Raw genomic sequence first — 143341 nt, forward strand, 5'->3', positions numbered from 1 at the left:
AGAACAAATGAGGCGATATTTGTAAAAAGCATTTGGCACATAATAGGCATTATATAAGTTGTCTATTTCCCTTCCCCAAGTCTAAGTATGCTTTAATGAAAAGAAACTGATAAATCTCCTTATGTGGCCCTGGCTCTACAAAACTCTGCTAATGTTGTGTGCCGGCATTAGCTGTGTTCTGGATTATTCACCTCCAGTGGTGTTGACCTTGGGCAAGTGAAGTTTAATTTGTTGTAAAGGAAAATAATAATAGCTACCTACCTCGTGGGATTGTTGTGATAATCTCATTTTATAAAATATAAAGCATTATGCAAATAAGTCATTTTTATTGCTTGTAAACAGATCCTAAGAAATATTTGATGTATTTGATTGATCTTGGTAATCCAACCATAGCAGAGACTTCAATCAACTTGATAATGAAGGTTTAATAAATAAAATCCACAAAACTGTTGGGTTTCCCTCCCCTCTCCCTCTTTAGAATCTTAGAATTGGAAAGAAACCTTAAGCTTTATCTATCTAATCTATGTTGTAATTTTTCTGACATGGTTATTAAGGCTCTGTTTGAATTCCTGGTATAAAGAATCCATTATCAAGTATAGCATCCCATTTCATGTTTGAATAGTTGTTAAATTCTTTTCGATTTAAATCTTTCTGCCCTGATAGTGGTCCTTGTTCTTTTATGGCTAAACAGAATACAAATAATCCTTTTTCCATATGAAAACTACTAAGGTATTTGATGCGAAAGAGAAAATCTTCACCTCTCGATTTTCATATTCTTCCTCTCTATCCTCTATGAAGGGGATATAGACTGCATAGGACTTGATTTTGAATCTTCTGATTGTCACGAATCTTTTCACACTATGGGGATCTTCTTTAGATTATCACTGTTCCTAAAAGGTCAGAATTGAAATCTCAGATTCTAAATAGGGCAAAGAACACATCTCCTTCCAGCCTTAAATAAAATCAAATTACTTTTTTTCCTTTTTTTTTTTTAACCATACAGTCACTTCTGATATAACACATGTTTTGAAAGTGTGAATTTATTCCAGTGCAACTGATGTATTAGGGAACATTTTGAGCATAACTCAGATTTGGAGTTTACTTCTTGAAGATTTCTTATACAAGAACAACAAGAATGCAAAAAAAGTGCACTATACAATAACTTGAAAACTGCAAACTTTACAACACTCATTTTCTTTTTCTTTTTTCTTCTTTCTTTCTTTCTTTTTTTTTTTTTTTTTTAATAATTATAACATTTGTTGACAGAACCCATGCCTGGATATTTTTTTACATTATCCCTTGCACTCACTTCTGTTCCGACTTCCCCCCCCCCCCTCCTTCCACCCTCTCCCCGAGATGGCAAGTAGTCCTATACATGTTAAATATGTCACAGTATTTTCTAGATACAATATATGTGTGCAGAACCGAACAGCACAACACTCATTTTCATAAGCATACTTCAGGAGTTTTTCAAAGTAAAGTGCCATATGTGTTGTATGTCTTGTGATGTAGCAGGAATATTGAGCAGAGTAGAATACCAGCTCCACTCCTATCCTTTTCACTTTAGACCATGGACTCAGGCCTCCAAGTCTTAAGTTGCTGAGACCTGCCACTATTTAATGTAGAATTTATTTATTTATTTCTTAGCTATTCAACATGTCTAAAATTGTGTTCCTGGTTTTAATTAATTAGATTCTTTTGTTTGTGCTATCACTAATGACAAAGTTTTTGAGCCTTGTCTCCCAGCCCCATTTTTCTTATAAGCTCTCTGGTTTTAATTATGCAATTTTGTGTAAGTTGGCACTTGGCGAGGGGAGGGGAAAGGGGGGGGAGGAATACATAATGTTGAATTATAGCAGAACTGAGCTATACTCTTTCTTTCATATCATACTTAGTTTACCAAAACTGATTTTTTTTTCTCTCTCCCATCCTTTTCTTGTATAGCAGTGTTTAAATTTCATCTCCTTAGATTCCTACCATTTTTCTAGTCTCAGAATTTATTTTCCAATCTCAATTGTATTTCCAATATATTAATTGTCTCTTTCAGCTTCATGTTAGCTTCTGTTTCAATAAGAATGCTCATGACTTTATTGAAGTTGTTGATAAAAGTTTCTAAATAGGATAAGCCTAAAGGCCAAATTTTGTACCATTCCATTAAAGATTTCTCTTTAGATAAATGTTTATTTGTTTATTTTTGATAGCTTTTTATTTACAAGTTATATGCATGGGTAATCTTACAGCATTGACAATTGCCAAACCTTTTGTTCCGATTTTTCTCCTCCTTCCCCCCCATCCCCTCCCCCAGAAGGCAGGTTGACCAATACATGTTATATATGTTAAAGTATAAATTAAATACAATATAAGTATACATGTCCAAACAGTTATTTTGCTATACAAAAAGAATCGGACTTTGAAATAGTGTACTATTAGCCTGTGAAGGAAATCAAAAATGCAGGCAGACAAAAATAGAGGGATTGGGAATTCTATGTAATGGTTCATAGTTATCTCCCAGAATTCTTTCGCTAGGTGTAGCTGGTTCAATTCATTACTACTCTATTGGAACTGATTTGGTTCATCTCATTGTTGAAGTGGGCCACGTCCATCAGAATTGATCATCATACAGTATTGTTGTTGAAGTATATAATGATCTCCTGGTCCTGCTCATTTCACTCAGCATCAGTTCTTTTTTTTTTTTAAATAACTTTTTATTGACAGAACCCATGCCAGGGTAATTTTTTGCAACATTATCCCTTGCACTCACTTCTGTTCCGATTTCCCCCCTCCTTCCACCCCCTCCCCCAGATGGCAAGCAGTCATATAACATGTTAAATAGGTTACAGTATATCTTAGATAAAATATATATATGTATGTGCAGAACTGAAGTGTTCTCTTACTGCACAGGGAGAATTGGATTCAGAAGGTATAAATAACCCGGGAAGAAAAACAAAAATGCAAGCAGTTTATATTCATTTCCCAGTGTCCTTTCTTTGGGTGTAGCTGCTTCTATCCATCTTTGATCAATTGAAACTGAGTTAGATCTCTTTGTCGAAGAAATCCACTTCCATCAGAATACATCCCCATACAGTATTGTTGTTGAGGTATATAATGATCTCCTGGTTCTGCTCATAGCATCAGTTCTAAATGTTTATTGTTAATCGCCAATCTTTGGGTTCTGTGTTAAACCAATTCTTAATTCTACCATTATTCCCTCTATCTCTTTCTCCACATGGTGCAATAGAAAGGGTTTGGAGTCATGAGAACCTCTGGATGATGGTAGGCAAGTCACTGAACCTCCCTAGATATGCTTTCTAATCTGTGAAGATTCATTCTAGCTTTAAATTAGTTATCTACAAGAATATTATCAGACTTTGTCAAATACCTTGTTGAAATCCATGTGTATTATAGTTGACAGTATTTCCCTACTCTGTTCCTCCCATAACATCAAAAAAGAAAATGAGGTCAGCTCAACATGACCTGCCACTATTGTTAGTGCCTGTCTTCAGTGCTCTCAAGCTATACTTTTAAGCATTCATTCTAGAATTTACTCGGAATAACAATCAGGTTCACCTTATATATACAATTTGAAGAAGTTATTTTGCCTTCCTAAAGAAATTGAGAAATTAGGGTTACCAGTCATCATTTATTATCTATTATTATTAGTCATCATATCTACAACTTCAGGATCCTGAGTGGATAGTTCATCTAGATGACCAGGTGACTTGGAATTCTATCTCTTCACTTAACTCTCTTCCTTTAGTCCTCAGTCTGAAGACTTCTATTCAGTAAAGAAAACAGATGCAAAATTAACTTTTTATTAAAGCTTTTTATTTTTCAAAACATATGCATGGACAATTCTTGAACATTAGCCTTTGCAAAACCCTGTGTTCCAATCTCCCCCCCCCCTTCCCACACCCTCCCCTAGATGGCAAAACCCTGTGTTCCAATCCCCCTTCCCCCCTTTCCTACATCTTTCCCTAGATGGCAAGTAGTCCAATATATGTTAAACATGGTAGAAATATATGTTAAATCCAAAAATGTATACATATTTATACAATTATTGTGCTGCGTAAGGAAAAAAAAAGAAGCAAAATAAAATGTAAGCAAACAACAACAAGAGTGAAATGCTATGTTGTGAACCACATTCAGTTCTCACAGTTCTTTCTCTGGGTGCAGATGTCTCTCTTCATCACTGAACAATTGGAACTGGTTTGGATCATCTCATTGTTGAAGAGAGCCATGTCCATCAGAATTGATCATCATATAGTCTTCTTGTTCCCATGTATAATGATCTGGTTCTGTTCGTTTCACTTCATGTAAGTCTCTCTGAAATCATCCTGCTTTCTTACAGAACAAAAATATTCTATAACATTCATATGCCATAATTTATTCAGCTGTTCAACTAATGGGCATCCATTCAGTTTCTAGTTTCTTACCACTACAAAACGGGCTGCTACAAACACAAAATTAAAATTTAATGCTCTAATATTGTTTCTTCTTCCCTTTTCAAGAAACCAGATTTTTTCATTCTTATTATTCCTCTCCTATCTCCCTGTCCCCTCACAGAATTTTTCATATATATTGTTTAAGCTCTCTTAATTGTTAATAATTTTTTACAAGATTCATTTGTTCTAGATTTCAGCTTTCCTGATGCTTTTTTTACAGGATTGTAAATTTTATATTTTTATTCTTTTTTTAAATTTTTATTTTTTTAATATTTTCTTCAATCTTCAATATTTTGCTTTTCTTTTTGTAAATAACATTGTGAACTTAAACTAAAACATTTAAATTTACAACTATTTAAACTTAAAATAACTTCAGTATATGAATATTTACATTAATTTAATATCTGGCTTTACTGATATTACATGTCTAGCCCCTTTTTAACTGAATCATTTGCAAAATAGATATTCAGAATTTGTCTTGAAATCATTCCCATTTTTATCTTTTCAGCCTTAGGGCCATAGAATTCTATCTTTTTATTCAATCTCTTCAAATTCTACTCTCTCAACATCTTAGATACATGGCAGATGATATAAGTAATTCCTTTTTTATCTCTCATAGAGGTTTCTATCATTTTCAATTCACTGATTCATCTTCTTTTAGTGGTTAAAGTGAGGTTCAGAATAATCGTTTCTTTCATCTCTTCCTCTACTTGTGAGGGATAAAATTCTTGGTAGTGTACAATCAAGAATTTATCATGGTAAACTTTGGTAGTACAATGACAGGACTTGGAACCAGACAACTTAATTTCAGACTCTAGATGATGAACCTGAACAAGCTGTTTGACCATTTGAAACTACCTCAGTTTTCACCTGTAAAAAGGAGAATAACAACACCATGCTCACAAGGTTGTTGTGAGTTAACATATATAAAGTATCTTGCAAACCTTAACATGCATTATAGATGTTAGCTCTAATTGTATTGTCTAGAGAAATTTTTAGCAGATGTTTGTATATTTGAAGTTTCCTATCAGAATGATATCCTGCCTTTGGTGACAGCTTTGTGTTTTATAGCAGACATTTTTTGTCATTTTCTTCATTTGATCTTTTTGTGTGTGTGTATACGTACATATACGTATGATGTATGTATTTGACATTTCTCCAAATGTTTTTCACCATGCTTTTCCTCCACAGGTTAGAGGATTTCTGCACAGGTACATTCTGTCTCACCTAGTCTGTACTTTATGAAGGAGGTATGAAAAGTTAACCTCATAACAGTCCTGTGAAATAAGTAAGGCAGAAAACAATCCCATTTAACAGATGAAGTCAGTTCCCCATCCATTACTAGATGTTCTTTTTTAAGTAGAGACATACTGAAAATTTTAGAATCGGAAAGAACTAGTTGAAATGCTTTAATTTGTATTCAGATTCTATCGGTTTTGTCTCTGGAAGTAGATAGCATTTTTCATCATAGGTTCTTGAGAATTATCCTGAATATTTGCTTTGCTGAGAGTAGCAAGTCATTCACAGTTAATCATTATACAGTATCACTGTTATACAGTGTTTTGGTATTGCTCACTTTACTTTGCCATCAGTTCATATAAGTCTGTCCAGGTTTTTCTGAGGCGATCTTGATCATCATTTTTTATGGCACAAAAGTATTTCATCAATTTCCAATTTTTTTGCCATGGCAAAAAGGTACTGTAAATATTTTTATACATACATGTCCTTTTCCATTTAAAAAAAAGTCTAACAAGTACATTAGTGTCCCAATTTCCCCCCATCCCCTCCAGCATTTGTTATTTTCTTTTTTTGTTATATTAGCCAGTCTGATAAGTGTGAAGTGGCACCTCAGTTGCCCAAACCTCTTATTTTAAAAATGAGGAAACTTGGTCCTAAAAAGGTCAAATTATTTGTTCACTGAGCTAAATAAGTGTACTTAACACCTGGCAATGTTTGTTGGAATGGTGATCGAGGTGGGGGTGGGGGGAACTTCCTATTGCCTCCAGGAACAAACACAAAATGCTCTGTTTGGCATTCAAAACCCTTCACAAACGGAGCCCACTCTTAGGTTTTCGGTTTTCTTATATCTATCTCCCAGTCAGAAGGTTGTGACAGAAGGCCCTCCTGCTCCTAGCTGTTGGGCAAAAGAAGATACTCCATATTTCCCAGCTTAGCATTTTCTGGTAGCTGTCTCCTGACACCTTCTTCTATATGCCTCACCTTCTCTATGAAGGCTGCTCAGCCTCCTGGCTTCCTTTAAATCCCAACTAAAATCCTGTCTTCTTTTGGAAGCCTTTCCCAACCCCTCTTAATCTCAGTGCTTTCTCCTTTATTTTGATTTATTTTATGTACAATTTGCTTTGTATCTATTTGTTTGCATGTTCTCACCCCCATTAGATTACAAGCTTTTTTTTTTTTTTTTAATAAGTTGGTGTATGTACATTCATTTATGTATTTCCATATGTATCATGTGGGGAGAGAAAAATCAGAACAAATAAGGAAGAAAAGTGGTGAAAATAGTATCGTGAGTTCTCTCTCTGTATGCAGATGACATTTTCCATTCAATGTTTATTGGAATTGCCCTTGGATCAATGAATTGCTGAAAAGAACCAAGTTTATCATAGTTGATTATCACATGTAGATTGTCAGCTTCTTTGAGGGTAGGGGAGTTTTGCCCTTTTTTGTATTCCCAGAATTTAGCATAATGCCTGGCACATAGACACTTTACAAATATTGATCCGTTGAAGTTTTATTTAAGAATAATCTCCAAATTAATCAGTAGTCTTCCTCTATATTAGAAGCAGTAGGAAACTGCTACCAATGCAAGTTGTCACCTCTCAGAAATAGTCTAAGGGAATTTCCAGAAAATCTTGTTAAGTTATTTGTCTAGTTTTACTGAGCCAGTATGTGCCCAGGGTCAAGACTTGAATCCAGGTCTTCCTGACTTTAAAAGTAGTTTTCTCTCTACTACTTCATGTTGCTCTTCTTTCAGTTTCTGCCTCTGATTTATAAGCTGGTTGGTGAAGTTGGGCCGGTCAGTGCCATAGGCAACTCAGAAAATGTTATAAATAAATTGCTGGTTTATCTGCTTTTTTTTTTTTTTTTTTTTTTTTTTTTTTTTGTAGAAAGCAGTTTATAGAAGTCATTTTAGGAAAACAAGAAAGAAATGGATTTGCTTCAGAATGTGATATAATTCCAGTGTTATTATACATTTATATTTATAAATGCTACAGAAAAAACCATTTTTCCCTTAAAATCTTAAGATTACAGAGATTTGCTAGAAACATTCACCAGTCTCTTAGAGCAAAAAATAGTGTTACAATCCAACAATTTCTCTAATCCCCAAAAGCCTTAACAGGTTTCTGTGAATTTATCTCTTCTCCGTTTAAAGCTCTTAGCCTCCCTTCATACCTGTAGTCTTTTTTTTTTTTTTTTTTTAAATTTTTAAATAACTTTTTATTGACAGAACCCATGCCAGGGTAATTTTTTACAACATTATCCCTTGCACTCTCTTCTGTTCCGATTTTTCCCCTCCCCCAGATGGCAAGCAGTCCTATACATGTTAAATAGGTTACAGTATATCCTAGATATAATATATGCGTGCAGAACCAAACAGTTCTCTTGTTGCACAGGGAGAATTGGATTCAGAAGGTATTAATAACCCAGGAAGAAAAACAAAAATGCAAGCAGTTTATATTCATTTCCCAGTGTTCTTTCTTTGGGTGTAGCTGCTTCTGTCCATCTTTGATCAATTGAAACTGAATTAGATCTCTTTATCGAAGAGATCCATTTCCATCAGAATACATCCTCATATAGTATTGTTGTTGAGGTATATAATGATCTCCTGGTTCTGCTCATTTCACTTAGCATCAGTTCATGTAAGTCTCACCAGTCCTCTCTGTATTCATCCTACTGGTCATTTTTTACAGAACAATAATATTCCATAACTTCCATATACCACAATTTACTCAACCATTCTCCAATTGATGGGCATCCATTCATTTTCCAGCTTCTAGCCACTACAAACAGGGCTGCCACAAACATTTTGGCACATACAGGTCCCTTTCCCTTCTTTAGTTTCTCTTTGGGGTATAAGCCCAGTAGAAACACTGCTGGATCAAAGGGTATGCACAGTTTGATAACTTTTTGAGCATAGTTCCAAATTGCTCTCCAGAATGGCTGGATGTGTTCACAATTCCACCAACAATGTCTGATTTATCTGCTTTAAAAAGAGAATTTCCATTCTGAGAATTCTCTAGGCTCATGAAATCACAGATCCAACCCCTTCCCCCAAAATTAATAGTATATCATTGTTTTCTGTACATTCCAGTTGTTGCTTGGTTTGTCATAATCATTGATCATCACATATTTATGACTAATGTGACTCTGAATGACAGTTACTTAGTCATAAATAATTTTGGAATTGTTTTTATGTAGCCTGTTGGCTTTAAAATTAAAAGTACAGAATACTTTGCCTCAATTGAGGCTCTGGAAACTTCAGGTAACGTGAAAAATGTCATAGTTGTGTTGATTACTGGTCTCCCATGTTGTCTAATGTATGTCACTTAATGATCCTTAATGCACCCTTCTATCTACATAATACCTTCATGTTTTATTAAATAATGTACCTATGATAGATGTTTCTAAGTAGTAAATGTTGCCAGAATTCCTGTGGCTTCCAAAACCTGTTTGATATAGTTTACAAACATGTGCCATCATAGCTGAGATTCTCAATTAGAGGTCCCTGAACTTTTGTGTGTTTACATATATGTTTATTTATGCATGTGTACACATGTTAATGTTTTCAGTATAATTGGTTTACTTTTTTTTTTTTTTTTTTTTTTTTTTGGTATTTAAAAGCATTTTGAAGAAATCATAGGCTTCACGCAGACTACCAGAGATGGTCCATGATCTAAAGGTTACAAATCCTTTTGCTTTAATAGTGTTTCTGTATTCTTGTTAGCAACTCCCTGAAGGGAACCCTTTACCAGAGTACTCTTAACAGTTTATAGTAAGCATCAAGAGAAAATATTTCAGTCAGCTTCAATTCAATTCAATTCAATTGATCTGTTTTGTGGGATTAATGACATGTCCTTAATATAAGGAGGAAGGAGTATATTCTCAGGGATTTTTTAATAAACTGGGTAATTTTGAAGACTTTTAAGACCATAAACATCTTTGAACAACAGTTGTAAAATTCTGAAGTTTTGCCTCATAGTTTAAGATTAATTGAATAATTCTGCATAATCATTATCCCTGGTTATTACATTTTAATTCTTTCATTCTATATGTTGTCAAAAAGAACTCCAATTATGAACTGTCTGAAGACAGGAAACATGTTTTCTAAAATATTTTTTATGCTCTAGCACCTGTTACAGTGCTAGTTAGTTAGAATCAATATTTAATAAACTTTTAATGAATGTTTCTGAAATGTTCTATAGGTAATTATTGCTTCACAGAGTCCATTTTCATTGCTTTTGTTTCATGAAAGAGTCTTATTAAGGGCCGATAGTTTAGATTGTGAGACAAATGAACACTTTGTGAAATCATAGAGGATAGTTTGCACCTAAGAGGCAGAATGCTGGGCTTGGAATCTGAGTTCTAATGTAAACTCTGACACTTCTTGGCTAACTGACTCTGGACAAGTCACTTAACTACTGTTGCCTTAGTTTCCTCAACTGTAAAATGGGGATAATAGCACCTCCCTTGAAGAGTTGTGAGGAACAAACAAAATGTAGTAGTATTAAGGAATCACTTGCAAGGCTGGTGTTTCACTTCTCTGATTCTGTCTGAGGTTCTACCTTTGCTTTTTTTTTTTTTTTTTTTTTGCTACAAATACTTTATTTATGAAACTAGTAAAAATACTTCGAATAGTGCCTGGCACATAATAGGTGCCATATAAATGAATTTTCCCTTCCCCCAACTTTAGAATCCCAGAGAATCTGAGAACCACTTCTGGAGGAGAAGGGGTCTTGGCAGCAAAATTTTGGGTTGGTGAACAGAATTCACTTATATTTAATAGAGGTCGAATGTAGTAGTATTAAGGAATCACTTGTAAGGCAGATGTTTGACTCTTGTGATTCTGTCTGAGGTTCTACCTTTGCTTTATTTTTTTTTGCTACAAATACTTTATTTATGAAACTTATAGGTTTGTGGTTCAGTCTTCTAAAATAGTGCAGCACTTGGGATTTTCTCCTTCTGGATACTTTTGCTGAGTTTTCATGACATTACTTTTTCTTGATTCTTGTACTTGTCCTCTCTTCAGTCTCCTTTGAGAGATTTTCTTTTGTGTAACAAAGCTCTATTGTCCTCTTCTCTTTCTATACCTTACTTAACTCAATGACTTCATCAGTTTTCCTAGATTTAGTTATTTATCTCAAAGCAGATAAACTCTCAAATCTCTCAAAACTGTCAAATCAAAAATAAATCCATACATTTGTTAAGCTCCAACTCTATATCACCAATTGCCAATTGTGTATTTACCAACAAATCTGCCATAAGCATCTCAAACTGTGTATGTGGAAAATAGAAGTTAATTTCTTTCCCTAAAACTTTACCCTTCATTCTAATTTCCCTCCTTTTATTGGTGATACCATCATCCTTCTAAACTTGGATATGCAACATTAGTCTCAACTTCAACATTCACTCTCCTTTACCCTCCCATTCAGTGCCAAGTCTTGTGAGTATGTCTCCAACAGCTCTTGGATCTGGTGCCTTATCTCTATTTAGATAGTTACCATACTTTTGTCTCCTAATTGGCCTTCTTGCCTCAAATCTCTAAACTCTCTTCCATCCATTCCCTATACAAAGGGTCTACAAATTACAGTCATAGAACTAAGAATGTTTCTTCTTTTTTTCTTAATAGTTTTTTATTGACAAAACATATGCATGGGTAATTTTTCAACATTGATCCTTGCAAAAACTTCTGTTCCAACTTTCCCCCTCCTTATGTAAGTCTCTCCAAGCCTCTCTGTATTCATCCTGCTGGTCATTTCTTGCAAAACACTAATATTCCATAACAAAGACTGTTTCTTAATGCAATAAAACTTGACTTTCTTTTTTTAATTTAATTTTATTTTTGTTATAGCTTTTTATTTACAAGACATATGCATGAATAATTTTTCAGCATTGACCCTTGCAAAATCTTCTGTTCCAACATTTCTCTTCTTTCCCCCCACTCTCTCCCCTAGATGGCAGGCAGACCAGTACATGTTAAATATGTTAAAATATATGTTAAATGTAATATATGTATACATATTTATACAGTTATCTTGCTGCACAAGAAAAATCAGATTTAGAAATAAGGTAAAAATTACCTGAGAAGGAAAATAAAAATGCAAGCAGACAAAAATAGAAGGAGTGGAAATGCTATGTTGTGGTCCACACTCATTTCCCATAGTTCTTTCGCTGGGTTCTCTTCATTATTGAACAATTGCAACCGATTTGCTTCATCTCACTGAAGAGATCTATGTCCATCAGAATTGATCATCGTATAGTATTGTTGTTGAAGTAGATGTTGATCTCTTGGTTCTTTTCATCTCACTCAGCATCAGTTCTCTCTCCAAGCCTTTCTGAAATCATCTTGCTGGTCATTTCTTACAGAACAATAATATTCCATATCATTCATATACCACAATTTATTCAGCCATTCTCCAATTGATGGGCATCTATTCAATTTCCAGTTTCTAACCACTACAAAAAGGGCCGCCACAAACATTTTTGTACATACGGGTCCCTTTCTTTTCTTTAAGATCTCTTTGGGATATAAGCCCAGTAGTAACAATGCTGGATCAAAGGGTATGCACAAAAACTTGACTTTCAAATGTAAAATCCATTCATACTGTATTTTACTGGCCTAACAAAAACAGGCAGTAGATCAGATTTGGCCAACTTTACACAGCTGTTTAAATGAATGTCTCTAAATCAGGGTTCTGAATTGGCTCAAAAAGTTCTAGGATAAAAGTTCGTATTTGGCTCCAGCCTCTCTTTCCAGGTTTATTAAGTAATAGGTCTTAGGGAAGAGTATCACTTTTAAGTTTATAAAGCATTTACATGTTATCTCAATTGATTCTCAGGGAACATGAGACACCAAGAGGTTGTGACTTGCCCAGGATCATTTAGGGTAATAAATATCTGAGGCAGAATTGAACTCTGTAGTGTCTGTCCACGGTATTTTATTTACTAGCTAAACTGACTTAGTTGTCCTTCATGAATAACTCTGCTTTCTTAGCTGGAATTCACTTTTACTTCTGCATAAATTGTTAGCTTCTTTTTACCTGGTGTTCTTTCTTGTGCTGTAGATTCCTTTAGCAGTCTGATTAGCCTTAGCTCAGAATATTATTTAAATGTATAAAATAAAATACATCGGATTATATGTGAAACCAGTTATATCAAAATAGTTATAAGTTCACAGATTAAAGTTAAGAAACCACCTTAGAACTTTGTTCACATGCTATCTTATAGGTCTATCTTGAGCCCATCAATTAGTTGCTAATACATAGCTCAACTGGTATTGACTGTAAATATATGTGTGTGTGTGTGTGTGTGTGTGTGTATAGTGTGCTGTTCTCCTGTCTCCTTCCCTCAGGGGAATTAAATGCAAGGATTTTTGTTTTTGCTCTTTTATCCCTAACTCTTAGTACCACACCCGAACATCTTATCGTAATAAAAGCATCTAGACTTGAGTCAAAGTGAAGGGAGGGAGAGGAGGCTTTAGACCCTTCATTTTGAATCTTTACAACACAAATAAAGATCTTTGGATCTTTTATTTCCCAGAATCACAGAAATAAGGATTGAAAGGATACTTAGAGATTATCTAGTCCAATCCTCTTATTTTACAACTTAGAAAACTGAAACCCTGAGAAGTTAAATAATTTGCCCAAGATCATACAGCTAAGTACTAATGGCAGAATCCAGCCAATTCTCTTGTTTCCAAGTCTAATGCTTATTTGTAAAATGTTCTACAAAATTTTAAGATATTGAGAGTTGGAGGGACTATGTAGAGGTCACTGTCCCATCCACTTTCCCACAGAATGAGTCATTTGCTTAAAAGAAGTATATCTTTTATCTTGATATCAAAAAGTGATAATCATTCAGTTTTCTTTGAGTTTCCAGCAACATTTTCTTTGGATAAGAATACTATTAAAAAAATTATTAAGGCTTTTTATTTTCAAAACATGTATGGGCAATTTTTTCAACATTAACTCTTGGAAAATCTTGGTTTCCAGTTTTCCCTCCCCCTTTTCCATCCCCTCCCTTAGATGGCAAGTATTGCAATATTGTTGATGATAGAAGTATGTGCATACATGTGTATATAATTATCTTGCTGCACAAGAAAAATAAGATTAAAAAAAGAAAAGAAAATGCAAACAAACAACAACAAAAAGAGTAAAATGCTATATTATGAACCACATTCAGTTCCTACTCTCCTCTCTCTGGGTGTAGATGGCTCTCTTCATCACAAGATCATTGGAACTGATCTGAATCATCACATTGTTGAAGAGAACTGCGCCTATCAGAATTGATCATCCTATAATCTTCTTATTGCCTTGTATAATGATCTCCTGGTTTTGCTCATTTCACTTAGCATCAATTCATGTAAATCTCTTCAAGCTTCTCTGAAATCATCCTGTTGGTTGTAAGAATAGTATTTTAAAAACCAGTTACTGTTTATCTAGTATCACTTTGTTTAACCATTAACTAAATATTTTGGTTACCCTTTTTTATTTTTTTTAAACAATATCATTTTCATGTTAAAATAATAGCTATTAGAATATAAACTGTATCTCGGCTTAAAAATAGAGCTTAGAAGCTTAAAATTTCTAGAGAACTAGATAAGAATAGTTAATCTGATGATACATTTCAGTAATTTTCCCCCTTTTCTGGAAGATTTTTTTTTAAACTAATTTTCCTTTGCCATATTAGCTTACTGTCCAATTTAGCATTTCATTTTTGTAAGAAACTAAACTTTTGTGTTTCTTGTGCTTGCAGCATAAGTATTCTTTAAATTTTTTTCTTTCCACTATTAGAAACAAATATTCAAAATCCTGTTTTATAAATTAGCAGTCAAGTAATGTGCATGGTAAGATTCAAAGTTATGAAAGGATACATTTAAATATGAAAAACCAATGACTGCCTATAAAGTTGCCATAGTAAGAATAAGACCTTGTTTCTGGATCTGTCATCTTAAAGTGAGGGAGATAAAGATTCTGAGTTTCCTTCCAATTTTAAAATTTTGTGATTTTGGCTTAAAGCATTCACATACTTGAAGGTTCAACTTCAATGAACAAAATTTTGCTCCAATAACCTCTATTTCCTGAAAGAACTTTGCCATTTAGGCATACATGTATGCGCGTGCGTACCCATGTGTGTGGATACAATCCCATTCAGAATTCCTAGTGCCTTTCCTTTAAAGATTAATATTTTTTATATTTGCTGTTTCTTGTATCATTATACAATTCCATGAGTCTCTTTCCCTTACCCTCCCGGATATCCATCTGGTATGATTAATGGTATTTTTTTTTTTTTTAGAGAGGAAATAAAAAGTCTGCACAACTGAAAGATACATTTAAAAAATTCAAGAACACAGATAATGTGTAAGCCTATGGACCTCCTACCTCCACAGAAGCTTTGGATTGAGGGTGTTTCTCATATCTTTTCCTTTAAATGCTACTTGATCTTTATGATTTTATTATTTACTTTTGGTTTTTTTCGTGTCTCTTTTCTACTTACATTTGTTTTAATTTCTATTGTTGTTTTCTTGCCTCTGTTTCCCTTACTCTGCATCAGTCAATATAAATCCCACCATGGCTTCTTTGTATTCACACACTTGATTTCTTATAGCACAGTAGTATTCCATTCCATTGATATACCACAGTTTGTGTAGCCATTCCTCAGTTGATGGGCAACTACTTAGTTTCCAATTCTTAGCTATCAGAAAAGGTGATAAATATTTTGAAAAAATGAGGACTGTTTTCTTATGGATGGCTTCTTTGAAGTATAAAATCAGGATTTAAATCTCTGGTTCAGAAGCCGGGGACATTTTTGTTTATTTGCATAAATCCAAATGACTTTCCAAAATGTTATTGCATCTCCAAAAGTGTATTAGCATGCTTCTTTTTGTTCAGCCTCTCCAATATTAACTTGTCATTTTTGGTCATTTTTGCTAATTATCAGGTTGTGGTGTGAAACCTCAGAATTGTTCTGATTTGCTTTTCTCTGAATGATTTAGAACATTTTTCAATGTGGTTGTGAATAGTTTGCAATTCTTATTTTGAGAACTGTTTGTTCTTATCCTTTGACCATTTTCCTATTAGGGAATAGCTGTTAGTTTTAATTATATTTATTAATTGTTTATATATCTTTGTAAACTCAGAGAAATTTGATGCAAAGGTTTTCTGCCCCCACCCCTACCCAGCTTCCACCACTTCTACTTATCCTCTACATTAATGTCTGTGCAAAAGCTTTTTAGTTCAGTTACTTATTTTATCTTTTCTAAATGCCCCTATCTTGTTCAGTCAAGACTGTAAAAAAGAGCAGGTTAAGTGGCATTGTAGAAAGAGCACTGATCCTGGAGTGAGGAGGAGCTGAATTCAAAATCCAGCCTCACACACTTGACACTAACTGTGGGACCCTGTGCAAGTCACTTAATCCCACACAGTTCCACACAGCTATGAAATGTTAAGTGTCCCTGTTCGGGCACTTGTTCTTCTCAAAACACAGCCAGTTTAGCTTAGAGCCCTCCAAATATCTCCAAATCCAAGGCTTTTGTCCTTTAGCCTTTGCCTCTGTTTTCTTTAGCCTCCAACCAGCACAGAGATGGAATGAATCTCTTGTCTCCTTCACTTGGGGCTCGGCTAGCTTTCTGGTGAGTCTTTCAGACCAGCTTGGTCTCAGTGGGGGAAGTGCAGGAACCCAGCCACCAACTACAGTGGTGTGAGATGAAGATGAATCTGGTTGTCCCCTGAACTCTCCACTCGTAGCTTTATCCTCTGAAAACTCTTCTTCTGCCAGCCAGCCAAATGGAAAATAATCTCCCAAAGTGCTCTGTGTCTGCACCAGAATGCTCCTCTCCAATGCAGCTGAACTCTCTTCTGCCACAAAATGGAAAATATATTCTGGAATAGCTTTCTCTTCACTGGCCTTATATCTTCTGAGAGAATGGGATTATGGGTTTTCTCCCATAGTGCTCTCTGGCCCTAAGAGCTTTAAGGGAGGTGTGAATTCACAAAGGTACAAAGTTTACTTTGTGAATCTGGCAAACTTGTGAACTCCGATGAGTAAAGGTGTAAACACAAGCATTGTACTAATTAGTCCTACTTAGTACCTTGTTTCAGGTTCTGGCCCAAAACATCTTCTTGTAAGATCAGATCAACTCTAATTAGTTAGCAGTTTGTAAAGATTCCAACATCTCCCCCTTTCTTTTGTTTTAGAACATAGGATGGTCATGACCTCCCTGATTTCTCAAGGAGGTGAGAACCCCCAAAAAAGGTGATCACGCCTTCCCTGACACCTTAGGAAGGGAGATGAAAACACCAAAGGAAATAGGAAGTCAAATCAGATTAGTGGGTTTCTGAAGGGGTATACATAAATCCATCAATATGGGAGGCATTTTACATAATTTACATAAGCACATAGCAATATAACACAGGCTAGTAGTAATGTAATAACATGAATCAACCTGAAAATTTACACATGTCCATAAGTCCTAGAGAAATAGTCCATAAGGAATCCATTGTCCATTAGTTCATGTGCCAGGAATCTAATAATTCCTGTAAGCTCTGAAGTACTGCAAAAAGTCTAATCAACAATTTTTCATCTCAGGGAATCCAATGATTCTTGCTGGTTTTTCAAGAAGTAAAACAGTTTCATCTTGTGTTAGGAAATCCAATGATTTCTGAAGATTTTAAGAGTCCTTTTAACAGTCTCATTGTTAGCCATCTGATTCCTTTTCCACCTGTGGAAATATAAGTAGACCCTCTTCCCCAAGCAGTTAACTTGTCTAATTCTCTTCTATTTACCACTTTTGGGATTTCTCCTCATCATCTGGTAATTACATTGGAGCTGTTTGCACTGGATACTGCCCAGTTGGGTTAAAAAATTTATATTCTCCCCAACTGTAATCCTGATTGCTTTTCTGTTGGTTGATGACATCAGAGTTCTGAATTTCTAAAGTCTCTCTGGGTGTAACCTCAGCTGCTATCATGCCCCACCTGTCCTTTGATTGAAACTTTGGAGCTGGGTCCTGCCTCTCATTCCTCTGGGTCAATATACATTTAGAGGCCCAGTGAAAGCCTCAATTACATTTTGGACATGGGGTTTTGGGTTTTTTCTCACCCTGTCTTCTCACTTTATCTCCATTTCTACATTGGGCTCTTAGATGTCCAATTTTTCCACACATTTGAGACCTGATTTGAGCCCTGACTTCAGGGCTGGTGCTCTATCCACTGCACCACTTAGATGCTCCCTTATTTCTTTTTATTATATCCATTGATATTCTTTATCATCAGTTTTTCCAAATTTTGTTATTTATCAGATTCCATAAAGTATTCCCTTGGTAATTTGAGTGAACATTAACATTGTAAATTGATTTTGGTAGTATTGTCATTTTATTGTATTGGCACTGAATATTCTTCCAGCAATTTAGGTTCTTTGGTTTAATCTATAGAGGTCTTTTTGTGTCTGCTGCCTTCCCTTTTGACAGGGATCTGTCCTATTTGAATTACTGACAATATGCTTCCATGTGGTAATGATATAGAATATTGCTATGAGATTAGATTCTCTTTTGTGGAAATTTTTTACCATTTATATGGAACACAAACCACTATCCTGCTACTATAGAATGAACTAAGATCTGATTATTGCTCCTTGGTATTTCACAATATTTTATTTTAATGACACTTCATATAGTACTAAGGATATAAGACTATATACATATGTGATTTGTCATTCAATCTGTCATCTTGAAACAAAATGACTGTTGCTGGCAGTCTACAAATGAGCAGATCTTTGTAATTAAAAAAAGATTTTTAATTAAAAAAAAAAGTATGCCTAGAACCAGCGGTAACATATCATAGTAAGTAGATCATGCAGGGTTTGGAATCAAGACACCTTGGTTTAGATCATACCTTTGATACTTGATCTGTAGTCATAGATAGATCACTAACATCATGTCAGTGATTCCTGAGCTAGATCTAGACTGGTAGTAATTCATGTTGGTGGAATGGGAAGCCTTACTGAAAATTCTCCATTCCAGAGAAATCTCAGCTTCTTCACATATTTGTGTACCAATCCTAGAGGCTAGAGAAATATATTATATTTGCTGTCAAAAAACAATAAGTGTTTTAAATGCTTCTGTGTTCCAGGACTTGTTAGTTAAGTCTCTCAGAATGTAAAGAAAGGCAAATTACAGTGAGACCTCCACTTCATAAAATCACTAGTATTTATTAGGAAGTCATTATAATGGGTTGTAGATTGCCTGAATTTGAAATTTACCAAACATAAAATAATACAAGCTTGTCTGTAGTGGATTATAAAATAGTTTAATTTATTAACTGAATATCAATCAGTAAATATTTGTTGGTGCATCTACTGTGTGCCAGGCATTCTGCTGATATTCTTGATGTCCAAGGAAATAAAGTTTCTTAAAATTATGTTTAAGATGACTGCTTAATTAAAAGACACAGACACACATACACACAACTACAGTTATGATATTGTGAAATGAGTCCTTTTAGATAGCTCTTCCCAGTGCTATTAAAAAAAAGAAATGAAGTAGCAGTATTCAGATAACTAGAAAAACTTTTTGTTGCTAGGCTTGCTTTTCTCCATTCATTAGGGTACAAGATTCAATGACTGTCAATTTCCATGAGTGTCTGAAATGTCTTTTAATCACTGTGACCCAGCTTTGAGCTGCTGCTGACAAACCACAAAATTTAAAAAAAAAAAAAAGTATTTTTCATGAGCTTATTTAACTGGAAAGAGCATTACCTAACCCTGCCTGGAAATTAATAGCTTAACAGATCTGTCACCTTTGGTATAGTTGGTGAAGCATTGAAGAATTGGCTTGGCTTTTGCATGTTTTGTCCCATATTCAATTGTGAACTTCTTGAAAGCAGGCATTATTTTTGTCTTGCTTTTGCCAGGACTAAGCACAGTGCCTGGCACATATTACTTAATAAATGCTTATTGAAGTGACAGGACTTTTGGGATGAAAAGTTGTTCTTAAGTGCCAATATTTCTACTCACTTTTCTAGCAGATTACTCCCAATATCATTCCCTCTCTCTAATTTTTAATCTCTTCTTATATACTGACTCCTTTTCTGCTATTTTACAAAACATCCATGTCTAAAAAAACACACTATCCTTAAAGAATCCTCACTTGATCTATCTCCCCCCTAAATATTTATTTTATTCCTCTTTCCCATCTACATTTAGAGGTCCAGTTTTCAGCTTCATCATTCAACTGAAACTGTTCTCTCCAAAGTTATCAGTTATCCATATCCATCTTGGCCTCTTTGCATCATTTGACACAATTTCTCACTTCCTGGATAGTTTCTGTTCAGTTTCACCAACCATCTTAACTCATTTTTCTGGGTTCATTAATACTTCTACATGGATGATTCATTCATACATACCAACTGCTCTTTGGACATTTAAAACTGGACATCCTATAGACATCTCAAAATCAATATATCCAGAAAAGAACTTGGAATCTTTTCCTGCCAAGCTTCCATTTTTCCAGACTACAGTTGGACTGGGATTGTTCAGTTTGTAATTGTGCACGAGTATCCAGAATGGACAACAAACTAATTTGAGAGCAGATTGAATTCAACTTTGTGCCATGTTACCAGTTATTTGATAATCACAGAACCTATTTAGGATCAGTATACATTGGTGCATTTTTTCCTTACATGGGAAGGATATTGTTTCCAGAATAAAAGAGCCCTTATGGAGAAATTGACTAGTCTTCCATATCAGAAAATATAGATCACAATACAGGACTCCAGCCTCTCTCCTCCCTCCCATCCCCCCCCCCCCCCCCCAAGCTATATATGCTCAGCAAATTCTGAGAGAGAGCTAAAAGTTGATGAAAGACCACATCAAATAGAAGGTCTGCAGTAATAACTATGTTCAGGCTAGTAGTGCCCAATTTTGGCTGAGGTCCTTCTTCCCAAAGTGTCCTTTTCTTTATTTCCTTATCTTCCTTATATTATCATACTTCCTCTTCTTATTTACCTCCTTAAATCACTGCAAATAGCATTCACAAGACTGTAGTTCTTTGATAGGCAGGACCCATTTGTGGTAAATGAAAATGTTATTTTAAAAAACAAACAAACAAACAAAAACTTCCCCAATACTGTGGAGGCTACCGCCATTCTCTCACTCTGCCTATTTTTCATTTTTATTTTGACCTTTACAATCCAGAGACACTACTGGGAGAAGTTTTATAAGAACTGCTGACAAAACTGGAGAGCAATTTGGGAAAAATAAGATTGAAGACTAGTTTTTGTTTAGTTATATCTAACTTTGTGATCCCATTTAGGGTTTTCTTGGCAGAGATACTAGAGTGGCTTACTATTTCTTTCTCCAGGTTGAGGCCTTCAACCTCATTGTCATTCTTGATTGCTCCATTTTACTTTATCCTTTTTGTTTAATATGTTTAGCATATACTTCTTGGTTTTCAGTGTTTGAATGTAAATTCCTTGAGAGTAGAGATTGTTTTCATTGTTGATTGGGGGACATTAAATTTCATTCAGAATACCTACAAAAGATGGAAAGAACATCCACATCCAAAGAGAGAACTATGGAGATCGAATATGGATCAAAGCATAGTATTTTCACTTTTTTTTTTCCTCTTTTGATCTGATTTTTCTTAAGCAGCATGACAAATGTGGAAATACGTTTAGAAGAATTCATGTTTAACCTATTTGCTTGCTTTCTGGGGGATGGAGGGAGAAAAATTTGGAACACAAGGTTTTGTAAAGGTAAATACTGAAAACTATTTTTGCATGTATTTGGGAAAATAAAAAGCTATTTAAGAATTTTTAAAAATAGCTATAAAGTACACGGAAGTCAACCTATCATCTAGTCTTAAGATCCCTCCATTTTTCCTAAATATTGCCACATAATTTGGTAAAATCTAGATCAATTATATCTACAGCACTCCCTGAAGTGCCTGTTTTAGTGTTCAGTGAGAGAGAAAGGATAAGAAAGAAGATTGATTTGGCATAACCTGTTTTTGTTGAAGTCATGTTAGTTCTCTGAGTACTCTTTCCTTTTAAAATAATTTACTCAACATCTTTGACAAAAGCCTAGATTTTTTTCCCAAGGAGTTTTGAAGTCAATTCATTGTCTTAAAGGTTATATAATCTAATCACTTCTCTTTTTGAAAAATCAGGACTTTTGTCTTCAATATTATATTTCCAATCCTCAAGCCATCACTGAGAATGAATTACTCACATTTAGTAGTTTTTTTGATACCCTATTATGTAGTGGTCAGATGTTATTGTTATACTGTCTCTATATTAGTTATCAATTCCCTATTTGTCATTTTTATTTTGACCTTTACAATCCAGAGACACTACTGGGAGAAGTTTTATAAGAACTGCTGACAAAACTGGAGAGCAATTTGGGAAAAATAAGATTGAAGACTAGTTTTTGTTTAGTTATATCTAACTTTATGATCCCATTTAGGGTTTTCTTGGCAGAGATACTAGAGTGGCTTGCTATTTCTTTCTCCAGATCATCTTATAGAGAAAGAAAACAGAATCACACAGAGGGAAGTGTCTTCGGCCAAATTTGAACTCAGGTCACCTCTGACACCAAGCCTAGCACCCTTATCTGCTATGTACATAGTTATCCTAGGACCACTAATTTGCACCTTGTGCCATAATATTTTGCAAATGGTTATATGATCAAAGTATCAAAGGCCACATGAAAATCAGAAAATGAATTTTCTTCCACAAAATGATTATTGATTTAACCTGAGTCACACTAGTGTCTTAGGCTAGATTTGAACTCAGGAAGATAAACCTTCCTGACTCCAGGCCCATCACTTTGTCCACTGCATAACCTACCTGCCTTTAAGATGACTATAAGACATAATTTTAATGACACATTTTTGGTCCCATGATAACTGATAAATAAAATATAATTTCATTTTTTTTCCAGGCAGAACTGTGTGTGTATTTTTTTAAATAGCTTTTTAATGATAAAACATGTACATGGGTAATTTTGCAACATTGATCCTTGCAAAAACTTCTGTTCCAACTTTTCCCCTTCTTCCCTCTACTCCTTCCCCTAGATGGCAGGTCGTCTCATACATGTTAAATATGTTAAAGTATATATTAAATACAATATATGTATACATATTTATACAGTTATCTTGTTGCACAAGAAAAATCAGATTTAGAAATAAGATAAAAATAACCTGGGAAGAAAAACAAAAATCAAGCAAACAATAACAGAAAGTGTAAATGCTATGTTATGGTCCATACTCATTTCCCAGTGTTCTTTCACTGGGTGTAGCTGATTCTGTTCATTATTGATCAATTGGAACTGATTTGGATCCTCTCATTGCCAAAGATAGCCACTTCCATCAGAATTGATCCTCATATAGTATTGTTGTTGAAGTGTATAATGATCTCCTGGTTCTGCTGATTTCATTTGGCATCAGTTCATGTAAGTCTCTCCAAGCCTCTCTGTATTCATCCTGCTGGTCATTTCTTACAAAACAATAATATTCCATAATATTCATATACCACAATGTACTCAGCCATTCTCCATTTGATGGGCATCCATTCAATTTCCAGTTTTTAGCCACTATGAAAAAGGTTGCCACAAACATTTAATAAAATATAATTTCAATAGAGAGAATGTGTCACTGCCCCTTGGTTTTGCTTATTTTTTTGTTGTTGTTAGGAAGGATTCAATGGGAATATAGAGCAAGTTAAAAGAAAATGATTAAAATAAAAACAAAAGATATTTATAAAACTTAAAAAGAAGAAAATGGAAAATGGACTTTTTTTCATTTTTTTTGGTGTAAGGCATTCCCAGATTAAAAAAAAAAAACTAAATTAAAACTCTTTCTATAATTAGGCATTTGCTCTTCACCTAAGTCTTAGAATTGTCTGCATGATTTGCTCTGGGTCACACAGTCTCTCTGTGTCAGAGATACCTCTTGGACCTCAATCTTCTTGACTCTGAGCCTGGGTTTCCATCCTCAACACCTTGCTGCTTTCCCAACATTGCTTAGATCAGTTTCTCCCAGTCACTAGAACAAGGAAGCAAACTTCAGAAACTGTGCCAGCTTATACCCCAATCCTCAAACTCTTTGTCAATGAAGGTACATATAAACAAGTATTTGTAGTACAAGCTTGTTTGCAAAATATTACAAAGAATGATAGAGATTGAACAGTATCATTTCAGAAGAGTGAAAAGTAATTAATGAAATAATGGGCATCTTGTTCTGAGAGACTGTGAAGCCAGGTCTTCTTCAAATCATTTTTGAATATAGCTAGAACAACTTGATGTGAAATGCAACATATGATTATTAGAATCCCACAACGTTTGGACTTTTGTCATCTGGACAAAGTGAATTTAAAAGAAAAAAATGAGCAAATACAGAGAAAATAAAATTTTAAATGTACTCTGAAATCAGTTGTTCAAAATAACTAAAAATGGGGAAGATTTCCCTGTAAATAGCAAAGGTCTATGATGGCAATTAAAAAAGGTACTAACAGTTATCAGTTGCTGTGCCTCTTTTTTTCACCTCTGTATTCCTTATGAGATCTACATGCTAAAAGAGTAAACCAAATATAAATTGTGAAAAATAAAATTAAAAATTTTACACAAGATTATTTTCATAATCTGACCATTGTTTAAAGAACATAATTCTACTCTGTTAATTTCCAAAAAGGGTTTGGTAGAACAAAATTAATTCTTATAGTCTTTCCTCAAATAAATTGTTTCCTCTCATCTGTTAAAATTGTATGAGATCCTGTCACATGCAAACCATTAATTTGATTTTCATCATAAAATAGGGAACAGAAACAGTTGAGCTAAATTATTTGTCAGAATATTCATATGGTATACAAACATGAAAGATTTTCTTATTGATGGAAGTTATCTGTTGTTTCACTAAAGCCCTCATCTCAATGCTTTGTTGTGGCATAAAGATGACCTTATATTCCCCAAAGTTGTGTTAACAGAATACAAGGTCTTTGAAGGTCCTACCAATCTAGAACAACTTTGAAACTGGCTCAGCAACATACTGTGTTGTCTTAGAACCTAGTTAGCTAAAGTTAGCTTTTATCTGATGATTCTTCTGGCAACAGCAGGCTCTCTTGAAATTTTCTATTCATTTATACAGGGGCTTATATTGGGCCAAAGGAAGCAAACACATTGGTAAGATTGAAAATCTTTGCAATGTTGAAGATAGTTTTCAACTAAGTCTTTAATTCCCAAATAATTTAGAAAGAAAATATACTTTAGATACCTTGAAAGGAAGTTAAAGGTTTAAAAGCTTTTGAAACTGATGTGTTAGATATTTATGATTTACTTAAAGCCTTGTTAACATGTTATTTAAGTACTTCATTCTATTTTTGGTGTTAATGGAGAGAGTACTGAATAAACGTAGCAAATTCTTGTCAGTAATTGAAACATGATAATTATATGTAAAGTATTTGTACCAATAACATATTTGCTTTCTATTATACCCTGAATAGCTTATCTTAACTAGTATAAAATAATTCCCCTCTCCCAAAAAATTCTTTTTTACCTACCCTGAATTCTGATAATTTAGCAAATAAAATAATAAAAATAAAAAAAAATTCTTTTTCTTATAGATTTCAGTAAGCAGTATAATCAAATCATATTCTCACTCTTTTTAAAAGTAAATATAAGGTAAACCTAACATAAAATTGAGCTTCAGGTGGCCAGGAATGAATTGTTAGAGAATTCGACAGTCTAAGAAATTGTTAATCCATCAAGTTTTGTACTTGAAAACTGTCAAAAATGAAATACTCTGGAAGTCATCCTTAATAAATTGGAACACTTTGCAAACTAGGCAGTGTCTGCAGTTTTATAGTCAAGAAAAACTGATCAAATCACTTTTTATATTTTGCGTTAGATCTTTAGCAGTTCTAGAGTAAGTAGACTTAAGTAGAACATTAAGTAGAATATTCTGTACTATTATGTTTTGGGAATTTCGGTTGACTTGTTTTATGCCATGAATTTTGATTGACATTATGTTTTAACAATGTTGACTGTTTTAATTTCTGTTAAATTGGGAGTAGAAATATTTGTGGTGGTTGAATTGGCACATCTAGAAATTCTGTCATACCAGTGCTCTGAATTAGTTTATTAGATAGGTGGGGGCTTTTTCCTTTAAATAAATTTTGAAGTTCTGAAAGCTACCTTGTTTGGTTAATGGCCATGATAAAGGTTGACTAGTTAATTTTATTTATCAATTTTGTAAATACCAGGTTTTAAAGAAAAAGTTTATTTTCTAAAGAGGACTTATATTGTTTCATGAGTTAAAAGCTAGAGATGGATGATGTTAAGGAGCATATTAAGGATTTGTAGAAGGAAATGAACAGGATAGACAAAATGAGATAATGTCAATGTTTTGCCATCTGTACTTCTGAGAGAATGCCTACTTTGATTGATTGCTATTGTTCATACTCAAAGTAGACCAAAATGGCATCACTGTGCAAGAGTCAGTGTGCCTAACTATAGCTAATCTAACCACAAGGTAAGCATAAATATTCCATATAAACATTTAAAATGGACATGTCTCTAAATTTGCACATCTGAATCACTGTAATCACATATCCACTAAGGTGTAAAAAAAAAAGTGACAAAAAAGTTTTTTTCTTTCCATTCATAGCCATTACCCTTATTATCCTTATTACATCTCACCTGGACTATTGCAATAAATTTCTCCTTTGTTTCCCTGCCTTAAGTAAGCATAGATCTGTCCTTGTGTCTCACACATGAGAGAGATTCCAGTGGCTCCATATGACTTCCCAGATAAATATTGTCTTTTTTTTTTTTTTTTTTTTTAGCTCTACTATAACTTGACCTTGACCCTGACCCTTTCCTCCCATTCCACTTTTACATTTTACTTCTTTCTATCTATTCTGCAGTCCAGCAATACCAGGCTGTTTGTAGTTCCTTCCCAACATTTAAATCCTCTATGTCCTATCAATTGGAATTCTTGTTAATTCTACTTCCACATTTCTAACATATGTCTTTTTGGGGGGTCCTTAGAGAAAACACTGGATTTTGAACCAGAACACTTAATGTCAGCTACACACCTCTCATATTGTCTAAGATAAATAAGAAAGGATAATGATAAATGTTGGAGGGCATGGGGAAAACTGGGACATTCATACATCATTGGTGGAGTTGTGAATTAATCTAACCATTCTGGAGAGCAATTTGGAACTATGTCCAAAGGGCTATCACACTGTGCATACCCTTTGATCTAGCAGTGTCTCTATTGGACTTATATCCCAAAGAGATCTTAAAGGAGGGAAAGGGATCCACACATGCAAAAATGTTTGTGGCAGCCCTTTTTGCATTGACAAGAAACTGGAAACTGAATGGGTGCCCATCAGTTGGAGAATGGCTGAATAAATTGTGGTATATGAATGTTATGGAATATTATTGTTCTATAAGAAATGATCATCAGGATGATTTCAGAAAGGCCTGAAGAGATTTACATGAACTGATGCTAAGTGAAGTGAGTAAAACAAAGAGAACGTTATACACGTCAAAAAGAAGATTATATGATAATCAATTCTGATGGATGTGGCTCTTTCAGCAGCAAAGTGATTCAAGCTGTTTCCAACAATCTTGTGATGGAGAGAGCCATTTACACCCAGAGAAAGGACTGTGGAGACTGAGTGTGGATCACAACATAGCATTCTCACTTTTTGTTGAAGTTTGCTTGCATTTTGTTTTCTTTCTCATTTTTTTCCTTTTTGGTCTAATTTTTCTCATGCAGAAAAATAATTGTGGAAATATGTATAGAAAAATTGCACATTTAATATTGGATTGCTTGTTGTCTGGGGAAAGGGAGAGAGGAACTTCATACTTGGAGAGGGCTTTACAGGAGTGAATGTTGAAGGCTTTTTTTGCATCCCATGTGTTTTGAAAATTTAAAGCTATTATTAAAAAAATTTTTTAAATGCCTGTGGGGAAAAAGGAAAGAAAGCTTAAGGTCAGATTTGAGGTCACTACTGTTGTGACCCCAAACAAGCACCATTCCTTTCTGGCTTTAGTTTCTTGATCTAGAAAATAAAAAAATCATATTAGCTATTTTATAACATCTTCCAGCTCTTAAATCTCTGATTCTGTCTTTCATAGCTTAACTCAAGCCCTTGTCATCCCTTTTCCTAGATTATTGACAATCTACTAACTGATGTTCCCCTTCTCCCCCCCTTTTTTTTTTAACAGAAAAAAAGGGGCATCCTAATCTCTCAGAGTTAAAGCATAGCATCATTAGACTAATATTTACAGATATCAATAATTTTGTTTTAACTTAGTTTCATTTACCTCCTTCGTGTGTTGGAAATACACGAAGTTTGTATTTCCCAAACTCTGCATTCAGTTTCAATGAACACTTGCAACACATGCTTTATAACATTAGTTAGATACTGGATATAAGAGAAAAAAGTAGTTCTATCCTTCCCTCTCTTGTCTCTATGACTTAGCACCAGTCTATCACAGTATATCTAAAAATAGTTTGCTCTTTGAAACTAATGAACATAAAAATGAGTTTGAGTAGTCTCAAGTTGAGGGGGATGGGATGGTTAAAAATTTTGTTCCAATTAAAATTGACTTAAATTTATTTTAATATTATTCTTTACTAGTGAGTTTTTCTTTCACTTTTTTTTTTTTTTTTTTTTTTTTGGCTGAGGCAATTGAGGTTTTCCTTCACTTTTAACAAACAAAAAATAGTAGTGAGTACTTAGTTTTTTGAAATGGCATTCAGTCATTCTTAACAGATCAAATAGTACATTGTCTCTTTTATCATTATAGATCTGGTGCTGATTTCTTTTATGGCATCAAAACTGAAAAATCAATGTATTCATTGTCTCCTGAAAGTCTCCCCTGCCTTCAATTACTTTTCTATACAGATTGGTGGCATCTTTCTAGATAACCCAGTCTTAACCTTGGAGCTATTTTTTTTTTTTTTTTTTTTGACATTTCCTTTACCTCAGATCTGTAATCAGTTTCCCAATTTTAATTCTGTAATGCCTAAGCTTTCTCTTGCCGCTCCACTGTAACCATTCTGGTCTAAACCCTTATTGCTTCCTTAACCAGTCTTTTTGAAGCAGGATTCTTAACCTTGGGTCTGGAGATGTCCCCAAGGTCCCATGGAGAAACATGAAGAGAGGTGTCTGTAAATTTAGATTGGGGAAAATATTCTTTATTTTCACTGACCTCTAGAGTTTTGCCTTTGTTTTTTTTATGAATTTTAAAATGTGTGCATATTTTAAATTTTATATTTTTTTTATATATACATGTCACACACATACATATGTATATACGTACTCTCTCTCCCAAGGACAGTCTTTATCAGACTACCCCAGGGTCTGTGATAGCAAAAACTAAGAACCCTTGCATTAGTCTATTCTCAGTGCAATCCACCTCCCATACTAATTGGTGCTCTAGTAATCTTTCTAATGCATAACTGATTATATTACTCTTTTTAAAAAAATTACTTTTAGTGGCTTTTTCTTATTTACCCAGTAAATAATAGTCTAAATTTTACATCCTGTTAAAGCTCTCCACAGTTAACCTCCAGTCAGCCTTCCATGCAATAATAATATTTGGTAGCGTATTCATAAGTTTATTAAGAAAAAATTGTGAGACAGCCAACATTTTTCATTCGTTAAAGTATGAGATTATGCATTTTCTAAAAGTACTTATTTGTTTCTAATTTTGGCATGAAAATGGACTTAATTTTCTCAATTTCTATTGATAACATTTTATTTTTACTTCTTGGTATCTTCTCTATTCTTTTTATAGTTTATAGAAAGAAAGTATATGAGATTTAATGTCATTAATTTGGCACCAAGGTCCATGGTATTTCAGTCTTCTATTCTCTAAAATTTTCTCAGTTTCCCATGATTCCAGGAGTATTAGAGGCTCCCAAACTTGATGGTGTCACCAGCATTTATGTATTCTTTCCACATAATTCAAAGTCTAAATTGATCTATAGCCAGATTAGGTTGGTATACTCTAGTCTTAGAGGTTTGCAAGATGCTTTCAAAACAAAGTGCTGAAATGTATTCACTGACCATTTGGGCTATGTTAGAGTTAAATTGATTTAGTATTCCGCAGGAGAATTTTCTTAAATCTATTCTATCAGTCTTTAAAGCTATTTTCAAAGTACACTTTCCTCCCAAAATTTTATATATATATATATAAAAATAAATGATCTCCTGGTTCTGCTCATTTCATTTAGCATCAGTTCATGTAAGTCTCACCAGTCCTCTCTGTATTCATCCTGCTGGTCATTTCTTACAGAACAATAATATTCCATAACGTTCATATACCACAATTTACTCAACCATTCTCCAATTGATGGGCATCCATTCATTTTCCAGTTTCTACAAACTGGGCTGCCACAAACATTTTGGCACATACAGGTCCCTTTCCCTTCTTTAGTGTCTCTTTGGGGTATAAGCCCAGTAGAAACACTGCTGGATCAAAGGGTATGCACAGTTTGATAACTTTTTGAGCATAGTTCCAAATTGTTCTCCAGAATGGCTGGATGTGTTCACAGTTCCACCAACAATGTATCAGTGTCCCTGTTTTCCCACATCCCCTCCAACATTCCGCATTATCTTTCCCTGTCACTCTAGCCAATCTGACAGGTGTGTAATGATATGTCAGAGTTGTCTTAATTTGCATTTCTCTGATTAATAATGATTTGGAGCATATTTTCATATGTCTATAAATAGTTGCTGAAGTAGATTTTGATAATTTTTTCTACATTGAGTTTAGTCCAAAACATTTATTAAGCACTTATGATTTTCAGTATACTGTGCTAGTCATTGGAGAGGGCAACACCACAATTTCCTAGTTATAGAACATTCAGTAAGGAAATTCTTCCTATTAATGTAGATCAGCAACAATTCTTCCAACTTCTAGTCTCAACTGGGGACACTAATAGGAAATCTCATAAACAGTGTATGTCAGAGACAAAATTTGAACCCAGGTCTTAGCTTTTGAGACATCTCTTTCCATTACACCATGCCTGGCTCATAGAGTGAGGCTATAGAGATAAAGGGTCAAAAAAACCAAAAAGCTCCTACCCTCAAGGATCTTACATTTTTATTCATAGATACAACATGTAAACGTGTAATCAAATAGAAGTAATTTCAAAACAGGGTAAGTACTAGCAACAGAGTAAATGAATAAAGGTTTCAGGGGAGGTATAATAGCCAGATCTTAAAAGAAGCTGTGAAATAATTTGGCAATTCAGATTAATTTTATGCCCATTTGGCAACCACATAAATGATAGATTGGATGGGACAGAAACTGGAAAGTGGACTAAGGAGGCTGTTGGAGTATTTCAGGCAGAGGTGATAAAGGCCTGGATTTTATGAGTAGAGATAGGAGAATTGACTCAAAACCAGTAAAATGTGGCAATTGACTGGTTGAGAGAAATGGAGATATAGAGGATAACCAAGGCTATACTGCCTAGTTGCTGGAAAGATGATAAAATCATAAAAATAGGGAATTTGGAGGAAAAGGTAAGGTTTATACAGGGTTGTGATAAAGTGTTAAATTTTTAGCATATGAAGTTTGAGCTATTGGGGGCAAGATACCAATTCAAGATATTCAGATGCAGTTCAGTTAGTCATCAAATATTTATTAAATGCCTAATCTGTGATGGGCACTGTGCTAAGCTCTTGGGACACAAAGACAGGCAAAAAATAGTCCTTACCCTTAAGGAGCTTAAAATTTAATGGGAAGACCTCATGCACACAACTTTAATTTTTAACAGTATGTTATTTTTCCAAATTACATGCAAAAATAATTTTGCAACATTCAATTCTGCAAAATCTTGTGTTCCAAATTTTTCTCCTTCCCTTCCTCCTCCCCAAGACAGCAAGCAATCCAATGTAGGTTAAACAAATGCAATTCTTATAAACATATTTCCATAGTCATCATAATGCGGAAAAAAAATCAGACCAAAGGGGGATAATAAGAAAGCAAATAACAACAACAAAGGTGAAAATACATTAAATCTCCATAGTTCTCTCTCTGAATGTGGATGGCATTTTCCATCTCAAATCTATTGAAAGTGCTTTGAATCATCTCACTATTGAAAAGAACAGAGTTCATCACAATTAATCATCAATAACATTCTTGTTACTATGTACAATGTTCTCTTAGTTTTGCTCACTTCACTTAGCATCAGTTCACATAAGTCTCTTCAGGCCTCTGAAGTCATCCTGTTGATTGTTTCTTATAGAACAATAATATTCCATAACATTCATGTACCATAACTTATTCAGCCATTCTCCAGCAGATAGGCATCCATTCAGTTTCCAGTTTCTTGATACTACACAAAGGCTGCCACAAACATTTTTGCACATGTGGATCCCTTTCCCTCCTTTAAGATCTCTTTGGAATACAGGCCCAATGGAAACACTGCTGGATCAAGGGGTATGCACAGTTTGATAGCCCTTTGGGCATAGTTCCAAATTGCTCTCCAGAATGGTTGGATCAGTTCACAATTCTACCAACAGAGCACTAGTGTTGTAGGTTTCTCACAATGCCCTCCAACATCTGTCATTATCTTCCTGTTATCCTGAACCTGAGAGGTATGTAGTGATACTTCAGAGTTGTCTTAATTATGCACACAACTTTGAACCAAAAAACTCTATACAGGAAAAGTAGGAAATAATCAACTTCACATAAGAAGGATTTGGAAAGGTCTTTTGGAGAAGGTGAGAGTTTACCTGGGACTTGAAGGAAAGCAGAAAGTAAAGGTGAAGAAGGGGAACAGTCCAGGTATGGAGAGAGTCAATAAAAGTACCTGTGGCTGAGAGATGAGGGAGTTAGAAGAGTACTTGATGGAGGAGGGGGGTACTAGAAAGAGGTGGGTGGAACCTAGGTACCAAGAGGTTTGACAGTGTGGGAATGAAGTTCAGAAGAACCATTCAGACCTTTGAGTTAACAGCTGCCTATCTCAGCTTTCTGTTAAAGTAAAGTAGGCTAAAGGAATATTCATTTAAAGATTTCAAGAAAAAAAGGGAAAATTGAGTTGTTCCAATACAGTGGAGTTGGCCAGTAAACATTTATTAAGTATTATGTGCTAATCACTGACTTAAGGTCTGAAAGTGCAAGAAAGGGTTTAAAAAATGTCTCTGATCTCAAGAAGCTCATAGGTTTAATAGGGGAAGAGAAATGTAAAAAAACTGTATAAGCAAACAAAATAGAGGATAAATTGAGGATAACAAGTGGAGAGAGGCAGTAGAATTAAAGGGCATTAGGAAAGAAGGAACTGTTTTTAGCTGGGATTTGAAGGAAGCCAGGAGGCAGAGAAGAGGAAGGAGAGTATTTCAGGAATGGAGGCTAGCCAGTGAAAGTCAAGAGATGAGTATCTTATTTGAAGAAAAATAATAAGTCTAGTATTGAGTACATGAGTAAGGTTGTGGGGCACATAATATAAAGTGTTAAGAGGATTGGAAAGATTGGGAGGGCTCAAATGTCAAATAGAAAACCTTACATTTGATCCTGGAGCTGTTAAGGACCTTTTTGACTTTATTAAGCAAGAGGTCACATGGTCAGATGATATACTTTTCAAAGATCACTAATAGCAAAGTGGGGGGCAGAAGTTGGGAGACACTTTTAATGGGTAAAACCACACTGTTGTAGTAGCCTGAGCATGAACCAGAGTAAGAGCAATGTTAGAGGAAAGAGGCATATTCAAGAAATTTACAAAGGTAAAGTCTACAGGCACTGGCAAGAGATTAGATGTGGGGTATGAGAAATTGTGGAGTTGAAGATGATGGTATATAGTGTCATAGGGAGGTTTGGCAAAGAAAAAGGTCACCAAGTGAATAATGTAGAGGGAAAAAGAAGAGAGAGCCCAGAATAGAAGTAAGGGACACTCCCTTCTAGAGAGTAAAGCCTAGGTGAACATCCAGTAAAAGAGACTGAGAAGAAGTGATCAGACAGGATCGGACACCAGAAGAGAGTAATGTCACAGAAATTTAGAGTGAAAATACCAAGAAGATGATAATCAAGGGTATCAAAGGCTGCAGAGAGGTCAAGAAAGATGAAGATTGAGGAAAGGTTATATTTGGCAATTTAGAGATAGCAAATAACTTTGGAGAGTAATTTCTGTAGAGGGACGAGGGTTAGAAGCCAGACTGTAGATTGAAGAAGTGAGAGAAAAGGAAGTGGAGACAGTTATTGTAGATGACCATGTCAGAGTTTAATTTCCAAAAAAGAAGAGAGAAAAGGGGCAATTGCTAGCAGGGATGGGTAGATCAAGTGAGTGATTTGTGAGAATGTATGGGAGACTTGAGGGAAGTAACCAATAGGAAGTGATTGAAAGTAAATGAGAGTGGGAATGAGTTGGGTAATATGCAGAAAAGACAGGTTGGGAAAGAATCATGTACATATGAGTTTGCCTTGTCAAAGAAAAAAGTACTTCATTTGGTTGACAAAAGAGTGAAAGAAGAGATACTGGCAGAAATCATCTGGGTGATGTGAAATGGGGAGATAAGAGGAAGGAGATCTTGGTAAATGGCCTCCTTTTTTTCTGGAAGATATAGTTCTCAGCTGAAAAATTGAGGTGATCTATGGTAGGTTTGAGGAGGAATGAAAAGATTTGGAGGAACTACTGTGGGAGTGGGAGAGTGACCTAATTAAGGAAGTAGAAAAGGATTACCTTGTAATGGTGAGGACCCCATTGAGGCTGGGTAAAACACACTTGTGTGTTTTGGACTCAGTAAACAAGGTTTTGTAGTTTTCTATTCAGGAGAAGCAACAGTTGTGTAGGAGCAAAGGCAGTTGATGGTAGAAGTGTAATCCAAGGCTAACTTGGCAGGGCAGTATCAGTGATATTGGGGTAAGGAGTGAGTTTAGCAGTCCTTGAAATTAGTTTGAGACTAGGAAGGAATATATGGGTACATTTGCAAGACTTGTATAAGCATTCCACTTAAACCTAATGCAGGTAAGACTCTGAGTTGGGGAATCCTAAAACAACAGAAACAGATTGATATAAGGCTCCATTAATTATATTGGGAAGCTTGAAAAGATAGTCAGTCAAAATTGTAATTATCAGATCCCTGTTAATTTCTATTTTTAAAAAACTGGTATTAAAAAAAATTTGTAGGGTAGCTAGGTAATATAGTGGATAAAATACCAGCTCAGAAGTCAGGAGAACCTGAATTCAAATGTGGCCTCAGACACTTAACACTTACTAGCTGTGTGATCCTGAGCAAGTCACTTAACCTCACTTGCCTCAGCAAAAAAAAAAAAAAAAAAATAGTGCATATAGGACATTATCTTTCTTTGATGTCTTTAGGTTAATAGCCTTATAGGTTAGAGCATTTGTATCACTGGGTCAGAGGACATGTACTATTGAGTAATTTTTGGTGCATAATCCCAAATTTCTTTCCCAAATGAGTGGACCAGTTCTGGACCAATTCATATTCCCCATTACTACATCACTGTGAATGTTTTCTCACAGTTCATCCAGTATCTTTTTTACTTTTTTTTGTCAGCTTTGCCCATTTTATGAGAGAATTTTCATTTCTCTCTTAATTGAAAGCTTGGAAGATTTTTTTTTCATGTCTTAAACACCCTATTGTCTTCTCTTCAGAACTGCCTGTTCAAATTTAGACTACTTATCAATTTATTAAAAATCTTACTCTTTTAATTTAAATCAGTTCCTTATATATCTTAGAAATGAGAACTTTGTCAGAGAAACTTGTTGCAAATTATCTAAAAAGATTAAATAAATGGTAGTAAAATGAATATAATGGAATACTACTATCTTATAAGAAATGAAGAAAAGGATGGTTTCACAGATACTTAAGATGAATTGTTTAAGTAAGCAGAGCCAGAAAAATAATTTATATATATATAGTCTATAGTATATATATATGCTAAATATATGTATTCAATATTGCAAATATGCAAATATATATAACATATATTATATAAATATTCAATATTGCAAAAATAAACAATTGTGAAAGACTGGGGATTCTAACTGAATGATCATCTGGGATTCTAGAAGACTAAGAAAGAATACTACCCAATTCAAAGAGTTGGTATAGTGATAGTGCGGAATACAAAACAATGTTGTTTGGGAGTTTTTTGTTTTTGTTTTTGTTTTTTGCTTGATGATACAGGACTGCTTTATTTCTTATTAGTAAGATGTGAGAGGGAGAAAAATTCTTTATTTTTTTAAATAACTTTTTATTGACAGAACCCATGCCAGAGTAATTTTTTACATTATCCCTTGTACTCACTTCTGTTCCGATTTTTTCCCTCCCGCCCTCCACCCCCTCTCCCAGATGGCAAGCAGTCCTATACATGTTAAATATGTCACAGTATATCCTAGATACAATATATGTGTGCAGAACCGAACAGTTCTCTTGTTGCACAGGGAGAATTGGATTCAGAAGGTATAAATAACCCAGGAAGAAAAACAAAAATGCATGCAGTTTATATTCATTTCCCAGTGTTCTTTCTTTGGGTGTAGCTGCTTCTGTCCATCCTTGATCAATTGAAACTGAATTAGATCTCTATCAAAGAGATCCACTTCCATCAGAATACATCCTCATACAGTATCATTGTTGAGGTATATAATGATCTCCTGGTTCTGCTCATTTCATTTAGCATCATTTCATGTAAGTCTCACCAGTCCTCTCTGTATTCATCCTGCTGGTCATTTTTTACAGAAGAATAATATTCCACAACTTCCATATACCACAATTTACTCAACCATTCTCCAATTGATGGGCATCCATTCATTTTCCAGTTTCTAGCCACTACAAACAGGGCTGCCACAAACATTTTGGCACATACAAATTTTCCCTTCTTTAGTATCTCTTTGGGCTATAAGCCCAGTAGTAGCACTGCTGGATCAAAGGGTATGCACAGTTTGATAACTTTTTGAGCATAGTTCCAAATTGCTCTCTAGAATGGCTGGATGTGTTCACAATTCCACCAACAATGTATCAGTGTCCTTGTTTTCCCACATCCCCTCCAACATTCCGCATTATCTTTCCCTGTCATTCTAGCTAATCTGACAGGTGTGTAGTAGTATCTCAGAGTCGTCTTAATTTGCATTTCTCTGATTAATATTGATTTGGAGCATATTTTCATATGGCTATAAATAGTTTTAATTTCTTCATCTGAGAATTGTCTGTTCTTATCCTTGGACCATTTATCAATTGGAGAATGGCTTGATTTCTTATAAATTAGAGTCAATTCTCTATATATTTTGGAAATGGCCTTTATCAGAACCTTTGACTGTAAAAATGTTTTCCCAGTTTATTGTTTCCCTTCTAATCTTGTCTGCATTAGTTTTGTTTGTACAAAAACTTCAATTTGATATAATCAAAATTTTCTATTTTGTGGTCAATAGTGATCTCTAGTTCTTCTTTGGTCGTAAATTCCTTCCTCTTCCACAGGTTTGAGAGGTAAACTATCCTATGCTCTTCCAATTTGTTTATAATCTCATTCTTTATGCCTAGGTCATGAACCCATTTTGACCTTATTTTGGTGTGCGGTGTTAAGTGTGGGTCAATGCCTAATTTCTGCCATACTAATTTCCAATTTTTCCAGCAATTTTTGTCAAATAATTTGTTCTTATCCCCAAAACTGGGGTCTTTGGATTTGTCAAACACTAGATTATTAAAGTTATTGGCCGTTTTGTCCTTTGAAACTAACCTATTCCATTGATCAACTAGTCTATTTCTTAGCCAATACCAGATGATTTTAGTAACTGCTGCTTTGTAATAGAATTTTAGATCTGGTACAGCTAGGCCACCTTCATTTGGTTTTTTTTTTTTCCATTAATTCCCTTGAAATTCTTGACCTTTTGTTTTTCCATATGAACTTTGTTGTTATTTTTTCTAGGTCATCAAAATAGTTTTTTGGGAGTCTGATTGGTATAGCACTAAATAAATAGATTAGTTTAGGTAGTATTGGCATCTTTATTATATTTGCTCGCCCAATCCAAGAGCATTTAATATTTTTCCAGTTGGTTAGATCAGACTTAATTTGTGTGGAAAGTGTTTTGTAGTTTTGCTTATAAAATTTCTGATTTTCCCTTGGCAGATAGATTCCTAAATATTTTATACAATCAATGGTTACTTTAAATGGAATTTCTCTTTGTAACTCTTAACTGTTGGGTTTTGTTAGTGATATATAAGAATGCTGATGACTTATGTGGGTTTATTTTGTATTCTGAGAGAAAATTCTTGAAAGTTTTAGGGCAAGAGTAAAGAGAAAGAAGGCCAGAAAGAATCCCAGAACAGTAGGACAGTTTTGAAAGTTACATGTTGATCTTGTTATATATATTTTTTAAATCTAGGAGCAGCCAGGTGGTGCAGTGGATAGAGTACTAGGCCTACAGTCAGGAAGATCTAACTTCAAATCTAGCCTTAAACACTTATTTGTTGTATGACCTTGGACAAATCATTTAACCTTGATTGCTTCAATTTCCTCATCTATAAAAATGAGCTAGAGAGGAAAATGACAAACCACTCCAGTATCTGCCAAGAAAACCCCAAATGGAATAAATGAAGGATTGGACACAATGAATAACAATAAAAAGAAAAGCAAACCATATATAAAAGAGGACTCCAAATTCAAATGCACACATCTTTCTCTTTGAACATCTACAAGGTGAATATTTAACATTTCATTATGTAACAGACTTATTGCAGCAAACAACGCTATTCTCCTTCCTGAATTGCTTATAAAAGCAACAATTTCATATCAATTTAATATAAAAAACTTAAAAGCCTTATTGTTTAACATCAGTTATATGCATTAAAATTGTATTTTAAAGTCTTGTCTAGATTTTGTTTTTAGAGAATTTGACGTATAAGTATTGCTGAGCCTGGAATTCATCTTGGAAACTTTTTGGAAGTGATGGCTGTGGGAGTATATTTAAATCTTCTGATTTGCCTCTTTCTTAAAAGTTGAATGGATTACTCTGCTCCCTAAACTATGGTTGACGCTTATATTTGTTTCACAAAATCTCAAGAGTTGGAAGGACTCTCCAAGGCCAAGCAGAACAAGTATAATTTTTGCCTGTTAGCACTTCAAATAGAAAAGCTATCATTTATCCTCTAAATCTTCTCCAATCTAAATTTCCCTATTCCTTATTGACTTGCCTCATCATCCTGGTTGCCCTTCATTAACTTTTATAATTTTTGTCAAAGACCACTGTGCATGCTAGTCTCCTTAAATATATGATGTTTATATGATTATATTATTGTTATCAAATCGTATTGAAAGGAAATGCAAAATTTTAGTTAGAGATTAGTTAAAAAAAAAAAAAAAAAGTTTTTTTTTTTTCATTTGATTTCCCTAAACTCCTGAAATCTACTCTTGGATTCCTTGGCGTGTCTTAAGGACCCCAGAATAAGAATCTCTTGGTACTTACTTTAACTTCCATGAGTTTAATTATCAGTCAAACAGATGATTACCAGATCTCAACTTTACTTTAACTTCATCAAGCTTCAATCCTACATCAATCGAACATTTTAAAAATGAATATCCAAGAGTCATATTACTATTTCTAAAACTGAATTGGTTGTCTTTTCCCTATATCATCAATTGAACATTTTAAAAATGAATGTCCAACTGATGCTAAGTGAGATGAGCAGAACCAGGAGATCATTATACACTTCGACAACAATATTGTATGAGGATGTATTCTGATGGAAGTGGATTTCTCTGACAAAGAGACTTAACTGAGTTTCATTGGATAAATGATGGACAGAAACAGCTACACCCAAAGAAGGAATACTGGGAAATGAATGTGAACTATTTGCATTTTTGATTTTCTTCCCGAGTTATTTTTACCTTCTGAATCCAATTCTCCCTGTGCAGTGGGAGAACTGTTCGGTTCTGCAAATATGTATTGTATCTAGGATATACTGCAACATATTTAACATATATAGGACTGCTTGCCATCTTGGGGGGGGGGGAAGAGGGAGGGAGGGGAAAAAACGAAACATAAGTGATTGCAAGGGATAATGTTGTGTAAAAATTATCCTGGCATGGATTCTGTCAATACAAAGTTATTATTAAATAAAATTAAATTAAAAAAAAATACAAAAAATGAATGTCCAAGAAGCATATTAATATTTCTAAAACTGAATTGGTTATCTTTTCCTTAAGTCCTTTCTTATTTCAAAATGTCTGCATTTCTTTGGAAGGTACCTCCACTTTCCAGTGTCTTACGTTCATAATCTTAACTCTATCCTCAACTCTTCACTTATTTTCATGTCTAGTCAGTTGACAAATCTTGCTGTTTTTATCTTCACAATATTTCTCAGGTTCGACCTCTTCTGTCCACTCAATTACCATTGTATTTCAGGCCCTTATTATCTCTCCTCTAAATTTTTTTGTTGTTGCTATTGGCAAGGCAAGGTTAAGTGATTTTCCCAGGGTCACACAGTTAGTAAATGACAAGTGTCTGAGGTTGGATTTGAACTCAGAGTCTCCTGACTGATTCTAAGAGTGAATGCTACATCACATAGCTGCCCCTCTCCCCTAGATTATTGCCAAAGGCTCCTACTTGGTCTGCTTGCCTTCAGTTCTTTCACCATTCATACTACTGCCCAAGACATTTTTCTTTAGCACAGATCTGACCATGTAACTCCCCTAGGCAGTCAACTCTAGTGGCTTCCTATTGTCTCTAGGAAAAAAAAAAAAAAACTCCATTTAGCTTGTAAAGATAGACATACCCTGACTTCAGCCTGTCTTTCAAGTGTTATGGGATACTGTTTAACCCAGTGGTTCTCAAACCTTTGTTCTCAGTATCTTCATGTTAAAAAACTATCGAGGATCTATTCAACGAGTTTTTGTTCACATGGGTTATACTTATAGCTATTTACTATATTAGAAATAAAAAATAATTTCGAATTGTGAAAGGGTTTCAGAGACCCCAACAATTCTTTGAACTACACTTTGAGGACCACTGGTTTAACTTTTCACATATTGTGGTTCTGTCAAACTTATCTTTTCTTTGATCTTCACACACTACATTCTATCTTCTGTCTTCTGTACCTTTACACTGGTTGTCTACAATGTCTGGCATGCTCCCTCCCTGCCTGATAGTCTCTTTTTTTCTTTAAAGGCACTATCTAAACCTTTCCTGAATCCTACAAATTCTCGTGTCTACACAAAGTCAAAGTTCTTTGTATATTTTGTATTTGTTAACGTATATTTGTATGTGTACTTGTCTTCCCCATTAGAACATACATAAGCTTATTTTGGGTAGATTGTTTTATCCTTTGTATTTGTGTCCCTAGTGCCTAACACAGTGCCTGCCACAAAATAAGTGCTTAATAAATACTTGCTGATTGATAAAAAATAGTTTAAGTATTAAGTAGTTTAGTCCCACATACAGTCACCAAGTACATCTTCTAAGTTATCCAGTTGCTTTTCAAGTTGAAGCAAAATCATTGAGGATTATTCTATCATTCCCTTGATTTTATATAGTCTTATGAACTGTCCAAAAGTGGGCATAAGGTTAGTTTGGTATGACCTATTTTTATTAAAGCTGTACTATTTCTATGATTACTTTACTAGATATTTTTAAACCATGTTTTATTAATACATTATAGAATTTTGCCAGGAATAAACAAAGTTTATTGATGTATAGGTCATACTCTGCATTTTCTTCCCTTCTTTAAAAACATTTGCCCCTCTTTTCCTATGGAACTCTTGTCACTCCTCATGATCTCTATTATTTCTAATGATCCAATCAATATTCATGGCTATCAGTTCTTTAGTGTCTTAGTGTGGCAACTATCTGTTTCTTGTCCCTTGAACTTTCACTCAATGCCCGTTTATAGTTTTCTTATTTATCATGTCTATCAAGTCACAATTAGTAATTTTCATCTTCTCCTTGCAATCCAAAAATTCTTTTCCTTTGCTGAGAAAAGAGAAACATTTCATCCCAAGAAGCAGAAGTGGAATATTTTTTGTTTTTAATCTGTTTTTTTCAATGAACAAAAAAACACACCTTCCATTGAAAAACCAAACAAAGCACTTGTAAAAATATTCTTGATAAAGCAAATGTTGCAAAAATGTTTCATTCTAATTTTATCAGGAGGGGGCTATCAGTCTTAAGAATCATGGTCATTGCATTGATCTGAGATCTGAAGTTTTGAGTTTTTTTGTCTTTACTAAAGTTAAATAAATTGTTCTCTTGGTTCTGTTCGTTTTGCTCTATATCCATTTATACAATTGTATCAGGTTTCTCTGACATTTAATAATTTCTACAGTATAAATAGTATGTTATGTTCACATGTTATTTGTTCAATCATTCCTCAATTGATAAGACATAGTTTCTTTTTTTCCCTTTCCTTTTTTCCAAATGATTTATTTTTTCAGTGAGTAAATTATTTTCTCCTCAGCTGAAGGGGAATGGAATAGAGTACAAAGAGAGAAAAACAAAACCCTTGTAAAAAATATGAATAACGAGACAAAATGATTCCCACATTGGCTTAGTCCTTTGTCAGTGCCCATCATCTACCCCTCTGAAGCTGATTATCTGACTTTATAATCAGTTCCCTAGAATAAAAGGTTGATTAGCATTATTTCAGAGATACATGCTTTTTAGTGGTTTTTTTAATTGTATGAATTGTTCTCCTTGTTCTTTCTGCTTACTTCATTCAGTAGTAGTTCATAGAGATTTTCCCATATTTCACTGAAACTATCCCTTGCATTATTTCTTATATCTTACTTCCTTAGATCTTGGCTACTATAAATTTGTTACTACAAATATTTTTGTAGATGTTAGTCTTTGTCCTTTTTCTTTAATCTCTTAAAGTCTTAGTGTAGGTATCAGTAGATCAAAAATAGGCACAGTTTAACAATTTCTTAGTCATAGTTCCAAATTGTCTTATATAATGGCAGGACTAATTTACAACTCCACTAATAGTGCATTAGGGTATCCTTTTTTCCCTCTATAGCTTCTCCAACAACTGTTATCCTTTTTTCTCTCAATTTTGCTAGTTTTACAGGTTGTAAGATATGAACTCAAAATGTATTTAATTTGTATAATTATTAGTTATTTGGAGTCTTTCCTTCATATGGCTATTGATATTGGATTTCTTTCTTAGAAAACTGCCCTTTACATATATCCTTTGATCTAGTAGTAATATCTCCATTGGGTCTGTATCCCAAAGAGATCATAAAAAAGAAAAAGACTCATATGTCCAAATATGTTTGTAGTAGCCTTTTTTTTTTTTTTTTAATTGTAACTTTTTATTGACAGAACATATGCCTGGGTCATTTTTTGACATTATCATCCCTTGCATTCAATTCTGTTTCGATTTTTCCCTTCCCTTCCTCCACCCCCTCCCCTAGATGGCAAGCAGTCTTATACATGTTAAGTATGTTATAGTATATTCTAGATACAGTATATGTGTGCAGAACCGAACAGTTCTCTTGTTGCACAGGAAGAATTGGATTCAGAAGGTAAAAAGTGACCTGAGAAGAAAAACAAAAAATACAATTTACACTCATTTCCTAGTGTTCTTTCTTTGGGTGTAGCTGCTTCTGTCCATCATTGATCAACTTGAACTGAATTAGATCTTTTTGTTGGAGAAATCCATTTCCATCAGAATACCTCTTCATACAGTATCGTTGTTGAAGTATATAATGATCTCCTGGTTCAGCTTATTTCACTTAGCATCAGTTCATGTAAGTCTCTCCAATCCTCTCTGTATTCATCCTGGTCATTTCTTACAGAACAATAATATTCCATAATATTCATATGCCACAATTACCCAACCATTCTCCATTTGATGGGCATCCATTCATTTTCCAGTTTCTAGCCACCACAAACAGGGCTGCCACAGACATTTTGGCACATACAGAACCATTTCCCTTCTTTCAGCTTTGGGATATAAGCCCAGTAATAGCACTTCTGGATCAAAGGGTATGCACAGTTTGATAACTTTTGGGGCATAATTCCAGATTGCTCTCCAGAATGGTTGGATTCGTTGTGGTAGCCCTTTTTGTAGAAATAAGGAACTAGAAACTTGAGTAGATGCCCACAGTTGGGGAATGGCTGAATAAATTGTGGTATATGATGTTAATAGAATATTGTTCTACAAGAAATGATCAGCAGGATGATTCCAGAAGAATCTGGAGAGATTCACATGAAGTGAAGTGGGTAAAATGAAGAGAACATTGTACACAGCAACAAGGAGATTATGCGGTGATCAATGGATGTGGCTCTTTTCCAAACAATGAGGTGATTCAAGCCAGTTCCAATGATCTTATAATGAAGAGAGCCATCTACACACAGAGCGAGGACTTGTGGGGACTGAGTGTGGATCACAACATAGCATTTTCACTTTTTTTGTTTGCTTTCTTTTTGTTGTCATTTCTTTTCTTTTTGATCTGGGTTTTGTTTTTCAGCATGATAAATGTGGAAGTTTGTGTAGAAGAATTGCATATTTAACATATAGATCAATGATTCTTAAATTATCCCTTCGAACTGTTGAGTTGTTTTTAGTATGACAAGCCTTACATTTTTTTCCTTCCCCCTGCCCCCCAATATTTTGACTTTTAAGATTTCTCATATCATGGAATTACTTCATTTACTGTCTATGTTTTATATGTACATAGCTTCTATTTGTATTTGAATAGCATTTTACTAAATGACAAGTATTTATTAAGCACTATCCTTTTTTTTTTTTTTTAATAATTTTTTATTGATAGAACGCATGCCAGGGTAATTTTTTACAGCATTATCCCTTGCATTCATTTCTGTTCCGATTTTTCCCCTCCCTCCCTCCACCCCTTGCCCCAGATGGCAAGAGTCCTTTACATGTTGAATGGGTTGCAGTATATCCTAGATACAATATATGTGTGTAGAACCAAACAGTTTTCTTGTTGCACAGGGAGAATTGAATTCAGAAGGTATAAATAACCCGGGAGGAAAAACATAAATGCAAGCAGTTTATATTCATTTCCAGTGTTCTTTCTCTGGGTGTAGCTGTTTCTGTCCATCTTTGATCAATTAAGGCTCTCTTTATCAAAGAGGTCCACTTCCATCAGAATACATCCTCAAACAGTATCATTGTTGAGGTATATAATGATCTCCTGGTTCTGCTCATTTCACTCAGCATCAGTTCATGTATTAAGCACTATCCTAAACCCTTAGGATTCAAATTCTGATGGAAGAGTTTGTAAGGATCCATTAGAAAGGTCTGGCAAGCTCAATTGGCATCTAAGTAGGCCAATGGTCTTGAGGTCCTGGATGTGATTGGGAATGAGTACATAGGGACTTCCTTTGTAGGTGGGACCTCCAGCCCCTGGGGGAATCCTAAACACACTCAAACTGCATCAGGCACAGGAATTAATCTCCAGCTTCAATTGGCTTGTGCCTGTGACCTCATAGACCCTATTTAAGCTCAAGAGGAGGAAGGGCGGGACAACTTTTTTCCGTCTCTTTTCTACCTTCTTCACCTGGAGCTCGGCCTTGGGGAGAGATAGTAAGAGAGTGCGGGAGGTCATAGAGTGAGGTATAAACCATGTGAATAAAGTCTAAGCTTGTCTGCCAAAATCCTTGAGTGCTCTGTTGTGCTCAAACTGTCCATGTGAGATATCGCCCTGAGGTTTTCTGGAGACCTCAAAGCAGAGGTAAGATTTGCAGTATTTGCCAGAGTTTCTCTAATCAGACCTAGGAATCAGGATAGATTAGCCGTAGTTGAGTGCAAAAATAGCTCTTAAGAGATAATGTACAAATAACTAAATGTCTGAGATATAAATGGACAGTATAAACGTACTGGTCTTATTTCTGCTTTCTTGGGATATTGAATAGTATGCTATTCCATAGTTTCAGGGACAGTTCAGGCTAGAGACATGTAAGATTTCAGTGCTGCCAAAGTGTTCTGAATCAGAATGAAATCCCTCCCCATCCCTCACCCCACCTCCTTCCAGTTTGAGTGCTGTATGTTCATGACTCGGATTTACAAGCACCTTGGTGTGTAGCTTTATCCCATTTAGACATTCAGTTGGGTTACCCTCAATTAGCTAGCTGGGAAACTGATGGTTCATAGTGACAGCTGTAAGTTTATCTTTGGATTTCAATTCTGTTCTTCTTTCAAGAACTCTTGTCCATCATTGCCAATAGTCTGCTATACACATGTACCTTGAAGTCCTGTCAATATCTCGGATTTAACATGTTCAAACTAGAATTCATGTTGTCCTCAAACCCATCTCCTTTTATTATGGATCTCTTCATTAACTTGTTTTGTGTTTCTTGACAAAGACACTAGAGTTGTTTGGCATTTCTTTTTTCCAGCCCATTTTACAGATGAAGAAACTGGTGAATGAAGTTAAATGACTTGTCTAGCTGATAAGTGTCTGAGGCCAGATTTGAACCCATGAAGATGAATCTTCCTTCTTCCCCAAGACTGACCCTCAGCCAGCCTACTACCCTATTTCTCTTTTAGAATTCTCTGTTTGTCTTCCTCCTATTTTTCTTGTCTCCCAGGTTCATCAAATCACTTGCTGAATCTACATAATCTCCAGTTTTGTCTTTTCCTTTCTTCAAACACAGCCACCACTCTTTTTTCCTCTTTTTCACTTCTCACCTAGTTTAATTTGATAGTGTCCTAATTGGTCTCTGTTGTTTCAAGTCTCTTCCCTTATCCATTCTGTTCTTCACACTGCTGGTATATGTTTCTTCAGTGGAATGTTGGCTCTGAGTCAGGACCATGGTTTTGCCTTTCTTTGTATCCTGATGACCTGGCATAGTACTTGGGACATAGTAAGCATAAACCCTTAATAAATGCTTGGTGACTAATTGTTTTTCAAACCTTAGAGATGAAGAAGGACTTGACCTGAGAATCACTATTATAGAGGACTCGTATATGAAAGTATTCTACCTTTGGAGAACTGGAGTTACTTAAAAACACTGAGAAGTGAAATAACCTGAAATAACCTCCCTCATAGTAGTCAGAGATAGAAGTTGGGTAGGTCTCCAAGCTAGCTTGATCTACTACCCTTGCTTCCTGAAAGCTCTCTGTAAATGTCAAGTTATTTTCCAGGTTTTACATAGGCTTTCTTAAGAGAGAAAACTCAAAGACAAGTAAAGAAGGTATAATGCATCCAGAGTTACATCAAGACCCACAAATTTCTCAGATATATTCTATGCGGAACAAGAATTGATTTGTGCAAAGTACTATTGATTTAGCATTTAACATCGCTTTGAAGGGGTTTGGCCATTTCAGCTTCTAATTGTTTCACTACCCGTGCTCTTCCTGAGAAGAGACTAAGCTCATATCCCAGTGATATTAATTTGACAGTCAAAAATGTGAGAACATTTATATAAGTAACTTAATCAGTAAATCATATAGATGTTTGACTTCTGGAACAACTTGTTTTGGTTCTTTATTTCATACCCATAATTCACTAGTCATATACATGTTTATTACATTAAAACTTGATTAGAATTTTGGTGTTAAATTTAGAAATTTGCAGTTTCATGTATTAGCCAGTTTGTTGGCCTTATCTAAAGCCTACCAGACTCCTGCTTTGCATTATCACTTGTTGAAAGTGTCTAATTTTTTATCTTAGTTGATAACTTGTAGACATTCCCTAGAAGCAAAGCAAAATAAGGTCTTGCTTTTTTATTCTCGGCAACCGAATATCCCCAAGTGACTCCTAAAATCTTAGTTTAACGATTTACTAAAAGTGGTTTTTCTATTCTATTAAAATTCCATTATTCTGTCATTCCAAGAATATGCATTAGTAGAAGATAAGAGTTTTACAATTCCAAAATAAAATTTGCAAATTATTGATAAACTTCTTTTTTTGGAATTACAATTTTTCCTTTTAAAGGAAAAAGAATTAAAAGGACATTTGACTTTTTTTTGAAGGGGGAATAGAAAGAATTTCAGAAAAATATGGTTTGTAATCATTGTGATATTAGCAGATTAAAGCAAATACTTTTACCTTCACTTTCGTTCTACCCTAAAATAAATCCATATCCCTGAGTGGTATTAAAATTAAATTGATTTAACTTGGTCCATCCAGACCTTTTTGCTTAGGGCATGGGCTTGAGCCAATATAACTTCTGGACAAAAAAATTCCAGCTACCATTTGTATTCATTTTCATCTCAAAGCCTAATCATGTTTAAAGTGGCTGGATTTTAAAGACTGCTGAAAGCCTGTTCCCATATTCACATGTCCTACTTACACATTGAAACTTTATATATGAAAAGTAATGTTAAAGAATGATTTTTTTTTTTCTTTTGGTCTGTCACTTTGGAATTAGTTTGACTTAACAAGAGTTGAGGTGGGAAGATGTCTACCAGTCTTTGTATTAAAACATTCTCTCTTCCAACAATCTTTACATTTTGGCTCTGTTACATCTACTAACTTCCTTTTTTTTTTTTTTTTTTTTGTGGGCCTTTATTATTTTTTTTATTATTATTATTATTTTATAATTATAATTTTATTTTATTTAATAATAACTTTGTATTGACAGAATCCATGCCAGGGTAATTTTTTACAACATTATCCCTTGCACTTATATCTTCTAACTTCCAAGAAATTCCCTGATGTTTGTGTATAGACAAGATTGTCTTGTCCCGATGGGTTAATATAAAGAGAACTTGAGGAGGGGAGGGGGAGAAACCATTTAATTTCAGTAGTTTTTTGTCTTGAGTCATATGTTTATTAAGAACAAAAGTGGTAATATGTGGAGTGGGAAAAAAATGTAAAGACTATAAACCAACTAAATAAATGAAAGCTTTTTTGATTCCCATTAAATGATAGTGCCTTCCTTCCCTCTTCAAATTATCTTTCATTTATTTTGTAAATACTTATGTATATACATGTTATCTCTCCTGACAAAAATTTAACTTTCTTAAGAATCAAGAACTATTTCACTTTCAGCATTTAACACAGTGGTGGCATATAATTATTTTTTTTATTAATTCATATTTACTTATAGCAAGAAGATCAAATTAGTCATTACTTTTAAGATATTAATTTGGGCTACTCATTGAAAGGTCAGATACTGACATTGAAACTTAAATATTTTGGCCATACAATGAGAAGACAAGAATCAGTAAATGAAAACACCCTGGTGTTGGGAAAGATTGAAGACAAAGGGAGAAAGGAATAGCAGAAGATGAGATGGAGCATGCAAGTAGCAAATTTGATCTTGGGTAGACCTTGATAGATAAGAGGAGGATAAAAAGACCTGATCTGCTATTGGCCCATTGGGTCATGAAGAGTCATATGCTTAAACAGCAAAAGAATTTACTAGCCTTTGTATTTAAAAAAAAAAAAAAAAAACTTCATTAAATGTGGACTTGAAAAGGCCATTCAGAATCATTTGATTCAGTCCCAAGAGTTTACAAAATCTTTAATAATTGTTTTTGTTTTTTTAATTGCATTTAAATGAATTGATGCAGTATGGTATAGGGACTATGTATAGTCCCTCACTCTGCTACTAACTAGCTAGCTTATATTGTGATGTTAGGCTTCTCACTTTCTCTGCGATGTATAAAAATTAGCCTAATGAACAGCAAACTTAAGTCTCTTCTCAACTTTAACATTCTTTTGGTCTAAGTACAATGTTTAGGTTAATTAAATTAACAAAGTTTCGCAATAAGAGTTTTTTTAGTAGCATTTTACTGAATATATAATTACCACATCAGTTGGTGTCTTTGTGTTACTTGTTTCCAAGTGCTTAAAAGTGGTTGATTCTCAAGTTGGTTAAACAACCTTTTCTCATTTACAATTTTCATAGAAAAACTTGTGAATGCAAAAAATTTTAATCTTACTAAATAAATGACTAATTAATGAGTTCTAGATTGATAGGGTTATGTTCTGAGTAGAAATGGCTTTGTTTTTGGCAGTACCTTTTATTTTTTTAATACTTTTTTATTTTTCCAAATACATACAAAGGTAGTTTTCACCATTCACCTTCCCAAAACCTTGCATTCCAAATTTTTCTCCCTTCCCTCTTCCCAAGGTAGCAGGCAATCCAGTTCAAGTTAAACACATGCAGTTCTCCTAAACATATGTCCATATTTGTCATAATGGGGGCGGGGGTCAGATCAAAAGGGAAAAACAACCCCATTACCACCCTTAAAAAAAAAATTGAAAATATTGTACTATTATCCACATTCAGTTTTCTTTCTGAACATGGGTGGCATTTTCCATCCCAATTCTACCTTCTTGTTGAAGAAAGCCACATCCATCAGAGTTGATCATCATATAATCTTATAGCTGTGTACAATGTTCTTTTGGTTCTGCTCACTTCACTTAGTATCAGTTCAGGTAAATCTTTCCAGGTCTTTCTGAAATTAGCCTGCTCATAATTTCTTATACTTTCATATACCATAAGTTATTCATCCATTCCCCAAACTTGATGGACATCCACTCAATTTCCAGTTTCTTGCCTTTACAAAAAGGGTTGCTACACATTTTTGCAGATGTGAGTTCCTTTCCCTCTTTTATGATTTCTTTGATATACAAACCCAGTAGAAACACCACTGGATCACAGGATATGCACAGTTTTGTATCCTTTTGGGCATAGTTCCATATTTCTGCAGTACCTTTTAGATTGAAGGCATCCTAAGAAATGGAAATATTTACAAATATGCACATTTTTGTCTTTTAAAAAAAGAATTCCTCTATTTGAGCCTAAACACAGATTTTAATAGTTTCAGATAGTTCCATTAAAAAGATTTGAGATTAGGTTTTGGTTTTGTTTTTGTTTTGCAAAGATGTATTCAATATTTTATTCAGCTAAAAATTATTTCCAGATCAGTACTATGTATTGTTGGCAGTTCCTATCTTATCCAACACAGAGTTTGGTAGCAACTAGTTGGAAAACTAAAGAATACATCTGATTTTTTTTTTTAACTATATATTAAAGCTATGTAATATTAGATTGATTTTTGAGGAGCGATAATTTCAACATTTTCAAAAAGAGGGTGTTAAAAAAAATAGTGTTCCTATATTTCCATTTGCTTTGAAGAATGTAAATGATGTTAAAAGTCTTCCTTGTAATATAATTCATCTTCATCTAAACAAAATTACTGTTAAGACAGTATTACATACTAGAGGCTGTACTTTCAAGAGGTCATATCTTACATTAAAGATCATAATAGCTGTGGCCTATATTCTTTTCACCCAGACTTAAGAAACTTGATAACTTAGTAACATCGAAATCTGACAAAAATGTAAGTTAACTGAATTAAAAGTAAGTTAACTGAATTAGTTTTCTGTTGTGAAGGTCATTCCTTTATTGTTGACCAGACCAGAGTGGTTGTGGAATTTGCATTTAAATAGGTTGAGCTATATGTAGATGAGAGCACTTCTTTGCTAATTAGAAAATCTTCTTCCAACAAGAATAGAGAAATGACAAATGTTGGAGATGTGGGGAAACTGGGACACTAATACATTGTTGATGGAATTGTTAATGGACCCAACTATTTTGGAGAGTAATTTGGAACTATGCCCAAAGGATTATCAAACTGTGTATACTTTTTTGACCCAGCAGTGTTTCTACTGGGCTTATATTGCAAAGAGATCATAAAGGAGGGAGAAGGACCCACATGTGCAAAAATGTACGTAACATTTTTAAATTTTAAATTAAATGAATTTATATATATGTAATATATACATATTTAAAATAAATATTTAAATTAAATATTTTTATGGTGGCAAGGAACTGAAAACTGAGTGAATGCCGCAGGGGTCCTCCAACTTTTAAAATAGGGGACTAGTTCACTGTCCCTCAGACTGTTGGAGGGCCGGACTGTAATAAAAACAAAAACTTTGTTTTATGGGCTTTAAATAAAGAAACTTCATAGCTCTGGGTGAGGGGGATAATTGTCCTCAGCTGTCACATCTGGCCCGCGGGCCATAGTTTGAGGACCCCTGCGTTGGAGAATGGCTGAATAAGCTGATATATGAATGTTATGGAATATTATTCTGTAAGAAGTGATTAACAGGATGATTTCAGAGGACTGGAGAAACTTACTAAACTGATGCTAAGTGAAATGAGCAGAATCAGAAGATCATTGTACACAGCAACAAAATTATGTGAAGATTAATTCTGATGGACATGGCTCTTTTAAATAGGGAGATGATTCAGCCTAATTCCAATAGTCTTGTGATGGAGAGAGCTATCTGCATCCAAAGAAAAGACTGTGGAGACTCAGTGGATCATAAAAGAGTATTTTTGCTTTTTGTTGTTGTTTGTTTGCATTTTGTACCTGTCAAGCATGTGACTCAATATAGAATGACCAGGTGAAAACTCAGAATGGCAAGAATCATCTTCTGAGCAGTCTTCTGACATCTTTTGTGACTTCACTGCAGTCTGTAAAGGAAATGTACCCAGTAAATGTAAAAAAATTTATAAAATGAGTTGTAAAGCTCAAACAAGAGATGAGGTAGAGTAAATTGATCGCTACACAGTTAGGTCTGTAGTAGGAGTTATGGTTTAGATAGTGAAATAATTTAGCCTGAAGATGAGTTGAGGAAATTTTGGTTTGCTTAAGGAATTCTCAGATAACTTGTTTAGGAGGAAGGAGAAAGTTCCTTGTGATCTCTATATAGCAGGAGTTCTTAACTTGGATCCAGGGACTTAAAAAAAAAAATTCAGTACTTAAAAAAAAGCAGTCTATAGCTTTTACCACACTGCTAAAATAGTCCAGAATCTGTTTCTGTGTCTGTCTGTCTGTCTCTCTCTCTCTCTCTCTCTCTCTCTCTCTCTCTCTCTCTCTCTCTCACACACACACACACACATACACACACACACACACATATAGCTCTTCCTTTAAAGGATCAACTTAGTATGAAGAGCCTCAAAAGTTGTGAACTCTTTTACTATAAAACTGCTGTATTTGTTAGAAACCAGAATTGTGAGCTTTAGAGACTAGGTAATAGAATTAGATCTTTAAACTCTGCATAAATGGTGTCAATTGACTTTATTTTTTAAGAGCTTGTATTGTTTGCTGATCCTAGAACTCATTATCAGACTTTACCTTGCAGCATTTTGTCAACTGGATTTTTAAAAACTTACCATTAACCAGATGTATGAAACTACTAACAGATGCTTAACCAAAATCATGTCAACAATGTAGATGTAATGCACATAAATGAGATGTTTACAGATTGTTTCTCAAGCAATATGACAGTATGGGTGAATATTGAAGTATGTTCAAGAGTTATAACTGCTAAATATTTGATATCACTAACAGAAATTTTAAAGATTAACTTTTAGGGTAAGTTTTCTGTGTAAATTTTTTAATTGTTGCAAATTGTGATATAGAGCTAAAACATCTGAAATAATATCTTGTGATAGAGATTTACTTAATCTTTTATTTAGAATGTCAAAATGTATTTCAGAGTTTGTATATGCAGTAGTTTTTCCTTGTGAAAATTTTGTTTTGCATTTAAAACTTTTGCTTGTTGCCCGATTTTATGTACATATATAGTTCTTTCACATTTCCTTGCTGTCAAATGAAAAATTAATAGGGCTCTCAGAAAGTCAGAGTAACAAATTAAATAAGTCTAATCAAAGTCCCAAGGTATGTGCATCTCTCAGTTGAAACTTGAATCTTCTGTTCTGTAATGTCTTGCCTGTTCTCCTTCAAGTTGATATTTGAGCTTCATTAAACAGGTGGAGCAAAATAGGAAGTAATTTTCATGGCCTGCAGGGTTTACTGCTTAGTAGAAAAACTATGATTATTAAAGTCACAGCATAATGAAGTGAGGTAATGATGAAAAGTTTAGGGCACATTGTGTAACTGTATGTATAACTTCAACACTCAGTTTAAACTTTGCTTTTTCTGTGTGAATGGTACTTTATGATGGCAAGATCCCCATATTATTCAGAAAGTAAATCCTGTTGCTACTGAGAATAGTCAGATGTCTTTTAATTTCAAGCCATTACCTTAAAATTTTTACATTTATTAATAGTTTGCTTTTATGTCAACTAAAGGAATTTTAACCCCTTCCCCAGAACCATAATTCATATGTTATGTAGCATACCTTATAGTCTTGGTTTGACCTTTTCAATTTACATATGCTATCCAGTTCAATATATGAGTATATTGTCATCTTGATTTTGCTTCCTTTACTGTGTTAAATCATATGTTTTCTCATGCTCCTTATTCTTATTTTTTACAATCCATTACATGTTTGTTTTTCCTCATTTGATGGACATCAATTTAATTTCCAGGCTTGTCAAGACATACATTTTAAAAGACAACTTACTTTAATCCCTATCATGAAAAACAGAAATGGGATAGAGGTTTCCATTTGTGGATGGAGTTCTTGTGAATAGTCCATATTTTTATGTGTATTAAGCATTATCATTTTTGTCTTTATTGTCAAATATGTGTGACTGTATAATAAACATAACTTCTATAAACTGAATATTTAACTTTTTTCAAATACACAAGTATGTGCTTGTTATAAATGCAGTAAAAATTCATTGAAAACAGTTGCCAAATTCATAGTAACTTGTTTTATGCTGATAATATAAGTAATCATTATAAAAATTCTGAATTTTTTTCTCTCTTAAAGGGAGGAGAGAAATCTTCATACTTCAAAAAGGTTAGAACACACTGGAATACCAACACAGTAGAATAGATATAGATCAGTTTTAGGTCTTGAGTACTATATTTACATCATCCCTGCTTTTCTGGAATTAGTTCAAGATTTGGAGAGAAGGGTTTGTTTGGGGGAGTTTCCCTGTTCTTATCTCCAAGTAAACATATGGTGCAGCTGGGTTTAAATTGCCAGGGTCATTTAAATGTGTAGCTAACTGACCCAGAAGTTTCGTATACAACAGAGGAGAGAGACACTGTTCAACTTGAAACATGAGGTACTTGAGGGAAAAGGTGCGTAAATTTTGGAGCTTCACTTTTTCTTCATCTAGACCTCTGATTTCATTACAACTTACTTTTTACTCTTTTAGAAAATAAATCTCTGAGAGAGAGGCCAAGAAGTAGATGTGCCCATCTTATAGCTAATATATTTGTAGAAAGAATTGAACTGGATCTAATTCTAAAGTTGGTTTTCTCTACTAATTACCCTTACTGCTAAGAAAAGAACTTTTTAGTTTCAGTCACTGAAAGATACTGTCTTGTATTTCATTGTTAAAGCCGAATGGAACATTAGTGATCATATCTGAGTCCCAGCAAAGTTAAATGAGCTGTCCAATGTAGCATTTTGCAGCAAAGTCAGTAATAGAAGTAAAATTGGAGTCACAATCAAATGGTCTGGGAATTTTTGTTTGTTTAATGAAGTTAATCAAATGGGTCTTTCTGGGGGGTTTTTGTTTTTTTGTTTTTTTTTTTTTTCAATATAAATGTATATTTTATAGGATCACATGAAAGGACATAAACAAAATATGTTGTATGCATATAATGATTTATATGCAAAATGACAAGCCAGGAATGCATTTGATTCATCTTTGATGAGATCATTGGACAAAATAAATTTTGGGGTTTTGTTTTAATGACATTTAGAAATGGCTTGGGGATACATAAAGAAAATTGTGCTATAAGATTAAGGGGGGAAGAAGGTATGTGCATGATCAATGTAAATGTGATTGATAGATATAGATAGATTGATCTGAGTGTTCGAAATGTTCAAAACTGGTAAATTAAAAATGTGTGATACTTGAATCATCTAAATGTGTAGATTGGCCTCTTAAATATAATATCGTTTAGTAGACCATTCTTTTGAAATAGTTTATAGACAAAAATGCAGTTTCAAAGATTGTTTCAATGGAAATGTATGTGAATACATAACTTTCAAAATCTTTTTAAAAGAGAAACTGAATACTTTTCACACTACTCAAAAGTGAGAAATAATCCTGTTTTCATTGAGTTTTTTCTTTGTGTTTGATCTCTTCTAGAGCCTCGCCCAACTAGAGAACCTGTGCAAGCAGCTCTATGAAACTACCGATACAACGACTCGACTCCAGGCAGAGAAAGCCTTGGTTGAATTTACCAATAGTCCTGATTGCCTGAGCAAGTGCCAGCTGCTCCTGGAAAGAGGGAGTGTGCGTATTATCTGATCATTTCTTAAGAATAGTGGAAAACTAAGCACACAAGGCTGCTTTAATTTAGGGAAGAAATGGAGTCAACAGAATTTAGGATGATAGTTGGAGGCACCTGCACTATTTTTTTTTTTTTTTTTTTTTTTTTTAGTTTTCTTTTTGATTTGATGGTGTTTCTCATGCATTCTCTCCATCATGATTTTGTTGTATTAATCTGACTTGCAGTAATAATAACTCTATATTCTGATTTTAAAATTCATTTGTTTTTCTCTTTCCATGGAACTTGGCTTTGTAGTGAATATATCATAGAGGCCTGCCATGAGGAAAATTATTTTTAAACTCAGATTTTTAATTTTCAACTAGTTTTTTTAAACTCTTCAGCTTTTACACTTAAATTACTTGTTTGTGTCTATATGTCTCACAGTTAGGAAAGACATACAGAGGGAAATCAGAAAGACCTTAATAAGATTTGTCCTTTAAATTCTTAGTGTAACCTTGACTCCATGTACTCATCTATAAAATAAGAATAGTAATAGCACCTGGCTGCAAGGTTGTTGTGAAGATCAAATGATCAGAATTTGCAAGGTGCTTACCCCAGGGCCTAGCACATAGTAGGCACTATATAAATGGTTACTCCCTTCTATCCCCATTGATTTCCAGTTTTTTCTTTTTGTGTTCTAGAGTTAACTTTAAAATAGTTCTTTAATGAAGATTAATTTATAAGTGTCCTTGAATTAAGAAATATAAAGCCTAGGAATTGTAACTGAAAGTGACAAGCTAGTAGTTAAAGAACATGTACTATATTGGTCTTCAAAGTAACTTTTTGATATGTCATTTTAAAATATGACATCAAACACATTAAGATATCTGAATATAATGCCTAAAACTGCTTGGTCAAAACACTGGTTCTAATGATACATGATCATCTCTTGATATCAGTAGCCTTCCTCAAAATGAAGAATGAACAGTGAATATTCCAAAAAACCTTAAAGAACCTTTAACCTTAAAGTTAAATCTGCCTCCTTGTATTAATGGCTGTAGTCCATTTTATTGCCCATATTCCGTGCATTTGTTTCTATGCATCTGAAGCCATTAGTACTTAATATTTCCCTGGCATATGGCCTTTTGTAAATGATTGGGCTTCTCCACTCTTCTTTTTCCTTTGGTCATGCCTACAAAATCTGTATTTGGTTTAGTAGATTTATGTGACTACCTTCTTTGCCTTCTTTCTTTCCCTACAATTTTCTGTTCAAACACCTCTTTATTAAGACCAAATCTCCAAAGAAACAAAGTTTACCAGTCCTTGTAAGAGATATTCTACCCCTGGCCAAAAAAGCCCATCATTTTTATATCTAAAGTCCCCAAATCTAAATTCCCTTCTTCTACAATATCTTCTTAATCAACTCTTCTCATTCCCATGTCTTCTTTTCTCTTCTGAAACATTAATAATGGAAATGAAAATAGCACCTCTATCCATGAGATCTTTAGTTTGTTGCCTAGAGTTTCATGTTTCCCAGCACTGGTTTCTAGGGTCCTTTTCCTGATCATACATTGATCATGCTTGGTCCAAATCAGAAATATAAACTATAATTGTGTCATGGTTACAGTTTTATTTAGTTTTCCATTTTGGATACATAAGTTTTTTTATTATATTTTAAAATAGCCTGTTGGCATAAAAATGCACTATTTTCATTTAATTATTCATGGATCTTTATTAAATTACTTTTTTAAATGATCTTGAACCTGTTCTCTGCTTAATATCATGTTATAACCACATGGAAGAATCCTTACACAGTTGTTTCAAGTGAATTATAATTAGGTGGAATGCTTGCTTTTTCCTGAGAGCAGTTATTCATTAAAACCTATACTCAAGAGTACAATAATTCTACTTCTTATCTCCAGGGATAATTTTTATTTTTACAAATTAATTTTATTAACTATACTTTAAAGCTCATTTGATACTGAATAGCATACAGAATTTAATTGATCAATAACCATGCCAACAAAATTCATTTTGGAATTAGATGTACATCTTTCTAATTTTTTACTCTTATGCTATATATATTGAGTATTCTAAGACAAAAGTCATGAAACTAGTGGGAGTAACATTTATTGCTCCCACCAGTTTAGATATCCTTTCATACTCTTTAGTATGATCTTTATTACTTCCTTTTGCTCAATGATATTATCTATCATTTCATTATCTAAGAGATTCCTGAATTGGGTTCCTTATTATGGTGAAGCTTTTTGTTTTTTAAGTGTTTACATCAATTGTTTGAATGTATTATATTTCCATATTGAAGCTTTATATATGTGCTTGTCCTTAGTATGCTGTATGACATGTGCTTCTCCTTAGAATAATGGGTTATATGAGTTTTCTAAGATTTAAATGCACCCAGACTCATTACTGCTTTTAGAACAGAATTTGAACAATAAGTAAACAGTCTTCTGATTTACTAGATGAACTCTTCATTTTGCAACTCACACTTTGTTGATTTGTTTTCACAGTCATCGTACTCCCAGTTACTGGCAGCTACATGCCTTACAAAGCTTGTATCACGTACAAACAACCCTTTGCCGTTGGAACAACGGATAGACATTCGTAAGTACAGAATTTTCCATGCTGAAGCAAATAAATTGATTTTATTAGTACTATTTTGAATAAGAGTTAATTTCATATTTTTGCTTGATAGTGTTCTGAAAATTGCTACATGTTAAGATTATAAAGACCTTTATAAATGGTAAATTATAAAAAATAACTATAAGATGTGTGTTTGTGAAATGCAGTAATGAAAATCTAGTTAAATTTGTAGGTTCTTTGTCTTTTATTTATTTGGACTTTTCTTCTTTGATTAAATCTTTATAGGCACTAATAAATAAGAAATATATCAGTAAAGATTTCCTCAAGGACATTTTCTTTAACTATCTAGGAATGCCTACCTTTAGGCATTATTTCCCCGCATATAATAGAAAACTTGTAAGATTTATAAATAACAGGGACCATGAAATTTTAGAATGAACAGTTTCATGTTCATAATTCTGTGATCATCTAGTTAACAGTTGTAAAGTATGACACTTAGTTGCCAATATCTGTTATCACACATATCATTTCTATATGTAGGGAACTATGTGCTCAACTACCTTGCCACTCGGCCAAAACTGGCTACTTTTGTGACCCAAGCACTTATTCAATTATATGCTCGAATTACAAAGCTGGGTTGGTTTGACTGTCAGAAGGATGAATACGTCTTCAGAAATGTAATCACAGACGTCACAAGATTTTTACAAGTAAGTTTTATTTTTATTTGCACACACACATTTTGCCACTTGCCACTTCTCCTACATTTTCCAAAAATCAAATTATTTAATTGCCTGAGGTATCAGCAATAGCATTCTCAGGATGAGTCCTAATACCTGTTTTAGAGTATTTTTTGAAATTAATGTTGCACCTATGCAGATCCTCTGTCCCAAATAGAAAGTGAAAATGATGTGCATAAAGCCAAAACTTGTTGCCTTCTATTTCCAGGATAGTGTTGAACACTGCATCATTGGAGTGACGATTCTTTCTCAGCTAACCAATGAAATTAATCAAGTAAGTGCTACAGCCTTCCTCATTGAAGTAAGTGTTCAATTTTTTCTTTAGTATTGGTGTTTTCTGCTGTGTGTGGAATGATTTTTTTTTTTTGGCAGTTGTGTGCTTTTGCGGTAAGTGATTAATATCCTTTCTGGAATAGAATTGGTTGGTTGGCTTTTTCTCTACATGTACAACCTTCCTTATTCCTATTGCCACATTCTTCTTTCTATTTCCAAGTATTTTACTCTGCTTTTCTTGTTTTCTTAGTGACATTAATGCTCATTGTAAAAGATAAGAGCCATAATGCTGAAGCACACTATTCTATGCAGCATTTTGCCATTAAAGGCATTTGTACCTCCATTACTATATACATCATTACATGCTTATATTCATTTTAAAATCCCAACTACCTTAGCTGTTTTTAACATTATTGCCCAGAAGTTATCTATTATGTACCATATAATTTTAAAGATGCCACAGGGAAAGGGGCTATTTTTAATTGAATCTAACAAATTAGTTCAAAGGAAATGTTTTTCTGCCCTTTACCTTGGGACCTGGCCAGAATTTGCTAATAGAATATGAATTCTAAATCTTGCTGGTTTTTCCATGTTAAATAGGACAATATAATTAATATTAATTGTACTTCTCCTTTAAGTTGTCAGTAGATTAATTATATTAATTGTGCTGTTGCTTATAATTTTGCAGACATTTTTATTAACACTGGCTCTGAGAAAATCTAACTTTAAATTAATGATTTAAGTTTTGCAATTTGCAGTCTACTAAAGTCCATATCATGTTGTTTTTGTTGCATGCAATCCCTATTACAATTAAGTAGTAGGTGAGCATGAGTTACATACAAATTTTCTTGGGTTCTTCACTTTCATTTGAAAATAGTAGCTCTAAAGTTGGTAGTGTAAACTTGAGATTAAGTAGCTCAACCTCTCTGTAAAAAGGTTAATAACTCTCTGAGGCCCCTTTGAGCTTTAAATTATATGAATTTATGAAATACATTTGTGATATTAAAGTGTTTCCACAGATTTTATTGTTTTACTCTTCAGAAAGGATCAAGTCACACATAGTTTGTATTCTAGACATATGATACACAATAAATTTCTGACTCAACATTTTAAAATAATAAATTATTTTTATGTATAGTGCCAACAATATATTGCCTCAAAGACATAGAAGTTATATATAGACAAATATATATATAGAGAGACACAGAAGTTAAGATACTAAAGCAAGCTCTGAAGAGTATTTTCAGCATCAAATGAGATAATAAAGTGTTTTGCTATTATCCACACATATTTTTCAAGTTGTTATTTTCCATTGTGTTGTAATTGCTGGATGTAAGACAGAAGATACAATTCAGTGTTCCTACCACTACCCCACTTAAAATAAACTAAAGGGAGTTCCAAGACTTGATTTTCCTTTTCCCAAAAATAATTGCAAATAAGAGGGTGAGCCAAAAGAAACTGGTTTCTTTAGGACATAGCTAATGTGACTATTCTGAGCTTCTAGAGTAAATTTCTAGGAATTTCAGTAAGTTGCTGAAGAAGTACATAAGTACTATATATTTGTCATTTCATTAGTGTTGCACATTCAAAAGGCATAGTCCTGATCTAAATGAAGTTTATGTCTAGTAGGGAAATCAAGACTCATGAGAAGTATCCATGAAAGAATCATACAAAAAAAGTAATTAAATGATAATATGTTAAATGATAATATGTGGGATATTAACCACTAAAACTACATTCTTACTTTAATACCTCAAACTACATTCCTACTTTAATACCTCATTATGCCATGGAAGAGATAGATCCTAGGCTTAAAGAAACATAAGTTCTTTTGGGTCCTTCTGCCAAGCTAGTGCGATTTTGAGTATGGCATGGTGACAAATTTTATGTCTCCTATCTGAGGACCGGCCCAGACAACTTAGAAAATATTGTGAATTGACCAAACTACATTAAAATTATTGGCCTCACTAATTCTCCATGATTGTACTGTCTCTTAAACTTTTAATAGGATTTCAGGCTGAGTTTGAGGGTAAGAAGAATCCTTACATTAATCACATATTCTTAACATACACTATGTATATGTGGTAAATTTTATTTTAAAAATTAACTAGAACATGAATTATTAATATGCTGAATTATCAAATTATTTAAATAGTAAATTTAGCATTTGGTAATTGATTCATTGAAATATAAACTTTGTTGCAGTAAACTAATGAAAATTATTAATATCTGTTAATTTAGTAATATTACTTGGTTAAGTTGAAGGAATAAAAAAACTTTTTTACCTGACAGTTCTTCATCTCAGCTCTTCTTAGGTGTGTTTCCTTATAAATCTAAAATGATTTCCCTTTTCCTTGCTGGAAGCTCCGTTATTTCCCCATGTTTGTTCCATGTGATAAAAGGGCATATACCTATTTAAAATAGTATAAAAGATTGTCATTGAAAGTTTTTTACATGGAGCATATGGGTGGAAGTTAGTATTTTTCTAAAAAAAATTTAGAATTTTTTTTTGTTGTGTTTTTTGGTAATGAATTCTAAACTTGCATTGGGTTTATTCACTTTCTACACAGGCAGACACCACCCATCCTCTGACCAAACATAGAAAAATAGCCTCCTCTTTTCGAGATTCATCATTATTCGATATCTTCACTCTCTCGTGCAATTTACTAAAACAGGTGAGACTTAAAGTTGGGAATTACCTTATTATATATTTGGGGAAAGGAAAAGTAATTTAAGGCGTGTTAATATTTCTTTCTATTTAGCTATCAATCCAATCCCTCAAAAATTTATTAAATATATACTATATGCAAGGAATTGTACTTAAATAATGGGGATATAAAGACAAAATGAAAAACCAATTGCCTTCCCTCAAAGAATTAACATTCTTCTGGAAAGAAACTTAGGCATCTTCTTTTGTCATCCTCGTCTTTTACATCCTTGATAAGCACTCTGGTATAGTGGAAAATCTGGTGGATTTAGAGTCAGAAAACTAGGTTCAAATTTCATTTTTATCACTTATGAACTTATGATCTAAGGGATGACATTTAAATTCTCTGGATTTCAATTTCCCCATCTATGAAATGAAGGGATTGGACTAACTGATTTCTGTAGTTCAAAATCTGTGAATCTCCGTAATACTTAGTTTAGAGAATTTTTAGGGTACCATGCCACATTGATAATTATTACAGTCTGCCCCCTCTTCCTATTTCCCTAAAGCAAGCACAGAGCAATTAATTGGCTACTTGGCTATCCTATTTTCTTTTCTTGAGGAGATTTTGTTTATAACCAGAGTTTAAAACGTTTGCCTTTTTTGGAGTCTTACTTGCCTAGGCTGTGGAAGTTCAGCACTACTTGCCTAATCCTATTGCTAACTGGTATGGAAATTTAATCTACTCCCTTTTTCCAGTGTGTGCTAGTTCATCCTTCCTCAGGCAACCTGGTTGCGCTCTCTCTCCCCAGGAATTCACTTTATTAGTACCACATTTATTAATAAATACCCAATTGGTTTTAGCCCTGCTTACAACTCAAGAAACCGATCAATGTCAGCCTCCCTCAGTGGCAGGGATTACAGGCATGTACCACCACTTGAAGACATTTTTGAAACCAATAGAAAGAGTAAGCACAATGATACTTAGCTTCCTTATACTTTGGGAACAGATTTAAGCTGTACTGTGTTAATACACAGAAACTATGCTGGTTTGAATATACCCCACAGAATGAAGTACAGTAGATAAACAGGCAACATCTGCAAGAAAGAAGAGTTGTAGTGTTTTTTAACATCCATTCAGGTTTATTAACCTAGAGGGAGAGCCCATATTATACAAGAAAATTACTTTTTTAAAATAAGAAAGTTGATTGGCTAAAAGTTGTAATATTGATGGAAATGACCTAGGGAGAGGCATGTCTGCACATCAGTGACTAGTGACTCCATTTGTGTATGTTGTCCCCTGTCAAAGCTAAATGGAATTTGCATTGTCATAGCTAAGGAAAGAACTTAGCCTCCAGTTTTCTGTTCATCTTGTCATTCTGTTCTCATTTTCCAGGATGCCCCAATTTTTAGAAACAAATCAGCATCCTTGTTCCCTTTTTCATCAGTTATTTCCACTGCTTCGGAATTCTCAAAACTTCCAGATCATGCTACTTACAGGACAAAAAAGTTTTTTAGCCCACATTATTTTTCTTTTTCAAGGCATCTTGTATGCCTGGGGAAAAGATATAAAACACATGCACACACCTTTGCTAACACTAGCTGCAATTAGCTTAGTACATCTGTACTAAGATGTATGGATACCATTATCCTCATGAACCTTAGTAACAACCTTCTTCTTTAATTGTGTATCTTGAACTCAAAACCTACTCTCCTTGGGCATCAGTAGTATTGATTAAAAAAAAAAAAGTTCCTGTTTTCCTTATCAGAAAAGGATGTGCAGTAAGCTGAGGAACTTTTTTTTGAGATATGTTCACAACTCTGGCTCCTGCTAAGAGCTAACTGGCTTTTGGCCTACAAAAGAATCCACTTGGTATCATACTATGATTTGGAATTTTTCTGGTTCATTATGGTAACAGGAAAATCTAGTGAATTTGGCAGTTAAAAAAAATGTATCTGTAAATTCTAGCTTGATATAATGTTGCCTAACAATTCCTTTTCTGCATGGATTGATTAAAGATACCCATGAGTATAAAAAACAAATTTACCAAACATGGAAAATTCTCCACCGTTCTTCAGACACAATGTGAGTTCCCTTAGTCACATTTCATTATTCATTCCCCTCACACATCCCACCCCCCACTCTCATCCTTTCTCTCCATGACAACACCTGCCTGTTCTTAGAATGGTAATTTATGTGGTAGGTAAGTTACCACAGCTTTTGGCTGCTGGGTCATTTATCTTAGCATTGACATCACTTGTCTTGCCTGTGTAAGTAGTTACGGTCTAGCCCACAAAAAAAGTTATTTTGCCAGATATTTATGTAAAATGGAATGATTATTTATCTATATACAAATATTTTCTACGAAGGGAAAGTAATTTTAATTTGCTGAAATGGAAATCGACTAGTTTTTCTCTGTTCTGAAGGGGGGTTGTTCTTATTTTTCATGTTTGTGTTTAAAATCTCCTAATTCTTACAGGCTTCAGGAAAAAACCTGAATTTGAATGATGAAAGTCAGCATGGTTTACTCATGCAACTGCTTAAACTCACCCATAACTGCCTAAACTTTGATTTTATCGGCACATCAACAGATGAGTCCTCAGATGACCTGTGCACAGTACAAATTCCTACTAGTTGGAGATCAGGTAACAATCAGAATTGGAAAGCAATCTCATCACCTGAAATGGATCTGTTTCTGAAACATGGCACTGACAGAACCATTCAAACACCATTTTCTTTTGGAAATCCTTGTTTTGAGTTTTGAGGGGGGGAATTTGGTAACTGTAGCTTCTCACAGAGAACAAGAATTATGTCAGCAGAAAAAGCCAGATATGGCTTATGAAAAGGAAACTTTTTTAGAGAAGATTTCTTTTAAAGGGTCACCACTCTAGAAATGTTTAACTAGCCTTCTGCATTAATCATCTTAGGGATTTATGTTACTCGTTTTTTATTTTGTATAGTGTCTTTCTTAGGATCTTTCTCTATTTGTACTTCTGAACATAGGAAAATTCTTTCTCTTCCCATCATTTTAATAAGTCCTTAATACTGTTTTGTTCTTTTACTATCAGAGGCATAAATCCATTTCTTAACAGAGCTGAAAGTTCTAATTTAGAAAGAAAACACTTTGTATGGGAGTAAATATTTCTGCACTAAACTTTTTTTTAATATCCTGAGTAAGCATAAGCGTATGTTTACTTGTACATAATGCCAGAAGTATTCCAACAGTGATGCAGATAAAGTGAAGTACTTTTTTTCTATTTGTTTCAGCATTCTTAGATTCTTCCACCCTGCAGCTGTTTTTTGACCTGTATCATTCCATCCCTCCTTCATTTTCTCCTCTGGTGAGTCAGTACAACAGTCCCTAAAAGCAAAGGTATTGTCAGCACTAATGTATAAGCGTTATTCAAATATCTTTCAAGACGTTGCTTCAAAATGATATATTTACACCAGATAAACTATTGAGAACATGTAATTTATTAGAAAGATTTGAGTAACCTTACTTTAGTCCAATTAAATTTGAATTAATATTTTAAAATATTTGCCTTATTAATTAGATACTAAGGTGTTCTGTTTTTGTTTTATTTTTTTGTTTGGTTGGTTTTTAAAACCTTTTTTTTTTTTTTTTTTAAACATGTTAACCTATACTATATACTGTCGTGAAGGAAAGTACCTCATTTCATATAGTTGTACTTTTAAAAATCAGATGAATTCCCTCAGGCACACATAGAAATAATAATTGAAAAGTGTAATGGGAGCTCAAATTGGAATACCTATCCATGATACTCTATGGAAGTTGCTTGTAAATGATATGTTATCCTTTTAGAATTATCCTTAACCTGGAAAGACTCCTTGAAATAATATGTAGTTCTATTTATTCATATGTATAGATACCAAATAATAAAGAAAGGAGAGTTTAGGTACTATTTTTAATTATTTCTACAGTGGAATTAAGGTTTCTAGATACTTTAATACTTTTCCAGGTCACTGAAAAGCAATTCCTATAGCAGAAATGTTAATTCAGTGCAGGTAGATAAATAATATGCTTTTAAAAAAAAAAAAAAGACATTTCTTTATACTGCAACTTAGCTAAGGCTGATAAAGTACTAAAAAAGGTTTACTAAAAAGAAAAACAGAAGCCATTAAGCAGATATCTAAAACTAATTAATTAAGCTAATAATTGCTTGGCGTTTTAAGACATTAAATATGTATGTTGGCAAGAACAAGAGAGGAACCTTTAAACTGGGCAGAGAACAGTGAATCTAACTAGCAACTATGATATACATGATTCTTATGATCTTCCCTCATAATAAAATTGCCCAGATGCCTAGAGTTATACTTTTCTTGATCTTTCTATACCCTTAAAATTAGAGCCACTGAGGTATAAAACAGATTCCATTTTAAGAGATGAAAAAGGCTTCTTTAGTTGAGAGTATGTGGGTAAAATAATCAGTTTTACTGTTTTTAACTTTTTTTCTCTCTTTAGGTCCTATCCTGTTTAGTGCAAATTGCTTCAGTCCGCAGATCCCTGTTTAATAATGCAGAAAGGGCAAAGTTTCTCTCTCATCTTGTTGATGGTGTTAAACGAATACTGGAAAATCCACAGGTGAGAGTGTAGGACTCAATCTTGGTGATACAAAGAGAGAGTCAGCCAGTTAACATGAGGATTAGCATATGCCCACATTAGAAACAAAAAATCAAGGAAAGCCATGTTTGGTAGTAGACTAGAAAAGAGTGAATTTTAAATTCTCCATTGTATTGTCAAATTTAGATAGAAATGGGCCAACCAAACTGGGATTATAAGAATCCCTGTGGGCTGCATATTGGCTTTAAAAAAACGCAAATTAGGGGCAGCTAGGTGGTGGCACAGTGATAGAGCCCTAGCCTTGAAGTCAGGAGGACCTGAGTTAGTTCATATCTGGTCTCAGACACTTAACACTTCCTAGCTTTGTGACTCTGGGCAAATCACTTAACCCCAATTGTCTCAGGAAAAACAAACAAAACCACAAATTAACAATAACTTTGTTTTAATTTATTTTGTTAAAATTTCCCAGTTTGATTTTCATCCGGTTCAGGAATGTTGCAAGCCAAACTGTATGTTTTGCCCCTGTTCAAGTATGTTTGCATCCAACCGTACATATGCTTGCATTCTTTTACTTTTACTGTGATGCGAGGAACTGGGGAGGGAATGGATAACTTTGATTATTGTTGTAAATGATGATAATCATTTATAAATTGTAGTAAATGATGATAAACATAAATTGAGAAAAGAAATATTTTAGCCAAAATTGAGTTTATTGCATAAATAATTTCATCTATCTGTATGTCTATATCTATCTATCTGTCTATCTAAAACACTTCATGATATAAATGACTTTATAAAGGACCTTTGGATTTGCAGAGCTCCTTACTCATTGAGTCCTTACTATTAACCCCCTATGTGGTAAATATTACTGGCTTTATTAACTTTATTTTATAGATGAAGAAACTAAGACTTAGATTAAATGACCCACAAAAGTCAGACAGGATTTCAAACCAGTCTCTCTTAACTCCGAGTCCAAACAGCTCCTTCCCATTGTATTATGTTCCTTTATTAGTATTATTTTCATTTGCTATCAAATAGGCTTTTTCTTCAGTCCTAATCAATTTTAGTGTGTTGGAAAGCAATATTTAAAGGCGTCATCTTAAAATACTAAACTTTTTTATCTTGTTGGTGAAATATTTTAGTAACTTTATAATTGTTTGCTATGCTCAATACTTCACTTGACAGATAATGTAAATTATTTTTGACTCAGAGAAATGGTCCAAGTATGTCATTAGCAATCATTTATAACTTTAGACAAGCCACCTAATTTCAGTTTAAGGGAATAAGTTTTTCCTCATCTACATACATCTGAAGGTGGTGGGTTTTTTTGTGGGGTTTTTTTTTTTTTTTTTTTTTTTTTTTTGGCGGCGGTGGGGGGGGGTGTTGGGTTTTGTTTTGTTTTGTTTTTGAGATAATTGATATGAAAGTCCTTAAAAAAGATTTTATACATTGTAAATTTAAGGAGTTTTGAATAAAAATTCATCTCAGGAATAAAAAACATCCTCTATCACTTCCCTATCCTCTCCCCCCCCCCCCAAAAAAAAAAAAAAAAGAAAAGAAAAGAAAGAAAGAAAGAAAAAAACCACACCACATTTATTACTTTGTATGATACTAGGAGGAATTGAAGTACATAACACTCAAAACTTTTTTTTCCTTCTCTTCACCCTCTAGAGTTTATCAGACCCAAACAATTACCATGAGTTTTGCAGGCTTCTGGCCAGATTGAAAAGTAACTACCAACTTGGAGAATTGGTTAAGGTGGAAAACTACCCTGAGGTTATCCGGTTAATAGCCAACTTCACAGTGACAAGCTTACAGGTTTGTTTTAGTTTCCTTTCCTTTCTTACAGTCTAGGATGTTCTTTTTTCTGCTGCTGATTGGCTTTACATTTGTAGAACAATATCCATTTTTATACCCACCCAGAGACTCTAGGCAGCCCGAGGGCTGCAATGAACTTCACAACTATAATTGATTTGGAGGCTTCAACTAAGTTGCTTTTTCAGAGCCTGATAATCCATTTTGGTGGTTATTTAATCCTTTTAATATTCCTCATTTTCATTTATGCTTCATTTTCTGGTAGTATTTCCAGAGAATGAGCAGAGAAAATGAAGAAGACATCCAAATTAATTTCAGTTTATTGTGTGTGGGGGAATTATGAAGAGGTTGAAGATACTTAAATTTTGACCATATCATTCATCTTTAAACAGTAATTTAGAGCTAACTTCATGGACATTAAAACAATTTAAAGAATGATCTCTAAAAATATAGTGTGAGAAACTGGCTTTTATAAAATATTTCTGGCCATCCAATCTAACAAACAAATATTAATTTAATACCTATCAAAGGACAGGCCTGGTGCTGAGGTCCTGGGATACAATTAAGAAAAAGAGATGATTCCTGTCCTGAAGGAGCTTAGAATCTAATTGGAGGGTTAGGGGGAAGACAATACACAAAAGTAGAAACGAAAGGGGGTCAGGGTCATCTTGTATGGAATTGAGGCCATGCAGACAAATCAGCAGATGCAGAAAGGAGGGAGTCAACCAGAAAGCCCAGTTTCTGCTTTCTGTAGAAGGCCCTGGGAAGAGTTTATAACTGCCCTCTAGCCTTCTAAATAGATGGGAGAAGAGGCTGAGAGAATTGCTGTCAAACACTGTTCCAGTTAGCAGCATGGCCATTTAAACAGGTAAACATTAACTAACAAGAATTTATATTCCCATTGTGTTCTCCAATCAAGAGTAACCTAGTTGAAAATGACTACTGTTAACTTAGTTGTTCCTTTCCTTATGGAGCCTTCTTACATCAACTCTTTACTTAATGCTAATTTTAATTTTACCTTTCTCATTTGTAAAAAATTATTATAATAATTAAATCAGTAATGTTCTTTGTTGTCTCTAATATTATTAGTCTTGATTTATCCAAGTTTACTTTGAATAATAATAAGAAAACCCTATAATTCTCTTAATTATAAGTTCATATATATGTCCCCAAAGAAAAACATTTGGTTATAACATACGTGTACATATAATAATGCTGATAAATTTATTTGCAGCAACATAATAACTTTTATTTAGATATATGTTAGAATTTTTGTTTTCCCATATCAGTGCTGCAAATTATTAAAGATCTTCTTAACTGGACATGGTATGTAAAGGGGGACAGGGAAATATTACTAACCAAAGAAGTCTCTTTTGAGTAGGGATTTAAGCTAAGTAATGCCTTTTCTGAAAGAGTCTTACTATTTTTTTTTTTAATCAGTATCATGGTTCACATAATCAAATGTGCAGTATAGTAAAGTGAGAGTGAGAAAAAAGGACTGAGTCTTTTAAGGATGTGCTTAAAAGGAGTTATATATTTTATTTATTTTCTTAGTACTCATTAGGTAAAAAACCATTAGTAACCTTTTAACATGAAAAACATTTATGATAATTTTAAAGTGGAATCCTTATTTATATCTCCTTTGAAGTTTTGTTTTTACTCCTTTGGAAGTGCTACATATAGACCATGGAGAGCTGAGCAAGGGAAGCATCACCTGATATTTTTTTCATCAGCAAGTGCTTTATTCTGGAATGTGGTATATGACATTAAGTGCCACCTCCCTAATTATTCCTCAGATTTATTTTTGATAAGTTTTTAATACTTAATTTATATTAAGTAATTGGTGGTACAAAGTTGATCTTGGGTCCAGTTCTATTTTAGCAAAAGTTTTCCTTTCAGATATGAAATAAGAAACTAGCAAAGAAACTTGAAAAATGTCTTAACCTTAAAAAAAAAGATTTTAACAGAAATGAAACTTTAGTTTTGCTCCAAGGTTATCGTGTAATAAATATATAGTAATCTTTAGATCAATTTCATTTTTATTCCTACTAGTTTGCTTAACAGCAGGAAATTCAGGGGATAGGAACAGAAACAAAACATAAAAATTTATCTTTTGAACTTTTTTAAGATAGGTTTTCCTCACATCCCCAAGGCATCACGATTAGAGGATTTTAAAAAGAAGAATTTCTGAATGAATTAGATTGCCACAGCCAAATTAGTTAACAAATATAAAACACCTCCTATATACTAGGCACTGTGTCAAGCATTGAGAATACAAAGAAAAGCAAAAACAATCCCTTACTTCAATTAATTCAGTCTAATAAGGTAGATATATGCAAACAATTACAAGCAAACAAGATATAAGATAGATAGGAATAGTGTTTTAGTCAGGGAACAGCAAGAAGGTCAATATCATTGGATCATGAAAAGGAGTAAGATCATAGGAAAAGTAGGAAAGGGCCAGATTATGAGGACTTCAAAAGATAAACTAGATTTTGTATATAACCTCAGGGATAACAAGGAGCTAGCAACTCAAATTGATTATGAGGATACTATAATCAGAACCATCTTTTAGGAAGATTGTTTTTAATAGCTGAGCAGAGAAACCAATCATCAGGATACTTCAGTAGTCCAAGTGCAAGATGATATGGGTTTGTGCCATGGTTCTGGTAATATCAGAGGAAAGAAGAGGACATAAAAGAGATGTCAAGAAAGGAGAAATGACAGGACTTGACAGTTGATTGGATATGAAGAGTACATAGTTGAAAATTATACCTAAATTTTGAAACTGATTGGTTAGGGGAATGGTAATATCCTCAATAGGAATAGGGAAGGTTTGAGGAAAATAACAGTGAATTCAGCATTTATTTATTTATTTATTTTAAGATAACTTTTTATTGGCAGAACCCTGCCAGGATAATTTTTTACAGCATTATCCCTTGCACTCATTTCTGTTCCGATTTTTCCCCTCCTTCCCTCCCTCCACCTCCTTCCTCTCCCCCTCCCCCCCAGATGGCAAGCAGTCCTTTACATGTTAAATAGGTTACAGTATATCCTAGATACAATATATGTGTGCAGAACTGAACAATTTTCTTGTTGCACGGGGAGAATTGGATTCAGAAGATATAAATAACCCAGGAAGAAAAACAAAAATGCAAGCAGTTTATATTCATTTCCCAGTGTTCTTTCTTTGGGTGTAGCTGCTTCTGTCCATCCTTGATCAATTGAAACTGAATTAGGTCTCTTTTTCGAAGAGATGCACTTCCATCAGAATATATCCTCAAACAGTATCGTTGTTGAGGTATATAATGATCTCCTGGTACTGCTCATTTCACTTAGCATCAGTTCATGTAAGTCTTGCCAGTCCTCTCTGTATTCGTCCTGATGAATTCAGTTTTTAGATATGTCAGGTTTAAGATTCCTGAAGTATTCAGTTCAAGAGGTCTAATGAGCAATGAAAATGTGAGACTGGAGGTCAGGAAAAAGGATCGTTCTAATAGATTTGAGTATAGCTAGCCTAGAAATCTTAATTGGGTCCCTGGAAATTGACGAGATGACCAAATTGTTTATAAAGTGGTTTTTTTGTTTGTTTTTGAGGGCAAATGATATTTCTCATCTTTGTATTCACACCACCTCCACACAATGTGTATCACCCAATATTAATGCCTTTTTGTTGAAATGAATTAAATTATTAAACTGTATTCTGCGCAGAGAACAAAGCTTGAGAAAGGAGTATCCTTAAAAAAAAAAAAAATCAATCTATAGTCAGTAGCATGTGGCCAATCTGTTGTTTCTCCCTCCCAAACACACACACAAAAATAGAAATAATCCCCTCTTCCTTTTGGTTCTCCTTAGCACTGGGAATTTGCCCCAAATAGTGTGCACTATCTCCTGAGTCTGTGGCAGCGACTGGCTGCCTCTGTACCATATGTCAAAGCCACAGAGCCCCACATGCTGGAAACCTATACTCCTGAAGTCACCAAAGCCTACATCACATCACGCTTGGAGTCTGTGCATATCATCCTAAGGTAAGGGAGTTGGGCCACCTTGATTATCTTCCCCAAAGCTTTATATCACTGTTTCCTAAGGTCTTCTATATCCAAAAAATAAAATGCTTGGGTCATGATTATGGCTAATACAACTAAAGGTTATTTTTCCTTTATTCAAAGAAAAATGCAACTAAACCAGTATTGTGACATCATGGATTTTGAGAGAACTATTTCTTCTTCATTAATCTATTAGTTATTTCACTTCTTTCACCAGGCATAGCATTTTGTTTGAATATAAAGGACATCAAGATGATCGTCTACAAATTCTTTTTTCGTGGGAGAAAAACATTTGTTAGGGCAAAGACAATATAAAAAAATGCCTTATGTACAGTATAAATATAAGCTACCAAACCCACAAAGGTCTTAAATTTTTTAATATTCAAGTAAAGGCTTTGTTTCCTCACAAGATCTTATACCACTTGTAATTCCAAGATCACTGAAAAACATTAACACATGGGCCCTTATTTGGATATTTGATTGAAGTGAGGGGATTGAGCCCATGGCACTGATCAAAGATTTAGAATGACAGTTTATAAAATGAAATGGCTCTTCCTCTGGAAGAACCTTCCTATTATATTTGGAGCCTTTAGTCATTGCTACTAAGTAGAATTCTTATTTATTTTGGTGGAGCAGATGAGGTTAAGTAACTTGCCCAGTTAATGTTAAGTGTCTGAAATCATATTTGAACTCAGGTCCTGATTTCAAAGCTGGTACTCTATCGACTTTGCCATCTAGCTGCCTATAAGTAGAATTCTCTTGGATTTCCAAGGCTTGTATTTTGATTTTCTGTTGATCAATCTTTTAGTTTGTTAAGATTCAAATTCAATTAATTGCTCCATAGATATGGACTTGGTGATGATAGGAAAGGGAAGGAAACAAACATTAAGTGTCAACTATTTGCCAGGCACTATTCTAAGCACTTTTACAAATATTATCTCATTTGATAGAATATGAGCAGCAGCAAGATGGGATTAGAGCCTGGTAAAGTGTTAACGGTCTTGTTACAAACTAACAGAGTCAAGGAGTTAAGATAGGAACCAATAGGTCAGGGGCCTATTAGTTTGTTATTAACTAAGGACTAAAAAGCTCATATTCTAGTGGTTGAGTCCTAGTCACTAAGATTCTCTTAAGAGTTGAAAGGACGTTAAAGATTTATCTAGTTCAAACTCCTCATTTTTACAAAAAAGGAAACTAAGATGGAATGCTATACCCAACTCTCAAGAGATCACAGAAGGCAAGAATAAAGTCAAGCTGTTTGTTATCTTTAAAATACATGACTTCATATATATATGAAAAAAATGGTCCTTTCCCACTCAGTATTGATATATTTTGCATTTTTTCAGTGTATTAATTAGTTTTTCAGGGAAGAAGATTCATTTTTCTTCTTTTTTTTCTTTTTCTTTATAAAATTATTTGTTATATGGATTGACTGGTAAAGAAAATAGAGGGATACCAAGGGAAATTTTGGTGATGCAGAAAGCAAATAGAAATAAAAATCTTATTTTGAAGCTGGGGGGTGGGGAGGTAGAAGTATTGCATTAAGTGAATCTTCTTCCAGAGCAGAGACTATTTGCCTTCTTGCTTTTCTTCTTTGTATACAGAAATGCAGTTTAATGATTAGGATCTCAAAGTGATGGGGAAAAAAATGACTACAGATAGAGAATTAACATTATGTGGGTTACTTTCCCTCTTGTTTGAGTACAGAGATGGTCTGGAAGACCCACTGGATGATACAGGCCTGGTCCAACAGCAGTTGGATCAACTATCTACAATTGGTCGCTGTGAATATGAGAAGACATGTGCACTCCTTGTCCAGCTATTTGACCAGTCAGCCCAGTCATACCAAGAGCTGCTCCAGAGTGCTAGTGCAAGTCCCATGGACATCGCAGTGCAAGAAGGTGAGTGCTCCAAACAGCATCCTATAAAACTGGTTGCATGGCCTTTGATGGTATTGAGCATGCAATCAAGACTCTTTTACTAAAGCTCTGCATTTCTTTTGTTTTTAGGAGGGTCTTTGATTACTAATTACATCTATACATCAGAAGTATTTTTAGTTAAGTGAAATGTAGACTCTAGAGGAATTTCAAATCTTATTTGACTAAAGAAAGGTTTTTATAGTCACTAAAATAATATTGTTGTTGAAAAAACATTTCTTCCCATAGTCAATTCAATGCCAGAGATTAGTGAAAAGAAAGCATATGGTGGAAAATCTTTTTGGTCCTGGTCACTTAAAGAAACAATGATGTTAATATTGCTCCTTTCCTTTGCAGGACGACTAACGTGGCTGGTTTACATTATTGGTGCAGTGATTGGGGGCCGTGTTTCATTTGCGAGCACAGATGAGCAAGATGCTATGGATGGCGAACTGGTCTGTCGGTAAGTGTTTCTCCAGACTCCCGCTTTAGTGGTCTCTCTTCTGAGTCATAAGACTGCTGTGATAACCTGCTTCTGCTATACCTTTCTTCCTTACTTCCTGAAAATGGATTAATGAAGTAGATTGCATGTGAAAAGAAAGTCTGAATGGTTCAAAGTCCCAACCACAGCATATAAAATAGATACAGTGTTATAAGGAACACATTTGAAGTAGTTTAACCAGGGACCTGTAAATATAGTATTAGAAAAGCCAAAATGGGACCTGGCTTCTAGATACTATTTAAAAACACCATAAAACGTTGGGCAGAGTTGATGCTATATGGACCTGTTAATGGATTGGCATAAAATACTAATAGGAAATAACTTCCAAGAAATTGTCACTCTTCTATGACTGCTTCTAGAGTTAAACTTAATGGCTTATCTATTGGTCTGTTATTTGTAGCCTCAAATCCAAACCTTTGGCTATAGTTTCCTATTTATTCCTCATGATTCCATTTAATGGGGATTCTCATTTTACAAATAACCACTGGCAAGCATTTTTAAATGGCTTCTCCACTAAATTGAGGCAGAAAAACATTATATTATTGACTTTTTGAAAAGCTGTAATAAAATAGAGACTTAACCATCCTGGAGTGCCCTAAACACTGATTTCATTGAAGAGGACTACATTGCAAAATGTTGTTTTAGAATTATTTGGTTTCAACATAGGCTCATCAAACACCACACTTCAAAATTCACCTTGTAGTTCAAGGTGCCTTCTAGAAATTCTTTTTGCCTTTATACCCACAACTTATTTTTCACATGCACTTTTATTTTACATTCAGCTTCATTAATATGACAAGTTCAGTTTCATTATCTTGTGATACTTTTTGGAAATTAGGGAAGGCAATTTAAGTTTGGAAATTGATATCTTTCTTATTTTGTAGCCAAATTCAAAAGATACACATACATGAAAATTTAGAGGTAGAAGAAGAAATCTTAAAAGATGATTTTCAGTCTACCCACCTTGTTTTATATAGAAAAAATTTGAGATCCAAAAAGAGGAAAAAGTCTTAACTTAGGAATAGAATACTAATTAGTAGCCAAAATAGCTGATTTGGTAGAACCCAAATGTCTTTGACCGTTATTTATTTTTTTTCCCCATTATACTACAGTGTTTTGCTCAAAAGTTTGTTTTTTTAAAAATATCAAGTATTTCCAATTTTTTTTTTCACATCCTTGATTTTATTGGGGGAGGGAGTTCCCATTGAGGGAACACTACCAGTCTTCATTGGCAACTGCTCTTCTTAAGTGACTTGCCCAGGTTCACATAGATCTTGAACCTAGGTTTTCTTGATTCCTAGGGTAGCCTATATTTATATATCATGCTATCTCTTAAATAATTAGAGATATTAGTATCTGGTTGCTTATTCATTCTTTGTCTAAAGTACCTACTTATATGGCACAAATGGAGAATTTACTTCCCTCAACAGAGCCCAAACTCTGAAAAATATGTGTTTTAAGAGAGGTAAATAATCTAAGATATTTCAGAGTAGATTAGATGTCAGAGAGCGTCAAAGATTTCCTGATGTGGAGAAAATCATTGCTTTTTTATCTCTAGGGTTCTTCAGCTGATGAACCTGACAGACTCTCGCTTGGCCCAGGCAGGGAATGAGAAGCTAGAATTAGCCATGCTGAGCTTCTTTGAACAGTTCCGTAAGATCTACATTGGGGACCAGGTGCAGAAATCCTCCAAGGTAACCACCACTCTCCACTAGCATCGCTTCTCCCTTTGAGACTCCCAGTTGAGGTGAGGGTTGGTGAAATCCCAAACTGAGAGCAGCCTTCACTTCCAAGGCTTCTGAATTCTGGAAGTCTGCTCAGCATTCTTAGCTTCTGTCAGAACAGATGTACCTGGCAAGCCCTCAAGTATGGGGATTTTTATATATCTGGGTGGCAAAGAATAAGATTTGAGCAGGCCACATTCAGAATATAAAGGGCATTGTCAGTTTGGATAGGACATTTCAGGGCTTCAATGCAAAGATCTGCTTGCCCTTTCAACAAGGGATATATTTCAACATATCCCCTCATGTCCTTCCCATCCTTAGCTCTAAAAGAAGGTGTTGGTGAATATTTTCATTCCTTTCTCTCTGTTGCCCTTTTCTTTTCTCATTCTTTGTTATAACCAGCTGTATCGCCGACTCTCAGAAGTCTTGGGTTTAAACGATGAGACCATGGTCCTGAGCGTCTTCATAGGAAAAATGTAAGTATTGGAGCTTGCCAACAACAGGAGTCAGGCCAGTGCACTTCTGTTGCAACAGCTAATTTGTGATCCTAGCAATGTGCTGCCAGTGCTTTGGTCTTTCAGCCTTGATTGTTTTGCATCAGAATATCGTGCAACTGAGTGTATGACAGATTGTGTTTAGAGATGTGGCCCGGCCCCAGAGCATTCCAGGGTTTTCCCAGAAGGGGATTTAATTTCATCCACTATCAACTCTCACTTTGGCCTTAGGGACAGAAATGAAAACTTTGTCATTGTCATTACTAAAAAAAATACCCAGTCAGTGCTTATTGTCTTACCTGTTACAGTGCTGCTTGGGGAAGCCTTTACCAAGGGTTCACACTTGCTGATTTTCAGCTAGTTAAGACTCACCCCAAAGGGGGCCTCATTCTCTGAAATGGAATACTGTTAATTAAATCATCCCTGAAGTGGAACTTCATTGGCCATTTTCTCTGCATTGAAAAGCAATGTTGCTTTTGTGCCCTTTGGTGGCATTTAGCTCTTTCTTATAACATACACTAGGAGTCAAATATCACACCCAGGGCTGTGTGCAGGATGGCATTTTGCCTTCTTCTGTTTTTCCCATCCCCAAACCACACTCAAACCCAAGTGCTGGTTTAGATAAAATTAACTCAAATAAGGGGGGTTCTAAAGGACACTCCCAATCAAGAATCCAGAAGCAAGGACTACTAGAATTCTGCAGCTGACAGTGGATGGTGCAGGTGTAGAATTGCATACGTCTGCGTGTTATCACTGCCGCAGAAATCTCTTACCCTTGCTGCAGAAATCAGCCCTGGAGTGCCCCAGAATTCCAAGGGCCTGGGTATGGGCCAATATAGCTTTGGAACCAAGTAGTGAAGATTATCTGAAGGATAATTTTCTAGTCAACAAATGTAAGTACAGTGATTTTATACCCATATTTTGTGGTTGTGATGTTTGTGAATTTGGAAGAGACTTTTGATGGATAATTTTCCCATAAGCTACTCTTTGCAAGCACCAAATAAAGTTTAAAGATTTGTGTTTTGTTTTGTTCTTAGCATCACAAACTTGAAGTACTGGGGCCGCTGTGAACCGATCACCTCTAAGACACTACAGCTTCTCAATGACCTCTCTATCGGATATCCTTTTTATTCATGGCTCTGATGCCAAAGTTTGTGCACACAACACGGACAGCAGCATGCCTCACAGTTATATATTGTGGCCATCCAGTCATTTGATCCTAATTGAGATTTAGTGAAAACTTAAATAATTCTCTTTTTTATGAAAGCAAAAGATTGTAGCTAAACATAAAGAAAATTCCGTCTCACAAAAAGAGAACAAAACCTATTTACTATAGATGTAGTGCCATGGCTATGGCCTTCCCTAGGTTATTATTTTCATTGGCAGAATCTCTGCAGGAAATATCAAAAACTATCCAACCTCTTTAGATTTAAGACCATTACAGCTTTTAAGATTTATTTTGAATTGATCAATATTCTTGCAAAAAAGCAGCCATGCTTTTCCTTCCCAAAGAAAGTTAACAAGTGAGTCTTGTCAGCATCCCGTCTTTGGGCAATAAACTTCTGAATATACATGGGCCAACCAGCTGGGAATTGTCTGTCTGTACAGTGATACAATCAGCAGATATTTTAGATATAGGACTTCATTTTATCTAGTTTCTTTACCCTTGCTCCATTTACTCTTTCCTTGACTCCTCTCCCCCTCGTCTCTACGTACAGTAGTGTGAGGAAATTGGTGAAACTTAGTGCAGTACAGTTTATGCTGAACAATCACACGGTGAGTATCTTCTTTCCTTCTTCCAGGTCCGTCTGACTTACAAACCCTTATACACACACTGGAGCCACCTTCAGAGTGGAGTTACTTGATGCTATACTGCAGCAATAGTGGTTCCTAATTCATATTCCCAAATTACAAAGAATTTTTAAAAGGTGTGTGTAATCCCTCAAGAAGCATTTATTAAGCACCAATGGTGTGCTGGGGTTACAGAGATGAATATCATTGCCATCACCACAGTAGAAAGCCCCTGTATAGTACTACTCAAAGATGGTAAATCTTAAGCACGCAAACAATTTCTGTCATATTCACAACTCTCTTCTGATAAATTAGCTGCAAGTAGCAAAAAGTAACAACCACCGATTCTGTAAAAATGTTTAGGTGGCTGTCGGCTGCAAAGATCTCAGATTCCAAGGCTCTTGGCTTGTAAACTGTCTTAACTCATGCAACTCATCTATTTGATTTGTTCCTTTTCTTTAATAGAGCGAGCACTTTTCATTTTTGGGTATTAACAATCAGTCCAACCTGACAGACATGCGGTGTCGAACTACATTCTACACGGCACTTGGGCGCCTCCTCATGGTGGATTTAGGTACTACAGTTAATCCTAGGGGTTCCTTAAATACGCATTGTTTTATATTGTGTTTTGGACATAGGAAGCACTGGATTTGTGAGGTGTTTTCTATCCACATTAATTTAACAGTAAGAACAACTTCCTGAAATGGCAAGATCATTTAGCCAGAGGAGGAAGGAAATTTGAAATGCTATAATAGCTCTTTGTAACTGAAAGATAAACATATGTCCTTGAAAATTTCTTCTGATGAGCAATGATTTTTTAAAAAGTCTTTTATTTATAGGGAGGCTAGGAGTTTTGCAGGCAAGATCTGGCAGCTTTTCCCTTTATATTCCACATAGACTTTTCCTTCTTTGATTGGCACCAAATCCTATAGGAGTATCCTTCTGAGAGGTAAAGAACCCCTCTAAAGATAGCCTGAGGCTGCTAAGTTCTCCCACCCCATCTTGTTTTTTAATGTGTTCATGACAATGAAGGATTAAATTGTTAGCAGGTGTCTGACACTTTTGGGTTTTCTTTATTTCTAGGGGAGGATGAGGATCAATATGAGCAGTTCATGTTGCCTCTCACAGCAGCATTTGAAGCTGTTGCCCAGATGTTTAGTACTAATACTTTCAATGAACAGGAAGCAAAGGTGAGTCTTTTCCCAATAATCAGTTGGATTTCAAAGTCTTCCTTGGAAGGGACTAACTTAGGTGTCATTGTAGATCCACCTGTTGATCCTTTTGTTTAATCTGTGACCCAGGATTTTTCCGTGACCAGCACATATTTATTGTATATGAATAATGGCAACATTCATATTAAATTTTGCTATTTGAAATCATAGAGAATTATCCTCTTAATTTTTCTTTGTTACTTTTACTTCTTACCCACCTTCTCCCTTACCCAGAAGAACCTCAGCATCCCAGTTTAAACACTAGGACCCTACCACTTTAAAGATTTTACAGTCTTGACTGGTTTCAAATTCCAGCTCTGGCAGTATGACTTTTTACAAATTTACCATCACTCTAAACCTCAGTTTTCCTCTCTATAAAATGGAAATAATAAACATTTTGGCTTCGTAAGATTTTGTAAGGAAAGTGCTTTGTAAACCTTTAAAGAACTGTATAAACATGAGTTTGTGTTATGTTACTATCTTTGATATTACAGGTGCCAAGATTAAGCATAAGTGACAGTAAGCTATGGTACAAAAGATCATTTGCTTTTTTCAAAGATACCAGATATTCCCTGATATTCTCTTTCTTGTTCATACTCAAAAGGCAATTTCATTTTATTCATCAGTGATAGGATTGTAGTTTATATTGAGATATGGACTGAGCACTGCCTGGGACTGAATGGTAATCCATTGTATTAATATTTGCGATAACGTTCTATCCCAGTATTAAAAATATTACTAAGGTCCTGTAAATGAAATGACAGTGTTGCTGCTGTAGCCCCAGTTGATAGAACAACTCTTGTAATGTTAGAAAAGAAGTGGTCTAAAGAATCCCCACTATTGTTTACTTCTTTCCTACAAAGAGTGTTCAGAACTACTTGGCTATTCTTTTATCTTTTCACTCTGGCTAGTCACTTAGCTTTTAATTTGGGCCTTTGGCATAAGCCTTGCCTACCTATTGTTTCCTTAAATCTAATATTGTAGCCAGATCCATCTGAAGAAAATTATTTGGTTTGAGTTATTATGCTCCAAGGTTATAGTTCCTTCTAGATTCAGTGATGATCTGCAAAATTTCTTCGGATATTTTAATATGGTGGCTTCAGGATCCACAAATAGATATCCACAAATATCCATACAGTGTAGAGGAGCATAAGAGTAAGAACTAATTAGGAGACCTGATTCATTCCAGTACTGTCATTAATTAAATGAGGACCCTTGAACAAGTCATTCTTTCTCTTTGAGCCTCAGTTTCCTGGTAAATAAGAGAATTGGAATAGAAGCGCTTGAAGATCCCTTCTATCTCATGTCTTTTCATTATGTAAATTGGAATATACTCAGATAGAAAATACTTCATCCTATTTTGTTTTCAAGCACATATATTTAAAAACATAAACCATTTACTTTTAACACATTTAACTCTTCCATGAGGTATAGGATGGCAGTGCCTTGTACCATTATATAGGCCAAGTTTGAAAAGTATAGCTTTTCTACTCTTGTAATGAATTGATTGTTTAACTCTCCTAGTTTCATACATGGCACATTCATTTGCAGTCTTAAAATTAGCGGTTAAAATAATTCATTTCACCTCTTTTGGAATTTAGAATTACCCTGTTTCCTTAGCAAACACACAAATGCAAATAAGTTCTTTAAAGCCAGAAGACTCCATGAAAATGATGGGGAAAGAGGAATATTTATGGTAAAGAATTTGACTCTGGAAACTTTAAATCCTCAACGGTTTTATTTTTATTAAAAATAATAATCATACCTCTATCTTTTGCTACAGCGAACTCTAGTGGGCCTAGTGAGAGATCTGAGGGGAATAGCGTTTGCCTTCAATGCGAAGACCAGCTTCATGATGTTGTTTGAATGGATGTATCCTGACTCAGAAGGGAATTGGTGTACAATGAAAATTGGCAAGAGTCTATTTCTTCCATAAAATAGAATTGGAATAGATTTTATGTATCAGTAATGAGAAGGTGGTGAGGAATTTTCATGTATTCATAGGAAGCATACTATATATCTTTCATTAAAGAGTAGGTCAGTAAGATTGGAGAGTAGGTAAATAAGACACTTAGACTTATCTTAGTGTTCAGAAGAATAAGTGCATATCCACCTCAATGGTCTTACTTCTAAAACTAAGGCACCTAGACTTGAAATCAAGAAAATAGCTCATTTTTTATTTTCTCACTAAAATGATATCAAGATAAATGAGAATTTAAGGACTTGGAACTTGTTGGGGGGGAAAATATGTAAAGAACATTTTGTAAATTAGTCATCTTTAATCTAGAACAACAACCCCTTATTCTGGTAGAGTAGTATCCTTAGAAAAGTTTTTGCTGTGTTTATTGTCCACAAACCAGAGAAAAGTGAGCATGGAGATGTTTATTATTAGACAAATGCTTAGAAAATTATTGTAAACCTGGGACCTTTTGGAATACTGCCCAAAAGAAGCTTCCTTAGCTTACTACTCACAGGTACCCATCTTACATGCCAATCCTTCAGAGAGCAATTGAGCTTTGGTACCATGACCCAGCCTGTACTACACCTGTGCTCAAACTGATGGCTGAATTGGTACATAACAGGTAAGCTTGAAAAAAGAGTCAGAGGAAATCTCAAGGTAATTTGCTTCTTCTGATGTGCAGGCAGACTTGGTATGTACTTTGGGATTCATTCTCTAAAAGGATAACCTATTTTTCCTGTCCCTTCATCTGTACTGTCATTTACACAAAAGAAAAACATCCTGATAGAGACATCAGAAAAGACATAAAAATCTCTGTCCTAATCTACCTACCCTAATTAGGATATTTCATTAGGGCTGTTTTTGTTGAAATAAGCCAAGATCAGAAACCTCAGTTCAAGAATAGAGGTTTGGCCAAACAGAAAACAAGAGAATTTAATTATTAACCACCAAATATCTCTGAGGTCATAGGCAATCCATAAACAAAGGATATGGTCTTTTTGTGACTTGATCAGAAGATCATTCACCATGATGTAGAACAAATAATAGAAAAAATGTAGTGTAGTGAGCAGTTTGGAATCCAAAGACCACCCTCTAGTTCTATTAGGAATAGTATCTGGGCAATTCCCACTACCTCAAACACAACCTTGCATACTTCTACTTGCCACAGAAACCACAATGATGCATAAAATTGTTTCTTTACAGGTACATGACAGAGACTAAAGAAAAAATAGTATTTTCTGATGGTCTAGTATTACATCCTTTTACATGCAAGTAGCATATCTGGATCCATACTAGTAAGCTTATTAAACAACTTTTTCTTTGGAGGAAAGAAAGAGAGACCTAAATTCAGATTCTTTGGCCTATTGTACTAGCTTAATCTCTTGCACTAGTTTTTTCAGAGCATCCAAGATCTGGTAAAATAGAGTTGGGGTGAGGAATAGCAGGACTTCTTAAGTCACATTGACCATCTAGCACCATATTTGACTCAGCAGTCTTCTGTATTCTTTGCTCAGGTCCCAACGACTTCAGTTCGATGTCTCTTCCCCAAATGGTATCTTACTTTTCCGGGAAACCAGCAAAATGATAACTACATATGGTAGGTACAATGGAGCAACTTTGAGTATTGAGCAGGATTATAGTTTGACTACAAAATTGTATGCAGAAAATAAAAGCTTCAGAGTTCTCCTGACAAAGAGCTAGACTGACAATTCTTGGGATTTATTTAATTCAATTTGTCAAATAATTTCTGAAGTGCTTGCTGTGTGCAAGGTATTCTATATAACACAGATGAATAGGATTAGCTCTTAGGAATTTCCTTATGTAATCCCTTGGGGCATAGGCAACAAACTGGGAGCATAAGAATTGTCCTATTCTGAATAAGAAAAAGAAAGTATAAGAGGGTTTACTTTGAGGAAAAGTAGTACCCACTAATATTGGATTCCCAATGATTAGAGGAATGGAAGAGTAGTGATTTGGCAAAACCACCTGAGCAAGAATCCTCCCTCATTCACAAATAAAACGGTTAATATCTGTGTGGCTATATACTGATTGCTTTACAATAATGGAGTCAGTAGTTAGACCACAAATGGAGAAATGTTCCATGAGTCAGATATGGAAAAAAGAGAAAGATCTTGCTTATTTTACTCAGCAATATAGCCTTAGTTTAACCTTTATTATTAGATTCAGCCATGCATTTTGGATAAAGATACTCAAGACTTTGTAAACGCTCTTCTCTTAATTTCTGGGACTGTCAGGTATTCTGTCTTACATATGCTTTATGTGTCTGTGCGCTCAGGAAATCGCATTCTGACTCTGGGAGAAGTCCCAAAGGATCAAGTCTATGCTCTGAAGCTCAAGGGTATCTCCATATGCTTCTCCATGTTAAAGGCTGCACTGAGTGGAAGCTATGTTAACTTTGGGGTCTTCCGACTCTATGGAGATGATGCATTGGACAATGCTTTACAGACCTTTATCAAGCTGCTCCTCTCTATCCCACATAGTGACCTCCTGGTAAGGCCTGAATATTTATACTAGTGTAGACTTTCCTTTTCACCTTTCTCCACCTAGGGTAGGGTTGTTTTCATTTTTATTCATTTAAATTAAATATGCTTTGTGTTCTTTATACATGTATAGTTAAATATCAGCTCATACTATCTACTGATGTTTCTCTTTTCATTTCTTACCATCTAATCCTAGTCTACAACATCACTTACCACAAGTTTGTTCAGCCATTTCCCAATCAATGGAAACCCATTTTGTTTCCAGTTTTTTTTTCCTACTACAAAGAATGCCTCTATAGATATTTTAATATACCAGGTGCCCATCTGTTCTTTACATTCTTGGGGAATATGCCCCAAAAATCCCTGGACCTAAGAATGTGAGCAGTGTAGTAACTTTTTAAACAATTCAAAATGATTTTTAGTTCAAACTAACAATTCCACCAACATTTCTGTCTTTTATTGCCTTTTAATTTTTAATGTGTATGAAATGAAACCTGAATATGATGTTTAGGGGGAATGTAATTCACAGTTCTCTAATTCACATTTTTTCTTTTGAAATCTGTTCATGGTTTAATGACTTAAACAATTTAAAGCACTTAATGAATATTTGTTGATTGATGTATTGTGTGTTATATGTTTTAAATGCTAGTCTGTACTTATTTTTTTGGCCAAACTACTCTTATCTTCCAGTAGTTCTTGTCAAATAGGAACTCTTTCTAGTAGTTTTATCTTTATGCGTTTTAATTATTTATTTTTTAACTGAACTACTCTGCTTCTCAATCTTGACTTAATAATCTGTTGCACTAATTTTTAAAAAAATAATTATGATTTCTGAAAACAAGTGATTTTAAATTGATGCTTTGTAATATAGCTTTAAATCAGTTAACGCTAGTTACATCTTTGTTCCAATATGTTAATTTTGATTTATTTATATATTTTGTAGTTATTTTAAATTGTATTTTTTTCTTTCTAGCTTTTTATTTTGAAGTATGTTAGTATAGAAGAATTGATGAGGATTGTATTCTGCAATTTTATTGAAATTATTCTTTTATCCTCATTTGACTTTTATCTTTTCTTTTTGCCCACAGGATTACCCCAAGCTTAGTCAGTCATATTATTCTTTACTGGAAGTCCTCACCCAGGACCATATGAACTTTATTGCCAGCCTGGAACCCCATGTTATCATGTATATTCTTTCTTCCATTTCTGAAGGACTTACTGCACTAGGCAAGTACCTGGGGTCTCTCAACAAGATTGCATCTGTTCTTCATTCACAGCCCACATTGTATGTATAGAATGAAAAATTTAGTAGCCCCTCTTGGGAGTGGAAATCATTGTAATACTTAAAAACTTCTTAAGTACAAATACAAAGTTTCATGAAGGTAGAAAAAAGCACTGAATATTTGAAGGATTAATCTCATCTATATGTATTTAACAAAGCAGAAAATGCTTATATAATAACAGGATCCAAAAAAACTTTACCCTTTCTGATATTGGCTCAGCCTATCATTTAGTGGTCCTTGAACTTTTTTAACCATAAATTTCTTTGAATAAAAGACAAATTGGAATGGAATTCAATTAAAAACTTCTTTTTAACATTTAATAATCTCTATTGTGTGTAGGGCATTTTTCAATCCAAAAGCCAACCATGAAGGATTTTTTGAGTTGTGTGGTATTTCAAGATTGTCACACCCATCCCTATACTCTCTTTCATCCTATTGGACATTGATGACTGGTTTAGTTAATTTTTAAACTATTTAAAGAGGGTGTTTAAGTATTTCTCTTAAGTCTTCAACCATTTTTTATATAATACTTTTGATGTGGAGTGTTGATAACATCATGAAGAAGAAGGTACTTTTTCTCAGTTGGTGACCCTTGGCTGACTAATTTAACTGCTTTAATTTCCTCTTCTATAAAATGGATAAAATAATCTGTTCTTTCTCTGTTAGAGGTGATTTTAGGTTACCTATAGAATACCAAGGTAAATATGTGGCAACATCATTACTAGCTAAATTTGCGTAGGAAACATTGCTTTAAATTTGCTTTGTAATGAATTTTTCATTTCCACATAGCTCTTAAGTCTTAAAACTAAACTCTTAATCTCACTTATAGGATTGGTGACTTAACTAGACTGAAGTAGTAATATGACCATGGTTCACTAATTACTTAAGAATTTTATTCTGTGCCATATGCTTTTTGACTTAATTTTAGGAACTGTGCTGTCTTACATGGGGAAAAGAGGCTAATGGGAACTATTGTCTTGGTAAAAACTACCATAGATCATTACCTGCTGTCAGGAGTTAAAGACAAGTAACCTCTCTGCCCAGGAATTTGAATGAATAGCATCTTGGCTCATTTTTCTGCTTTTTAGACACCATGGTATGCACAGGCTGCTGCTCCTGCCTGGACCACATAGTGACATACCTCTTCAAGCAGCTGTCACGTAGCACTAAGAAGAGAACCACCCCTCTGACCCAGGAAAGTGACCGTTTCCTGCACATTATGCAGCAGCATCCAGAGATGATCCAGCAGGTGAGCAACTTGAGAATTCTATCAGGAAAGCAACTTCTGGGAGAGTCCACACAAAATGTTTATTTAACACTTAATACCCTAATTATGAAGATAAGTCGGTATCATTTTAGCAGAAACATTACCATATACAAATAAGTCTAGGACTTAAGCTTTAGGGTAACAATTCTTGATATATAGCTCTACCTTCTTTGCCCCAGTTATAAAGTATTTTATAACTAACCCTGATCCTTCATTTGATCTGGTCTCCTTTCTGGGCTATAAACATATTTTTAAGACAGCTGATTGGGGTTAAGATATATGTGGTCTTGAGACAATATGAAAATAACTGTCCCATGAACATCAAATTTAGTACCTTGCCCTCATAATCATGATGCTCTAACCAACTAAACTAACTTTTTATTCTATCAGTAGAAACAATTGATGCCTTTGGAAGTTTTATTATAATGAAGATGAAATAAAATTGTTTTTTAGAGGCAGATGTTAGAAATAAGGACAGTTAAAGCTTGGTAACACCACCAAACCCAAAAATAAATCCATAATAACTATAAATAGCTTATAGATAGGATACTATATAATTCCTGAATAGCAAAATCTCATAGGCAGGTTTTTGGGTTTTGTTATTTCCAGATGCTGTCAACGGTGCTGAATATTATCATTTTTGAGGACTGTCGGAACCAGTGGTCCATGTCCCGACCTCTACTTGGTTTGATATTACTTAATGAAAAGGTAAAAAAAAAGTCAGGTGCTATGGCTTTAGAATTCTTTGAGTAGCTATGGTACAGAAACTACCCAAAATGCAAAGAGAAACACAAAGACAGACTTTAACTGGCAGTCTCCAAAGCACTGCCAAGTTGTCTTGTATGCATAAATTCAATATTACTAATGCCTTCATTTGTCTCGTTGGCTACCAAATAAAAGGCCAGGCTTCAGGAAGTTTACACACACACACACACACACACCCTGTCACTTTACCTCATCTCTGCTTATATTGTTCCCTATGCCCAATATGGCTCCCTCCATGTCCACCTCTTGAAATGCTACAAATTGTATAGTAGGGGCATGATCCAAATCATAAAACTAAACCAAAAGTATTTAATATTTTCTTGTAGTATATATGGATCCATCAGGAAGTCTGCAGGAATGTTACATACATAAAATTAGAAAGGAATCAAATTATAGTGAAATAAAGACTTGTGTCTTTTTCCCATCTAAATTCAAACTGCCTGAAATTCTCCATGCTCCAAAGCACTACTAGCAGAGGTAGACTTAGGAACCTAGTCTTTGTTTAGGTGATATAAATGCTGAGGTGTCTTATCAGGCTTTGGGAAGAAAAAACACTTTTATAAATTGGTGGACAGAGGGACCTCAGATTATTAACAATTTCAGCTTTTAGCTTACCTCTCCCATTAGATTGTGAGTTCTTTTAAGGAGCTTCAAGAAGGCAGGAACTGTCTTTTATCTTTGTATTCCCAGTATTTAACACAAAACTTTGTGCATAGTAGGCTCTTAAATTTTTACTGTCTACACCTACAACTTGAATAACATTTTCTTTCAGATATTTAACATATCTACTTTAGATTGTCAACTCCAAAAGATCTTTTCTTTATTTTTGCATATAGCAGTTTTTGTACATACTTTTTAAATTAAGATATATAATGAGAAATTAGTATAGCATTTAAGTAATCTGAACTGCTCTTTCCCTTATCTTGTCTTACTTTTACAAACCCTGTAACAGTATTTCTCAGATTTGAGGAACAGTATAGTGAACAGCCAGCCCCCTGAAAAACAGCAGGCAATGCATCTGTGTTTCGAGAATCTGATGGAAGGCATTGAACGAAATCTTCTGACAAAAAACAGAGATAGGTGAGTATATAGTGATGACATTTTCTAATGGGACAACATGGCTACCAAATTGACATCCCTTTTACGAGTCTTTCCTTACTCAGAAAATGTTATAAATGATACGAGTCTTTCCTTACTCAGAAAATGTTATAAATGATATTTTCTGATGGAAACTAACCTCTTTTCCTTATCTTAAATGTTGAGTAACTATCCTGCTTGTGTACTGGAAGCACCATCATATTATGGAAACATCTCTGGAAGCAGAGGTCTATGTGCTTCTCGTAATTCTGCTGTCAATCTTAGTATGACCTTGGGTTTTTATAATCGGTTTTCCTTAGTAAAATGAGAATGTTGGGAAATTCCCAAAGTTTCTTTGAACTCAAAGATTTTGAGTTCTAACTAAAGTGGCCCATAAGAATTTTACCCAGGAGCAGCTAGATAGTGCAGTGGCTGGAACACTGGCTCTGGGGTCAGGAGGCTTTCCGAGTTCAAGTCCGACCAAAGAACTTAGAACTTACTAGCTTGTGGTCCTAAACAAGTCACTTGACTAAAGTTGCCTTGCCCCCCCCCCCCCAAAAAAAAAAAATTTACTCAACCCTACCTGCAAATTTTCTTCTTTATTGTGAACTTGTGGCTTAACTAGAACCCCTAGAACAGAGCCTTCAAAGTGGGGAGAGAGAATATCAGATAGTCAGTGTTGGCTTTCATGTTTAGGTAGGCAGCATTTCACTGGAATGGAGAAAAACATTCCTAAGACAGAAATTCTCCTTCCTGTAACCATCACAATTTTTCTCTGCAGGTTCACTCAGAACTTATCAGCGTTTCGTCGGGAAGTCAATGACTCCATGAAAAATTCCACCTATGGCGTGAATAGCAATGACATGATGAGCTGACACCTTACCGGATTCCACCTGTACAGAGCAGTGTCCCTTTGGTCTGGCCCAGAGGGTTGAACAATTCTGAGGGGGAAGAGGGTATGGCTGACCCTTGCTCCTCCCTCTGGGGGGGATTACAAAGGTCAGTTTGGCTGTTTTCCCAGGGAAGAGGGGTGTGAGCCTGTGCTCACCAGGGGGCAGGGCACTGCTTGGTTCCTGGGAGGTGGGGTGGGGTTGGGGGAAGTGGGGATAGTAAGCAGGAAGGTGTGAGAATCCAGCCCCCTCTTCCTAGTGGAGGGGAAGAACCCCAGCGTCCTGACACAACCTGCCTTGTATAAACATGTACATTTTTTCATAACATTTTGAACAAGGTTTATATTGACTCAAGTTTAAAAAAAAAAAGTGTGATTGAAAAATTTTTACAGAGTCTAGTGCACCAATGCTGAAGTGAGGGGTTGTGTATGCAAGTGATGAAAATGTGTATTCTGGTGGCCTGAAGCTTTACTGGATGAGGGTGTGTGAAAGTGCAGAGATATATTTAGTGACAAGCGTAGAGAGAGGCAAAAAAAAAAAAAAAAAGTAATTCCAAAATGTATATTTTTTCTTATTGTCCGTCCCTTCACTTCTCCCTGAAATTACCACTTCCTGTTACTGTCTTAACCCTTGTTATTAGGAACTCTAAGCCATGTCCAACCAAGCACCATCCTTCCTTTACTATGTTTTAAAACTCCCTCCTCCCTCCCCTCTCCCCCCCCCCACCACCACTGACAGATACTCCAGCTAAAGTGTTTTGTTCCTTTCTCCCGTTTCCCTGGACAAAGGCCTCTTGCTCTAAAAGCAGTGTGATTTTTACCAGAATGTTAAATGATTTCTTGGGTCTCTGAAGTATGGAGACAAATAGGAGCTGAAATAAAAGCTTATTGCCCTGGGGCTGAACAGCTCTGAACATGGCTACTTCCGGCCAAGTTCCTGTGGCCAACAACTTTTAGTCTTCCCCAGCCCTTGAGGCAGAGAGAGAGATAGAGTGTGTGTGTGTGTGTGTGTGTGTGTGTATGTATGTATGTGTGTGTGTGGATATTTATATATATCTATATATACCCTGCACTCATGAATGTATGAGCTGGAGAAAGTTACCACAATGGAGGGGGTTCTTAATAACAAGGTCTGCCTAGCATGAAATATTTAACATCCTTCTCTTGTCCCTTTTAAAGACATTTTTTCCTTTTAAAAAAAAAAACCCACCATAGTAAATGTTTTTAATATTGAAAACAAAAAATACCTACAGAGTAATTAATAGAAAAAGCTGTTTGCCTTGTACCTTTCCCACAATTGTTGCTGCTAGTTGTGTGCATCTCTAGTTCAGCTCTTGCCCAAGGAATACATCAATTAGGTTTTATTTTCATTTCTCTTCCCTTGCCCACCCCCAATCCAACCCTGTTTAGTTTCTTGTTTTTGTTTCTTTTTGGTTTTGTGTTTTTGTTTTGTGTTTTGTTTTTTGTTCTTTCCTCTGGCGATTGTGTGTTGGGTCCTTTCTTGCGTGGTCAGATTGACGGTTGACTTGTAAGGGTGTTTGCTACATACAGTGTAAGCATTGTGACCGCCAATAAACTTAAATGGTTTCTACTGAATTTATTCTCATCCAATTGTTTAAGTGTTCTAACCATAAGCATGGATATTAAAGCATATAATGATTGGTATATTGCCAGTAGCTAGCCAATTACCATTATAAACAAACCTACTTCTAGACATCTTAAGAAATAGTATAAACTGTTAGCCACAAATGTACAAGAGATATAGCAAAGTTGAAATTGTTTTATAGTTGCCTTACAGTTAGAGCAATTAAAGAGCACATATGTTTCTGGAACTATTTGCTTCTGAGACCATTGAGTAAGATTCAGAAGGATAAAATACAAAAAGTCCTTTTTATAAAAGTTCCCACATATAAAGTTCACCAAAACAACATGTCTTGTATTTTTGTATTTTTTTTTTTTTTTTAAGGTATGGCCTATATCCATACTATTCATAAGATCAGGTTTTTTGACTGATTGCTCCTTGAACAGTTCTGAATACTGCCTCTTTTGTTCAACTACATCCTGAGAAGTTTGTGTGACAATCCAATGGTCGAATCAGGAAACTACACACAGCAGATGGCAAATGATGATGCCTCTTTAATCCACAAAGGTTTCTGCAAGTTCTCTTGGATATTAGATTCAGTGATCTGAAAGACTGATAGCTCCTGCAGCCTTTACCTGGGCATAGTACTGTCTTTTTCTGCTGCTCCATTCTGCTGACCACCGTTGTAAACAGCTCTATTATAACCTTCCCTGTTCCGAGCTATTTCAATAGCAAAAAACTGTATCCTGGTAGCTGGAAAGCAAGGAGAGTTACATTTCAGATCACCTTTTCTTCTGACAAGAACTTCTCCCAGCTCAAAGGTTTTTATCCACAAGAAAAATGCAAAAGGCATAGGAGAAATTCTAACAGTAAGTTCTCAAATAAGAGACTACCTGCAGACAATACTCACCAAAGATGGTGTTTTCTTCACTATATCCCTGAGTACAATCCAGCCGCAGCAGTGTACCATAATTGAAATCTTCAACAATACCATTGAACTTCATGCAAAATGGTCTCCACTTCTAAGAAAGAAAAACCCCGACCAGAAAAAACAAACATACTTAGCTACTATGGCCCTATATTGCCTATTGCTTATTGGAGGCAAGTTTACACCAGGATTAAAATTATTCTTCACTGTCAGGACAAGAATTTAACAACTAGGAGGTACAAGCTGTGCTTGTCTCCATATAGGTCAAAAATTTTGATGCCCCTGGTCCTAAAGTTAGAAGAATAGAGGTAGGCATGATAGTGCAACACAAGGAGCACTTGCTACTGGGGAAGGTAAAACTGGTAGATTTGCTTGAGATTAGGAATTTTGAGTTGCTGAGCCTAAGTCAGGCACTGTCAGTTCTAGGAGCAGGAAGCCACCAGGTTATGTAGAAGTGCAAACAAGCCCATTATAGCAAGCTACAGTTTCCATGTGGTTGGACAGTTGGGCTGGGACATGAATAATCACTGCACTATATTAGCCTGGCTGAGACATGGAAAGAGACCTAGCATTTCTCTTCTTCCTCCCTCTTCCCTGCTCCCCCAAAAAGGGGGGGGGGGGAGGCTGGAGATTGGACTTTCTTGCTTACAATGGTTGCATATGTAATAATTATGGTTAATGCTAGTAATGTTTTATTTAAGTAAAAAAGCCAATCTTTTCTCTAAAATTACAAATTAAATTTTTAGAAGTACATGCCAATTTCTTAACAGTTTATAGTTATGAGATAAAATTTAAAATGCCTCACTTTAACCTTTTCTTTAAATATTTTGGAATAAACTATAATTTAGTTTATTTAAGATATGCCCCAAACAAGGGAAATATCCAGAAGGCAAGAAACCTGACATGATCAGAAAAAATCAGCCTCTGAATATATATCATTCACTCCTGATATTTTATATTTTTCTTGATTCTATGTTAAGCTCAGACACTATTAAGTGTCTGAGGCCAGATTTGAAGTCTTCCTGACTTCAGGGCTGGTACTCTATCCACTATGTCACCTAGCTGCCCCACTAAACCACAATTTAATTTAGTTCTTAAAAGATCCTTCTTACTTCTTTAGCTGGTTCTGATTTGAGCTCTTCTGGGTCCAACACATCTATCTTGAGTTTTCCAAAACTCTCCCGGAACTCTGAATAAATCTGGTCATCCACTTTAGTGAGTCTTAGGAACAGGGGGTCAACTGAAGAAATCAACTGCCAGATAAAAGGAAAGGAAATATTTCAAAGAAAAGTCTGGAATTTCTTATAACAATTATTATTATAAAGGATATTGCAATTCTCCTGATCTTGATCTACTCTTTTTTCCACTGTACAATCATAAATCTGTAGTGGGAAGGAAGGAACGTTTAGTCCAAGCCCTTCATGTTACAGAAGAGGAAACTAAATGATATATCTTAAGGTCTACAGGTAGAAAATGGCAAAAGTGGAATTTGAACTCAGATCCTTCCCAAAATTATCACTTGCTCTACTACTATACCACTGTCTCTTAGGAATTAGAAACTTTTGTTAGTCACCCAATCTGGAAAAAGAATGAGAAATAAATATACCAGTTCTTTTGTTGTGCTATATAAATAAAGTTCTCCTTAATTTTTTTCTACTTTTTAAACCCCAAGCTGAATTACCACCCCAGCCTCCAGAAGAGTAAAATGCTTGGCCCTGTGAAGGGTCTTCTTAATTCTATTTGAGTAGTTGAAATAAAAAAGACTCACATTGTAATAAACCTCAGCATGCTGCATAGCCTTCATGGCCCAAACCATCTCAATGTTAGGCTGCAATATAACAACAACAAAAAGTCATCTCAGCACTGTTGCTGGCTTGTCACAAAAAGCAGTTTAAACTGAAGGGAACAGGAGGAAAATCATTCTGGGCAGATAGACAAGATGAGCGACAAAGAGGTTCTCGAAGATACACCTGAGAACAAGTGATGGCATCCAAGCTGTGCTATATTTGGCATCTCTTAACTGTCAATTGTCAAAAGTTAACAAGTAGGCTAGATGGATCATGAATCTCAACAATTACATTGCTCTCACAGCTGTGAGAGATGCTGTTGGAGATAGTCATGTATACTCAGATCTTTAAAAAAAATACTGAATTGCAGTCAGGTGGAGTATTTGCTTATTATTAATTCCCTAGCTCTTAAGATTGATTTGTTTGTGTGCCTTGAGTCTTCAAATGTAAAATGAAATTAATCTATGCTCCTGTAATCAAAGGCAACATACAATGCAAACAAGATGTTTTATTTTTAAAAGCTCTTTGTATTCATATGTACTATTCCATTATTAAATGCCTACTATATGCAAGGTATTGTGGAATACTACACATTATTCTAAATTAAGTGCATAAGGTAAGATAAAATATCACTTTTAGCTATACAAAATCAATGAAGATAGATGGGGATTCCAAATTAGGATTTCAAGGACAGGTAATGGTTTAACAAATGAGACTGGAGGTAGAAGCATTAAGGACAAAGATCAGAAAAGGAGAGAGAGTTCAGGTATCTGGTGTCTCTTTTAAGAGGGAAGTGGAGGGAGATAAGTCTATAAAGGTAAATTATAGCCAGTTTATAGAAGGCTTGAATACTAGGCTAAAGCAGCTAGGTGATACTGTGGATACAGCACCAACCCTGGACTCAGGAGGACGCAAATTCAAATCTGGCCTCAGACACTTAACACTTCCTAGCTATGTGGCCCTGGGCAAGATATTTAACCCCAAATGCCTCAGGGGAAAAAAAATCTGCTTTCAAAAAATATAAATATTTTTTGAGATTAGCTACTGCTGGAGAAAGTTATTACCATAAAATGATACATGAACATTTTTAGCCACAGCAATCCATGAAATATCTAAGGTATAGAAGTTGTCATGATACAGCCAGAAAAGGTACTCACTTGGGTGAAATTACAGAAGCCAACTCTCCACTAAACTGTTTCCTTCCTAAACCACTGTCATCTAAAATGAGCCACTACATACCTCCTTAAACCCTGGTTTATCTGAAAGGAAAGGATCAAAATCCAAAATTTCAACAGGTAGAGAACTATGAGTATGTTACTTCCTCTCCTCATCAATGCAGGTCAGTAACACATAAGCCGCTTAGTCTTTAGACTTGCCTTTTGATACAATAAATACAATAAATTTAAGTGATTTGCTGAAGATCAGAGAGAGGATTTGAACTTTGATCTTCCAGACTCTAGAGGCCAAGTCCTCTATGAACACGTATACACCACTATTAATCCACATGCATCTTTTCTAGCCAGACTAGTCTTCCTTTTCTAAAATCTACCATAGCATGTATTCTAATATTCATTTGATACATTCTTCTCTTTGAACATCTTCAATAAGCTCCCTTTTAGCCTAGAAAACCAAATCTCATTCAAGGTGAGCTCTAACCTACCTTACTTCATTTCTCTGCACATACTCAATATAGTTTTTGACTTACACCTTAAATGCAATTATTTCATACTGCAGTTCCTAGGATCTTCAACTATCTAATCCAAGGCTCTCAATTTCCAAAATGAGAAAAAAGGACCAGAAAAGTTAAGTGGTAATGCAGATATTAAGTGGCTAAGTTGGAATGCAATTCCAGCTTTTTTCAATTCCAATTGTAGGGTCCACCTCTGACATCATGTTACCTCCATTATAGTATAAGCTCCATGAGGATAGGGGTAGGGATATCTAATTTCATCACATTTCCTCAGAGTGGAACACAGCACCCTTGCATATACTTTCCCTCACTGTTGGCACTCCCTCCATGAAGGTAAAGAGTAATACTTTTATACCTAGATAATCTCCAAGAGCTCCTATGATCAAAAACCTGGCTTCTGTGACCAACCTGATAGCATTCTCCATCTTAGTTTGGGTGTTCCTTTGCCTTAATTAACAAGCCACTTATTAAACACCTAACAACAAGCTGGACACTGCTAGGCGCAGTTATACAAAGAGAATAGACACCAAAGAGGAGACCCAGAGATGATTTGGGAGAGAAGGCAGGGCAATAGCGGCCAGGAAGATCAGGAAAGGAGTCCTGTACAAGTTAATACTTGAACTGAACTTTGAAAGATGCTAGGTATGGATTATAAAAGGTAGGAACGAGGAATGAATGCATTTCAGGCACAGAGATCGCCATGGGAGTATCTCGTGGAAATGGAATGTAACACTGAAAAGGTAGGATGGAGTCATTCTGTTAATGCCTACACACTTCTACTTAACCCCAGAGGCCATAAGGAATCGGTAGTTTACTGAAAAGGAAAACAACACCGTCAGAGCTACAATTCAGAAAAATATTTTTGGCAGTTCTCTGGAAGATAAAAACGATTTGAGGCAAGAGATCACTGAGGAGGACACTAGAATAGTCCAAACCATAAGTGATGGAGGTCTAATACAGGGAATTTCGTGAAGAGAAGGGGCCAGGTATGAAGATATTTTGGAGAAAAGGATGTGAAGATCTGGCCACTGATTGGAGAGGAGGGACAAATGAGAGCAATAACACCTAGCTTGACTGAGATGATATATACCCAACAAGCAAGAGAATCTATGGAAGATCCAGTTAAAACGTTCAGAGGACACGTGATCCACTCATCTGGAGCTGGAAAGAACCTTAGAGACCGGCTAAATGCCCTTCTTCGGCAGGTCTGAGAAGCCAAATCCTTCGACTGCACGTCAGATTTCCATTCTGCTGCCTCTCCCTAACAGCAGGGTCTGAACCAAAAGGAGTTTAATTTTTTATGTTGCAGGCCCATTTTTTCAGAATGTGAAACGTACAGAATTAAATATATTGGATTACAAAGGAAATCATGGGCCCCGAAGTTTAAGGACGGGTAAAAAGGTGCGGATAGCAGGAAACAATCTGGTAGAGAACTGAGAATACAGGAGGCGGGGTTATGGTGTGAACAATCCGCCCCAAAAGGCAAGTGGACCGGGATACAGGGCGCCCAAGGAGAAAGGGCTGGAAAGAACCAAGAGCTCGGGGCTTAGGGCTTAAGGAGCCCAGAGAAGCGCTACTTAAAGCTCGACGCGGGCGCCTCGGGGCACGTGAGGACCTCCTGGGGTTCCAGGTAAGAAAGGGGTCCGGCCTAAGGAGGGGAATCTCCAAGACTGAAGAGAGCTCGAGGGTCCGGCTGGCACTCACATCGTTACCGTAGGCCTCGGCTGGCAGAGAGAGGGCGTGAGCCGCCGACAGCAGCTCCCCAGGGCCCTGCGGAGAGAACGAGGGGAAACTACAGGTCAAGGTCCTGTCCCGCTCCAAATCACCCCACAGTCCCTGGCACCCACGTAGAAGAACCGCACTTACCAGCGCATCTAGGCAGCTTCCCCCACTTCCCGCCGCCATCGCTTCCCTCTAAACCCCGCCTCGCAATTGCCGGTTCCGGGCAGCTACCGGAAGAAGTTCCTCGCCTGCGAAGGGAAAGCGTGGAAGGATTAGAAAAAGCGGATCGGACGGTCACGGTGCCTGCGTCTGCGCACGCGCCAACCTCCCCAACAAGCACAAAATCGAAATGAGAAAAGAAAATTAAGGCAGAGAATTGTTGCCTTCCCCTTGTCGCAGCAGGCGGCACTATTTGGCGCAAGCGCACTGGCGAGACTAGCTGGAGACACTTGGACTTCGGAGAAAGGGGGCAGTAGAGGTTGGAGTAGGCGGGCCAATCTAGGGCACGTCGGAACCATGGTTGAAGGAAATACCTGTTAATTGGCTGGGGCGAGGGGGCGGGGCGGGGCGGGAAACCTTACTTTTTAAGACCAAAGTTCAATACCCCGGAAGGACTTCTACCGTGAATTCTCCTTGTCTGAGGCTGCCTCCTAGTTTAGCTGCGCTTCCTTACTTCGTCTTCAGCCGGACCAACCGACCCACCGACCCCTTTAGTACAGAATACCTTCTTCTTCCTCTCCATACACATTTAGTTCTGGAACCAGGAACGGTGATTGGATTTGCTCCTGGGTGAGGTGCGTCAACCTCCCATTCCCCCGAGCACTGACTCCTTTTGTATCCTGCCCACCTCTCAACCACCCGTTATTCTCCCCAATTAGAGCGTCAGCTGCTTGTGGACAGACTTTTTGTGCCCCCAGATCGACCCCAGTGTTTGACACGATGCTTTTTCGTTTTTAGACTCAAGGGGTAAAAAAAAGGGGTAAAAGTTTTATTTAAAACTGCTGATTTTTCCCCAAACCCAAGAGCTTCTACTGCCAGTATTGCTACCTTGTTTTGCAGAGTGGAAAACATTGATGTTTAGTAGCTTGCCAGTGTCCTACAACTAATTAGGGAGTAATTGATGGAGGACTTAAAAGAAAAATCAAATGTTAACATTTAGGAGGTTTACATGAAACTAATTGTTGAAAATTTAAATGATGCCGCCAGTCTTGACTGGCTTCCAAGAAGACTATGCCACCGTTTCTGAGGCTTTCAACCTGTCCCGTTCTGATTTAAAGGTATCTGAGGGCAGGGCACATGAGAAAAAAGAAAAAAAACTAAAAAACATAGAATGAAACTATCACAGGAGACGTCTAAGGTACTGAGAACAAAGAATTTTTGCAAAAATACATTTTCATTTACTAAGTTAAATATTTCCCAATTAAATGTATTTATTTGTTTATTTTGCCAAGGCAATTGGGGTTAAGTAACTTGTCCAGGGATACACAGCTAGGAAGTGTTAAGTGTCTGAGGTCACATTTGAACTCAGGTCCTCCTGACTTCAGGGGCTGTGCTCTGTCCACTGTGCCATCTAGCTACCCCGAAATTTAATTTTTTTTTTAATTTTGAGTTTTATAAATTGAGTTCCAAAATCTCTTCTAACTCCCTCCCCATCCCTTGAGAAGGCAAGCACTATGATAGCAATTATACATGTGAAATCAAGGAAAATCTATTTTCATTCTGAACATGTTGCAAAAGATAAAAACATCAAGAAAAAAAGTGGAATTCCAAAAGTATGCTTTAATAGGGAGTGTAAAGAATCTTCTATTAGATCTCAGGAGACCCAACATTAACTATATGACCTGCAAATATAATTGTAAATCATGTAATCTGTCAGTTTGTAAAGAGGTAATATTTGACGTTTCTGTGGAGAAAGTGATTTTTAAATGTTAAATGTGCCAGATAAATATGAGTTGTTATTACAACTCTTCCAAAGATTTATATTTCCCTGATAATCCTTAGCTCTTTGCTCCATTGTTATTTCTCCTCTGATCTTTTCCTTCAGGGTTTTAAGATGATTCCTTGAGTTTTCTGACATCCAAGTTTCCTCAGAGATTAACTGCTTCCAGCAATTGGGAATGGGATGGGGTGAGGAAGGGGTGTCATCAGTTGTTGATTGAACTTATTCTTATTTAATATTCCAAATCGTTAAGAAAATGATGTTTTTATTTAGGTCAGAGTCCAAAGCCCTCATCTGCTGAGTTAAAAATTAGAACCTTATACTTTGTCTAGTACAGCACTAAGCAGCCAATAGAAGTTCTACTTCCCATGCACACCCAACACATCATCAACACAATCTTCTCTGACCTCCTGAGTTCAATAACCAAATAGATATATTTGATATCTCCAAGTGAGTGATTGGCTCCAATTTGAATACTCTTTTTAATTCCCATGTAGAAAAATACAGATTTTGCCTTGTGAATTATTGTTTTTAAAGGTGAGTTTAGCACAGTTCTTGGCACATAGTAGTACTTAATGTTTATTGATTATAAGTTTAAGGAAGTGCGCTCAAATGGAAATTTCCTTGGAAACCACAAAATCTTTTAGACTTTGGATAAATTCAGACAAATTTGGACATTAAGAAGAGAAGGACCCTTAGTATATGGGGATTAAAATTATCCAAACTACAATAAAAGAGACTTGAGGCAGAGCTCTAGATACACAGTACTTTATTAAAAGGGTATCGAGCCAGGCTTAAAAGTTGCAGTATTTTCTATTCAAGAGCAAATTTCATACTAGAGAAGTTGGCTCAGAAGAATCTTATGTCAGCCTATTCCAAAAGTCATTCCCCAGAAGCCTTTCCCCATAAGAACTCCACTTGTAATTTATGGCTGTCAACCCCACCCTGGTTACTGACATCATAGGATTCCTTGATGATCACAATCTGGAAACACACAGAATAATATAAATTATATCCCATGAGTTCTAACAGTAAGTTCCAATAATCGTAGCTTCCTGGCTTTAGGTGACTTCAGCTATTAAGGACCACATATCCTTGATGTAGATGAAAAAAGTTTATAATTGTATGTTTTTAATACAAGCCATATATTCTCAAGTCAACTCTAAAGAGGCTTCTTTCTTAGATCTGTGTCTCAGGTGCCAAGACTTAACACAAACTCGATATTAAATAGAGGTATAGACACAATTCTTCTGAAACTTGCGAGAATTTTGATTGTTGCATCATGATAGCCTGAACTGGAAAATTAGTCTTTGTCTCTTAATATTATTAGACATTTCATACAATTTTACACGTAAAATTCTTAATCCAATTTTGAAAATTGTGTCATGTTTTTAAGTGACATCTCCTATTAATCATATTTTCATAATAAAAGAATGTTACAGGGTGATTTCTTATTAACTAGATAACTTACCAGTTATAAGACTCCACAATCTCTATTATCTGATTCAAGTAAAAATTCAAAATGATCCCTCACTATATTAACATTTATTATTTCTTTAAAATCACCAGTAGGATTCATATTCTTTTATAACTGTCCTTATCAATGCAGTTTGCTATGTGAAGAGAAATGCAGGAACATAGCCGTATTCTGTTTGATTTCAGGTATGAGTAATAGGTGCCAATTGTATGACTCGATATCATAGCCAGTTTCAAAATGTTAGGTAAGAAATTTTCCTTTTTACTAAGATGGAGATAAGCTCAAGAGAATGCTACCTTCACCTTTGCAAGGTCATTCTCTCAACTTGCCCAGGAACATTCTCCTGTTGGTAGGCCTCAGACAGGGACACATGGCATTTCCCTTGAATGATGAACCAGCCGCCTTAAAACACTTATACCTGGACTCAAAACTAACTAACAGACCAACAGTAAGTTCCAAGAGACTTCCTCAGGCAGCAAAATTTCACTAATTACAGCTCAGAACTAGATAATTGTTATTTTTCTCATCAAAATCTCATCTAGAAATTTTCAACTATCCACAAATCTCATCTATTTACAACTATTATTCTTCTTCTCCTTCCTAACCTCTCCCACCCCCCCAATACATGCACACACTTTGGTATGCAAAGCCAAAAGTAGAATATCACCATTTCTAGAATACAATGGGGTAAAAAATGAGAATGAAATTCATCCAGCAGAATCCATGTAAGCAAGTGGAACACACCTGGGCACAATTTTAAGGACTAACTTGGATTCAGTACTAATCTTCTGTAAGTACCTAGCAGATGGACACCACTAGTTGTGACTTGAAAGACAAGCTGATTAAAAGCTACACAAGTTGGACACATGGCTATCCATTAAGTTGCCATTGGTGATATCTGGAGTAACCACTCTTAATTCTATTATCCCTTGTGTGCCACAATGACACAAAAATTCCAATCATGAACTAAAAAAGTATACTTGGCGAGAAGTAGCTTGCCTTCCTCAGTCACCCAGACCTAAAAGACATGATACTATTTTTACTTCCTCACCACAAGTTGATACACAGTAAATAGTTTAAAATAGTAATGCTAAAAGATACAATTACTTGAGTTTCCAAATGATCCCAAATGATACCCACTTAAGTATTCAAAAGTTTTAAGTTTTTCTCTTTGGGTAGAAAAGGCTTCAACTCCTCAAATGGCAATGCTGTCAAGTTTCACAATACCCTGTCAGCCAGGCTTATCCCAAGGAACCTCATGGATAAAGATCTCCTAAGAGACTTCATCATGCTTTTCTCCCAGCAGTAATTTACTATTTTCTAGTTTTAAAAAAATATGCATACTAATAATCATAACATTTATAATGTAATAACAGTAATTAGATTAAAAAGAGGAAGAAACATATTTCATTAAACAATATTACCCCTTCTTCAACTTAAGTTTTCTAGTAAATCGCTTTTTGATTTTTTTTTGTTGAGGCAATTGGGATTAAGTGACTTGCCCAGGGTCAGAAAACTATGAGGTATCTGAGCCTATTTCTAAAATATTAACTCACATAAGAATGCCAGCTATTCCCCATTTGATAAATGGCAGAAGGATATGAACAATTTTCAGGCAAATTAAAGGCATTTCTAGTCATTTAAAAAAAGTTCTAAATCATTATTGATTAGAGAAATGCATGAGGTACCATTTCACACTTCTCAGATTGGCCAAGCTAGCAGAAAAGATAAGTGTTGGAGACGTGGGAAAACTGGGACACTAATATATTGTTGGTGGAGTTGTGAATTGATCCAACCATTTTGGAGAGCAATTTGGAACTATGCCCAAAGGGCTATCAAACTGTGCATTATCCTTTAATCCAGCAGTATCTCACTATTCTGTATATAAATATATAATGTATATAAAGGAGGGAAAAGGACCCACATGTTCAAAAACATTTGTAGCAGCCTTTTTTATAGTGGCAAGAAATTGGAAATTGAGTGGATGCTCATCAATTGGGGAATAGCTGAATAAGTTATGGTATATGAATGTAATGGAATATTATTCTATAAGAAATGCTAAGCAGGCTGATTTCAGAAAAGCCTGGAAAGACTTATACAAACTGATGCTGAATGAAGTGAACAGAATCAAGAGAACATTATGCACAGCAACAAGAAGATTTTGTGGTGATCAACTCTGATGGACTTGGCTCTTTTCAACAGGGAGGTGATTTAAGCCACTTCCAACAGACTTGTGATGGAAGCTGTCATCTGCATCCAGAGAGAGAACCATAGAGACTGAATCACCTTTTTTGTTGTTTGCTTGTTTGTTTTTTTCCTTTCTCATTTTTTCCCCTTTGATCTGATTATTCTTCTACAGCATGACAAATATGGAAATATGTTCAGAAGAATGGCACATGTTTAACCAACATCAGACTATTTGCTGTCTTGGGGGAGGGGGAAGGGAAAGAGGAGAGGGAGAAAATTTTGGAACATAAGATTTTGCAAAGGTGAATGTTGAAAACTATCTTTGCATGTATTTGGAAAAATAAAATACTATTAAAATTTTTTTTAAAGAAAAAAAACTATCTGAGGCTAGATTTGAGTCTTTAAGACGTTAGTCAAGTCTTCTTGAATGCAAGTCCTCCTGACTTCAGGGAATGTACTCTATCCACTATACCATCTAGCGACCCCTCTTTTTGATATTTAGTGTTTATATGCACAGTTCATAGCAATTTATTTAAGGACTTTTGGGCAGGTAGAATTAGTAAAAATCATATAGTTTTTATAAGTGCCAAATAGATTAAAAAACAACACAAGATCTCCATTGTAGGATGTCACAGATTTTAATAAGCAGGATACTTGGAATAAGAAATTGTCCATTTCCTTCACAAAGGAATTTTATGCTTTTATTTCTTTTATGCTGGAAAATTGTTCATTTAGCTATTTTGGCAATGCCCAAGAGGACAGACCCAAGCCTAACTATATATTGCACCAGAATGTCACAGATATTAAGAGGTTCTTCGCTATTCTCATAATCATGTTACTATTATTACTCTCTTTATTATTCACTTTTATTGAAACATTGAATAGTTTTCTCAAAGGAAACATCTATTTGGTGCTTATTGATTGTAAATAATCCTGATTCCCAATTGCCTGTTTTTATTTTGTTTTGTTTTGTTTTTACAAAGTTTTGATAGTTTCTAAAACTATATTTTCCCTATTAGGAATTTTATGTTTGATTCTCATCAAAAGAGAAGCTTATTTCCTAATAATTATAAATTAACCAAAATCTATATTGCCCTAATTTAACTTTGAATTCACCTAAATGAAACATAGTTCAATAATTTAAAAATCTTAACTTCCTGTAAAGGCCATTAATTGCCAAGGTTTCAAATTTTGGGACCCAATATCATCAATATTGTCATGCTTTAATACATATTTGACAATGATTTGAATTAGAATGAAACTTTTATCTATAGTAGAATATCTTGATTTAAACTTTATATTATTATTATTATTATTATTATTATTATAGCTTTTTATTTACAAAACATATGCATGGGTAATTTTTCAACACTGACCCTTGCAAAACCTTCTGTTCCAAATTTTCCCCTCTTTCCCCTCCTTCCCCTAGATGGCAGGTAGTCCAATACATATTACATAAATTAAATAAATTAAATCCTATATATGTACACATATTTATACAATTATCTTGCTGGAAAAAAAAAAGCCTAAGAAGGAAAATAAAAATGCAAGCAAACAATAACAGAAAGAGTAAAAATGCTATGTTGTGGTCCACACTCATTTCCCACAGTCCTCTCTCTGGGTGTAGATGACTCTCTTCATTATTGAACAATTAAAACTGGTTTGAATCATCTCATTGTTGAAGAGAGCCATGTCCATCAGAATTGATTATCATATAAGTTTGTTGTGGTGTATAATGATCTCCTGGTTTTGCTCATATCACTTAATCAGTTCATGTAAGTCTCCAGGCCTCTCTGAAATCATCCTGTTGGTCATTTCTTACAGAACAATAATATTCCATAACATTTATATACCATGATTTATTCAGCCATTCTCTAGTTGATGGGCATCCATTCAGTTTCCATTCTCTAGCCACTACAAAAAAGGCTGCCACAAACATTTTTACACATGTGGGTCCCTTTCCCTCCTTTAAGATCTCATTGGGATAAAAACTTTCTATTTTTATTAAAACATAGTTTTGACTTCATATAGAGTTAACAGAAATTGCTTTACTTTACTTTATCTGATATATTTTTCTGAAGGGCTCAGAATATGACTTTTTCTCTATTTCCTTTTAAATCACTCAAAAATTAAGTCCATTTATGTTTGTTTTTTCTTAATTTATATTATAAGATCATTTAGTTACACTCCAAATCACTTTGGTTTTATGATTTTATGATTTATCAGCTTACAAATGATAAGAATTTCTTTTATATTGGAAGCTTCCTCATTTCATCAAATAAAATATTTGTCTTGAAATAATTTGCAAGTTCTGCTTTTCCCTCTCTAAGAGGTTTCAGTATTTTATAATTTTATAAGCCATGTGTTCATTTTAATTCAATCTTTTGTAATCTGAGCATCCTTTATAAGATGTGTGTGCACTTAATTTATATCTCTATCTTTTTTTTTTTTTGTATTTTTGTTTAATTCTATCTTCAATAATTCTTTCCCTAACTTATTATGGCTTTATTTATACAACTTGCACTTATTTTCTTTTTCCCCTCAACAGTATTTTATTTTTCCAATTTACATGAAGAAATAGTTTTCAATATTCATTTTTGTAAGATTTGAGTTCCGATGTTTTTCTCCTCCTTTCCTTATCTCTTCCATCCCCAAGACAGTGAGCAATCTGATATAGGTTATACATATACAATCATTTAAAATATTTTTCTATTAGTATGTTGTGAAAGAAAAATTAGAACAAAAAACTATGAGAAAGAAAAAGCAAACAAAGAAAAAAGGTGAAAATACTATGCTTCAATCTACATTCAGTCTCCATAGTTTGTTCTATGGATGCAGATGGCATTTTTTTTCTCAATTATCTTGGAATTGTCCTGGATCACTGTGTTGCTGAGAAGAGCTAAGCCTACCATTATTTCTTATAGAACAATAATATTCTATTACATTCAGATACCACAACCTATTTAGCCATTCCTCAACTGATAAGCATCCACTCAATTTTCAATTCCTTGCCACCACAAAAAGAGCTGCTACATATATTTTTGCACATTTGGGAACTTTTATGATCACTTTGGGATATAAGTCAAGTAGGAACACTGCTGGATCAAAGGCTATATGAAGTTTTATAGGCCTTTGGGCATAATTCCAAATTGTTCTCTAGAATGGCTGGATCAGCTCACAATTCTACCAATGATGCATTAGTGTCCCAGTTTTTCCACCTCCCTGCATTTATCATTATCTTTTCTTGTCATCTTAGCCAGTCTGAGAGGTGTGAAATGGTATCTTATGAATTTATTTTCACTAAACAACTGTTTTCAACACAAATTTTACTGTTTTAATTTATCTAAACAACTGATTTAAATCACTAGTATCATTAAATCGCACCTTCAATTGCTTCGCAATTTCAAAATAAGCTTTTCCTTTTTTGGGAGCACTTTTGGATTCACTTTCAATCAGAAGTCTCAATCAGGATTTAGTACACTCAGGTTGGCTGTTTTAAAGTAATAAACTACAAAATAGTAAATGAATTCTGATTCTACCCACTTTAATTCTCTTATGAAAATGATCTCAATTCCCTTATTCTACCTAACAATAAAAATTTCTTCCCATGACAAACTTATCCCAATAATAAATAAATTAATTAATTAATTAATACACTTTATTTTAAGTGTAGTTTTTAAGTATACTATTATTCTGTACTAAAATTAAAACCAATTTCATAGATTGATACCCTGACTTAGAGATTAGCTAACTGAAGTTTCTTAAGCCTAAGTGAATGTTTTCTTTTAAAATTCTGAGTTGTAAAATTATTTAAATTTACAAGAGTTTTAACCTAATTTCTCTTATACTATTTCCCAAGTTTTTATTTTAAACACTTCTCTGTATTCCTATTTCATTGAAGCTTTTCTGAACATATCTAATAATAAGACAGTTCTTAAAATTAAAACTTCAGCTTCAAATAAATCCCTAACCATTTTAAAAGTCCCATTAAGGAACATCTGATCTGTGATTTTTTAAAAATTGTTGTTGTTTTCATTAAATTTTACTGAATCTGCTAGTACCCCATAAACTAATCAAAATACTTTATAAAGCCATCCAGGTTATAATCTAAAAATGAAAGACATTTGATTATTATTTTTTCACAAATTTGATTTCCAATGGATTTTTAATTAATTTCTGTATATGCCTTTCATCTCAGCAATCTCCAACATGGACTGTTGGAAACAGAGGTGGGAAGGAAAAAGATTTGCCTTTTTTAAGGCTTTTATTCTTGAAAGTTTACTTTTTTTTTTTTTTACATTTTGTTTCTTTTGGTTGATCATGCCAAAATAAAAGACATAGTTAACACCTGTTGGCTTGGTATTTTAGCTTGGATTAGCACAAAGCACAAATGATATAGCACAGATAAAAGATACTTATTTCCCATTCTCTTAAAAGATTTTCCTGATTGTATAAGTTCTTTTCTGTCTGAAATAAAGAACCCACTATTCCTAAACTTAGTTTCATCATTTAAATGAACACACATAGAACATATGACTTTAAATCAGGCCTGAAATTCTAAGTTTTAGAAATCAAGATATACTTGTTTCCTCTGTCTTGTAGTTGGGGTCCTGCTATCAAACTAAGATAATTCTTCTGCTTCCTAATAATGTTAATGCTTTTAGAATTTTATCAATTAAATAATGTAATTTTCTTTGGTCTAATTTGCCAATTGAGTTTGCACATTTAAAGTGTAGTTTATATTTATAACAAGCCCTGAATAGATAGAAGAGTTCTTCAAAATTCCATTTCTCTAGACCTTTTTCCCCCACAGGAAGAAAAACTGAGAATTATGAAGAATTTCATCATTTCATTTATTCTAAGCTAATTTGGGGAGATTGTTCAATAAAATTCCATAATCCTCTAAGAAATCAAAAGTTACTTCAACCAAAACAATCTCCTAAACTCTTTGTATTCTCAAACCAAACTTTACCCAACTTAATAACTCTTTCTTCTCACTATTTGACAAAGACTGCTGGGAAAACTGGAAACTAGTATAGCAGAAACTAGGCATTGACCCACACCTAACACCATATACCAAGATAAAGTCAAAATGGGTTCATGATATAGACATGGAGTGATATATGCAAAATAGAAGAACATAAGATAGTTTACTTCCCAGATCTGTGGAGGAGGAAGAAATCTGTGGCCAAAGAAGTACTGGAGATCATTATTGATCACAAAATAGATAATTTTGATTATATTATGTTAAAAAGTTTTTGTACCAACAAAACTAATGCAGACAAGATTAGAAGGAAAGCAATAAACTGGGAAAACATTTTTATATCCAAGGAGTCTTCAGTCTTCCAAGGCTTCATTTCTAAAATATATATAGAATTCACTCAAATTTATAAGAATTCAAGCCATTCTCCAATTGATAAATGGTCAAAGGATATGAACATACAATTTTCAGATGAAAAAATTGAAACCATTTCTAGTTATATATACTATTGATCAGAGAAATGCAAATTAAGATAACTCTGAGATACCACTACACACCTCTCAGATTGACTAAGATGACAAGAAAAGATAATGCGCAATGTTGGAGGGGAAGTGGGAAAACTGGGACACTATTACATTGTTGGTGGAGTTGTGAACTGATCCAACCATTCTGGAGAGCAATTTGGAACTATGCCCAAAGAGTTATAAAACTATGCTTACCCTTTGACCTAGCAGTGTTACTACTGGGCTTATATCCCAAAGAAATCTTAAAGGAGGGAAAGGGACCCACATGTGCAAAAATATTTGTGGCAACCCTTTTTATAACTGAATGGATGCCTATCAGTTGGAGAATGGCTGAATAAGTTATAGTATATGAATGTTATGAAATATTATTCTGTAAGAAATGACCAGCAGAATGATTTCAGAGAGGCCTGAAGAGACTTATATGAACTGATGCTGAGTAAAATGAATGGAACCAGAAGATCATTGTGCACTGCAATATCAATTCTGATGGACATGGCTCTTTCCAAAAATGTTGATTAAGGCCAGTTTCAGTGATCTTGTGATGAAGAGAACCATCTACACCCAGAGAGAGGACTGTGGGAACTGAATGTAGTTCATTCACAACATAGCATTTTCACTCTTTTTGCTATTGTTTGCTTGCATTTTATGTTCTTTATCATTTTTTCCGATTTGATTTGATTTTTCTTATGTAGCAAGAGCTACAATATAAATGTGTATGCCTATATTGGATTTAACACATATTTTTACCATGTTTAACATGCATTGGACTACTTGTCATTTAGGGGAGGGGATGGGGGAAAGGGGGAAAATTGGAACACAGGGTTTTACAAGGGTTAATGTCAAAGAATTATCCAGACATATGTTTGAAAAATTAAAAGCTTTAATAAAGAAAAAGAAAAAAAGAGCCAAGTCTGTCACAGTTGACCATCAACATAGTCTTGCTGTTGCTGTGTACAGTGTTCTCTTGATTCTGTCCATCTTACTTGGCATCAGTTCATGTAAGTCTTTCTTGGTAAAGCAGAGTTTCTTAAAACCTTGTGTGTATGTATGTTGGCTCATCTCAAGATAATGCTTTTTAATCCACAAAATGTATAAGAAAATGAAAGAAAAGAGATCAATCATATTGAGATAGTTACACTATATATATATTTAAATTGTATCCCACATTAAAAAAAATTAGTTCTTTAGTCATCAGGAAGAGGAAGTCCACCCTGGTCCCAATGTGAATCATGTAGGATGCATTTATCCTCTTTTGTCTGACTCCATCTCTCCTGGGGGTATCAGGAGTGGCACTTCTCAGAGAACTTCTGAGAGAATTGGACTAAATTCCCCAGATAACCTACCTTTTGGCTTTTACCATCTGAAAGGTTCCCCACTGAAGACTGGAGATCCTCCACAACCTCCCTCCCCTCCACCCCCCATTTTTATTATGGATTTAGTGAGGCAATCTTCTAATCATCTGAGTTCTGCCTATATAGATCTTTTTCTATAGCTAACACAGTAACATTCAGGGATTGATTTTGGCAAATTCTTCAATACTTCCAATTCTTAATCTCTGAGCTTAACCTCTAGGTTCCTAAAACCAATGAGGACTTAAAGATCTTAAGACTTAAAAATAAGTGAATATTCAGCAAAATTTACATCTACTTTCCTTGAAAACTTCCTAAAAATTTAGTTTTGATTATCAATAACTGACTTAGTCCTAAGAATATTAGTGACAGTAATCTCACTCATTAAATGAAAGGGAGACTTCTCCTTTCTTCACCTCTTTAAAATTAAAATGTGCTTCTTCTCTGAAGAGGTTGGGATTGTTTCTACAAAAGTGACTTGACAATTTACCATTGAGCTCAGATCTAGCCCAAATTATTGCTCCTTCAAGATGTTTCAGAGAATTGAAATGAGTAATCACTCCCCCAAACCCTACCCATCCACGGACTGGTCATAGAGTCTTCTAGATGGGGGTCATGGTCCTCTTCAAGAATGAAGGATAAACAACAGTCCTCTGTGAGCCACTGAAATTATTTTCCCCTCAATTAGTTTGAGATTTTTTCTATTAACAACAAAAATTAATTACTCCTTGATAAAATAATTTAAAGGGTAAAAAAATCTATTTTAACCTGTCAAAAAGAAACTTTTAAATTAACCAGGTGGCTAGCTGGCTAAAAATGAGGAATTAGCAATTCTGCTGCTGAATCTTCCTAGACTAAGGAAAATAAAAGTAAAGAAAATGGAGGAAAAGATAGGGGGAAAACAGTATCCTGTGTACAAAAAGTTAAAATTATACCCATGTAATTTTTATAAAAATAGTATTTGAGTGCTCCAGAGGTTATACATTTAGACATAGTCACAAATTTAAATAGTTCCTCTTAGGCCAATTGGGAACTCATTTTTTTTAAAAAAAATTTTTTTATTTTATTTTATAACTTTTTATTGACAGAACCCATGCCAGGGTAATTTTTTTTTTACCACATTATCCCTTGCACTCACTTCTGTTCTGATTTTCCCCCTCCCTCCCTCTACCCCCTCCCCTAGATGGCAAGCAGTCCTATATATGTTAAATATGTTGCAGTATATCCTAGATACAATATATGTTTGCAGAACCAAACAGATCTCTTGTTGCACAGGGAAAATTGGATTCAGAAGGTAAAAATAACCCAGGAAGAAAAACAAAAATGCAAATAGTTTACATTCATTTTGGGGATTCTTCTTAAAGAAATTGAATTTAGGATAAATCTTGACAGACCAGTCTTGAAGAGATATACCCCAGGTTCAGAGAATTTGGATGCACATAGTGAGGGGAATCCTACTTCCCAGAACCAGTGTCTGCAGAGGAGCCATTTGTGAAAATTCATCCTAATGTATGCTTCTTTTTAGGGTCCTTTGCTGGAGCTGGTCTAAAAAGATTGAAGTCCACACATCATTGTCCCATCTCAGGGTACCAGTAATGTGGGGATTTAAATTGTTCAACAACAATAAAAGAGACTGAGGCAGATCCCTGGGCCAATGGCATTTTATTAAAAGGATTGATGGTCCTTTCTAATGAAATGGACCTCAAATCTTTCTCATGATGTCCCCTTTTTTTCAGGACCTTATTTTTATAAAACTTGATGCCAAATTGGATACCTGAACACTCTAAAGAAGCTATACAAAATACAGAAATCCTATTGGTTGATAGGTTTAAAATTTTTGCTTTGAGGTCCAAAAAATGATGCATCAGCTAGAAATGGTATGTCAGCAGGGATATCTTGGATTGGGTGAATCATGAGTCTTTTACATTACATCATAAGATGGTCACTTGCTTATGTTTGACAAAAGAAAGTGGTCCGGAAGTACAAAAATAAGTTGGGAGACTTTCCATGTAATTGAGATACCTCTGCCATGCTAGGCTTGGTCACCATAACAAGAAAAAATAAGAGTGGAGGAGAGCCTTTAGCTAACTATCAGATAAGATAACTTAAAATTGGCAGCACACAGCTCTGGTACCTAAGAATTTATAATCACTATCTCTATGGAATTATAACTGATTAATAATGTTTGGAATATAATAGAGCTCCAAATGAATTATTTCTCACAAATATTTGGCACCTTTGTAAATCATAAAGTGCTATAATAAATTTGAGCTGTCATATTTCCAGCTACTATTAGTAATTCAAACAATTAAATGTCAATTGTTTTAAATTCATATAGGAAAAACTAAGAGGATAAAGAATGACTATTTCCCAGATCATGATATGTAATTTTAATGTACAATCCACTGAGTTAGTTTTCCCTCTCTCTTTATATACATATATGTATGTGTGTGTCTTGATTAAGCAGGATAGGCATTACAAATAATGAACTGGCCCCAGGATTGAATAGAAGAAAGTAATCTGCCTTGTGTTTGAGAAACTGTGCATCATTCTTAATGATCCCAAGATGTTCTCTAAAAAAAAAATTCATCTTTTTAAAACACCACTATTCTCCCAGAGATTTTAAATAGGGGAAAACTATGAAATGCTGCAATCTCCAAAAAATTATAGTTTCAACTTACCCAAAGAACAATGAATAGGTGAGTGCTAAGCATAACTAGATTGTAGTATATTATCAAATATAACTTGCACACAAGGAGAGGAATAAAATTCTCGAGATATCATATTAGCAAAAATGAGGAATGACAAAAGGATAGTCGACTTATTACATCAGCAGCACCTAACATTAAGTAACTTACTGGAAGGCCCCCTGACGCACTGGGTAGATTTCTTACAGAGTACATAAATGGATATAAGTATAGATAGGTTGTGATTTGCACCACTGGAAAGAGTGTCTACATATTGAAGTATTATCTGCCCTGATTTTTGACATCTGGGATGCTCTCTTGCCTTTCTCAATGCCTCATCACCCTTTCAGATACCCTTTGCCGTCATCCTCAGTATCTGGATGACTCTTCTAATGCCAAAACTCATTCCTTAACTTTCTTGTCTTCTATTACCTTCATTGTCTACTTTACTTCAACTACTTAATGTGTGATCCTAAATTGTCCAACCTACCAAAAAAAATGAGGCAGAACTCTAAGCCAATAACACTTTATTAAAGAGTCCATGGCTCCCTTTAATGAAGTGGATCTAAGACCTTTCTCATGATCTGAGATGTTCTCTGCCTTTAGTTTCATAGTGTCTGATACCTATATGATACAGAAGAGTCACTGTAAAATGAAGAACCTCATTGGTTGATAGATCTTGATCCTGATCATCCAGAAGCATTTACACAAAACACAGAATTCTATTGTTTGACAAATGATCTAATGAGCAGACCTTGACAGACCTATCTTGATCTTTCAGGAAATCCCATTGAGCAGACAAGCAGACCTATGGGCTGGATTGAAAAACATAAATCAAACTTCTGATAGAAATTCATCTCATGGGCTGATAGAAAAGCAGCTACAAGCTCACAAACAGGATCACTTATTGGCCAAATGCTTATGACCTTTTCCCCATGTTGGGCAATAGATGGGCAAAAATAATTGGGGGATTTTCCATATCATCAAGTCACCTCTTCCACTCTGGGGTTGGTCACTATAATAAGGCAAAATCAAGGGTGGAAGGCCTCTAGTTAGCTTCCTACGATTAAACAAGTGAACTTAAAATCTGCAGTTCACTGCTCTGGGGCCTAATATACAAGACATAATTATCATCTCTATGGAATCAGGAGTCTAATTCATCACCTATCACACTTAGACCTCACCATCACTTGAAAGTACTCCATCTCCAAGATCTCAAACTCTGAAATTCCTCTGTCAGTCTAATGAGTATGAAGTGAAACCTAGAAATTGTTATAAATTACATTCCTCTTGTTATTAATATGGGACATTTTTCCCATGGCTTTTATAATTTTATTTTTTCTTTAAGAATTATTTTAAACCATTTATTTATTGAGTAACAGCTCTTGTTCTCCAATATGATTTTTAAATATATCTTAGATATCAGAATTTTATCAGAAAAATTTGCTGCAAAGAATTTCCTTAGTTCATTATTTCCCTTCTAATTTTAACTACATTGATTGTGTTTGTATAAAAGCTTCTCAGTTTAATGTAATAAAAATTGTCTATTTTATTTTCTGACATCTTTACTATCCTTGGTTTGGCCATGAGATTTTCCTCTTAATCATAGTTTTAAAAGTTATCTCCTTTCTTGCTCCAGTTTTTTAATGATATGATCTTTTATATCTAGGATATGTGTTGTTCTGGCATTTATTTTGGTATTTGGTATTAGTTTGGTTTTTTTTTTTTTTCTATAACTAGGCAAGACATTATACTGGAAGTTGGAAACAGAAACCTAAAATGCTGAAATACTGAATAAGAATTTGCTGAATGTATGCTAGTTTTATTTCCAAGAAGAAACTGTGTCCCAAGGACTTATCATTCTCATGTTTCTTCCTTATTTCTTGGCACAGGACTGAACAGACTCTAAATCCCCATAAATACTTCATAATTTATTCAGAAAAGAATGGTTTATGGAAAAGGGTTTCCTCTGCTTTAAGATCTGCAACCAGTAGGTTGATTGAACCTAACAAGCTTCATAAGAACCATCTGTGGCTACCCTGCCCCATGATAAAAGGAAAATGAAGTAGGGGTGAGCATAGAGGCAGTGTAGCTGAGGAAGCTGGGGCAGAAACACAGGGCAGAATGGAATGACTAGGGGTTTAAGGAAGACCAGAAGGCTGGGACTTCAAAGGTGAGGTCAGGCAACTAAGAGCTAAAGCCATTTCCTGATCCTTGGCTTTTTTTTTTTTTTTACCCATAAATTTCATAAAGCCCCAGGAGCTGGGCATGATGGTTCCTACAAGAGGAAAGGAGACCTCCGAACATTAAAGCCTCATAGTTTAGGATTTAACTTGACTTGACTCATTCATTCATTACTCCTTGTGTCCCATACCTTAGGTCTTTGGGGGAATACAAAAGATACCCAAGAAGTTTATGTGAAGAAAAAGGTCTACACCGGTAACAAATAGTTATATGACAAAGCAAGGTGGATAATTGGTTGAAGGAGGGGCATAGATGGAGGTTAGAGTAACTGGAGTTCAGAGGTCTGGAAGATCCCTGGGGGCTAAGATTGTCTGGACAACCCTTATCTGTCTCCCCTCCTCTTCTCACAGCCTAAGGTGCCTTTAAAACTCCCTCCTCAAGCATCATGCCTTTAACCAGAGTCAGAAGTAAGACTGAAAAGTCCTTGGCCCTGCTCTGGGGTAAGTAAAGTAGAATTATTTTTACCTGGAAGAATCAAGGATTTGGATGGTATTCCTAACCTTGGGGATAGAAAACTCTTCTTCCCTTTCTCTTGTGAGTTCCCTCTCTACTCTGTTCTTAATACTGGAAATAGAAAGCCTTCTCTAGCAAGAATTGTTGATTGATGGCTAGAGCTTCATCTTTGCTGACCTAAAATGCTAGAGAAGAAGGCATGGGGGAGGGCAGAGAAAAGGGGAAAGTATTCTTCATAGCCATCCTTCCCCAGTCTCTCCTTCTTCCTCAGGTTGTGAGTTGAACTGGGGTAATCGCTCATATACCTTTGACCCCTTGGAAGATGGGAATGGTGATCATAAATTGATTCTGCACCTGGTGAGTGAACCCTTAGGCAGACAACTAAGTTTGACTAGGAAGTAAGAGGAGAGAGCTGCCCTTATGCTAGGGAAGAAGGAGGAAAGAGAAGAATGAGGAGGAATTCTAAGTAGGAAAAAAAAAAAGTGTTCCTGAGACTCATTTAGGAGGATGCTCTGGGCAGTGGTTGATAGCTAAGAGGAAACTTGAGTCTGCTCCCATACTCCCTTGCAGATCTGCCTAGGAGAGAAGAGCAATGATGATGTGACCATAGTGGAGATCATATCACCTCCTAATGAGGATGGCAAACAGAGACCACCAGTTCCCATTGCCACATTGAAGCCCTCAGTCCTGCCCATGGTAAGCTACCCCATGACCCATTAACTGAGGATGAGAAATGATAAGGACTGAGACAAATTATTTTCTCTGAAATTCCACTCTTAGAGATTCATACTTTTCTGTCAAATATCGCCAATCTCTTTAAAATGCAAGCTTTGAAGATTAGAAGGGAAGCAGAAAGTTGGGAGGAAAATTTTACAGCTAATGTTTCTTGATAAAATATATAGACAACTGATTTAAGTTTTTAAGAATCCAAGTCATTCCCCAATTGAGAAGTGGTCAAAGGACATAAACAATTTTCAGATTTCAGATGAAGAAATTAAAACCATTTCTAGGCATATGAAAAAATATTCTAAATCATTATTGATTAGAGAAATGCAAATTAATACAACTCTGAGTAACCACTTCATATCTCTCAGATTGGCTAAGATAATAAATATAAAGATAAATCTTAGAAGGGATGTGGGAAAACTAGGACACTAATACATTGTTGGTAGAGTTGTGAACCCTACCATTCTGGAGAGGAATTTGGAACTATGTCCAAAGGGCAATCAAACTATGCATACCCTTTGATCCAGCAGTGTCTCTACTGGGCCTGTATCCCAAAGAGATCTTAAAGGAGGGAAAGGGACTCATATGTGCAAAAATGTTTTTTGCAGCCCTCTTTGTAGTGGCGAGAAACTGGAAAGTGAATGGATGTCCATCAGCTGGGGAATGGCTGAATGAGTTATGGTATATGAATGTAATGGAATATTATTATTCTATGAGAAATGATAAGCAGTTTGATTTCAGAAAAGCCTGAAATGACTTACATGACCCATGCTGAGTGAAGTGAGCAGAACCAAGTGAACATTGTACACAGTAACAACAAAAATTATGTGATGATCAAAGTGTGATGAACTTTGCTATTCTCAACAATATGATGATTCAAGGCAATTTCGATAGATTTGGGATGGAAAATGCCATCCACATTCAGAGGGAGAACTATGGAGACTAAATATGGATAGAAGTATATTTTCACATTTTTGTTTGTTTTTTTCTTTCTTATGGTTTTTTTACCTTTTGGTTTGATTTTTTTTTTTTGCAACAACATGACCAATATGGAAATATGTTTAAAAGAATTGCACATATTTAACCTATATTAGATTGCTTTGTGTGTTGAAAAGGGGAGAGGTAAGGGAGGGAAGAAGAAAAATTTGGAACACAAAGTCTTACAAAAATGAATATTGAAAACTATCTTTACATATATTTGGAAAATAAAATACTATTGAAAATTAAATTCAAGGCTTCTGGGAGGGCAATACCTTCAGTTATTCCTACCTTAGTATGACTAAACATCCATACAGGTAATAAGAGGGACATTGGGTACTTGAGAAAATAGAAAGGCTGAAGAGGACAAAGGAAAAGAGAAGAAGAAATAATTATTATTAAAATTACTCCTGACTTTCCTTTTGGTCCGAATATAGGATCATCTTAGTACAATGTTAAGCTTTCATGCTATTTAGTAATAGTTCAAGTTTAAATAATAAAGTGAGCTATTCAAACTAAACAATTGTACTGACTTTTGGAGATACCCTGTAGTTTAAGATCAAACAACTTCTGCTTTTCTCCAAATCAACTTCTTAGCAAATCCAGGAGCTTCAGAGTAGTAGATAGGGACAGGAAACCTGAGAAATTCTGTTTCCTGGTTGTTTGCTTTTCAGGTCAACATTTCAGGAATGGAACTCACTCCCCCCATTACTTTCCACCTTCGGTGTGGCTCAGGGCCAGTCTATATCAGTGGCCATGATCTTACTGGTAAGCCAGACGGGTAGAGTATAAAATTGCAATGCTAGATACGTGACAGGTAATGGCAATCTATTTTCCCCTTTGTCCAAGGAACTTTGGTCTGGGATTCTAAGCTCTCCCCAATCTGACTCCATCCTGCCTTTCCAACTTTATCTCTAAACTGATTCTCTGAGTCCCAACTTCCCCAATATAGCTTTTAAAATTTTGCCTACAAAATCTTCATTCTTATTCTTTCTCCTTCCTGAAAAGCCCTTTTTCCTATGTCTTCCCTTCTCCTCCATATATCTAACATATAGAAATGTGTGTGTGTGTGTATATATATATATATATATATATATATATATATATATATATATATATACATATACACATACACCCTTTCTCCAGGAAACTTTCCTAACTTCCCTCCTCTCAAAAAGCTATCCCACATAACAAAGAAACTTAAAAAGAAAAAGATGAAGGCATGGAGGGGTATGGAATTAGCAAAATTTATCAGTACATAAAAAAAATCACAACATAGGCAATATTCCATACTGATAGAATTCCACACACACATCAACAAAGGTGTGGAGAGAAGTAGCTTTTCATGTCTCTTCTTTGAGTTTAACACTGTTCTTTGTAATTTTATAATATTCATTTTCAGTTGTTTTGTGGTATTGTTCCCCCGTTTATGTTGTGATAGTCATTGTATATACTGTTTTCTTGGTTTTGCCAAGTTCATTCAAGTCTTTCCAGGCTAACTCGTTGATTTTTTAACACTGATGAAAAAGAAAGGGTTTTAGGAATTCTTATGTTTCCATTTCTTCAGTAAATTTAGACCAGTCCTGGAAGGAAGTAGAAGGGAATGAGGAAGACACAGAAGTGGTAGAGGACGAAGAGGACGACGAAGAAGAAAATGATAATGATGATGATGATGATAATGATGATAATGATGAAGAGGAGGAGGAGGAGGAGGAAGAGGAAGAAGAAGAAGAGGAAGAGGAAGATTCTAATGAGATAGCCCTGGATGAGATTTCTCCACTTAAGCCAGGCAAACGACAAGCCTCTGACAGGCAGACTGGTGTTGCAAAGGTGAAAACAGAATAACGGTATAATGTCTGGGTTAGGAAGCTTAAAAGAATAAGGGGAGGGACTTATCACTTCCATTTTACCTTATATGCAGTTTATGGGGCCAGTGGTCTCCTTGAATAAGATGGTGTGGAAAGAGTTTGAGCCAAAGACAAAGTTCAACCTTTGGCTCCTCTGAATACTATCTATGTGGTGGTGAATAAGTCTATTAAAAATGTCACATTTATAGAGAATTAAAGAATTGCTCTAGAACTTAAAGATCCCATCATTTCTTTCTATTTAAAGGCCTCATCATGTATTGGGGGAAAAATGTTGGATTTGGAGTCAGAAAGATACAAGTTGCAATACTACTTTTGAGGTGTAACCTCTTAGAGTCTCTGTTTCCTAATCTGTAAAATGAAAGAGGTGATCTAAAGGAAATTGAGAGTCCATTCCAGCCCAACATTCTATAATCTATGTCAAATAGGACCTATGAGGATAAGGTGCTGCTAACCCAAAAGTGGAAGGAAGAGAATATCTAGTCCATTGTTTTAAAGAGCTCTTGACTGATAGACTGATATAGTCCATCTATATCTATATCTATATCTTGACTGATAGACTGATATAGTTCATCATGGGTACTATTGTTTTCTTTAACTGCAGAAAAAGAAGCTGGATGAAAAGGAGAGGTGAGTCTGAGGCAATTAAGAGGTGTTATATTCTAAGAGAGAATATTCTCCCTTACCTCCCCCACTCCTCCAAATTGTCACTTCTCCTTTCCCCCAAACTGTCCAAAATTCCAATTCTTCCTGGCTGGCTTTGGAAGCCCATTAGACTGGTGTCAAAAGGTACCAGTATAAGATGTCATTCTCTCTTCTTAGAGCCTCATCCCTGAGGAGCCCTGAAATGAAGGTAAGAACCAAAGAAGATGTCAAGGGTTATATGAAGGTGGGGATCAATGATCTGGAGTGGAGAACGGAAAATTCTTTTTTCCTTCAACAGGCCAAAGACAAGAAGGCAAGGACAAAATCCAAGAAATAAAGGCAATCTCAGAAGGGGGAGTAAAGGTGAGTAATCAGGGAATGAATGAGATGCCTCAGTTTCCCTTAGGGTTTGATGTTGGGCTGTTAATGTCCCCAAGAAGAAGTTTGTGGAAAAATGGGAAAATTTCATGCTCTAGTTCCTGGCCCTCTTAGAGTCTAAGATGTGACTGAGGATGGGATACATCCAGAGATCTTAGTTTAGAGAACTTCTCCCATTGCCCCTCTCTCCCACAGGCTCTCTTTGATTTTTTCAGGATCAAGAAACAGAACAGGAACATGGCGGAAAATGATCACCATTTAAAAGATGGTTTTTTTCTGCAACTCTGGCTTCTTGGGCGACTTTCCCCTGTCCACCCCATCACCCCACCTGGCTGGTCACAGCCTTGGCCCTTCCCACCTCCAACTACATGCAGTTGACTGGACCTCCAGCAGAGGTCACGCCTGTGCTGCTAATGCAAGCAGTCCTTCCAGGTCAGCCCTGCTCCCAATTCTGAGCAATGCCTTGGGACCACTTTTCCTCAACCCGGAGCCATCTCTGGCAGAACAGCGGACACATCTCAAGGTCTTCCTCCCTTTGTCTGGGAGTTCTCATCTAAAGGAGGCCTCTTGTTGGGGTTTTTGTCTTTTTCATAAATTCTTCTGTCTCCTACTTTGTCTCACCAGCCTTGATTCTTTCCCCATTTTCCTTAGTAGACTTCCGATGCGCCCACATCTCTTCTTCTCAATTCCTCCCTAACAGAGGCTGATTGAAATCAGGCGAAGTTTTCTCCCAGCTTACTTGGGGCCGGCAAGATTTATCCCACAAGGAGCAATCTCCTTAGATGCCAGATTCTGGGCCAAAGGTCCACAGATCTATAAGAGGTGATTAAGTAGTTTAAGGACCTAAGGCCATGAATGGGAAGGAACAGCCAAGGTAGGGTATAATTAAGGGCTGTAGCAGTCCAAAGGAGATTTTCAGTCAGGATGGGGTGAGCAGCTTAAGAAGAGACTTAAGGGAGGAGAAGGTAGTTGGAGAAAGGTTAGTTTCTAGAGAGGGAAGGAATACCTGTTGGTTAACAAAGATAGAAATGTAAACACTGTATTAGAAGGAAGAGTAGCTCTCTTTCTCTCACCCTCTCTTCTCTTAGGGGAGGAGTTTATGGAAGATAAGTCTGGGACCAGGCTTGATTTTTTTTTTTAGGTGAAATCTTAAGTCTAGCTTTCTTAACTGTCCCTAAATGTGCTTTGCAGACACCTCTACCCCACTCCTAGATTTCTAGATGAAGAAAACATTGAAGCAAAGGTGCTGCAAAGGGTGTCTTTCCTCCCCACACACCAAAAAAAAATCTAATCACTAAAGTATCTCATGAACACATCTATGCCCTTGCCCTGTACCCATGAATGCAGACACAAGTAGACTTCTAAAAGACTGGGCCCCAGCTAAAACAGCCTTCCCCCCCTTCTTTCCAAATCAGAACAATCCTGAATAGGGGGACACAATAGGGGATTAGGGAGCCACGGGGACCCCATTGTGTACCATTGACCTGGTCTTGGTGCTGGCCAAAGTAAGGATTTGCTGCATGGCCCTATTGCTGGGTAGTAAAGCCGAATACAATAACAAGCCAGGTGTGTGGGGATGTACATGGAAGGGGCAGAGATTGGATAAAAGCTTTAAGGATGTTCTTAAGTGTACAGAGAAGGGCTGAAACCTAAATGAGTTCTCTTTCAATGTGAGAAGCTAACAAGGAAAATGACTTGGCGGTGGGAAGAGGAGGCATGGACGATGATTGCTTGATTATATAAACAGAGTTCAGTTTGATTCTCATAACAATATCTTGAGGAAAATAGGAAAGGAATAATCAACCCACATTTTAGTGATAAACTTAGACTCTGGACAGGAAAATGTCCAGGAATCATATCTCATATTGAGCCTGTGGCTGGGTGTTCGGGTGTCTAGCTCCCAAGTCCAGAGCTCTTTGTAGAAAATAGGGTTCTATGGTTGATCTCTCTGTGGTGGGTGGAATTTGGACTAAGAGGAGGGAAAAGTCAAAGACTGGACATGAAATGGATTGCCAAAGAACTGAAGAATGATTGCATTGATTTTCCTACTTTTCTTAGTGCAAATATTTTCAGTGTATCAGAGCCAAGATAGGATGAAATCTTTATGGCTAGGAAGGATGGAGGTTACCATGAAGTCTTGTTAGTAAACATCCCAACTTTTTTGTGGGGGGGAGAAATAAGTGTGAGACAGTTCCTGCTGGGAGTAGTGGTGTTGAACTTGGTATTAAAGATAGGAATTAACCAACACCAAGGCTGATTCTCACTTCTATCATCTCCTGGCCCCTCTGCAAGTGTAAATCTTCCCCCTCAGCCCACTTCTACTCCAGGGGGAGGAGGGGTTAGCATAACCTTACATTAAGGGAAACTGAGGCATCACTGACAAAATAGGTATTATCCTGAGCATTGAGGGAGAATTTTAAACTTTGTCATGTCATAGAAGAGGAGGATAGAGTCAGAAGGAGTTTTGAGGATCTCCCAGAACAGCATGGGCCCCTTTCATGAAAGGAAACTGAGCCCACGTATCCTGAGGCAGCTGCTGACAGTGGATAGAGCATTGGGCCTGGAGTCAGGAAGACCATGGGCAAGTCAGTTAACATTAATTTCAATTTCTTCATCTGTTAAGATGAGGATACTAATAGCCCCTACTTTCTAAGCACCTTATCTTCCTGGAGAAGATTAAATGGGATAATATTTGTAAAAAGCCTTTAGCATCATGACTGTCATGTAGTAAGGGCTACAAAAATGCCTATTACCTTCCAATCTATTTCCCTTGACTCCAGTCCTATATACTCTCTATTGTACAATATTACCTGGGCTATACAGCCACTTTTCCCATCCTTCTGACCTTTGGATGTGGGAGGAACAGAAGAGAACAAACCTAGAGTGGAGATGGGAAGGGAGGACTAACCAACCACCTTTCAAAGATGGACAAAGCTAAGATCTTGGAGACTCAAGGCTGGGTAAAGGGCTGAGAGATGGCTATGGACCTCTTCTTCATGAGGAGGAGCCTTGTCCTTGTTCTTAAACTTTGGCTATTTCCTACTAACTGATCAGTCAATGGGACTGGACCAGAAATGGACAGGGACTGTCATTCCATCATTTTCTTAATATTCTGACTTTTCAGTCTTTGTCTCTTCTTACAATTCCTATTCACCATGAAAAAAGTAACTTCTCCCCACCTCAAGGGAAGAAAAAGGAAGCAGGGAGAGAGGGAATGTATAGAAGGAATATAATATTGCATACCCAAAGAATTTGTGCTATCAATCCTCCAGGCCAGGAAGCCTACTATCTACACAGACAAAGCTGTCTGACAAAGGACAGTACCTGAACTATATGTCCAGTGTTCCCCCATACTGCTCCAGAAAGCTTAGAAAGAGTATGGAACTCGGACAAAGTTTCAGTAACTGTTGATAGTCAGCTGTCACAACTGTGACCTTTGCTTATCTGAGATACAAAATGAGAAATTCAAAATAAAAGCACTTTAAGCTATAAATTTTTTCCATGATTTTAAAAAAACTCCCAGGGCATTACAAGCACACACATATATACTCCATGACTAGAAGAAGAACAACTCCAAAGATCCTCCAGCCTTTCCCATTAAAGTGGCAGAACAAATAAAATGATAGGGGAAGTGGAATTACTGACAGCTTTGTGGATTCACTGTAATTCAAGGGGATGAGAGAATGCCAAAGGTGAAAAAAAGCTTCCTCCTTTCCAACTTCACATACATAAATTCATTTCCTCCTTTCTGATTAAATTTGGGAGGACCCCAGGAGATATGATGCAAAAATATCCTGAACCTGAGGTTCAAGTGTGAAGATAACTTTCCCTAACCCAGAGGCTTCCCCCCTTTGATACATATATGTCATTGAAATTACTATGCCAAGCTCAACCCTAAAACATTGATGAGCCAGTTTCCTTAACCACCATTTCTCAGCATCTAAAAAACTTAACAAATATCTTCTGAGTATCTATTCTCTACTAGGCCAAATATAAAACAAAGGAGATAACAATAGATGGAAAAAGCCCCCCCTTTTTTTGGCCCCCAATGAACTCCTAAAAGGAGAAGGGCAAATCCAGAAAGCACACTATGGAATAAAATCAAGCACCGGGTGAAAAAGGATTCTGTCATCTTGCAAATGAACACGGAAGAAGATGGTCGTTGGCTTTCACACGGCTAGCTTAGCAGAAAAGGTTACCAGTCCTGTGCTCTCCCCACCATCTCAGGCACCCCCACATGACCCTCTCCCTTTGAACTCCACTCCTAGGTGACCTGGGATCCTAGAGAAGTCTCTGTCACAAGGCAGCGGTACTGACTCAGAAGGCATTAAGGACCCCACCCTAGACCCCACTTAAAGCACCTGCTGCCACTCAGGCCAGAATTAACCCCTCCCTCCCCAGTGGGCAGACCTTAGTGAAAGTAAGAGAGAGACAGGGAGGCGGAGACAACAGAAGGCAGAAGTGACTGGCTTAGAGCCATACCCACCCCCCAACTCCCATCCCAGAAAAGGCTCTTCCTTTAAAGGCCTTAGAGGATTCCCCACACCAGGGAAAAAAAAGTTAGGAGAAGATGCCCTCTCTGTCCTTGACTCTGCCTCAACTTACCATTCGGGGAAACCAAGACACAATTTGGGGAAAAAAAGGAATTGACTCTATTCTGGGTCTGTGGGAAGGACAGGAACCAGCCTGCTTACCAGGAAGGCTCTATTGGTTCCAACCTCTGGAGAGCTCAGCAGAAAAAAGAGAGATAGAAGAGAAAAAGAGAGAGAAGCCCCCTCCTCCCCAGTTCCTCCTCCCTCTTCCCCCCCACCCCCAAGTCTGGAGTTCTGCAGCCACACTGAGACTGGAAGGTGGACAGATCACACCTCTGCTCCCCCTGTGGCTCCCTCCTCCTCTCCTCCTCCTCCTCCCCTTCCTCCTCCTCCTTCTCCCTCTCCTCCTCTCCCCCCCTTGAGGACCTGTGGTTCGAAGATCCTTGGTTGTTCTGGGACTCTACCTCAGGGGCTGTCCACATCTGCTACTGAGTTTTGGGGGGAGAGGGGGCATCCTCCCCAAGAAATCTCTCCAGTGATGGGAGCCTCCTGTCTCCTGGCAAACCTCTCTCTGTAAGTCTGTGTGCTGACTTGAGTTTTGTTACCATTTCCAGCCTTGATGGAGGTTTAATCTTACCGGGACTCCAGGGCTGCCCACTCTGACTAGATGGGGGGATGTGTGTGAGTATGTGTGAGTGTGTGAGTGTGTACTATATGTGGGTGTGGGTGTGAGCAACAATCAAAGCTGCATTTATTTTCTCTCTATGCAGATGCTTTCAGCTCCTGATCCTCTGCTGCTGCCAAACCCAGGTAGGCTAGAGCTCCCCACTATCTGTTTTTTCTTCTTTGCCCCCAATCTGGAAGCTTTGAGGGGGGAGGATGGCAGTGAACTATGGTATCTGACCCAAGTGGGGACACTGCAGGATGGTGGAGTGGACTGGGAGGGTAAGGAAGATGGAGACGGAAGATTGAGTCTCCCCTCGCCCCCCTGTCCTCTCTGCCTCTGATCCCACCTGCCTCAGCCGTGTCTTCTCATTTCACCTCTTTACCTGAATCTCCCACCATCTTAAGGGGAGTCCTAGACTTTCTCTCTGGGACAGGGTGAGGAATGTGGCAAGATGCCCCCTGGCAACAGCTGCCCAAGGGGATTGATTTCATTTTGAAACCAATTTTGTGACCCCAACCAATATCACCAACCTGTGGGAAGAAGGTAGGCCCAGGGCCCTTACCACCTGTAGAACATCTTCCTGCCTATCCTGGAAGGGGGGCATCCATGAAATGCTCAGGGCGCAGGTTGCAGGAACTCCCAGCTTACAGGGCAATGGGGTTCAAGCCCAAAGCAGTTTGGTTGGGATTGAATTCAGAATTTGTTTTATAACAGTGCTCCCTCCATCACCTCCACCACCTCTATCCTGACTATAGGTCTCCTTCTGCCTATGCTGCCCCTGCCCCCACCCCCCCCAAGTTCCAGCCCCTTCTCGATGCTGGGTCCTTTTTTGTGATCCTCCATAAAAGTGCAACTATTAAAATGCACTGGTCCAGAACCGTGCCGGAGAGCTGGCCTGCCTAGCATTCCCAACGCTGAGGCTGGGGGCTTCTCTTCACATCCAGTTGGGACTTTTTTTGAAGGTAAATGCCTTTTCTCTGGGAGAGGGAGAGGGGCTGCCTTTGAAGCAGTGGGGGGGTGGGAGAGAGAGACAACCCCCCCTTTTTTTCCTTCCCCCTTTTGCTCCAACCCCATTCCAGGCCTTTTGCTTCACACATCCAAGGAGAGTGAGAAGAAAGCCTGGGCCTGACTGTAGGGGGGGCTGGGGGTGGGACCCAACCTGTTCTGGAAGGGGAATTAGCACAATGGTGCCGAGGGACTGGGCGTTTATTGCCCGGCCTGAGGCCCCATTCAGTTGGAAGGGAAGGTGGCAAGCCCTCCTTTTCCCCCTTGAAGTGCCCCCGCTCCCCCTGTGGGGGGAGGTAAGCAGGCCGGACTATAGCCATGCTTGAGGGGCTGCCTGACAAGCAGCTGTCTGAGGCGGGTAGAAGGGGAGGTTCCCCCCACAGCGGGGACATTAAAGAGCTGGGCAAGGTCCCACGGGGAGAGCGGCTTGTGGGCTGTGGGCCGTGGGGGCGTGGGGCTGCCTTTGTGCAGGGGCTGGGGGGTTAGGAGGGAGGGGAGAGCTGGGGGGGGCGACTGATGGCCCCTCCCTCTGCTTCTGACCTGGAACGGACAGGGAGAATAAGGCTGCCTGCCAAGAAGGGCGGAGGGACCTGAACCTGAGCCAGGAGGCTTGAGGGGTTCAGGGAGAAGGGACCATACCCAGTCCAGGGCCTGCTCCCAGCCAACCAGCCTCACTCCTCACAGGACAGCATTGCTGAGTCTCTCATTGCCCTGACCTCCTGGTCATCTACCTGGTCAACTTGGCAGAGTGGAGATTGGTGTGAGAGCCACACTGAGGAGCTGGAGTTGGCAGGATTTTAATTAAGAAGCAATTGGTGTTAGGGGCTAGCCTGGGGCAGAGGCAAATTGAGGGAAAGGAAGATGTGAGCCTCAGAAACAGCATTACTCCTCAGCCTTCCCTTGACAATTTCCCAAATAGAATTCCCCTCTTCCATCACCCAGAAAACAGAAGGGATTCTCCTCTTGTAGTGACACAATCTAAATGACGGGGATTAGGATGAAATCAGGGGATAGTGTAGAGGCTAGAGCTGTGACTTTACTGGTATGGGGAATTCTGGGCCACTTAGTGGACCCCTGTGGGGGGGTCTGTGACCAGGGTCACAGAGTTAGTATGTGTTAGTGGAGAACTTGAGCCCAGGTCCGAGGCAAATTCTTGACCTACTATATTATGCGCTCTTAGAGGTTTAGAGGGAGTCCGCAAACGGCCGAGAGAATGTTGGAACAAAACTGAGCCAAGCTTACCAGAACCCTAACCAAGGTGGGAGGAGGACATCTGGGATCTGGAGGGAAGCCACGTTTGGTACCTTGAGGAGGGAGAGAAAATTGAGAGGGGAATTTTGATAAGATAGCTATAAAACTTAGTAATTTCTATATACCTAAATATATCTAATGTATATATGTGTATATATGTATATATGTACATAGACACATGCATTGAAAACAAGAACCAAAAGATAGATGGGCCAAGAATATTGTGGAAAATGACTAATAGAATGGGGAAGAGATAGGAAGACAAGTATTTCTCATATATGTATGTATATATGTGCACATATATACACACCTGCACACACATATACACATCGATATATCTATATCTAAACATCATTTTCCAAATAGTGGAGACCCAAAATAGAAAAGTTATTTGCCCTGGGTCACATAAATAGTGCCAAGTAGGAAGTGACCCCAGCCTTACAGTATTGTGCTGTTCCCCTTCACCTGTCTGCCCTCTCCTATCTCCCCCCAGAACTTTCACACACCCCTGTCCCTACCCTAGCCAGTCTCCAGCTAGGAGAGGGTCAGGCACTAGTAACTCTGTGGCCCCAAGTGTGTGCATAGGCAGGGCAGCAATGGCAGCTGGAGTTTGAAACACTTTTTGGCTGCTGCTGCTCCTCTTTGTAGCCCAACAGGACACTCATATCTTAAAGTCTAGGGCAGTGACAGGACTTTTGCCAAGCTCAGGGGTGGCTCAGAGATCAGAGAGCAGCAGGCTGAAGTTAAGCGGACCATCCGTGGTTCAGGATTCCTAGTCAGCTCTCTAGAAACCCACCTCCTTCTAGGGATGATTGTTTACAACAGATTCTTAGAGGAATACTCCTGCGGCAGTCTGGTGAAATTTATGGACCCCTTCTCAGAATAATCCTTTCAAATAATTGAAGAAAATGCTAAATAGCATTTAGAGGTTACTGAAAATAAAGACATTATTGTTTTTTCCATCCAAATGGTTGATGGATCTTCTGTTTACAGACCTTTTGGGGAGCCTATGGAGCCAGGGTTAAGATTCTCTAGTTTGAAAGATTCCAATAGCTTAGTTAGGAGATCAAGAAACCCTCATAGAACCCACCAGGATTCAATATCTTAGTTTTTTTCTGCCTCTTGCCATGGATTTCAAAGGATGTAAAAGGCTAAATTTCTATTAACATATGTTATATGGGAAAGGAGGGAGGACTTTATCTTAAATAAATAAGGTTAAGTCTGCTGAGTCCTGGTTCTCAATCCTACCTCCAGTCCTATCTCTGAATTACATATTTTTCTCTTTTTCTCTCTTTCATGTTTTTCCACTCTCCATCTCCCTACTTCCTCCTGGGTTGGCAGGAGCTGCCCAGGAGCCGGGACATGGAAATGATGCCCCCTTTGTATCCAGGCATGGAAAATGGGAAGCAGGAGATCTGAACTCTGTTCTCAGCTTTAATGCTATTTAGCTGTGTGACTTTAGGCAAATCATTCACCTTCTCTGAGCCCAAAATTACTTGTCTAAAAAATGAAGAAAGTAGATTAGATTTCTTCCCTCCTCTTCAATCCTAGAAGGAATGGAAAAGAGAAGGAAGAGAGAAGCATATGGGTGAGGGTATGTTCTTGTTCGGCCACAGAATGGATGGGGCCTAGAAGCTTCTGTCCTTTCCTTTCTCCGGCTTGGGAGCACGTGCTCACATGTTCCTCACAGTTCCTGCTCTACCCTTTACCTTCTTATCCCCACTAAGACCACCCTCACCCTTTACCCCTTCTCCTTTGGGGGGGCCTGTAGTAGTGTTGCCCAAAGCAAATTGACACTATTTTTCCCTTGGTAATTGCAAAGGGGGAGAATCACCCGTCTCCTAATTTTAACCAGTATGTGAGGGACCAGGGTGCCATGACTGACCAGCTGAGCCGGCGGCAGATCCGGGAATACCAGCTCTACAGTCGGACCAGCGGCAAGCACGTTCAGGTCACTGGGCGCCGCATCTCTGCCACTGCTGAGGACGGCAACAAGTTTGGTGAGACCCAATCCGTTTTGCCCCCAGCCCCACTCCTATTCCCTCATTCTTGACAAGGGATACACAAAATGTCACTTGGGTAACAATGACTTCTGTTGAGGGTGAGCAGGAAGGGATCAAATACTCACACTGAGAAGGGAGGGGGTGGTTGGGGAGAGTGAACCGGACTCTGTAGTGGTAGTGGATCACCGTGATGAGAATCAAACACAGATAAACACCTGTCCAGCCTCCCTGAAAAGTAGTTGCTTCCCACATCCCTGCCCACTTCGTTTTGAGGGGCCGGCAGCCCCGATGGACGGATCTCTCTCTCTCTCCCTCCTTTCTTCTGCATCTCCAACCTAAACCCGGTCCTCCAAAACAGCCAAGCTCATAGTGGAGACAGATACATTTGGCAGCCGGGTTCGCATCAAGGGGGCTGAGAGTGAGAAATACATCTGCATGAGCAAGAGAGGAAAGCTCATTGGAAAGGTGAGGCCTTGGTGGGAAAGGGGGTTCATGGGGAGGAGTAAGAACTGAGCTTCATGACACAGGTGTTTGTGGAAGGTGGGATGGGTAAGGTTGGAATGCATCCTCTATGGTATCCCTCCTCCCTCTGCTGGCCACCTGGGGTCAGCACAACTGGTGGAACAAGCCCTAGGACAGCAGGAGGGACAGTTCCTTGACTTATCTGTTTCTCTTTCTCTTTCTCCAATTCCTATCCCCTTGTTTTTCATTTAGATCTCTAAATAAACAAGCCCACCCCTTTTCTGGGTCTCAGTAAATCAGCTCCTCTCCCCCACCCATCTGACTCCAAAAAGAACCTTTATTTTCACAGATTATCTCCCCTAGATTATTTCCTCTAGTGTTTATTGAGATCCCATTCATTATATGTGTGAGAGCCTGGCCTCTGAGGTGGGTGATAGAAGTCAAAGAAGGGAGATAGTGAAGTATCTGCATACATAAATTAGGCAAGATTTAGAAATTAGTTCATTTCTATAACTTCCTTTCAATACCTAAAACTTTAAATGATTATAAAAATGACTAGCTAAATACTATTTTATATAGAATTTCCTGGCATTTAAAATGTGTGTATTCATTTTTTTTAAAACACACATTTAAAAAATCTTTCATTGCTTCCTTCTGAGTGTTGGGCCCAAGGCCCCAGACTCAGAAGTACTCTAACTACTGCCCGGCGGCCAGATGCGGCAGCTGAGGCTGTTTATCCCCCTCACCAGGGCTATGAAGTTTCTTTATTTAAAGGCCCACAAAACAAAGTTTTTGTTTTTACTATAGTCCGGCCTTCCAACAGTCTGAGGGACAGTGAACTGGCCCCCTATTTAAAAAGTTTGAGGAGCCCTGCTCCAGAGCCTACCTCCAAACAAAAGCTGACTCAATATTCAAGAAGACAATTGCATTAAGACTGTAAGGAAGGGGGCAGCTAGGTGATGCAGTGGATAGAGCACTAGCCCTGAAGACCTTAGCTCAAATTTGATCTCAGACACTTAGTACTTCCTAGCTATGTGACCCTGGGCAAGTCACTTAACCCCAATTGCCTCAGCAAAAAAAAAAAAAAGAAGAAGAAGAAGAAGATGATGATGATGATGATGACTGTAGGAAAGAAACTGAAAATTTTCAGAAGGATCCTCTGAACCCCACCAGTTACCTCCCCATTAGAGATCAGTGGGTAATAATCCCTCTCCTTTCCCTTTCATTTCCATTTCTGAGATCACTTCACAAAAGCAGGTGTCTGGGCTAAATGCAGAATTTCCAAAGGGCTGCACCCATAGTATCCCCATAGAGATATAATTGACTTTATTGGGACCTTCCACCCCAGCACCCCTCTTTTCCTCTTCCCTCAGCCCAGCGGGAAGAGCAAAGACTGCGTGTTTACAGAGATTGTGCTGGAGAATAACTACACAGCCTTCCAGAATGCCCGTCATGAGGGCTGGTTCATGGCTTTCACCCGGCAGGGCCGGCCCAGGCAGGCCTCCCGCAGCCGGCAGAACCAGCGGGAGGCCCACTTCATCAAGCGCCTCTACCAGGGCCAGCTGCAGTTTCCTAACCACGGGGAAAGGCAAAAGCAGTTTGAGTTTGTGGGATCAGCACCCACCCGCCGGACCAAGCGCACCCGGCGACCCCAGCCCCTCACGTAGTCGGGGGAAGGAAGGGGCACCCTGGCCCAGAACCAACCCTCCCAATCTCGTTCATGTAACAAGGACTGGGTTTGAGGGAGGGGAGGTCATCCCCATCAGATCACAGAGGAGCCTCAAGGACCAAGAGGCATTCAAGAGCTCCTCCTTTTGAAAGGGGACAGTTTTGCAGCAGAAAATGGGGTGTCCTGGGGCTTGGGGAAACCACCAAGAAGGTGACCCCCTAGATCCCAAATGGAATGAAGAAAGGGAGATAAAGGGAGGGAGGAGAGAGACAGACAGAGACAGAGACGAGAGAGAAACAGAGAGACAGAGATAGAGACTGAGAGAAACAGAGACAGAAACAGACAGAGAGAGAGAGAGAGACAGAGACAGAGAGAAAAGGCTCTCCGGCTCAGGGCAACTGAGCAGAGACCAAAGAGAGAACTCCAAGTGTCATTCTGAACGCCTAGCTCCAATCTCCAGGGAAATGGAGCAGAAAGGGCTCAGAAATGACATATCTAAGACAGGTGGACTACAGGGTTTGCAGATATTCTTGGGCAGCTCTCCTCAGATTTTGCTCCGTGTTTGTCGCTATCGCTCCCCTATCCCTGTTGGCATAAATCCTGATTGTAAGAACCAGCCTCTCCCGCCCCTCTCCCCCTTTTTAATAGAAAGAAGAGGAAAAAAAAAGGCTGGCCATCCTACGTGTATTTCATCATTCTGCCAGTCTTCTGAATAAAACCTTTTTTTCTGCAAAGGGTAGGGGCTTTTTTGTTTGTTTTCGAGAAGGGTTAAAGGAATCCAGAGATTACAATAATCCGTTAGCAAGAAATTTTTTTCTCCAAGAGGCCAGTAGAGAAGCGATTCAGACTAGCTGGGGGAGGGGGGGGGAGAGGAGGGAAAGGGGAGGAGAGATAAGAGACGCTCTCCCCCAGAGAGGAGGGAGCAAAGAGAGGCGAGATAGAGTGCGGAGGAGTAGCCGCCAGGGGCTGCTCTGGAGGCCCCCAATCAGCAGCTCAGGGAAGGGCCTGGCAAAGTTCCTTTAGGACGCTGAGGAGGGGAATCTGAACTAAGCTTGGTCCAGTTACTTTTTGTTTCTGCTGTTTTCTTTATGGGAGGCGGGGTGCGAAAAAGAAGGGAACTTGTCCTGGTTATGCGGAGGCGGGGGGCAGAGAGACAGAAACAGAGGGAGAGACAGAAATACAGAGAGAAAGAGATGCAGAGACCGAGAGACAGAGAAAGAGACAGAACCCACAGAGAGGACAGTCAGAGATAGAGAAACAGAGACAGAGAGAGAGACAAACAGAAACCCACAGAGAGGACAGAGAGACAGAGAGGAAGGCCCCACCCCCTAGAGAAAAGAGGCAGTTTTATAATGGGACCTAGTCAAGGACTTGCGTCTTTGCGAGGGAGAGACCGGGGGGGGGGGGGGGGGAGAGAAGAAGAAGGGGAGAAAAGGGTTACAAACTATGGGGGCGAAAAGTAAACCCACCCAACTAATTTGAACAAGTGTGGGGAGGGGGGGAACCAGAAAACCGGCACTGGTGGAATACGGGCTCGGGCAACAGCCAAGGTCAGCACAGGAGAAGAAGCTAAATCTGTCCTTCCTTATACGCACCGGCGCACACACACCACACAAACATCTTCCCCTCCCCACCTTTGCCCGGGATGGTGCGGGGCAACCCAGACCCCGGGACTGGCCCTGGCACTGCCCCAGGACTCCCCAGCGGCCAGACTGCTGAACTGGCCCAATCCCTACAGCCCGCCTCCCAGTGGCCACCAAGCCGGCCCCCGGAACACCTGAGGCTGCGGAGGGCGAGGGTGGAAAAGATCCCCCCAATATCTGCGCTTTGCTCTTCCTACAGATCGGGTGAGGTGAACCGGGAACTGGAGAGGTGGCGGTTCAGAGGGCAGAGGGGTAGTCATCCGCCGAGGCTGGCCGGACAGTGCTGGGAACGCGAAGCAGGCACACCTGAGTGGAAATCTCAGTGCAGGGAATAGTAGGGCCTGGTGCGCGCGGATGGGGGTGGGGAGAGCCTAAGTGCGGGGACCTCCGCCCCTTCTCCTTCTCTGGGGTCACTCCTAGTGGCACCCGGCCAGAAACCTCGGGGTGGGTGGGTTGGCAGCGGAGTGAAGGCTTGTTTCGTCCCCAGGGGAGGGGAACTGAACCGCCACAAAAAAAAAGCGGTCTTCTTTTTCCTCCCTCGGTCATTTTCCTCTTTTCGCCCCCTGCTTAATCTGGCAAGGTGTGAGGTCAGTTTCCCACCGCCACACTGCTCCTACCCCCACTTCCAAATCCCTACAGTAGGCGCGCTCCGAGATTTTCTCCCTAGACCCTTCTTCGGGAAGCCGGACACTTGCGAAGCTTTAGAATGCGAGTTCTAATCCACACATATCCGAGTGCGCCTACTGGCTCTGCCTCAGTTTCCTCACGGGAAGGACTTCCTTTTTCCTTCTGGTGGATTTTCATTGGTGTGGTCAGATCGGGGGTGGAAAAAAGGAAAGACACCTCCCTTACCCTAGAATGGGAACTTTAGAAACTTGAATGAGGATGGGGGCAAACTATTTCTAAATTGGTGGGCATCGGGAGGATGGTGCCCGCACCTCTCGGCCAAGAAAAAAAATAGCCGCTTCCTCCTGCCTCCAACAGACGCCCCCCAAGTCTGAACGCTTTACGAGGTGGTAGCCGCAGCCAAGAGGGAGGTCTCCCAGACCCCCTTGGCAGGCTCCCCTTCCCTTTGCAACCTGTCATAATTGCTTTGGACCATATTGCATTTTTTTCTCCTCCCATCACAAAGAAGCTTAATCCTTGCCAGGAGGCTGGTGGTGGGTTGGGGGGAGGGCGAGGGTTGGGGTGAAGGGCAGCAACTGATAACTTTGGCGTTCAATAGAACTTTCAAAGCGGAGCCAATACTCCCAGCTTTCCTAGAGGACAATGGTCTGCAGCCCCCCCAGGTGGGACAGGCTGGCTTAAGGATCTGGGAAGGAGATGTGTGGGGTGGGCTCCGGGGCTGCCGTGTCACTGGCGGGCTGGGGTTGGGGGGAGGAGACAGGCAGAAAGTTCACGCAATCCCTCTGGTTTCTACTGGAATTTGAGACTTTCTTTAAAACTCTCGACTGGACGGGCCTCCCCCTACTCCCTCCCTCGGGTTAGAGACAGCTTCAAAGGTGGACCCGGGGCCTTTGTGTTTCCTCCGCTTTTTTCTCTTCCTTTCTCTTGTCCCCTCCCTCCCTCCCTCCCTTTCTCCCTCCCTCTCTTTGACGTCCCCAGCAGAGACAGGCCTCTGGGGGCCAACTGGAGAAAGCTCTCACTGTTTCCTTTCTTGTTTTTTGAGGTGAGACCTGTCTGGGAGGGGCAGGGAATGGGGAGAGGGGGAGGGGAGGAGAGACGGCCGAGAAGGAATATACAGAGTAGAGTAAAAGGTGCAGTCAAGGGTGGTATGTCAGTAACCCCATCCCCACCCCCCCTATCCCCAGACGCCTGGGTCCGGGCACTGGCCAGGATAGAATTGGGAAGGACACAGGTTTCTTTTTGATGTCTCTTGTCTCCACTTTTCTTTCCCCCCATTTTCCGCCTCCGGTGTCATCATTGTAGTATCCCTCATGCACTGGGGAAAGTGCCTGATAAGCATATTTATTAATTTTTTAATTTTTTAAAATTTTAAAATGATAATGTTTTAAGGTTTGTTGAGAGCTTTACCTCTCATTTGATAACTTGAATAACATTAAGTGTGTTTAATTTATCCTTCCCAGAAAATTTAGAGGAGACACTCATTATAAAGTGCTTACTCTGTGCAGGCTCTAGGAAGAGAGCTGGCAAAGACCCCTGCCTGAAGGGAGCTCACACTGGGGGTGAGGAGCTAGGGAATAAAACTTGTACTAAGATAAGCATAGCACAAGGAAGATGTGATAGGACAAAAGCAACATCTGAACAAAGTGTTCTAAACAGAATTTGAGGAGGGAACAGATCATCCAAGAAAGCTGTACTAAGGAAGTGGAACTTGAGCAGGATCTAGAAGGAAGAAGAAAGATGAGAAGAGAGTTGGTTTCAACTATAAGGGCCAGCCGGTCTGATTGCACAGAGAGAGTAAGAAGACGGTACCATGTTAAACTAGCTAAAACTCCAGGCCTTCTGTACATCCATATCTTAAATGACAGTATTGTGAATGAAGCCTGGAAAGGCAGGTTGGAGCCAGACTGTGGAGGATTTTTAATTCTAGGCTAAGAAATCTATAATTTATTTGATAGAATTAGGGCTTCTTAAACTTTTTCCACTGGAGATCCCTTTTCATCTTAAAATTTTTTATGTGACCCCAGGTATAGGTATATAAAATAGATACACAAATTAAACATTTACTGATAACAAATCACATCGAATTAGGAGAACTACAGTTTAAGAAACTGGGTGATATGGCAACAGCAAGATTATATAATGATCAATTCTGATGGACGTGGCTCTTTTCAACAATGAGATGATTGAGGCCAGTTCCAATGATCTTGTGATGATGAGAGCCATTTGCACCCAGAGAGAGGACTGTAGGAACTGAGTGTGGATCACTACATAGTATTTTCACTTCTTTTGTTGTTGTTTGCTTGAATTTTATTTTCTCTCTCATTTTTTTCCTTTTCATCAGATTCTTCTTGTGCAGCAAGATAATTGTATAAATATGTATGTCTATATTGGTTTTACATATAATTTTTTTTTACTGTGTTTAACATATATTGGATTACTTGCCATCTAGGAGAGGGGGTGGAAAGAAGGGGGGAAATTGGAATACAAGGTTTTGCAAGGGCCAGTGGTAGAAAATTATCCTTGCATATGTTTTGAAAATAAAAAGCTTCAGTTAAAGAAAGAGATAGATAAAAGGAATCACTGAAATGGGAAATTGACATGGTAGACGTGGGCTTTAGGAAGATTATTTTGGTAACTCTTTAAAGATTAGGGAGGGGAAAGACATTGGCTTGGACAAACTAATTATGAAGCTATTATAATACTCCAGGTCACAAATATAATGAGGTCATGAATTAAAGTGGTGGCAAGAACAAGTGGAAAGAAGGAGATAAGTTCAAGAGGTACAAAAGGAGAGGGTAATAAATCTAAAGCACTAAAGATGGAATTTCAGTTACTGTGACCAGTTTTTGAGGTTTGTTTTATTTTTGGATGAAGGCTGTCATATGTTACTAGTTACTAGTAACATATGATACTAGAATACCTTGACCACTTTTCTAGGTGATTCTGTATCTAACAAAAAGGCATCCTTGCTTGGTGTTGCCTTAAGATGTTGTGTAGAAGGCATTATTTGTTGCAATGGCTTTGTTTGTCTTTCTTTTTCTTCCCAACAAAGGAAGAAAGGTAGTAAGGAGAAAAGAATATATTTTTGATAGTTAAAAAAACCCACTGTTTAAAAAAATTGCCAAGCAGACAGAGCCGTGACTAGGGGTGAACAAGGCAGGTTTCTTCATAAGGCATTACATATGGGGAAGAGTTATATATAGAGTTTCAAGGAGACTTTTTTAATACAATCTTTTGTGAAAGGATATTTTTTTAATGTCAGAAACTCTTATGGTAATAATCTTGGAATGGTAATAATATGGCAATCTTATTGTAATAAATTACAAGAGTGATTATGATCGGTTAATTTTTTAAAAGCTGATATTTACTTAGCACCTTGAAATTCATAAAGCACAATACATAAGTTAATCATATTTGAGCTACATGTGTTATATCTTTATGAAGAAGGTTATATCTCTCATATATGTCTATGAGGAAGATGTTACAGGTATTATCCTTTGGGAAGACAATAACTAGGGAGCCGTTTTTAAAACTTGCTGAGGATGCACAGATGTTTTCTTCTAATCCTATAAATAAATGTAGAGGTTCAGAGGCAGATAGCGTGCCAAAATCAGAATAAAGGACCAGGATACTCTAGAGAGAAGAAGCCAATATATGGAAGGGGAAAACAAGAGCCAGCTAACTATATCTGAGTGTTATAACTTTTACTTTCCTATAAAATTTCGAGGAAGCAAACTTAGATTTGATGAAAGAAAAAAATTCCTAACAATTGCAGAGACAAAGACATACAGAGAGAGAGCACATGTAGAAAGCCATATGGAAGTTCTAGAGCCAACCTCCACTATTTCTCCAAACAGAGATCTTGGAATTGCACACTAGTAATGATACCTAAGCAAATGTCTAAATAACATTATTGAATGTCTACTGTATGCACAGAAGTGGACTAAACCACAGAGTAAGACACAGAAATAAATAAAACAGTACATAATGTTAAGGACCATAGCTTCTGTTGGAGAGAGAAGATATATATATATATATACATATATATATAACTATAAAGTGATCCTATATAGCTTCTCTGTACTGGGGGAAGTTCAGAAGACATCACCATGGACTGAAGGGGGTCAAGAAAAACTTCCTGGTAGGAAAGGGAATCCAGCTGTTTCTTGAAGAATACTTTTTAATGAATGGATTTCCATAAACACATGAAAAAGGAGTAAGAAAGACCTACTAGGAGAAATAATATCAGGAACAAAGATTTGGGGACAGAATTCTGGAGTAAGTATTCCCCAGTGACTACCATAAAGGTTTTATGAAGGTGAGTAGGGAGAAAAAAGTAGGCTATACTCAATCCAGGAGGATTTTGAGTGCTAGACTAAGGGCTTTGAACCTCTTGGAGGTTTTCTTGTAAGTAAGAGGTCAGAATAGGTCAAAAAACCTTTACAAAAGGTCAAGCTTCTTTGAATCTGTGTCTTTAACATGTTAGGCAATGAGGAAGATTTTTGAGCAGGGATACTGATATGATAAAAGCATTTTTTTTTAAAAGATGAATCCGATAATAGTGTACACACTAGCATGGACAGGATGAGGCTGCAGTGGCTGTGGTTATGAAGTCATTGAGTTAAGTGGCTAGGAGGTGGGGGATGGCCTTGAATTATAGTCCTCTGGATCGATTTTAGTCATGGCAGAGAGGACTTCTCATAGTCCAGTGCTTTTCCTCACCAACCCCATGCTGCCCATACTATGTATCTTGAGGATAAAATGAGATAATGGATCTTTAAATGCTCTGTAGAATGTAAAGCACTATACACATGTTTTATTAACAGCAAAAACAATGATTAGGTGGGTGAGAATAGCTAAGGCTATGAGCATATCACTGGGCTGTTTTGGAGTGTTAGAGTCATTCTAACAAGCTGTCCACATTTGGCAAACATTTAAATCCCCATTAGTTTTTGGTCTAGTGGAGAGACAGTGAAGAAAAAGCACAGGATTTTGAGCCAGAGGAATTGGTTTTGAATTTTGATTCTGATCTTCCTAATTGAGTGATCATGGGCTAGTCTCTTTCCTTCTTCTGGCCTCAGTATGCTCATCTGTAAATTGAGAGCTGAGACAAGTGGTTCTCTAACTTTTTGGTTCTATCACTCCTTTACATACTTTTTCCACTCCTTCATACTCTTAAAAATTATTGAGGGTCCCCTAAAACTTTTATTTATGTGTCATATCAATGTTTACTTTATTAGAAATTAAAATGCCCCAGTGTTGTTGTGAGAATAATTTTGGGATCATTGATTTCCTAAAAGAGTCTGAAGGATTGTCTGGTAGTTAGTTACTGGACTAAACAGCAGAGCTAAATCCTATAAACTAGGTCCCTGTTCCTCTTCTTTCCTTTTCACTCTTCTTTGCCTAGTATCATGGGCACTCAGAATTTTTTTTTCCTGATTAGATAGCATGCAAGATTTCATAGGCTCTGCCTATGACTACTACAGAGTGAATGGACTCTGCTATGGGGTTCCTGTATCCAGTGTGTTTTCTTCCAGTGACCGACTGGTGAAAATAGCTAAGGTTATGAGCATATCACTGGACTGTTTTGGTCTCATTCAAACCACCACTGCTACTTCTCAGAGCCATTCCTTCTCCTTCCCCGGGTATTCTCTGGGGAGCAGGTTGCCCCCTTTCCCAGCACAATTCCACCAGCTGTTGAAATGTCCTTTTCAAAACTGTCCCTCTTATCACCTTATGTTTTTTGTCTCTAGTAAAAAAAATATATATCCTAGTTAGGAGTCTGCCAGTAGGTCACTGGGGCCTAACCACATACTGAAGCTACAGGTGTGTGACTGACTGTTACCAGGTGCCATGACAGCAAATTTGGATCAATCTGTGATTGGAATTTTGAATAATTATTATACCATACTCACACAGGTATGTGATCATGTCCCCACTATTGAAAAAGTTGGATTCCCTTGCCCTACATCATTCTCCATTTTCTTCCCCCCCACCCCCCACCCCTTTCTGGAGCCAAACCTGGCCACTGGTTAATATTTAGACTCTGTTAGGTAAGCTTCCCTCCTTCCAATGTCCCTCAGCAGAACCCAGGAAGGCCTTGGGGGGGGGAATTGGGGGGAAGCAGGAAGAATGTGTGCTAGGCAAAGGGGAGCAGTGAAGTGAGACTGGTTAGATTGAAAACCCCACTGCGCAGGCCTAGGTCCTGACTCAGGCCCCAGGCCAAGGTGAGCAGAGGAAGCCGAGAGGGAGCCAAGAAAGAAGTGTCTGGACAGCTGGCCTGAGTGACCTTCCTCCTGGCCAAAAGAATCAGAGACCAGGTGGGGATATCTCTGAGCGGGGTAGGTTCTTCACAGAGCTCTGGATTGGCCACTCTGGGATGGCAAGTGCCCTTCCCTGGATTAATCCTTTGGTGGCGTTACCTGTATGTGTCTAAGGGAATATTCTCTAGGAAGGTAAACTAGGTGCCTTCACAAAATAGCTCCCAGATTCCCTGTGGGTGGAATGGGGATGGCTGAGGGTGGGGAATAGGGACTAAGGACTGACTCTGGCTCCCCCCTTCTATGGGAATGTTTGCTTCCCTCAACTCCCCTGCCGACCACTCTGGCTTCTGTCAGAAGCCCAGACAAGGGAGAAAACCAATTTGTCCTCTTCATTTAGCCAGCTAGAGAGCTTCCTTCCCATGAGGAAGGAAGGGAGGGAAGGAGGAGCTGTTGCCAAAGACAGAAGCAGAAATGAGAGAAAATCTTACTCAGGCATGGGAAGACCCACTCATAGCGCTGAGGTGGTGGATTCTGGGGAAAGGGAATGATTACCCATTATTGCTCAGGAGCCTCTCCCCCTCACTTCCCTCTGAGAGAAAAAATGCTGGTAATGACCTTGACATACAGAGGCCCCAGCTGTAGACAGCAGAGGGAGCCCTGGCTCTCCAGTCCCTTTTGCACCCTCACTTGGCTTGAGGGATGTGTGTGGTCTCTTCCTCAAAGGGGGACATCATTAGGTTCCTAGGTTTGGGAGAGGAAAAAGAGACTGTCCCCACTGTAACTTTGCCGCTTACCTGAGCAGGAATTGCACATGAGGGGGCCCATGGGATTGGGAGAAGATGGTCCTCAGGGCTCTCCCCCATAATTGGGAATCGGGGCCGTGAGGGGCTGGGATGGGACAGGGGAGGTCAGAAGGGACCCTCGGCTTCATGTGACATTTCCATCAGAATCACTGCCCTTAACCCTTTTGTCTGTGTATTTCTAAGGTCACCTAGGGGTGGTGTCTATTTTTGATCAGTTAAGTTCTTATTTTTGTCCAAGTCTCCCATCCCCAACCATCCCCCACTACTTTTAAACAACTCTACTTTGGGCTTTCTATCCCCCATTCTCTTCTGTCAATTTTAAGCCTAGTCCTTCCCTCTCTTTGGCCTTGAAATGAGAGTCCCCTGAGACAGCCTGGGAGCCCATCCTTTATCTCAAAGGAGATTTTTTTTAAAAAAACCAAAACAACTCCAACAAGGAAGGCAGATGGATTGCCCAGCCCTTCTATACCTCCCCTTCGCCATTTCTCTGATGCTCTCTCTCTCTCTCTCTCTCTCTCTCTCTCTCTCTCGCCTTCCTCCTACTTCCCCCCCCACCAGGAAGAAGAAGCAGGAGGAGTTGTCTCCTCCTTGCTGCTGTTGCTACTGCTGCTGCTGATCTGGCCAGGAAGTTGTCGTGGCAACGGGAGGCGGGGAGGAGATGCACCGAGGGATGGAGGTCTGTGTCACCGCTGCTGCTGCTGCACCTCAGCCCCAAGCCCAGGGGCCTTGAATTAAAGGTACCGCAAGAACCCCCCCCTTCCCTACTTCCATCCTTTACCTTCATCCCCTTAGCCCCCGCCCCCAGCCCCCACCCCTCGCTTCCCTCCCACTTACGCTTCTATTGAGAGAGAAATGCACTTCCCCGACCTTCTTCTTTCCCTTCTGCCACCACCCTGGCTCCCAGTTATCCTTCCCACTCCAGGCGCAGGCTGCCCTCTGGGTGCCAGCCTCTCCCAGCCCCAGAGGAGCTTCCTGGTTCCATTACAGAGATGGTTTTCAGGAAAGGGAAGAAGGTGGTTGAGAAGGTCCTTGGGGTGGGGTAGGGGAAAGGATTAATGCCAGGTTGCTGATGATAGAAGGCGGTCTAGTTCTTATTCTCACATATAGGCCAGGATACGTGCATGTGGGTGTTTGGGTTTTTCCAGGGCTGAGATAGAAGGGGAAGAGGGAGGTATATCCTCCCAGACTCCCAGGCAGAAGGCCACCTATTCCTGATGCAAGCTCGGATTCGGGGCACAGCAAGGGCAGGATGGAGAGAAATGGGAGGCAAAGACAGAGGCTCCTTATCTTAAAACAAAGATATTGTATTGCTCATTCCCAGGGTCATCTCCACCTTTACTAAAGGTTATATTTACCTACCCTCTTCCAAGGGCTTCTTCTGTTCTCCTAAACGTTTTTTCTCCTTCCTGTTTATATGGATCAGGTTTTTCCTTTCTTTCCCCAGGCTTCCTCTGTACATTTCCACACACACACACACACACACACACACACACACACACACACACACCACATATTCCTCTACCTTCCCTCACCCCAGGATTACAGCCACCCTCACAAACCACCCAATTCTCCCCATCCCATTCATCTTACTACTTCCCCTGACTCACTCCTCCCCTTTCTCATTGGCTACACCCTGTCCCCTAATCATGGCTCTAGACTCTTCTGGGTCTTCTCTACCAGATCTTCTAGGAGACATTCCCCTACTGTCCTGGAACTAGATACCCCAATATTTGCTATAAAGCACCCCAAGACCCCTTCCTCAGATCCTGGGTTTCCTGGGCAATGCTATCATCTATGACTGACTGTGGCAGCACTTACTCTAGGCAACAGTAGGGATGTGGAGGTAGACAAGTGGGTGCAGGGTGAAAGGGAAGAAGTTTGGAAAACTTGGAAATCTGAGCTCCTGGTCAACCCATGACCTAACTGAGCTGCTCTTAAGTTCACTCCTGGCACATGGGAGAAAGGATGGGTAAAGATCTTTCCTTAGCTTTGCCTCAGTTTCTCCAAGTTTTTTTTTTTTCTGTGAACCTTTGGTGGCAACCATGTTTTTTTTTTTTTTAGTGTCTGAAAAGGATAAGAAGGGAGCAATTCTTATGGCTTGGCATTAACAGTATTGTGCTTGGTTTAGGTTTGGGTTTTTTAGGAGACCACCCAATCCTCTGTGTATGTAAGGGATGTGAAGAAAGGAAAAACATCCTTGATAAGTAATAGGGCCTTTCCCACTTACTTAAGCTCTCAGATCTTCAATTATGGGGGTTGGACATTCTAGGACTCCAAGGACTCTGAGACTTTCATCTTCCCTTAATTCCCAACCTCCTGAGTGAGACTTTGTAATATCTCTAGCCTTCGATTCTCTGTTTTCTGCCCCCTCCACCGTGTGCCCTGTGGCACAAGACCTGAAAGGTGGTTCCTCAGTAGTGCTGCCCATCCTGGAGAACTCCTTGGAGGGGTGGGGCGGGAGAGGGA

General features: G+C 36.9%; 6 protein-coding genes across 10 annotated transcripts in view; 5 read left to right on the forward strand and 1 right to left on the reverse strand.

The window, feature by feature from the left end:
• Positions 1-4262: 4262 nt before the first annotated feature.
• XPO7 (exportin 7) lies at positions 4263-91404 on the forward strand. 2 transcript variants are annotated; one of them, XM_051975664.1, is made up of 28 exons: positions 4263-4313; positions 55603-55749; positions 58255-58348; positions 58868-59034; positions 59273-59338; positions 61908-62012; positions 64465-64630; positions 65253-65326; positions 66469-66588; positions 68239-68385; positions 72238-72410; positions 74136-74329; positions 74702-74807; positions 76405-76540; positions 76973-77046; positions 78102-78182; positions 78777-78840; positions 79321-79429; positions 79939-80045; positions 81850-81938; positions 82541-82648; positions 83541-83623; positions 84323-84537; positions 85616-85754; positions 86899-87059; positions 87687-87785; positions 88795-88922; positions 89701-91404. In XM_051975664.1, exons 1-28 carry the CDS (start codon positions 4278-4280, stop codon positions 89792-89794), a joined length of 3282 nt encoding a protein of 1093 aa, XP_051831624.1. In that variant the 5' UTR covers positions 4263-4277; the 3' UTR covers positions 89795-91404. The 2 variants fall into 2 exon arrangements, with proteins under 2 accessions (XP_051831624.1, XP_051831625.1); XM_051975665.1 differs by lacking the exon at positions 4263-4313 and adding an exon at positions 54476-54580.
• A 522-nt stretch (positions 91405-91926) lies between these two features.
• Positions 91927-97901, reverse strand: PBDC1 (polysaccharide biosynthesis domain containing 1). Its single transcript, XM_051975669.1, has 6 exons — positions 97662-97901; positions 97500-97565; positions 94087-94146; positions 93431-93571; positions 92301-92412; positions 91927-92143 (listed from the first exon to the last, which is right to left on the reverse strand). The coding sequence occupies exons 1-6, from the start codon at positions 97698-97700 to the stop codon at positions 92022-92024; spliced, it is 540 nt and encodes a 179-aa protein (XP_051831629.1). The 5' UTR covers positions 97701-97901; the 3' UTR covers positions 91927-92021.
• A 186-nt stretch (positions 97902-98087) lies between these two features.
• NPM2 (nucleophosmin/nucleoplasmin 2) lies at positions 98088-120560 on the forward strand. 3 transcript variants are annotated; one of them, XM_051975668.1, is made up of 10 exons: positions 114149-114834; positions 115256-115345; positions 115630-115715; positions 115929-116054; positions 117737-117830; positions 118630-118892; positions 119532-119557; positions 119750-119780; positions 119871-119935; positions 120166-120560. In XM_051975668.1, exons 2-9 carry the CDS (start codon positions 115291-115293, stop codon positions 119907-119909), a joined length of 720 nt encoding a protein of 239 aa, XP_051831628.1. In that variant the 5' UTR covers positions 114149-114834; positions 115256-115290; the 3' UTR covers positions 119910-119935; positions 120166-120560. The 3 variants fall into 3 exon arrangements, with proteins under 3 accessions (XP_051831627.1, XP_051831628.1, XP_051831626.1); XM_051975667.1 differs by lacking the exons at positions 114149-114834; positions 119750-119780 and adding an exon at positions 98088-98311; XM_051975666.1 differs by lacking the exon at positions 119750-119780.
• Positions 120561-126472: 5912 nt separating this feature from the next.
• On the forward strand, positions 126473-132273 carry FGF17 (fibroblast growth factor 17). Its single transcript, XM_051973575.1, has 5 exons — positions 126473-126619; positions 128085-128261; positions 129180-129405; positions 129767-129873; positions 131244-132273. Exons 1-5 carry the CDS (start codon positions 126473-126475, stop codon positions 131535-131537), a joined length of 951 nt encoding a protein of 316 aa, XP_051829535.1. The 3' UTR covers positions 131538-132273.
• A 760-nt stretch (positions 132274-133033) lies between these two features.
• The window catches only part of LOC127546495 (uncharacterized), a 10430-nt gene continuing 122 nt past the window's right edge, over positions 133034-143341 (forward strand). The window contains exons 1-4 of the mRNA XM_051973576.1: positions 133034-133386; positions 141434-141612; positions 141798-141888; positions 143219-143341. The exon at positions 143219-143341 is cut by the window's right edge and continues 122 nt beyond it. Of these exons, the coding sequence (XP_051829536.1) occupies positions 133185-133386; positions 141434-141612; positions 141798-141888; positions 143219-143341 (595 nt within the window). The 5' untranslated portion in view covers positions 133034-133184. The remainder of the gene's footprint in view (positions 133387-141433; positions 141613-141797; positions 141889-143218) is intronic.
• DMTN (dematin actin binding protein) overlaps positions 141517-143341 on the forward strand; it is a 42415-nt gene continuing 40590 nt past the window's right edge. For both annotated transcript variants that reach the window (XM_051975671.1, XM_051975674.1), the window contains exon 1: positions 141517-141612. The gene's annotated coding sequence lies outside the window, so the exon portion shown is untranslated. The remainder of the gene's footprint in view (positions 141613-143341) is intronic.

The sequence above is a fragment of the Antechinus flavipes genome, chromosome 2 (assembly GCF_016432865.1).
Source record: "Antechinus flavipes isolate AdamAnt ecotype Samford, QLD, Australia chromosome 2, AdamAnt_v2, whole genome shotgun sequence".
NCBI classification, from domain to species: domain Eukaryota; kingdom Metazoa; phylum Chordata; class Mammalia; order Dasyuromorphia; family Dasyuridae; genus Antechinus; species Antechinus flavipes.

Excerpts from the sequence above, each read along its gene's own strand:
- NPM2 (XM_051975667.1), top strand. The coding sequence starts at position 115,291 with ATGCCTTTAACCAGAGTCAGAAGTAAGACTGAAAAGTCCTTGGCCCTG. Across the intron at positions 116,055-117,736 it reads AGCCCTCAGTCCTGCCCATG|GTCAACATTTCAGGAATGGA; the intron begins GTAAGCTACCCC and ends TTTGCTTTTCAG. Across the intron at positions 118,893-119,531 it reads GGCAGACTGGTGTTGCAAAG|AAAAAGAAGCTGGATGAAAA; the intron begins GTGAAAACAGAA and ends CTTTAACTGCAG.
- FGF17 (XM_051973575.1), top strand. The coding sequence starts at position 126,473 with ATGCTTGAGGGGCTGCCTGACAAGCAGCTGTCTGAGGCGGGTAGAAGG. Across the intron at positions 126,620-128,084 it reads GGGGGCGTGGGGCTGCCTTT|GGCAGTGACAGGACTTTTGC; the intron begins GTGCAGGGGCTG and ends CTTAAAGTCTAG. Across the intron at positions 129,406-129,766 it reads TGAGGACGGCAACAAGTTTG|CCAAGCTCATAGTGGAGACA; the intron begins GTGAGACCCAAT and ends CCTCCAAAACAG.
- PBDC1 (XM_051975669.1), bottom strand. The coding sequence starts at position 97,700 with ATGGCGGCGGGAAGTGGGGGAAGCTGCCTAGATGCGCTG. Across the intron at positions 94,147-97,499 it reads CCGAGGCCTACGGTAACGAT|CCTAACATTGAGATGGTTTG; the intron begins GTGAGTGCCAGC and ends GTTATATTGCAG. Across the intron at positions 93,572-94,086 it reads ATGCTGAGGTTTATTACAAT|TTGATTTCTTCAGTTGACCC; the intron begins GTGAGTCTTTTT and ends TTTATCTGGCAG.
- XPO7 (XM_051975664.1), top strand. The coding sequence starts at position 4,278 with ATGTATAATGATCTGGTTCTGTTCGTTTCACTTCAT. Across the intron at positions 68,386-72,237 it reads TCACAGTGACAAGCTTACAG|CACTGGGAATTTGCCCCAAA; the intron begins GTTTGTTTTAGT and ends GGTTCTCCTTAG. Across the intron at positions 83,624-84,322 it reads CAAAATGATAACTACATATG|GAAATCGCATTCTGACTCTG; the intron begins GTAGGTACAATG and ends CTGTGCGCTCAG.